The sequence below is a fragment of the Lepidochelys olivacea genome (genome assembly GCF_965140295.1).
Source record: "Lepidochelys olivacea isolate rLepOli2 genome assembly, chromosome: 1".
In the NCBI taxonomy this organism is placed as follows: Eukaryota; Metazoa; Chordata; order Testudines; family Cheloniidae; genus Lepidochelys; species Lepidochelys olivacea.
The window spans coordinates 160,127,322-160,271,500 of record NC_140411.1 but is presented as its reverse complement, the minus strand read 5'-3'; the positions used below and the strand labels follow the sequence as shown (position 1 = coordinate 160,271,500).

Here is a 144,179-nt window from a genome sequence, read left to right as displayed (position 1 = left end):
AGCACCTCTTATTCCTCCTCACCTGTATCAAAGAGTGCTTCTCAGGCAAGCGAGCAAACTGCTCCTGTCGGTGTCAGTGGGCAGGGGTCTCCGGTCACAAGTAATGCTCGCACCGAAGAAACAGCCTCTACTCCTTCTGCGACTGTCATGGAATCCAGCTTGGGTGTTACGTCTACAAAAGCTGAATTATCAGTGATTACCTCTGAACTGAGTACACAGGAGGGAGTAACATCTTCCTCTAACCAAAGAACTCTGAACGACGTAACTGCAACAGACCTGAGCCATTCCTCAGTGCGTTCAACTGCGGAGACGCTCAGCACGGATACAGAGAAGTCAGCACTTCCGGTGAGCACTGTTATTCCGGACAGCAGCACAGTGGCACCAACCGCAACATCTCCCTTCACCACTAATAGTCCTTCGCAGACAGAGGTTTCTCAAATCACTGGCAGCAGTAACACGGTTCCAAACACAGAAAAAGTACCCATAGGCAGCACACGTAGCGACATAACTGATAGAGAACCCAACACCCCACCTGCCTTCACGGAGAAGGTCTCCTCTACTGCTTCTGTAGCTTCTGAATTGGGTGATGAAAGTACAGCTTCTGTAGGAACCAATCCAATGACTCACCTAAGTACTACGGCAGAGACACCAGCAGAAATATCTTCCAACAGTCCAGCCACAACTGGATTCTCCACAGAAACAACGCTGCCTTTGTCAACAACAAGAACAGGCGATGACACAGCGACTTTAAACCCCTCCAAAACAGAATCCAGCACCTTTTATTCCTCCTCACCTGTATCAAAGAGTGCTTCTCAGGCAAGCGAGCAAACTGCTCCTGTCGGTGTCAGTGGACAGGGGTCTCCGGTCACAAGTAATGCTCGCACCGAAGAAACAGTCTCTACTCCTTCTGCGACTGTCATGGAATCCAGCTTGGGTGTTACATCTACAAAAGCTGAATTATCAGTGGTTACCTCTGAACTGAGTACACAGGAGGGAGTAACATCTTCCTCTAACCAAAGAACTCTGAACGACGTAACTGCAACAGACCTGAGCCATTCCTCAGTGCGTTCGACTGCAGAGATGCCCAGCACAGATACAGAGAAGTCAGCACTTCCGGTGAGCACTGTTATTCCGTACAGCAGCACAGTGGCACCAACCGCAACATCTCCCTTCACCACTAATAGTCCTTCGCAGACAGAGGTTTCTCAAATCACTGGCAGTAGTAACATGGTTCCAAACACAGAAAGAGTACCCATAGGCAGCACACGTAGCGACATAACTGATAGAGAATCCAACACCCCACCTGCCTTCACGGAGAAGGTCTCCTCTACTGCTTCTGTAGCTTCTGAATTGGGTGATGAAAGTACAGCTTCTGTAGGAACCAATCCAATGACTCACCTAAGCTCTATGGCACAAACTCCAGCAGAAATATCTTCCAACAGTCCAGCCACAACTGGATTCTCCACAGAAACAACGCTGCCTTTGTCAACAACAAGAACAGGTGATGACACAGCGACTTTAAACCCCTCCAAAACAGAATCCAGCACCTCTTATTCCTCCTCACCTGTATCAAAGAGTGCTTCTCAGGCAAGCGAGCAAACTGCTCCTGTCGGTGTCAGTGGGCAGAGGTCTCCTGTCACAAGTAATGCTCGCACCGAAGAAACAGCCTCTACTCCTTCTGCGACTGTCATGGAATCCAGCTTGGGTGTTACGTCTACAAAAGCTGAATTATCAGTGGTTACCTCTGAACTGAGTACACAGGAGGGAGTAACATCTTCCTCTAACCAAAGAACTCTGAACGACGTAACTGCAACAGACCTGAGCCATTCCTCAGTGCGTTCAACTGCGGAGACGCTCAGCACGGATACAGAGAAGTCAGCACTTCCGGTGAGCACTGTTATTCCGGACAGCAGCACAGTGGCACCAACCGCAACATCTCCCTTCACCACTAATAGTCCTTCGCAGACAGAGGTTTCTCAAATCACTGGCAGCAGTAACACGGTTCCAAACACAGAAAAAGTACCCATAGGCAGCACACGTAGCGACATAACTGATAGAGAACCCAACACCCCACCTGCCTTCACGGAGAAGGTCTCCTCTACTGCTTCTGTAGCTTCTGAATTGGGTGATGAAAGTACAGCTTCTGTAGGAACCAATCCAATGACTCACCTAAGTACTACGGCAGAGACACCAGCAGAAATATCTTCCAACAGTCCAGCCACAACTGGATTCTCCACAGAAACAACGCTGCCTTTGTCAACAACAAGAACAGGCGATGACACAGCGACTTTAAACCCCTCCAAAACAGAATCCAGCACCTTTTATTCCTCCTCACCTGTATCAAAGAGTGCTTCTCAGGCAAGCGAGCAAACTGCTCCTGTCGGTGTCAGTGGACAGGGGTCTCCGGTCACAAGTAATGCTCGCACCGAAGAAACAGTCTCTACTCCTTCTGCGACTGTCATGGAATCCAGCTTGGGTGTTACATCTACAAAAGCTGAATTATCAGTGGTTACCTCTGAACTGAGTACACAGGAGGGAGTAACATCTTCCTCTAACCAAAGAACTCTGAACGACGTAACTGCAACAGACCTGAGCCATTCCTCAGTGCGTTCGACTGCAGAGATGCCCAGCACAGATACAGAGAAGTCAGCACTTCCGGTGAGCACTGTTATTCCGTACAGCAGCACAGTGGCACCAACCGCAACATCTCCCTTCACCACTAATAGTCCTTCGCAGACAGAGGTTTCTCAAATCACTGGCAGTAGTAACATGGTTCCAAACACAGAAAGAGTACCCATAGGCAGCACACGTAGCGACATAACTGATAGAGAATCCAACACCCCACCTGCCTTCACGGAGAAGGTCTCCTCTACTGCTTCTGTAGCTTCTGAATTGGGTGATGAAAGTACAGCTTCTGTAGGAACCAATCCAATGACTCACCTAAGCTCTATGGCACAAACTCCAGCAGAAATATCTTCCAACAGTCCAGCCACAACTGGATTCTCCACAGAAACAACGCTGCCTTTGTCAACAACAAGAACAGGTGATGACACAGCGACTTTAAACCCCTCCAAAACAGAATCCAGCACCTCTTATTCCTCCTCACCTGTATCAAAGAGTGCTTCTCAGGCAAGCGAGCAAACTGCTCCTGTCGGTGTCAGTGGGCAGAGGTCTCCTGTCACAAGTAATGCTCGCACCGAAGAAACAGCCTCTACTCCTTCTGCGACTGTCATGGAATCCAGCTTGGGTGTTACGTCTACAAAAGCTGAATTATCAGTGGTTACCTCTGAACTGAGTACACAGGAGGGAGTAACATCTTCCTCTAACCAAAGAACTCTGAACGACGTAACTGCAACAGACCTGAGCCATTCCTCAGTGCGTTCAACTGCGGAGACGCTCAGCACGGATACAGAGAAGTCAGCACTTCCGGTGAGCACTGTTATTCCGGACAGCAGCACAGTGGCACCAACCGCAACATCTCCCTTCACCACTAATAGTCCTTCGCAGACAGAGGTTTCTCAAATCACTGGCAGCAGTAACACGGTTCCAAACACAGAAAGAGTACCCATAGGCAGCACACGTAGCGACATAACTGATAGAGTATCCAACACCCCACCTGCCTTCACGGAGAAGGTCTCCTCTACGGCTTCTGTAGCTTCTGAATTGGGTGATGAAAGTACAGCTTCTGTAGGAACCAATCCAATGACTCACCTAAGTACTACGGCACAGACACCAGCAGAAATATCTTCCAACAGTCCAGCCACAACTGGATTCTCCACAGAAACAACGCTGCCTTTGTCAACAACAAGAACAGGCGATGACACAGCGACTTTAAACCCCTCCAAAACAGAATCCAGCACCTCTTATTCCTCCTCACCTGTATCAAAGAGTGCTTCTCAGGCAAGCGAGCAAACTGCTCCTGTCGGTGTCAGTGGACAGGGGTCTCCGGTCACAAGTAATGCTCGCACCGAAGAAACAGCCTCTACTCCTTCTGCGACTGTCATGGAATCCAGCTTGGGTGTTACATCTACAAAAGCTGAATTATCAGTGGTTACCTCTGAACTGAGTACACAGGAGGGAGTAACATCTTCCTCTAACCAAAGAACTCTGAACGACGTAACTGCAACAGACCTGAGCCATTCCTCAGTGCGTTCAACTGCGGAGACGCTCAGCACGGATACAGAGAAGTCAGCACTTCCGGTGAGCACTGTTATTCCGGACAGCAGCACAGTGGCACCAACCGCAACATCTCCCTTCACCACTAATAGTCCTTCGCAGACAGAGGTTTCTCAAATCACTGGCAGCAGTAACACGGTTCCAAACACAGAAAAAGTACCCATAGGCAGCACACGTAGCGACATAACTGATAGAGAACCCAACACCCCACCTGCCTTCACGGAGAAGGTCTCCTCTACTGCTTCTGTAGCTTCTGAATTGGGTGATGAAAGTACAGCTTCTGTAGGAACCAATCCAATGACTCACCTAAGTACTACGGCAGAGACACCAGCAGAAATATCTTCCAACAGTCCAGCCACAACTGGATTCTCCACAGAAACAACGCTGCCTTTGTCAACAACAAGAACAGGCGATGACACAGCGACTTTAAACCCCTCCAAAACAGAATCCAGCACCTCTTATTCCTCCTCACCTGTATCAAAGAGTGCTTCTCAGGCAAGCGAGCAAACTGCTCCTGTCGGTGTCAGTGGACAGGGGTCTCCGGTCACAAGTAATGCTCGCACCGAAGAAACAGTCTCTACTCCTTCTGCGACTGTCATGGAATCCAGCTTGGGTGTTACATCTACAAAAGCTGAATTATCAGTGGTTACCTCTGAACTGAGTACACAGGAGGGAGTAACATCTTCCTCTAACCATAGAACTCTGAACGACGTAACTGCAACAGACCTGAGCCATTCCTCAGTGCGTTCGACTGCAGAGATGCCCAGCACAGATACAGAGAAGTCAGCACTTCCGGTGAGCACTGTTATTCCGTACAGCAGCACAGTGGCACCAACCGCAACATCTCCCTTCACCACTAATAGTCCTTCGCAGACAGAGGTTTCTCAAATCACTGGCAGCAGTAACACGGTTCCAAACACAGAAAGAGTACCCATAGGCAGCACACGTAGCGACATAACTGATAGAGTATCCAACACCCCACCTGCCTTCACGGAGAAGGTCTCCTCTACTGCTTCTGTAGCTTCTGAATTGGGTGATGAAAGTACAGCTTCTGTAGGAACCAATCCAATGACTCACCTAAGCTCTATGGCACAAACTCCAGCAGAAATATCTTCCAACAGTCCAGCCACAACTGGATTCTCCACAGAAACAACGCTGCCTTTGTCAACAACAAGAACAGGCGATGACACAGCGACTTTAAACCCCTCCAAAACAGAATCCAGCACCTCTTATTCCTCCTCACCTGTATCAAAGAGTGCTTCTCAGGCAAGCGAGCAAACTGCTCCTGTCGGTGTCAGTGGGCAGAGGTCTCCTGTCACAAGTAATGCTCACACCGAAGAAACAGCCTCTACTCCTTCTGCGACTGTCATGGAATCCAGCTTGGGTGTTACGTCTACAAAAGCTGAATTATCAGTGGTTACCTCTGAACTGAGTACACAGGAGGGAGTAACATCTTCCTCTAACCAAAGAACTCTGAACGACGTAACTGCAACAGACCTGAGCCATTCCTCAGTGCGTTCAACTGCGGAGACGCTCAGCACGGATACAGAGAAGTCAGCACTTCCGGTGAGCACTGTTATTCCGGACAGCAGCACAGTGACACCAACCGCAACATCTCCCTTCACCACTAATAGTCCTTCGCAGACAGACGTTTCTCAAATAACTGGCAGCAGTAACACGGTTCCAAACACAGAAAGAGTACCCATAGGCAGCACACGTAGTGACATAACTGATAGAGAATCCAACACCCCACCTGCCTTCACGGAGAAGGTCTCCTCTACTGCTTCTGTAGCTTCTGAATTGGGTGATGAAAGTACAGCTTCTGTAGGAACCAATCCAATGACTCACCTAAGTACTACGGCACAGACACCAGCAGAAATATCTTCCAACAGTCCAGCCACAACTGGATTCTCCACAGAAACAACGCTGCCTTTGTCAACAACAAGAACAGGCGATGACACAGCGACTTTAAACCCCTCCAAAACAGAATCCAGCACCTCTTATTCCTCCTCACCTGTATCAAAGAGTGCTTCTCAGGCAAGCGAGCAAACTGCTCCTGTCGGTGTCAGTGGACAGGGGTCTCCGGTCACAAGTAATGCTAGCACCGAAGAAACAGCCTCTACTCCTTCTGCGACTGTCATGGAATCCAGCTTGGGTGTTACGTTTACAAAAGCTGAATTGTCAGTGGTTACCTCTGAACTGAGTACACAGGAGGGAGTAACATCTTCCTCTAACCAAAGAACTCTGAACGACGTAACTGCAACAGACCTGAGCCATTCCTCAGTGCGTTCAACTGCGGAGACGCTCAGCACGGATACAGAGAAGTCAGCACTTCCGGTGAGCACTGTTATTCCGGACAGCAGCACAGTGGCACCAACCGCAACATCTCCCTTCACCACTAATAGTCCTTCGCAGACAGAGGTTTCTCAAATCACTGGCAGCAGTAACACGGTTCCAAACACAGAAAAAGTACCCATAGGCAGCACACGTAGCGACATAACTGATAGAGAACCCAACACCCCACCTGCCTTCACGGAGAAGGTCTCCTCTACTGCTTCTGTAGCTTCTGAATTGGGTGATGAAAGTACAGCTTCTGTAGGAACCAATCCAATGACTCACCTAAGTACTACGGCAGAGACACCAGCAGAAATATCTTCCAACAGTCCAGCCACAACTGGATTCTCCACAGAAACAACGCTGCCTTTGTCAACAACAAGAACAGGCGATGACACAGCGACTTTAAACCCCTCCAAAACAGAATCCAGCACCTCTTATTCCTCCTCACCTGTATCAAAGAGTGCTTCTCAGGCAAGCGAGCAAACTGCTCCTGTCGGTGTCAGTGGACAGGGGTCTCCGGTCACAAGTAATGCTCGCACCGAAGAAACAGCCTCTACTCCTTCTGCGACTGTCATGGAATCCAGCTTGGGTGTTACATCTACAAAAGCTGAATTATCAGTGGTTACCTCTGAACTGAGTACACAGGAGGGAGTAACATCTTCCTCTAACCAAAGAACTCTGAACGACGTAACTGCAACAGACCTGAGCCATTCCTCAGTGCGTTCAACTGCGGAGACGCTCAGCACGGATACAGAGAAGTCAGCACTTCCGGTGAGCACTGTTATTCCGGACAGCAGCACAGTGGCACCAACCGCAACATCTCCCTTCACCACTAATAGTCCTTCGCAGACAGAGGTTTCTCAAATCACTGGCAGCAGTAACACGGTTCCAAACACAGAAAGAGTACCCATAGGCAGCACACGTAGTGACATAACTGATAGAGAATTCAACACCCCACCTGCCTTCACGGAGAAGGTCTCCTCTACTGCTTCTGTAGCTTCTAAATTGGGTGATGAAAGTACAGCTTCTGTAGGAACCAATCCAATGACTCACCTAAGTACTACGGCAGAGACACCAGCAGAAATATCTTCCAACAGTCCAGCCACAACTGGATTCTCCACAGAAACAACGCTGCCTTTGTCAACAACAAGAACAGGCGATGACACAGCGACTTTAAACCCCTCCAAAACAGAATCCAGCACCTCTTATTCCTCCTCACCTGTATCAAAGAGTGCTTCTCAGGCAAGCGAGCAAACTGCTCCTGTCGGTGTCAGTGGACAGGGGTCTCCGGTCACAAGTAATGCTAGCACCGAAGAAACAGCCTCTACTCCTTCTGCGACTGTCATGGAATCCAGCTTGGGTGTTACGTTTACAAAAGCTGAATTGTCAGTGGTTACCTCTGAACTGAGTACACAGGAGGGAGTAACATCTTCCTCTAACCAAAGAACTCTGAACGACGTAACTGCAACAGACCTGAGCCATTCCTCAGTGCGTTCGACTGCAGAGATGCCCAGCACAGATACAGAGAAGTCAGCTCTTCCGGTGAGCACTGTTATTCCGGACAGCAGCACAGTGGCACCAACCGCAACATCTCCCTTCACCACTAATAGTCCTTCGCAGACAGAGGTTTCTCAAATCACTGGCAGCAGTAACACGGTTCCAAACACAGAAAGAGTACCCATAGGCAGCACACGTAGCGACATAACTGATAGAGTATCCAACACCCCACCTGCCTTCACGGAGAAGGTCTCCTCTACTGCTTCTGTAGCTTCTGAATTGGGTGATGAAAGTACAGCTTCTGTAGGAACCAATCCAATGACTCACCTAAGCTCTATGGCACAAACTCCAGCAGAAATATCTTCCAACAGTCCAGCCACAACTGGATTCTCCACAGAAACAACGCTGCCTTTGTCAACAACAAGAACAGGCGATGACACAGCGACTTTAAACCCCTCCAAAACAGAATCCAGCACCTCTTATTCCTCCTCACCTGTATCAAAGAGTGCTTCTCAGGCAAGCGAGCAAACTGCTCCTGTCGGTGTCAGTGGGCAGAGGTCTCCTGTCACAAGTAATGCTCACACCGAAGAAACAGCCTCTACTCCTTCTGCGACTGTCATGGAATCCAGCTTGGGTGTTACGTCTACAAAAGCTGAATTATCAGTGGTTACCTCTGAACTGAGTACACAGGAGGGAGTAACATCTTCCTCTAACCAAAGAACTCTGAACGACGTAACTGCAACAGACCTGAGCCATTCCTCAGTGCGTTCAACTGCGGAGACGCTCAGCACGGATACAGAGAAGTCAGCACTTCCGGTGAGCACTGTTATTCCGGACAGCAGCACAGTGACACCAACCGCAACATCTCCCTTCACCACTAATAGTCCTTCGCAGACAGACGTTTCTCAAATAACTGGCAGCAGTAACACGGTTCCAAACACAGAAAGAGTACCCATAGGCAGCACACGTAGTGACATAACTGATAGAGAATCCAACACCCCACCTGCCTTCACGGAGAAGGTCTCCTCTACTGCTTCTGTAGCTTCTGAATTGGGTGATGAAAGTACAGCTTCTGTAGGAACCAATCCAATGACTCACCTAAGTACTACGGCACAGACACCAGCAGAAATATCTTCCAACAGTCCAGCCACAACTGGATTCTCCACAGAAACAACGCTGCCTTTGTCAACAACAAGAACAGGCGATGACACAGCGACTTTAAACCCCTCCAAAACAGAATCCAGCACCTCTTATTCCTCCTCACCTGTATCAAAGAGTGCTTCTCAGGCAAGCGAGCAAACTGCTCCTGTCGGTGTCAGTGGACAGGGGTCTCCGGTCACAAGTAATGCTAGCACCGAAGAAACAGCCTCTACTCCTTCTGCGACTGTCATGGAATCCAGCTTGGGTGTTACGTTTACAAAAGCTGAATTGTCAGTGGTTACCTCTGAACTGAGTACACAGGAGGGAGTAACATCTTCCTCTAACCAAAGAACTCTGAACGACGTAACTGCAACAGACCTGAGCCATTCCTCAGTGCGTTCAACTGCGGAGACGCTCAGCACGGATACAGAGAAGTCAGCACTTCCGGTGAGCACTGTTATTCCGGACAGCAGCACAGTGGCACCAACCGCAACATCTCCCTTCACCACTAATAGTCCTTCGCAGACAGAGGTTTCTCAAATCACTGGCAGCAGTAACACGGTTCCAAACACAGAAAAAGTACCCATAGGCAGCACACGTAGCGACATAACTGATAGAGAACCCAACACCCCACCTGCCTTCACGGAGAAGGTCTCCTCTACTGCTTCTGTAGCTTCTGAATTGGGTGATGAAAGTACAGCTTCTGTAGGAACCAATCCAATGACTCACCTAAGTACTACGGCAGAGACACCAGCAGAAATATCTTCCAACAGTCCAGCCACAACTGGATTCTCCACAGAAACAACGCTGCCTTTGTCAACAACAAGAACAGGCGATGACACAGCGACTTTAAACCCCTCCAAAACAGAATCCAGCACCTCTTATTCCTCCTCACCTGTATCAAAGAGTGCTTCTCAGGCAAGCGAGCAAACTGCTCCTGTCGGTGTCAGTGGACAGGGGTCTCCGGTCACAAGTAATGCTCGCACCGAAGAAACAGCCTCTACTCCTTCTGCGACTGTCATGGAATCCAGCTTGGGTGTTACATCTACAAAAGCTGAATTATCAGTGGTTACCTCTGAACTGAGTACACAGGAGGGAGTAACATCTTCCTCTAACCAAAGAACTCTGAACGACGTAACTGCAACAGACCTGAGCCATTCCTCAGTGCGTTCGACTGCAGAGATGCCCAGCACAGATACAGAGAAGTCAGCTCTTCCGGTGAGCACTGTTATTCCGGACAGCAGCACAGTGGCACCAACCGCAACATCTCCCTTCACCACTAATAGTCCTTCGCAGACAGAGGTTTCTCAAATCACTGGCAGCAGTAACACGGTTCCAAACACAGAAAGAGTACCCATAGGCAGCACACGTAGTGACATAACTGATAGAGAATCCAACACCCCACCTGCCTTCACGGAGAAGGTCTCCTCTACTGCTTCTGTAGCTTCTGAATTGGGTGATGAAAGTACAGCTTCTGTAGGAACCAATCCAATGACTCACCTAAGTACTACGGCACAGACACCAGCAGAAATATCTTCCAACAGTCCAGCCACAACTGGATTCTCCACAGAAACAACGCTGCCTTTGTCAACAACAAGAACAGGCGATGACACAGCGACTTTAAACCCCTCCAAAACAGAATCCAGCACCTCTTATTCCTCCTCACCTGTATCAAAGAGTGCTTCTCAGGCAAGCGAGCAAACTGCTCCTGTCGGTGTCAGTGGACAGGGGTCTCCGGTCACAAGTAATGCTCGCACCGAAGAAACAGCCTCTACTCCTTCTGCGACTGTCATGGAATCCAGCTTGGGTGTTACATCTACAAAAGCTGAATTATCAGTGGTTACCTCTGAACTGAGTACACAGGAGGGAGTAACATCTTCCTCTAACCAAAGAACTCTGAACGACGTAACTGCAACAGACCTGAGCCATTCCTCAGTGCGTTCAACTGCGGAGACGCTCAGCACGGATACAGAGAAGTCAGCACTTCCGGTGAGCACTGTTATTCCGGACAGCAGCACAGTGGCACCAACCGCAACATCTCCCTTCACCACTAATAGTCCTTCGCAGACAGAGGTTTCTCAAATCACTGGCAGCAGTAACACGGTTCCAAACACAGAAAGAGTACCCATAGGCAGCACACGTAGTGACATAACTGATAGAGAATCCAACACCCCACCTGCCTTCACGGAGAAGGTCTCCTCTACTGCTTCTGTAGCTTCTAAATTGGGTGATGAAAGTACAGCTTCTGTAGGAACCAATCCAATGACTCACCTAAGTACTACGGCAGAGACACCAGCAGAAATATCTTCCAACAGTCCAGCCACAACTGGATTCTCCACAGAAACAACGCTGCCTTTGTCAACAACAAGAACAGGCGATGACACAGCGACTTTAAACCCCTCCAAAACAGAATCCAGCACCTCTTATTCCTCCTCACCTGTATCAAAGAGTGCTTCTCAGGCAAGCGAGCAAACTGCTCCTGTCGGTGTCAGTGGACAGCGGTCTCCGGTCACAAGTAATGCTAGCACCGAAGAAACAGCCTCTACTCCTTCTGCGACTGTCATGGAATCCAGCTTGGGTGTTACGTTTACAAAAGCTGAATTGTCAGTGGTTACCTCTGAACTGAGTACACAGGAGGGAGTAACATCTTCCTCTAACCAAAGAACTCTGAACGACGTAACTGCAACAGACCTGAGCCATTCCTCAGTGCGTTCGACTGCAGAGATGCCCAGCACAGATACAGAGAAGTCAGCTCTTCCGGTGAGCACTGTTATTCCGGACAGCAGCACAGTGGCACCAACCGCAACATCTCCCTTCACCACTAATAGTCCTTCGCAGACAGAGGTTTCTCAAATCACTGGCAGCAGTAACACGGTTCCAAACACAGAAAGAGTACCAATAGGCAGCACACGTAGTGACATAACTGATAGAGAATCCAACACCCCACCTGCCTTCACGGAGAAGGTCTCCTCTACTGCTTCTGTAGCTTCTGAATTGGGTGATGAAAGTACAGCTTCTGTAGGAACCAATCCAATGACTCACCTAAGTACTACGGCAGAGACACCAGCAGAAATATCTTCCAACAGTCCAGCCACAACTGGATTCTCCACAGAAACAACGCTGCCTTTGTCAACAACAAGTACAGGCGATGACACAGCGACTTTAAACCCCTCCAAAACAGAATCCAGCACCTCTTATTCCTCCTCACCTGTATCAAAGAGTGCTTCTCAGGCAAGCGAGCAAACTGCTCCTGTCGGTGTCAGTGGACAGGGGTCTCCGGTCACAAGTAATGCTCACACCGAAGAAACAGCCTCTACTCCTTCTGCGACTGTCATGGAATCCAGCTTGGGTGTTACGTTTACAAAAGCTGAATTGTCAGTGGTTACCTCTGAACTGAGTACACAGGAGGGAGTAACATCTTCCTCTAACCAAAGAACTCTGAACGACGTAACTGCAACAGACCTGAGCCATTCCTCAGTGCGTTCAACTGCGGAGACGCTCAGCACGGATACAGAGAAGTCAGCACTTCCGGTGAGCACTGTTATTCCGGACAGCAGCACAGTGGCACCAACCGCAACATCTCCCTTCACCACTAATAGTCCTTCGCAGACAGAGGTTTCTCAAATCACTGGCAGCAGTAACATGGTTCCAAACACAGAAAGAGTACCCATAGGCAGCACACGTAGCGACATAACTGATAGAGAATCCAACACCCCACCTGCCTTCACGGAGAAGGTCTCCTCTACTGCTTCTGTAGCTTCTGAATTGGGTGATGAAAGTACAGCTTCTGTAGGAACCAATCCAATGACTCACCTAAGTACTATGGAAGAGACACCAGCAGAAATATCTTCCAACAGTCCAGCCACAACTGGATTCTCCACAGAAACAACGCTGCCTTTGTCAACAACAAGAACAGGCGATGACACCGCGACTTTAAACCCCTCCAAAACAGAATCCAGCACCTCTTATTCCTCCTCACCTGTATCAAAGAGTGCTTCTCAGGCAAGCGAGCAAACTGCTCCTGTCGGTGTCAGTGGACAGGGGTCTCCGGTCACAAGTAATGCTCGCACCGAAGAAACAGCCTCTACTCCTTCTGCGACTGTCATGGAATCCAGCTTGGGTGTTACGTCTACAAAAGCTGAATTATCAGTGGTTACCTCTGAACTGAGTACACAGGAGGGAGTAACATCTTCCTCTAACCAAAGAACTCTGAACGACGTAACTGCAACAGACCTGAGCCATTCCTCAGTGCGTTCAACTGCGGAGACGCTCAGCACGGATACAGAGAAGTCAGCACTTCCGGTGAGCACTGTTATTCCGGACAGCAGCACAGTGGCACCAACCGCAACATCTCCCTTCACCACTAATAGTCCTTCGCAGACAGAGGTTTCTCAAATCACTGGCAGCAGTAACACGGTTCCAAACACAGAAAGAGTACTCATAGGCAGCACACGTAGTGACATAACTGATAGAGAATCCAACACCCCACCTGCCTTCACGGAGAAGGTCTCCTCTACTGCTTCTGTAGCTTCTGAATTGGGTGATGAAAGTACAGCTTCTGTAGGAACCAATCCAATGACTCACCTAAGTACTACGGCACAGACACCAGCAGAAATATCTTCCAACAGTCCAGCCACAACTGGATTCTCCACAGAAACAACGCTGCCTTTGTCAACAACAAGAACAGGCGATGACACAGCGACTTTAAACCCCTCCAAAACAGAATCCAGCACCTCTTATTCCTCCTCACCTGTATCAAAGAGTGCTTCTCAGGCAAGCGAGCAAACTGCTCCTGTCGGTGTCAGTGGACAGGGGTCTCCGGTCACAAGTAATGCTCACACCGAAGAAACAGCCTCTACTCCTTCTGCGACTGTCATGGAATCCAGCTTGGGTGTTACGTTTACAAAAGCTGAATTGTCAGTGGTTACCTCTGAACTGAGTACACAGGAGGGAGTAACATCTTCCTCTAACCAAAGAACTCTGAACGACGTAACTGCAACAGACCTGAGCCATTCCTCAGTGCGTTCAACTGCGGAGACGCTCAGCACGGATACAGAGAAGTCAGCACTTCCGGTGAGCACTGTTATTCCGGACAGCAGCACAGTGGCACCAACCGCAACATCTCCCTTCACCACTAATAGTCCTTCGCAGACAGAGGTTTCTCAAATCACTGGCAGCAGTAACATGGTTCCAAACACAGAAAGAGTACCCATAGGCAGCACACGTAGTGACATAACTGATAGAGAATCCAACACCCCACCTGCCTTCACGGAGAAGGTCTCCTCTACTGCTTCTGTAGCTTCTGAATTGGGTGATGAAAGTACAGCTTCTGTAGGAACCAATCCAATGACTCACCTAAGTACTACGGCAGAGACACCAGCAGAAATATCTTCCAACAGTCCAGCCACAACTGGATTCTCCACAGAAACAACGCTGCCTTTGTCAACAACAAGAACAGGCGATGACACAGCGACTTTAAACCCCTCCAAAACAGAATCCAGCACCTCTTATTCCTCCTCACCTGTATCAAAGAGTGCTTCTCAGGCAAGCGAGCAAACTGCTCCTGTCGGTGTCAGTGGACAGGGGTCTCCGGTCACAAGTAATGCTCACACCGAAGAAACAGCCTCTACTCCTTCTGCGACTGTCATGGAATCCAGCTTGGGTGTTACGTTTACAAAAGCTGAATTGTCAGTGGTTACCTCTGAACTGAGTACACAGGAGGGAGTAACATCTTCCTCTAACCAAAGAACTCTGAACGATGTAACTGCAACAGACCTGAGCCATTCCTCAGTGCGTTCGACTGCAGAGATGCCCAGCACAGATACAGAGAAGTCAGCTCTTCCGGTGAGCACTGTTATTCCAGACAGCAGCACAGTGGCACCAACCGCAACATCTCCCTTCACCACTAATAGTCCTTCGCAGACAGAGGTTTCTCAAATCACTGGCAGCAGTAACATGGTTCCAAACACAGAAAGAGTACCCATAGGCAGCACACGTAGCGACATAACTGATAGAGAATCCAACACCCCACCTGCCTTCACGGAGAAGGTCTCCTCTACTGCTTCTGTAGCTTCTGAATTGGGTGATGAAAGTACAGCTTCTGTAGGAACCAATCCAATGACTCACCTAAGCTCTATGGCACAAACTCCAGCAGAAATATCTTCCAACAGTCCAGCCACAACTGGATTCTCCACAGAAACAACGCTGCCTTTGTCAACAACAAGAACAGGCGATGACACCGCGACTTTAAACCCCTCCAAAACAGAATCCAGCACCTCTTATTCCTCCTCACCTGTATCAAAGAGTGCTTCTCAGGCAAGCGAGCAAACTGCTCCTGTCGGTGTCAGTGGACAGGGGTCTCCGGTCACAAGTAATGCTCGCACCGAAGAAACAGCCTCTACTCCTTCTGCGACTGTCATGGAATCCAGCTTGGGTGTTACGTCTACAAAAGCTGAATTATCAGTGGTTACCTCTGAACTGAGTACACAGGAGGGAGTAACATCTTCCTCTAACCAAAGAACTCTGAACGACGTAACTGCAACAGACCTGAGCCATTCCTCAGTGCGTTCAACTGCGGAGACGCTCAGCACGGATACAGAGAAGTCAGCACTTCCGGTGAGCACTGTTATTCCGGACAGCAGCACAGTGGCACCAACCGCAACATCTCCCTTCACCACTAATAGTCCTTCGCAGACAGAGGTTTCTCAAATCACTGGCAGCAGTAACACGGTTCCAAACACAGAAAGAGTACCCATAGGCAGCACACGTAGTGACATAACTGATAGAGAATCCAACACCCCACCTGCCTTCACGGAGAAGGTCTCCTCTACTGCTTCTGTAGCTTCTGAATTGGGTGATGAAAGTACAGCTTCTGTAGGAACCAATCCAATGACTCACCTAAGTACTACGGCAGAGACACCAGCAGAAATATCTTCCAACAGTCCAGCCACAACTGGATTCTCCACAGAAACAACGCTGCCTTTGTCAACAACAAGAACAGGCGATGACACAGCGACTTTAAACCCCTCCAAAACAGAATCCAGCACCTCTTATTCCTCCTCACCTGTATCAAAGAGTGCTTCTCAGGCAAGCGAGCAAACTGCTCCTGTCGGTGTCAGTGGACAGGGGTCTCCGGTCACAAGTAATGCTCGCACCGAAGAAACAGCCTCTACTCCTTCTCCGACTGTCATGGAATCCAGCTTGGGTGTTACGTCTACAAAAGCTGAATTATCAGTGGTTACCTCTGAACTGAATACACAGGAGGAGGTAACATCTTCCTCTAACCAAAGAACTCTGAACGACGTAACTGCAACAGACCTGAGCCATTCCTCAGTGCGTTCAACTGCAGAGACGCTCAGCACGGATACAGAGAAGTCAGCACTTCCGGTGAGCACTGTTATTCCGGACAGCAGCACAGTGGCACCAACCGCAACATCTCCCTTCACCACTAATAGTCCTTCGCAGACAGAGGTTTCTCAAATCACTGGCAGCAGTAACACGGTTCCAAACACAGAAAGAGTACCAATAGGCAGCACACGTAGTGACATAACTGATAGAGAATCCAACACCCCACCTGCCTTCACGGAGAAGGTCTCCTCTACTGCTTCTGTAGCTTCTGAATTGGGTGATGAAAGTACAGCTTCTGTAGGAACCAATCCAATGACTCACCTAAGCTCTATGGCACAAACTCCAGCAGAAATATCTTCCAGAACTATGTTCTCTTCTTCCCTCACTGGTTTAGACAGTTCATTTTCATCAACATCTGAAAGTTCATCAGTATCTAATTCTATTTCAAATTCTGTCCAAATTTCTGCACTTACTGAAAGGATAACTGCCAATGAAACTGAAACGATTTCCTCCACAACAGCTAAATCTGTCATACCTATCACCTTTTCGAACACTACAATATCTCAGGTTTCTTCTACTTTTTCCACACCCAACATAGCTGTTTCCTCACCAACTACAGCCACAACAATAATTCCTGCTAATCCTACAAAGACATCATTAACTAGCAAATCCACAGTTATTGTTGCTACAGTTGTAACAGCAGGAGATAGTTCTTCGAAGAATACAAAGCCCACAGTTAGAAGTACAGCACCTGAAGCTGGCACTGTTTCAGCTATCACAGAAACTACATTACCACAAGGAACTTGCAGTAAGTATATTTGTGCTTTTTACTAAAGATTGAAAAAGAAAATATAAGAATAAATTCCGGTGTCACCTGTGAAAATATACTTGGTTTTAAATAAGTATTATATTGGAAAGTGGGAGTAAGAAATCCAATAAACTATGGCTTTAGGAATGAAAGATGTCATACAGTGAATCAGAAATTGTTCTACATGTAGGGATTCTTCATCCAGTCGTTGAAATATGTGGACTTTCTGAAATCAGACGTTTGAACTGTTACCTGTCTACTACAGCCTCTTGCCTCAGAAGATTTAGAGTATTGTTTGCTAAACAAATGAAATACAGCCAAATAGGCTATAGTAACAAATAAGAGGTTAGACAGTATTTTAGAGTATAGTAGTGACTTAAATATTGAGACCAAATATGATCCGGAACTCTATTTCTAAACTATACTGAAGAATTTGATTAAGTTATAAATTCTGCAAATAATTTAGTTTTACCTAAAATAAGAATTTGAAAACTAAGATTTATTTTTGACTCACAAAAATTAAGCAAATCCATGACTTACAGCATCTTCATTTTTTGTTTATAGCTTCACTTATTTTTTCCCTACAACTTGAGAAAGTAACCAGTGAAGTGATAAAGTTGAATTGGAAACCTCAAGGTGGGACAAGAGACAGCCCTTACACTGTGTATCTGTTGAGGGATAACACGGTGAGGAATAAGAGCACTACGAACGAAACATCGATAGCATTTGGAGATCTGGTTCCTGGTTATGAATATATAATATCTGTGGAAGTTTTAACTTGTGCTAAGAAGATCAATACTTCAAAGAGAGTTCGCACAGGTATTGCCTTGATAATTGAATCATTTTTTTCTTTATTACAGTAACTCGTATATGGCCAAATTTGGAAGTGCTTACTCAGGCAAAACTCTCTTTGATATAAATGGGCTAAATCCTGAAATGACTTGGCCATATCATGGACCCTGAAGTCCAGATGTGCAGTCAGTGATGATGGATCAGTCGTCACATTTGTAGTGATCACATCACTCAAATAAACAGAAAAATAAGTGTTTCATCTTGTAATGTTTTGATCACCCATTTGATCTCATTTTGACTTTCAATGAAAGATGAGGGTACTTTTGGGATTGGGTCCTAAATGATGTAGCAGTGAATCTCAGAGACTGTCTGTCTATGACTCAGGAAATCTGAGAGAAGTCAAAGGAAAGTGGCCCCTGAAAGATATTAATGACACAGAAAGACATAAGAGCCATTCTTCTCTCAGTTACACATACTCAACCCCTCTGCCATCAGTGTGGTTGTACATGTGTAAGTAAAGAAAAGATCTGGCCCATACAGCTATATCTTAAGCAAAAGTCAGAGAGATACAGTAGATAGTTATATTTTATCCTGGATATTTTCCATCTTACATTATAGGTTTCAAATATATATATTTAATAAAGAAATATATATATCTTACCTAGAAGAATAGAACAGAAATCAAAACTAGGATAGCAAACTGGGGATTTAGCTGTGAATTGAAGATACTTCCCACTACATACAGTATTGAGTGTCTTAGTGGATGAAGACATCCTGCCTACATTTACCTTATGCCTAGTGCTATTGTAGTTTGTGTTTAGACAGAGAACCATTTTTGAAATAGAGCATAAAATAAACTGACCAAAGAATATCTTCCTAAAATTTTCAATGAAGAACCCTACATACCCCAGTAACAATTTTATTACTGTGCTATTAGCACTAATTAAATAATTCTATATGACAAACTTTTGACTACAAACAGTGGAATCCATGCCCACTTTCTCCTGCTTACGGTAGATTCATTCTAGTTAACCTTTTAAAAATTGATATAGATCACATATATTTTGATTACTTTACAATTCTTTTACCTTTCAGTATGTCCCAGAAGTTGGGGTGAAGGTAGCATGCCAATGTTGTGTTTGATCTGGGTAGTAGCCAAAAGATTTCAGGTAACAAATGCATTCTTGCAGCACTGTGCTGAACTCTTTTTCAATGTCTTTACAGAAGCTAAAACATTTGACGGAAAAACCAGGATTACAAATAAAAACTTCAGACCTGAGTATAACAATAAATCAAGTAAAGAATTTAAGGATTTTGAAAAGACGTTCATTGAGGAGGTATCATATCCAGGATTATTCAAATAAAATTAGTTTTCTATTGAACCTTTCGTAATCCAAATATATGTGAGAACCAGGTTACACACGATCTACACAGATGGAACACATTGATTGGAGATTAGAATACCAGTGATAATTATTGCACAGTGATGCATGAACTCCCATTTACACTAAGGTCCTATTGGGCCTTAGTTTAAATGACGATCTGGCCCAGAGTCATATTAACTGAAGGATAATGAGTTTTTGAGATCTGAGATGGGGTAGAGGTGATATATTTTTTTCCACCGTGGTGTCCATGAAATGCTAGTGAATGGTTGTAATAAATATAAAGGGAAGGGTAACTACCTTTCTGTATACAGAACTATAAAATCCCTCCTGGCCAGAGGCAAAACCCTTTCACCTGTAAAGGGTTAAGAAACTAAGATAACCTCGCTGGCACCTGACCAAAATGACCAAAGAGGAGACAAGTTACTTTCAAAGCTGGAGCGGGGTGTGGGGGGAGGGAATAAAGGGTCTGTCTGTCTGTGTGATGCTTTTACCGGGAACAGATCAGGCATGCTCTTCAGAACTCCTGTAAAAAGTTAGTAAGTAATCTAGCTAGATATGCGTTCCATTTTCTTTTGTTAAATGGCTGGTAAATTAGGTTGTGCTGAATGGAATGTATATTCCTGTTTTTGTGTCTTTTTGTAACTTAAGGTTTTGCCTAGAGGGATTCTCTATGTTTTGAATCTGATTACCCTGTAAGGTATTTACCATCCTGATTTTACAGATGTGATTCTTTTACTTTTTCTTAAATTAAAATTCTTCTTTTAAGATCCTGATTGCTTTTTCATTGTTCTTAAGAGCCAACAGTTTGGGTCTGTGTTCACCTATGCAAATTGGTGAGGATTTTTATCAAGCCTTCCCCAGGAAAGGGGGTGTAGGGCTTGGGGGGATATTTTGGGGGGAAGACGTCTCCAAGTGGGCTCTTTCCCTGTTCTTTGTTTAACATGCTTGGTGGTGGCAGCATAGGGTTCAAGGACGAGGCAAAGTTTGTATCTTGAGGAAGTTTTTAACCTAAGCTGGTAAGAATAAGTTTAGGGGATCTTTCATGCAGGTCCCCACATCTGTACCCTAGAGTTCAGAGTGGGGAAGGAACCTTGACAATGTTGAATTTGGGTTTGGACTGCATAGTGAATCTGGATTGCCATTAACCAGAAGCAGAATCAGGTGTTTCTTGTTGTGAAAAATGATCTAGTTATTTGAGGATAAGACTGATGAGATTTGGATTAGGTCACCTCCTAGGTAGATGCGTATTTCCAGCAGGAGGCAAATGTGAAATCTTCTCTGGTTGATTTTTCACCAGTTCTATTTACTGAGAGTTTTTTGTATAGGGAGAAATGCAGTCTGGTACCAGTGACTTCCTGCCTTATGGCTAGCAACATCCAGTAGGGATTCATTGGGTCCCTGTTGTTTTGAGAACATCAGTGCCTCCTTAAAGAAGGGTAAGGTACCAGCTTCTTACATGTGAGCAGGAATTATGTCTTTAATCAGGGAATCATCTCCTGACACAGACAAGTTTTGACAATTATTGCCTTGTCTCTATCTTTCCCAATAAGTGATTTTACTGCTAAAGTTTCGGCCAAGTATCTCTGTGTCCTTTGACATCCTCAGATTTCCTTATCCCCCTTCAAATTGACATTATTTCTGGGACACCAAGACACTGCACTAGTCTTTGACCATTACTTTCAAGAGACTGATAATCTAGGGGGCTGTTCTAATTCCTAAATCTATCAGCAGCCTTTAATTTAAATGATATGTTATATTAAAAACCATTCAAATGATAAGATATTACTTTAATTTGTAAGGGATTTACTGATCTGTCCTATAGTTGAGGGAGCTCTGGAGGGAAATGTGCAATCTGGGTCTTCAGCAGTCAGTCTGCAAAGAGTAATCCTAGAGCAAGGTGGGTTCAGTTCTGCCTCTCTGTTTTAGGGGAGAAGTCTGCTTTGTTTCTCTATTTTTGGTGCTTGTGTGTTAGGGTTTTGGAGTCTGAGAAATAAAGTAGTGTAACACTGCTATATTCCAGAAAGAGTATTTTATGTTTTTTATCTAACTTCTCTGTGTGAACGCCATAACAAACAAAAGACTGTAACAAAGGATTGGCAGATCTTGTTGATGCCCTGTGGACCCAAGTGGGGTAGATGGACTTGCACTTTATTTAATCCTCTTAGATCCAAAAGGGTGGTGTTGAGCAATTACTTCTGTGCCCTGAGGGTCAGTCAAACATGACTTTGGAGTTTCTGTCCCATCAGAAGGAGCCTGCTAGAAGATATAGTGAGATTACATAGTGTACTCTCTACACTTTCCACATCCAAATGAGGTAGGGCCTTGGATGAGAGGGAGTTGGTCAAAGCTCTATCGAGAAAAAATTGGGATGATACTTCTAGAAAGGGTGAAGAATGTAGCAAGGGTGCAAACACTGGCATTTGCTCCTTTGTATTGGGGGGGGCTTCTCCCCCCTTTGTTAAGGAAGTTCACAGCTAGCGCTTGTAATATGCTTTGAACATGAAAAGTGTGGTAGAATTGCTAAATTTTATTTTAATATAACTTTTTATTAAAGTCTTTCCAACAACTGAAATACAAAACTTGTTGGTAGTAAACATACTTCCAAAGATTGTGAATGCATATGTAGACTTTGGACTTGAACTTCTATTTTTTCTTTTTTATTGCATGTGCTTCATTGTGGTTACACAGAGCTAAAAACAAGCAAGTGAAAAATAAAGTGAGAGGAAAAAAATGTATTGAACAGCATAAAACCCAAACCCAAATAACTGCTATCTTTCATGACACGCTGGTATCTAACCATCACTATGGATATTTTCATGCTCCTTGATTCCTGCATAGTGTCAGTGAAAAGATGAGCCTTTTTCCATCTCCATTTGGCTAGACACACGTGGACATTTTGTTCATATGGGTCTTGCCGTATTTATACAGTCCTTGGCCTTCCAACTGGATTTCTGCAGAAAACACTAATTTGTTACTACATTTAAATACCACTCAGAAGCTTCCACTAAAGCAGAATTTTGGAGACAGGAAGAAGAGATTTAAAAGTAGGGGATTTCAATTTGGTTCTAAACCAGTGTTCATGGAAGGGAAGGGATCTGACCTAGACAACTAGGAGAGTCCTGTACACCTTACAATCCTCAAGGGGAGTGGGAACGACCTGATTTGTAGATCTCTCTCTCAAACCGTTTTTAACCCTATCAACTCTTGCAATTTTTTACCATTTGCCATTAATAAATGAGAGTTATGAAAATGTTTGAAGGTCATAGAACTGATTTCTATAAGCATTTGGTTCCACTATCAGTAATACTTGTCAATGAATTGAACAATGCAGGGTACTTTTTGCCTTAAGAGTTCCTGACTGTGAAAGGAAAATTGAATAAATTTTAACTTTTTTCTTTACAGATAAGAAAAAACTTGCCACCTGAGATGCAAAGGTTACTAGACGAAGGAAAAATGCATATAGTAATCAACAATCTTAGGAATGGCAGTATACTTGTGGACTTTATGATTGTTTTGGATGTAGAAGAAAATGTAACAAAAACAGAGCTCACAGATGCTTTTACAGAGGCCTTTAACAACAGTACAGAATTTCTAACGGACCACAACACTACGCTTATAGAAGGTATAGCCTAATGCTCATATGAACTGTTTTCTTTATATTTAGCGATTACAGTGTTTATCACTGATAGTGACTTTATGTGAAAACAACTGTACTGGCAGTGAACTGTGTCATTTAATGGCACTCAGCTTTCATCTTTTCCATGATGAGTTAAAAAGTTGTTCTTTTTATGTTTGTTCAACTTCATTATAGAAACGAATAGTTGTGAGACAGGATTAAATGACTGTTCTGAACATGCCATATGCAACGTTAGCGGGCCAACTTATTCCTGTCAGTGTCAGGCTGGATTCACAGACTTCAGTCCCAGTGTACCAGGGAGAGATTGCCAAGGTAAGATTAATTTAAATTCATTTAGATGGTCATTTTTGAAAACTTTGTATTTGACTCTTTAAAATAAATTCTTAAAAATAAATTCATAAATGAGTTATTTAAGCAAATAAGAAAAAAAATAACTAGAATAAAACGTGGTGGAATCTTAACCGATGATGATGATGATGATTTTATTATCTTATGTCAGGAGGCCCCAACCAATAGTGGAGTTCCACTTTGATAGTCTCTGTAAAAATACATAATAAGGGAGAAATGTTCACTGCCCTGAAGGACATACACTCTAAGGCCTTGCCTTTCATACACTTCCCCGTGTGGTGAACTGAAGCACAGTGTTGTCCAGCTAAAACAGAGTACAATGGAATGAGTCATTGGTTTACTAAGTGTCTGCAGGACTGGGGATTAAATGAATAAGACAGATAAAGGGTAGGAGAAAGGAAGTATCATTATCTCCATTTCACAAATGGGGAAAGAAAGCAAAGAGAGATGAAGTAATGATGCACATGAAGTTTGTAGAAGCGCCAGTTTTGACCCCCCTTTCCCAAATGCCTGTACAGCATTTTAACACAACACTCTTCTTTTCCTCAAGAGAAATGCCTTAATGAAAATTCACAGTCTGGCCCAGATATACTTTAGAAATATGTGGGTCCTTTAAAAGGAAAGAAAGATTAATCAAATTTAAAAGACAGGGACTTGGCTTCAAATTGGCTGCATAAAGAATTATATATAAGAGTAAAATTATGTAGGATTGGACCCACAGTCATATCACAATGGTAACTGAAGAGTGATTCCTGTTTACAACACAAGGACTACATTTTGGGTATATAAACTCTGAGGTTGAACCCTTTGTTTAGTACATAATTAATAGTAAACAGTTCTCAAGTTATTATATTGACTTAAAATATATAAAAGGTATTTGCCCTTCCAGCAGCTTCACAACTCTATTTTCTTTTCTTCTCTTACATCTACATTTTGGAATTCTTCTGTTTCACCTTTATCTTGATAAATAATAGTTGTGAGCCAATCAGAGTGCAGAGATTTACATTCTGTACAGTTGCTGAGAAATAACTGCATGATGACCCTGCAAGTTAGATACACAGAACCAACCAGAGTACTGGGCAGTACACAACTGGGGAAAAACTGTGGATCAGACTGAGCTATTAGTCCCAGCCCTGCGTAAGATGTAATGCATAACTGTGGCCCCAGGAAAAGCCCTGGAAAGGAATTGTGGCTCAGAGCTTCATAATTCCTGCCCTGATTTCATCTTGCTACAGGGAAAATTCAGTTACTACAGCCCTTGAAATGGTGAGCTTACTTCCCCAGGGCAGCTCGCCATGTACTCTCAACAGTAAGCAGGGCTGGTGAAGCCAAAACTCTGTCTATTCCCTGCCTGCTTGCTTGGTGGGGCAACGATCCAGAAAGCAGAGGCTGCACTCTGCATGAGACCCAGACCCAAGATCCAGGGAGGCTGTGCAAAGGGGTATGTGGCCCTTACTCCTTCTTACTCCCCTGCTTAGCTGAGTAAGACCAGGGAACAATCTAGCCCTGCATGACTGTGCTTGAGTAGATGGACGACATCTTTGACTGGCAGAAGCAATTCCATTTCAGTATGATTTAAAAATGATGTTCTCCATCTCTAATTTTAATGTTGCCATATTTTTTCTATAATAGAATTATCTGGGACAACTGCACCATCAAGACAGCCATCTACATCAAAGCCATCTGTTGAAAGCATTAGCCCCACACAAGAATCTGAAACTGCACCTGCAACTTCTATAAACACGACAGTACCATTACCAATGCTGAGTCCACAATCTACATCACTCATATATCCAACCACAGTAAATGTAACAAATGTAATTACATCCTTAATAACTACTGCCCTTCACCCTACAATTGTAGTCACAACAACAAATACTGTGAGTAAAGTGCCCATAAGTAATATAACACTTACCAGTCCTACTGGCAATACTATAATTACAAACACAGCAATAGGTAACAGTACTCCCACAGACAAAACAACGCCAATATATAGAGACACAAGAGCAACTACTGAGACAAATTTTTCAACATCTGCCACCACTGAAACACGTGTAACTTTGCCTGTAAATTCATCAGTACCTACAAAATCCACGTATACATATTCTGTAAATAATACAGCCCTGGAAACTACCCGCTTAGGAACAATTGCTACGGAGTCCACTACAGCTCCTGTGTCTAATGCAGTGCTAACAAATGGCACTTCTAGGCCTTCTCCTACTACGGACACTAATGATACATCTACAGCCCCTTCCACAAGTACTATTCTGGATGCAACAAAAACACCTTCTCCTCTTTCCAGCTCACAAAAATCCTTATCGTCTACAGCTTCTTCCACAGAGAGAATTTTTACAGAGTCATCAAATACCTCATCTATTGATACTTCCAGAGCAACTCTGACTACCCCCTTAGGAACAATTGCGACACAGTCCACTGCAGCTATGATGTCTAATGCAGTGCGAACAAATGGCACTTCTAGGCCTTCTGCTACTACGGACACTAATGATACATCTACAGCCCCTTCCACAATTACTAGTGTGGACACCACAAAAACACCTTCTCCTGTTTCTACCACAGAAAAATCCTTATCATCTACAGCTTCTTCCACAGTGAGATTGACTACAGGTTCATCAGATACATCATCTACAGATACGTCCAGCATAACAATGATTCCGCAACCCAGAACTACTTCTGCGAGTTCAACCACAAAAATGCTGACAACATTTTCTACAATCCCTGTGACACCTCCATATAGGTCTACGATTGTTACATCTCCAGAGACTTTCAGCAGGACAATAAGATCTACAGCTATAGTTACAGGATCTACAACGAATCCTATTTTAACTACCACATCAGAAGCTTGCAGTGAGTTAATTAATATTGCACTGTAAGAGAAAAAGTAATTGTGATATAAGCTATGAAAATATAATTCTGTGTTTACTAGCTACTTTAACTGGGAAGTAACATCTCTAGTAAAATGTGGCTCCGGAAAGAATGATCCAGAAATCCTATAAAAGCTATATTGATCTGAATTCTGTTTAAGGCTCCAATGCATGATTAGATCTGTGAGGGGAGTCCCTCCCTGAACCTATGCAGAGCCACAGTGAATTCAGAAGGGCTTGACATGGACAAAAATGTCTGTCTTCCCAGATAAAGCTGCATGTTAGGAGCTGTGATTGTTGTTATAATGCATAATTGTGCAATGTCCATGACCATAATCTGTATACACATTAGCATGATAGAAATCACTCTTAGCTTTTTGGGTTCTTGACTGCTTAACCCCCCCCCCCCCAAAAAAAACACCCGCCATGATTATGAGATCCAAGTCTGTTTTAGGGCCGTCTTTCTGCTTCTGATTATGGTTATCAGCGAAGCAATCTTTAATTTGTGGTGAGAGATTAAAAAAGGAGAATGCAACTTTCTTTTGGATATATCAGATAATGCAAGTTAATATTTTAGAATGTAATTTACAATTTTAGAGGAAATAGTTACATTCCAGCTTTGAGCGAGACAAAATGCTTAGGGCTGGATTCTACACTCAGGGGCACAGAGCTGTGGTTTGATTCAATGGGAGACGTTCATGTGCATCTTTGGCCCTTAACACTAGCCTAAAAAATCCCCAAAGTATTAAATTGTCCTTAACATAAGAGATCATTTAATGATAATGTTTAATTTTTCAGAAGTTTTTATTTTTAGCATCACAGAAAGCAAGTAAACGTGTTACTTACAGAAAATTTATTTTTTGTTTGTAGCTCCAGTTGATTTTTCCATACAACTTGAGCAAGTCACCAGTGAAAAGATACAATTCAATTGGAAACCTCAAGGTGGTGGAAGAGGCAGAACTTATACAGCTTCTCTGTTGGGAGAGAACACAGTGGTGAATAAAAATACTGGAGATAAGACAAGCATAACATTTGAAGATCTGCTTCCTGGTCATGAATACACAATATCTGTGGAGGATTCCACCTGTGATAAGAAGATCAATATTTCAATGATGGTTCGGACAGGTATTTCCTTGATAATCTAATAACTTTTTATTAACTCATAAGGTATCTATTTTTAGATAGCTCATAAGATAAGATACCTTATTTACAGGAATCTGCTCCTGTAAGCTTTACTCATGTGAGTAGTCCTTATTTATGTGACTCATCCCATTGCCTTCAAGAAGACTACTTGCTTAAGCAGAAGATTGCATGGCCAGGCTCTTATTCTGTATAATTTTGCAGCCATGGCACTTAGAGAAGGTAAAGAAATCTGTACAATAAATCACAGTGAGTGAGTATTTAAGTTACAAATTTAACACTCAAAAGTAAGGTCATGCCAAAGTTAATGTTGCCTGGGCCACCTTAACTGTGCCCCTATGTTGTTGTTACTGTTAATTATTATTAATTATTATTATAGTGCATAGGCATAATGACACAGTTTTAATTATAGGGTTACACACTATTTCTAAAAAATACATGTATGATAAAAAGAATTCTACGACCTCAGACACATGCGTAGCATCTTGTAACAGTTTTTCCTATTTGTATATTTATATTCTGTTCATCATCATAATGCTCTTGTGTATCGTTATTGCACGAAGATTTTTCATATGAATTACAGTGCATCTTTCCTTATGTGTAATTCCCAGAATGAGGCAAGTAACTGTGGATCTGACTCTTTGAGCTTGTCTACATAGGATAGTAGTAAGCAGCAAGCCAGGGTGTGAATCTGCAACACACCAGATTGCTGCAGTGTAACATCTCATGTGGGCACTGCTATTGCATGCTAACTGTCCCATAATGTGCTTTGAGGTACTGCTGTTTGAAATGAAAGTACATCAAAGTTCACTACAGAACTTTTAGTGTACTGCTGTAGCGGTGTCCATGTGGGACGTTGCTGCTCGGCAAGCTACTGCACTGTAGATTCACACCGTGGCTTGCTGCACGCTAATGTCGCATGCAGACAAGCCCTTATAGGTGCCAAGAACCTACTGACTTCACATGAAATCGCAGGTGCATGGTACTTCTGAAAATCGGGTCCTGCAAGGCTGACTTAGCTGCACAAGCCTGTATAGAACAACATGTCTCTCTCTCTCTCATAAGGAAATAGCAAATTGGGGTTTTGAATGAATGAAAATATTGTAGTGTAATTTCAGTAATGTTCATAAATTCCTGGGGCCTGATTCTCCTCTCACTTATTCCAGTTTTACACCAGTGCAGTTCTATTGCTTTTGAAGGATTACTCTCAATTTACAATGATGTGCTGGAGAGGAGATTCAGACTCCTCAGATATAAATATACTGCCTTTGCATCTTTTAATTTATGGCTGATGATGCTCTAGTTTGGGTTTAGAGACTCAATATCAAAAAGGACATCAAATAACAGGACAAAATATACATTGGTTACATTCTCTGACTTTGCATAGAAGCACTGCTCCTTTGTTTAAATGCGATGATGGGCCCAGACCTGTATGCCTTCTACAAATGGAACCACCCACTCTTCTCAGTAGAGTTCCACATGGAGAAGGATACAGGAATCAGACCCAAGGCTTTTGCACAGTCCAATTCTAATATTGTCTGACTGAAGAAGTTGTCTCAATCCAGCTAAATTTTAAAAATTAAAATTGGCTGGATAAGTAATGACTTTTATAAACCCTTTGTGCCTTCCAAAGTGTCCCAGAGGATAGGTTGATCGTGGCAGTCCAGTATTATTTTTTGCTCGGCCTAGTAAACCCAGTGCATCAATGTCATTAGCTTAATCCTTCAGTGATATGTTTAATGCTTCTATTTCTTTACAGCATCCAAAAACTTCAAAGGACAAACCAGGCTGATAGATCAAGTGTTCAGATCTGAATACAGAAACAAATCAAGTGCAGCATTTAAAGACTTTGAAAAGAAATTCATTGCTGAGGTACCATTCATTGCTTCAAAATATCTATGGCCTTTATCATTCCCTACACTGCTTACTACTGCCTACAGCAGTGTTTCTCAAAGCCGGTCTGCTGCTTGTTCAGGGAAAGCCCCTGGTGGGCCAGGCCGGTTTGTTTATCTGCTGTGTCCGCAGGTTTCCTGAAGAAGCGGCGGACTGGCTTTGAGACCCACTGGCCTAGAGGACAGGTAACTGTGAGTTTGCACTCAGTTTGTCACATTCTTCTTGAGGGAGATCAGGGGAATTTTCTGCCTTACGTTGGTGAAGTAGCAGAGGGTTAGGCCTCCCAAACCAGCAGATCTCCTAAGAGCCACTTAAAACTCTGGGATCTTGGAAGGCCAGGGCCATCTGGGCAGAGGCCCCACCATGTCTTCCCACTAGCTTCCATCTAAGTCTGGTCCCTTGGTAACATAGCTTCTACAAGAACCATGCTACTAAGAGCTTCCCTGTTGGCTGCTGTGCCTGGAACCCCACTCAGAGATGGGTTGCATGAGGTGGAAAGAGAAAGCATGTAAATTAATTCTGATGGAGTCAGCAGTAATGGGAGGTGTGATGTGTTGTTATCCCTGGGGTGTAGTCTGGGAGGCCTGGGAACCACTGTGCCACTCTAACCACCCAGCTGGGCTGGCGCTGCTCACACTGCTGTGTTGGAGATACATCCAGCCTCACCAGCGCCTGTTATCACCCAGCATGACAACCACACACACAAACTGGGCTACCTGAGTGCTGTGCTTAAGCCACTCAAAAACAGACAGCCAGTTTCCCAGCTCCCGAGACCCGCACCCTCCACTAGAGTATAAACCCAGAATTATACCATTTTACACTGGACAGGGATCTGTACAAGGTAAGCTTGTTAATAAAGTTTGCCTTCCCCTCAATATGGGAAGGATATGCAACAAGCCTATGTTAACCAAGCTGAGATTTTTCCCCAGACACTTCACTCAAAGGCATACTGGTTTAGATAAAGCAAAAACAAATTTATTAACTACAAAGGATAGATTAAGTGATTATATGTGATAGCAAACAGATCAAATGAGATTACCTCCTAGCAAATAAACAAAATGCAAACTAACCCTAACATACTAGATAGATTGGATATGAATTTGCAATTTCTCACCCTGGCTGATGATACAAGCAGTCCACCAGGTTTACGTACACAGACTAGAAATCCTTTTAGCCTGGGACCAGCACTTCCCCCAGTTCAGTCTTTGGAGTTCTCTTGTGTGGGGAGTGAGACCCCTAGATGATGCCATACCCCCACCTTATCTAGCTTTAACATATGGCGAGAACCCTTTGTTCCAAGCCGGGTTCCCAGCCCAGTTTCTGAAAAAATACAGGTACCCAAAATGGAGTCCAGTATCATGTGGTCTGGTCACATGCCCTTGCTGAGTCATAGCAGCCACTACTTACTGGCTGGCTGAAATGTTTACAGGAAGGTTAAACTCTGCTGTAGCCCATTGTCTTTGCTGATGGGCCATCAACACTGTCTAGCTTCTTCATTGTTGTACCTGAAAAGCTAGCTATGGATGTTACTCAGAGTAAGCACATTTGAAATACAGATACATAGTCAACAGAAATTACACTGCAACGGACCTACACCTAAAGCATCATGGCTAATGTGGCCCCACTGTATGCAGTGGAGATGTCCTATTAGTTCAATTAACAATGGTTCCATTCACTTGTGTAGATAAGACTAAAATGGGAATCACATGGTAAAATGCTGCTTTTTCTGTTCCTCTTCCCCTTTTCCCCAGGATAGGGAATTTTGTTTTGTTTTTAGAGTTTAAACAACACCACAGGTAAATGTATAAGGAATGTTTTACATTATTTGGTTTATTTTCTTCCTTTACAGGCAGTCCATCAAACAGTTACATTTACAACCGAAAGGCCTATAAAATGGTTTGGGAAACAGAGAACTGTTTCCTAAATGCAGGTTATCTCTTTATCGGTGACTCTTATGAAAGGGCTGCAGGAAAAGTTGGTTTATAAATTTTTGAATGCGAAAGAAAATCAGATCAATTGTTACTTTTCATTTTGCAGATAAGGAAAAAATTGACAGGCGAGTTCAAAAACTTATTTGACACAGGGAAAATGCATATAGTAATTGACAGTCTTATCAATGGCAGCGTGACTGTGCTCTTCAACATGGTGATGCCTGTGGAACAAAACTTAACACAAACAATGGTCTCCGACGCTTTAATAAAAGCCTTGAATGAAAGCGCCTTGGGGCAAGTGGACTTCAAAAGCACTTTTATAGCAGGTATGGCCCAGTGCTCAGAGGAATGTTCGTGTTACACTTTGTGATTACAGTGTTTACCAATGATGGTGACTTATCTGTAAAAACTATTGTAGGGGGATTTCTGGATTTAGGGCTGTGACAGGGTTGGGACACACCACTGCAGCACCTCCCGCTGACACGTCTGGGAATTAGCTCTGACCTCTGTGGGGCACCCTCTGCTAGCGGTGTCCCGCCGTCGTCTGCTCCCCTGCTGGCATCCGGGCCAGCATTGTTCCCTGCTTTGTGACATCTGCTTCTGGTCACTGTCCTCCGACAGTGCCCCTTAGTCTGTCCTCACGGGGGTGGTGGCAGGGGTTAACAGCAGTCTTTCCAGTTCTCTCCTGCTGCAGTGGCCAACTACAACCCACAAAGGTCTAGCCCCTCTGCTCAAGGGCCGGCGGCAGTCTATCACAGCCACTCTTCCACGGCCAGGTGCTTTACAAGGGAGAAAGGGGGGACCCAGGCCTGCCCACTACTCTGGGTCCCGACCCAGGGACTCTCTAGTGGCAGCCTCTCTGCCCTCCTTCTCTCCCCTCATCTATCCGTCCTCCCTGGGCCACTTCCCCTCTGACCCCTTGCACCCTCTAGGCCCTTCTGGTCAGGGCCCACAGTCTGACAGGTATAGGGTTGGAGATCTCCGCCGAGCCGAGCCGAGCCGAGCCGAGCCGAGCCGTGCGTGCGTGCGTGCGTGCGTGCGTGCGTGCGTGCGTGCGTGCGTGCGTGCGTGTTTCCTTAGCTCAGGAGACAGACCTTCCCCTCTGAAGATCTGGGAGCAAATCACTGCTTCTCTCCTGGGCAGCCTCTATATAGGGCCTAGCCTGGCCCTGATTGGCTGCCCTTGGCTCGGCACTGATTGGCTCCCCGATAGGCCCTCTCTGATTGGCTGCAATTCTGCACAGCCGCTCTGGGCTGTTTTAGCCCAATCTTTCCTGGGCGGTGGGGCACCAACCCACCACAAGGGCCCAGTACACAAAGGGAGTTATTCCTTATTTCAGATGTTCAAGAACCCACAAGAAAATATAGACCCAATCCAACAGCCACTGATCTCAGTGGAAAGGCCCCTGTTGATGCAGTGGGCCTGGGATCGAGTGCTAGGGGCAGAGCAGAGAGGACACTGCACCTTTTCCAAGGATTCAGTGGGATGATGAGCCTTTCGCAAAGCCCCCATAAAGGAATCTTAAAAGCACAATAGAGCTTTTAGCCAACTCGCCATGGAAGTGCTAGTACTACACATTTGGCTAAAACCACAAACACTGATCTGAGAACATAACCAATGCCGCTTTTAAACAACACTAACATTAACAATACATTGCTCATCCGCTTAAAGCTCAGTAACAAACTGTTTCTCTGTTTGGTCACAGATTAATAAAAATATTTCCAAATTGTATGAATTTTCCCATTGCTGGGAGCATCATTCCCTTCACTTCCCTGACAGACAAAATTAACAGCTGGACTACTTTTACAAAGTAAAAGTGAATATACTTTAAAGTAGTTCTTACTTCTGATTTTTGGAAGATTTGCTTCTTGCCATATTGCTAAGCTCTCTGGCTGCAGTACATACCTAAATGATGTTATTCTCAGAAGTTTTTTAATTGCTTCATGTCGGAGCAAGTCTGCATCAGTCAGAGGACTGAGAATGGTGGAAGCACAGTGCCTCTGAATGCCACATTTCTGAATTTCCTACATTTCCAAGAGGCATTAAGGGAATTTCCAAGTCAAGGCAGAGCTAGAAATCTAACTGTCCAGGCTGAGCCACACCCTTGTCTTTCAAGTACGATTAATGATGTCTGAATGACCAGTAATTGTACCTTTCACTGTTTTTGTTCATGTTGTGCACTCTTGCCCCAATTATCCCATATGGCAAAGGAGCACTTGATGCAAGATGGAGATTGGGGTGTGGGGGAAGGCAAAGGTCTCCCAAGCTTTCTTGTGGGGCAGATCTATCTTTACTACATTATCTGTGCCTTAGGAGTTAAACTGGTCAGTGTTTCGGTAATTTTACTTGGTTATTCTTGCTAAAGCAGTGACTAAAGAATCAATGCTGCAACTGCTTATGCTTGTATTGACTCTATCCACATAAGTAATCCCATGGAATTATGGCCCAAAATGCCGAAATTGGGCACCTAAAATTGTGCACCCAAATCCAGATTAAGGGCTTGATGCTGGAAACAGGTTCTGTAATGTGTCATGTTTTCTTTCCTGAACAGTCTTATTGCACTCAGTGCACTACACTAGGGTGTACAATTTGTAAACATGCAGCAGTAAGTGTTTGCAGGACTGGGCCCTATGGCACCTAAATAAGGTGGCCTGATGTTTGGAATATTGGGCACCCACAGCTCCCATTCTCCCACATCACCCATTGCTAGGCACCTCTGAAATTCAGTCCACTTTTATTTAGGTGCCTATATATGGATTTAGGAACCAAAGTTTGAACATTTTTGCCTACTACCTTCCTGAGTTATTCTCTAGGAAATGGCAGGAAAATGCAAGTTACAGACAGTATCTTAAAGTAACTGGCTGCCTTAAAAGCAAACAAACAAAGAAAACAAAGTGCAACCAATCTTCTGTTTTTTCAGAACTAAAAAACAAACATGACATGAAAATAATACCACAGCATGTGTGCCATCTCTTCAGTTGGAAATACTCCTGTATGATATTAGCTTTAATAATAGAAAGTTGGTTGCCATTAGCGTTAGCACTAGAGCGGGTCAAAATTTTTCTGATGGAACAGTTTTTCATCAGGAAAAGCTGCTTCAGCAAAATTGAAATGTTTCATGGGACTGTATCAACTTCATTGAAATTTCTGATGAAAAATTAACAAAATGTTTAATTTTGGTAAGGACAAAGCCTTTGTTTTGACCTAATTGTTTTGTCTAATATAACATGATATAATCTGTGAAAACAATAAAGTGAAAACAAAGAGCTTTCATCTTATTTAAATGAAATATATTGACAAGGTTGCATTGATGCTTCTGAAATTATTTATTTTTGAAATTTCATTTCACATGAAATGTCAACTTTTCATTTTTGAGTTGGGATGAAAGAAAATATTGAAATATCACAATTTTCTGTGAATGGCATTTCTGAGTTTTGGTCAGCACTAATATTTTCATTTTTTCCAAGCGGGGCTTAATAGGGTAAATATTTACTTTATTACAGCAAGAAACAGCTGCGAAGCAGGATTCAATGACTGTTCTCAACATGCCTTATGCACCCCTGATGAGGCAATTTATTCCTGTAAGTGTAAGCCTGGATTCAGTGACCACAGCCCCGCTGTACCAGGGAGAGTATGCCAAGGTAAGAAGGAAAGGCTACGAAACTATTTTGGAGATGTGCACTGATAGGCATCTGATCTTGATTAGGCCAGTGTAAGTTTATATGTAAAAACAAACTGGTTACATTTAAATCTTTATTAACTGAAGTTATTTGCTTAAATCTTCCATACAGTGATTTTTCAAGTGTGAAAAATTAATTTTCAGTCTCATGTGTATTACTGTGTCCATCTGCCTTTATACAGTAGAAGGGGGAAAATGTTATCTCAGTCTATAAACATGACCTTTCTCTTAACTTATAGACATAAATGAATGTGCTACTAACACGTCATCATGTTCACGCTTGGCCACATGCAACAACACTGTAGGAAGTTATGAATGTAACTGTAATCCAGGAATAAAAGATGGGAATCCAACAAATCCTGGAAGACAATGTACAGGTAAATAAATATTGGCTTACTTGTGCTGAGGAAAATGTTATTTTGCAATATGTTGCTGAGAAACCTCAAATAAATTCTCCCAGGCCACACTTATTTCACGAAAAACGTTGTCTTGTACATGTCTCTACACATAAAAGCTTCAAACTAAATGGTCTACCTGGAGATCCGTACTGTGGAATTCTCAAAGCTATTATTATGTATGATAGGGGGCACAGGATGTGGAGCTGAACGTTGTCTCCACACTGAGGGGCAGATCATGTCCCACAGATCTGTGCACTGACAGGGTCCTCCCCTCCCACATCTTTTTCCTCCCATGTACAAGTGGTGGTCTCACACACATCCATGGCACCTTCTCCAGTCTACCTAGGATCCCGTTGTGGGTTCTGTGTAAGGCTGGGATCTCCACTTGGTGAAGACTAGGTGGACTTCGGGAGGGGACTGGGCAGCTCTGCACTGAGTGGGAATGGATGAAGAGAGACATATATTGGCCCTCACTCTGGCCCCCAGAGTCCAAAGAAAAGTCCTGGCACTGTAATAACTTTTCTGCAGAACCCCCTTTGTAGCAAGAAACCCCCTTTAATGAGATATGGGTAGGTTGCTGGGGACTGCTGCTAGTTGCAGAAGCCCTGGCAGCACTGCTCCATTGGAACGTCAGTTCCCTGGGCCAGCAGGGCCTCCATGTGGCTAGCCCTGACTTCCCACTGATTGAATTCCATGAGCTCTGCAGGGCCTAAGATCAGGACTCACAGTTCACCTCATTGCCCAGTGGAAAAATGTGGGTGGAACTTTGTGGGGAGACCTTGTGAAGCTTACCTCCCCTATTAGCTCTCTTGTGTGGGTTTTACCATGAGATGGAGAGATCCAGCCCTCGGTGATCCAGCTGCATCTTTTCATGCACCAGAAAGATTGGTCTCCCATTCCACATGTTCTCTGGTGTTTGAGACATGATACTCTCAAGAAATAGCATGAGAGCATCCACTGCTTTCCCCATGGGAATTACTCCATGCCGGCTACTACAGGCTGGGCTGAGGATTTTGTTTGTCAGCCCTGTCCTTTTTGTATGAAACACAGAACCTTTTTATACAGGCTTTCTTCTATACCTAGGGTGATCACACCTAAAAATGTGCTAGCTGCTTTACAGACATATAATTCCATTGGAAATTCCCATCATCTCTCCCGCTGGGTGGAATTCACACCTGGGCAAAGGTTTATATATACCACAACAGCCCACAACAAGGCTTCTATATACCATTTCTGTCCTACTTAAAGCCTCAGAATGTTTATGTGTTATATACATCTTAGAATGGCCCTTTACCCAGGGGTGGATTTTCTTTCTGTATCTAAGTGTATCACTTAACTTGGTTTTGCTCTTTATTTTACAGACCCTGTTCTCTGCTTCAGCAGCCCTAAGCTTTGCTCAACACAAAATAATGACTGTCTTGACTCCAAAAATCGGATATGTTCAAGTAAGTTTTTAAGCATTCCTGATTGACTTCAGATTGCTGGGTAACATCCCACATGGGAGCAAGTGTTTTTGGTATACAGTTTATGCTCTACTTTGGTATGTGAGTTCAACTAGCACCTGAAGTTCACATTTCTTTGGCTTATAGTTGTGAATGCTCCCTCCACCAAAGCTTCACTTTCAGCCTCAGTCTTTATTTTTAAATAAGACTATTGCTTCTAAAGTGTCGTCTTCTTTGCTAGGGATCATCCATTTACTTCCTGGGAGTTGAGGGTATTCAGCACCTAGCATGGAGTGCATCTTGAAGGATCCAGAACTATCAGCCTGATCTTGCTCCCGCTAAAATCAAAGGAAGTGTTGCCATTGAATTTGGTGGGAGCACTGTAAATGGTCACAGAAGATAGGAAGGGATGATAAGCAAACGGCAGCCACTGTGATGTGAGACAAGTTTTGGGAGGGATGAGGATTATACTAGGAAAGGATCATGAGATAATCTAGTCTATGAAAAGACTTGATGAGTTCCTTTGTTTTTATTTAATTAATTTACTTTTAAAATAAAATTAATATAATAAATTAATAACATGAGGTAGGAAAGTCTAACAAGAAGACACAAGTGATGGATTGAAGGTCAGGGATTCTTTGAATCGATTACCTTTTTTTCCTCCCACAGGTAAACAAGCTTTTGCTTGTGAAATTTTATTCAAAAACTTGGTGTTTGGTCCTGAACTTTATAACTCTGAAAATCAAAGGTATCAGAATTTGTCCCAAAGCATCACAACAGACGTAAGTCATGATATGCCAAAGGCACTTTCTAATGGATTCTCATTTTGTAAATTGTCCTCCTTTGTCATCTGGAAATGCACTAATAATATTGTTATGAGCCCCGGAGTAATTCGCAGAGGTTGGTATATCACTGAAAATTTTGATGTGATTAAGCAGAAGAAAATTACCCTTCCTTGTACAGTGAAAGCAATACACAAAGCATGTGCCTAAAAAGAATCATCAGGGAAGAGAAGGAGCTTTTTGCTGCCTGCTCAGTTCTCAGATGTACCACATTTAATAAAGGGAACTTTAAAAAGTTTTAAATAAAAGGAGGGGGATTCCTCATCCCTCTTGTTTTCTTTCATTCCTGTTAGATAAATGTCTGTAGGAGTAGCTACTATAGTGTTCTCAAGTCATGCTGCAAAAATATTTGTAAGATGTAGGGCTTTGACTAATTCTGGTAGAATACTGTAACTCATGGCCAATGCCTTACGCTGGCAGCTGAGACACTGGAGGGAGAATGGTGGAATACAGATGGGAGGATGGGAGTTCAGAAACATTACATAACATAGAACAGCCTAGCAAAATTTTCATGAAAAAGGTATCAGGCAGGTAAAAAAATCTACTCTACCTCGCCATGATGATAATGTAAAGAACTAATGATAATTTATTCCCCTGTCAAAAAGACTTACATGCCTGAGCCAGCTGGAAGAGTGAAAATATTGCAAGGTTGGGATAGACTGTCATTGATTTGAATAATAAAGAAAAGAATTCTTAGTGTGTCTTTTGTAGCTTTCACTCAAGAATTTCCAAGTATTTTACAAGTAGTAACCAATTCCTTCTTACCACATCAGCTGAACGTTAATACAGTGTTGTTATTAGCATCCCCATTTTATAGAGGGGTAAATTGACTTTTTAAAGGGCATGACCCGAAGTTCACTAAAGACAGTGGGAGTCTTTCTACCGATTTCAATGAACTTTGGATCAGGCCTTGTATGACTTGCTCAAGGCAATAGCGATTATTATCATTATTATTATTAGACAGTGGCAGAGCTGGGGAAAGAACCTCCTCTGAAGTCACAAAATGTTTTCTATTTCTGCGGACAATTTTATCAAAAATATGAAATATTTTGGGTTGGAAATGCTGTCATGATGCCTCATGGGAAGTATCGTCAAGTTCCCCATGTTCCCATTCTCCTCTATAGGCTGGGTTCTTTGGTTGGACTACATCTCCCATGATGGTCTTGGAGCTGGGAAGAAGATTACTGGAGTCCCTGGCCATGGTGCATCATGGAACATGTAGTCCAGCTGGGGAGGTTGGCCCATAAAAGAGAATGGAGACACGAGGCAACTCCCAGCTGGCACTACAACAGCGTTTCCAAATCCAATTTTTTTGTTATTTAGGCATTTGTTTTTTTGACAAAAAAATCGAAATTCTCCATGGAAAGCAGATACTTTGTGAAATATTTTCTTTAATGAAGAGTTTTGACAGCAATTTTTGACCAGGTCTACCTAGAAGGGAGGGAACTACCAGTACTTTTCTTCTATCCACTAGAAAATACTGAGTCAAATTGCATTTTGATGTACACCAGTGTAAATCTGGAGTCACTCCAATAAAGCCAATGGAGGTTATGCTTGATTTACACTGGAGCGGCTGTGAGAAGAATCTTTCCTCCTGTCTCTCCTTTGCCTAGTCATTCTGAAATGTCTGGCTCTTGATTATGTGATGATGAAACAAAGTGAATAATTGCTTTACAAGTTGTACATGCTATTGTTTAGACTAATAGCACCATCATATCCATTTTAAACGCCTATTTCCAACTTCTACCATTGGATGTGTACACATTGGATGAGCACACTTGCAGTCAAGGTGTACAAGCTAATAAAGTGGAAGAGACCCTAAAAGTAACCTTAGAAATCTTATATGTACTTTGTAAATATAGCAGTAAGGTGCTGCCGGGTTCCAATATATATGTGGTAGAATGTGAAGAAGGATAGTTAGAGCATAAAAATTCCCAACTGATAGTTAACTACAGATTGCTACTCCAAAAATTGAGTTATGATTTCATACTTTAAATCATGCACATCACCAAGAAAACCTTTCTTGAATAAATATTTTGTGCTATAGAAAAAAAATGTATTCAACTATTTTTTATTCTAAAAGGGTGATGTGTACAAAACATAAATTTACTGGTGTATGTGTACAGTTGCTCTGCCTCTGACATTTTGGAACAAATGTTGATTTACATTTTTCCAGGTTGTTAAACAAATGCGAATTAGCCTGCGAGATGACAGCTTTGATATCATCGTGGTTGGATTCAGACCTGGGAGTGTGATTGCCTATTTCGTTTCTCTATTACAAGGACAACAGACCATTGATGAAAATACTCTTCAAGCAAATTTAAGTAAAATAGTAAAGGACGTGTTTGGTAATGAAACTGAAGTAACCATACAATGTAAGTGTTACTAAAACATCTTATTAGTTATGGCATAGGGACCTGAAAGCATCTAATCTCATGCCCTGCACAGAAACTGTTAAAAATAATTATTTCCTTCTACAAGGTGCATATCTTTTATGCTAACTTTTCAAATAACATTCACATCAGCACAGGGGCACAACCAGAATTTTCCTAAGGAAGGGGCCTAGGGAAAGGACCCCTCTTCAGTGGGAGAATGAGGATGGTGGTGTGCAGGGTGCCCCGTAGGCATGGCTCAGCATGAGAGGGCAGAGCCAGTTACAGGCAGGTTTTCAGGACTGCACCAAGGGAAAGAAGTGCTGGGACATGCCAACCTCAGGCCCTGGTGCCAAGGCAGGGCAGTCCTGTGGGCCCCTAGTGCACCTGCTCTCTGTGTAAGGCCCCAGCATCTGGGCTGCATGCCCCCCCGCCACTCCCGTGCTGCTGCTTCAGCCAAGGTGGGGGGCTCAGGGAAGTGCCAGGCCTCCCCTCCCAGCCTGCAGAGCCAGGACTCCAGCAGGGGGCAGGGATGTGGGCGCCCCAGCCTGTTACTTCCTGTGTGGGCCACGGGTCTCTAGTTGTGGGGCTGCCTCACACTGCTGTCTCAAGCATGGCCAGGAGGGGAGGCTGGGGCTAGGGCTCTGCTCAGAGCAGGGTAAGCAGGGGGTGGGCCTGGGCCCCCTACCTCACCCCTCTTCTGTTGCACCTGTTCATCAGCACATTCCCTCTGGAATGTAGATTATTGTTCTATTTTAAACACGTTATACCTCTCCCTAGCCGTGTGAGAGTAGAATATTCTGGGGTGCATTGTTATATTTAAAGATCTATGAGGCAAATCCTGGCTCTCTTTACACGGAAGGAAGGAAATGATATAGATCTCCTTGTTGCAGTGTACGCCAGCACTGCACCAGCCAGGCTGGTGATACAGATGGTTGGCTTTGGGTGGAAGGGAGCATGAAGAGTCTCCGTACTTGGTCCATGATGTGACCCCCTGAGCTGCTTTCTAACCGCTGCGCTCCTTTTCTAGTACTTAAAAATGAAATGCTGCAGTATAAAGCATATAGGTCCCACAACCCTTTCTTAGCCTGGTAAGTACGTACTTACAGGAGTAGTTCACTGGAGTGAACAAAACTACTCACATAAGTACTGCACAGCTGGACCCTACGTTGTGTAAGACACACTTTGAAGAATCTGGAAGAAGAGGCAGGTTACATTAACTTAGACTTTCTCTCAGCTCACTTAGAGTCATCTCTGAATTTGCCTCTGAGGACCTGATGTAACTCCCTTAAAATCAATGAAAAGACTCCTATTGACTTCACTGAATGTTGGGCAGCATGGGCGTATCTTGTATTGAGTATAAGGGCTGGATCAGGGCATTTCTATCACAGCTCTGGGGTGGGTGCAGTGCAGAGCCACGCTGCCACAGGAGACGCATCGACAACATCAGGCATAATCCTGTGCGCACACAGCATGCAATCTGCTCCAACTATTTGGATACAGCTGATTGCTCCCCCTGGTACACGGACACTGCTCTGGGTTGGTATACGGCCAGGACCCTTCTACCTCTGTGCTCCCTTCTTGGCACCTTGCTCCCCAGGAGGAGTGGAAGCAAGCAGTTCTTACACTTCATACAGCACAGTGACTGCTATTGTGCAGCCATTTAAGGTGGGGAAGCTTCTTGCGCGCTATGTCAGCTGGCATACCTGTGCCACAGCTGCCCACAATCTGGCCCCAAGAGATGGGAATGAACACAGTGGTACTTAACATCGGCTCAGTTTCAAAGTGTCTGATGTCAGACATTGAATGCAGCTGTCATTTAATGCACCGATCTTTCTAAAGGCTTCACATTTTGACATTTCAGACTGGCATTTCTCAAATATGTTTTCCATTTACAGCAATCCCAACATCTTCTGAAACAAATCTGGCCTGGAAAACAGCGGTGATTGTCCTTGGAGTTCTACTTGGAGTTGCATTAATAGTTGCTTTGCTGATACTGTCAATGTGCCTTTGGATGAGGTCTAAAGCTGGTGAATATTGGCTTGAACCTAAAGGACTCTTGGGAAATTTTGCCTACCAATACTTATAAGCCTTCACTTTGACTTTAAGTGATTTCACTCACTACCTTAAAATAGATTTAATAGAGATATTTTAATGTATCTTTTTATCTGAAGTACTTATGACACTCTGTGCCCCCCATTACAGTTGTACCTGAGTGCCTCACAATCTTTAACATATTTATCGTCACAACAGCTTGGCGAGGTAGGGAAGATCTTTATCCCCATTTTATTTAGGAGGAACTGAGCCACAGAGAGACTAAGTGACCTACCCTGAGAAGTCTGTGGCAGAGCTTGGAGTTCCATGCTAGTGACCTAAGGAAAGGAAATGGTCCATACATGGCAGTTCTAGATTAGATATGTGGTGTCAAGAGTTATAAACACAAAGGAATTGATGCTTCAACAGAAACCACCAGCAAAATTCCCATTGTCTTAAATGGGAACATGATGAAGCCCACTATTATGGTCCAGATTTTGCTCTTGGAAATACTTGACTTCAGGGAGAGCTGTATATGTGCATCTAATGGCAGAACTTGACTCTTTGTCTGCCTGTGCATTTATTACATTTATTTAGTTTGAACCCATCACATAAATTCACTTATACAAAGTGTGGGTTGGCATGTACCTACATGTCTTACGCGCATCACAAATAAACTTATACATATGAATACTCTACACAACTCCATGATTATCTTCTTTCATTTTGACCAATGAGCACCGTTTGCAATAAATGTATAAAATCCTTATAAAGTACTGTTGACTTTAAGTAGGCATGTATGTATGATCTAAAAAGAAACTGCCAAATGTAAAGTTTGAACATACCACTGAAAGGGAAGGAAGATGATTTGGGGAGGAACAGATTAATTCATCCATTTTTACCTATTAGAAATAATTAGACAAAAATCTGACATATAATCTCATTTCACTTTGCTCTTTATAAACCCGATCCAAAGCCCATTGAATTCAATGGAAAGACTCAGGGATTTCACTAATCATTAAATCAGTCCCTGTATATTTTATAGTCATAAAATATTTTATAGAGTTTTCCTTAGCTTCATCACACCTAGACTTTAAACTCTTTGGAACAGGGCCTGTTTACATTTTTTGTGTATTTTACAGCACTGAGCATACGAATAAATAATAATAATAATTATTCCACTATGATTTGTGTATTTCATATAGACTTAATTTTGTCTGTATCTGTATTTCCTTTTGTCTGTGAGCCAATGCCCAGTTCTATGATTTGTTACTGAATGTGCATTACTGCAAAATAGTGGTTGGGTGGAATTTCTGAATAATGGGGTCTGACTTCAATTCAGAAGTTAGCAGTCAATTAAAAAGAATGGAGTTCATTTCTTCATAAAAGCATGGGTCCTATTCTTTAACAGGCTAGATCATGTCTTTTGTGCACAGCCTAGACAGAGTTAGAAGGAAAGCAGAGATGCACTGCCCCAGACGGCTGAATGCCCTTCTGAACATCCCAGTCCACAGGGACAGCACACCTATTCTTACCGTTTTATATGGGTGCAGCCAGTTCCTTTTTGCGAGGCCAAATCCCAAGTCAGTTTGACCTCTCAGCGCTCTTTCTCTGGCCCTCCTCTTTTGCCAGATAGCATGTCTCATGGAGAAACCAAGATACAATTGACCAAATGGAGGGGGTTAGACCTGCATGGGTATGTCTACACAGCATTTTGAAGATCTAAAAATGACTGGATAGACAGCGCTTAGAAGCTGCGGCTCAGGCTAGAGCTTGGGCTCTGAAGGCTAGTGAGGAGCGTGGCCTTCAACATCTGAGCTGCAACTTCAAAAAGACATCCACACTGCTATTTTAGAGTGAGAGCGTGAGCCCTATAAGCCTGAATCTGTTGACCTGGACTGGGAGGCTCACTCGCTCCAAAATGCTGTGTAGACAGATCCTGTGGGACTTTGCTTCCCAGAACATAGGCTGAGTATTATGCTTTGCAAATAGAAATGAAGGTCATTGGCTGCTGTTAATATTTTTTTCTGTTTTTTTAAATATAGTATGAATAATAATGGACATGACTCTTAGTTTAAGTTTTTCTGGTATCTGGAAATTATATTGATTGGAAGATTATGTATAGCTGGGTTGTAATGTAATATAAAATGACAGAATTCTATGATACTATGTATATAAAATATGTTAAACTCTCTGAAGACCCATTATTTTAAATGATTTCCAGAAATACGTTGGAAATAAATATACTATTTTTACAATTCTGCATTTCTGAGGGGTTTGTTATTGTTATTTTGCAGTACAATTTTGGGGACTTTTTTTTTGTAAATATTTCCAGTTTTGATTAAAATTATTAAGTAGCGGCAGAGCCAGATTAACAAGGCTTAATTCAACAGATACAGAGATGTGATATCTCTGCGCAAGATCAGTACCGCCATTTTTATAAGCAGGGGGACCCTGATCTGGTGGATCTGGCCCTATTCCCTGCAGCCCTATGAAAGCCTCTCTGCAGACGTACTGTGGGGACCAGGCTCCAGAAACTCTGCGGGGGCAAGAAGAGGATTAGCCACTGTTCTCCCTTCCAGAGGTAGGGGATAATCTCTTTAATTTCAAGTAGAATTAAGTTAGACTCTACACCTGCCCCCTCCTCAGCGAGATAGGTTTCTGTACCCCTGGGGTGCCTGTTAACAAGATCATGCTGCCAGCCAAAAGAGGGAGACCAGATAAACCACACAGAAAAGGCCAGACCTCTATGGGACTTGATGTTCCCTTTCCTGGGTTCTGTGGGCTGGAAAGGCTACGCTCCCTGGTTCTTCCAAAAAGGCACACATTCCTCCCCAGTGAGGAGACGCTTTCAAAGAAACACTAGAAGGTTCATCATGCAGAGTTTTCTGGACACTATACCCCCCTTCCATGGAAAGGCACAATATATAACATCCTTGATTGTAAAGGGTTAGTCAATAAGGGTAGGTGTACACTGCAATTAAACACCCGGGCCAGCTGACTCGGGATGTGGGGCCGTAGAATTGTCATGTAGACGTTTGGTTCAGGCTCCAGCCCGGGCTGTCGGACTCTCCCTGCTCCCAGGGTTCCAGAGCTCAGGCTCCAGGCACAGCCTGAACCTCTAGTTTTACAGCTCTGCATCCTGAGCCCCCCAAGCTTGAGTCAGCTGACATTGGCAGAGCTGGTGCTAGGCATAAGCAGATTACGCAATTGCTTTTAGGGCCCCGAGCAGCTCAAGGGGGCCCCCACCATTATTAGTAGGACTTGTGTGTGTATGTGGGTGTGTTATACCAATAAAATAAAAACCAGCAGGATCTTATTAAAGGGAAAAAGGCAAAATACCACATTTATTGTGAATACAGAAAGAATCATAGTAAGCAGTTAGTTATAGTTATAACATTCCATTCAGTCTCATATTTATTCACATACACACACACACACACAGGTTCTGCAAGGTTGTTATCATAGTTACCAGCCTTAGAGTTGCTCATGCCAAGCCACTGGCCAGGTGGCCTGGACACGAGGAGGGAGCAGGGCCTTGTCAGATGCTCATCTGATGCTCCTGGAAGTTGGTTTGCAGAATCAGACCCCCAAAGTTCTCACTTTCTAGAGTCCATTTTTATAGGAATTTCTTCCTATGCCAGTCTATGGGAATTGCTTCATCATGCTGTTGCTGAATCAATCAGCAGATAGCACATTCCTGATGGCTCCGTGCTGCTAGATGTTATCTTGTTCTTTGGTTCTCCCATTCTTGAGGCTGTTGGGTGGATTCCAGTCTGCCCTCCGGGGGTCCTCTGGTTATTTCCACTTGACGCCTTCTTCAGCCGATGGACACTGGATTCTTAGGCTGGCACCTCCCTGATCATTAAGTTATTATCCACACCAGGCATCCATCCACATACATCCTCTATCTCTATTTTAATCACAATTGTTAATACAACAAAAGGGCGGGAAGTCTCTGGGTGCTGTTTCTGTTGTTACAGAGTATTGCTTTGAGTCTCTCTCTCTGTGAATAGCTTTGAGAACAGACTCTGTCTTAGAATGTACTAACACAATTAGCAGCTTGCAAGTTTCACACATAGAGGGACAGAAACAGTACCAAAAACCAAGAGACCTCTTAATTAGTAATACCCTGGAATTTAAACTATGGGGAATCAAACTCATTTGTGATTTTAATACAGAACTTCTTTAATATGATCCAACAGGTGGGAGGGTGAAATATTCCTGCCTAGGGCCCCCAATGGGCTAGCACCAGCACTGGCCATGGGCCAGCTGCAGAAGTTTAACAGCGGTGTAGACATAGTTTAAGCGTTTAAGAGAAAGGGACACTGTCAACTTAAAAATCGCTCTGCTGTCTCAAAACAGATCTACCACTGATATACATAAAACCCTGGATTGCTCTATTTGCAAGACATTAGAGAAAACACATACCTTCTTCTTCTTTTCCCCCCCCCGTCAGTTTGTTCCTTTACATTTGACAGAACTTTGTCCGTAGTCAGTCAATTTTTCCTGCTGAAGAGAAATGGAATTTTAAAAGAGAAAAAAGTATTATTGTAAAGCCACAGAAACTGGCAGAAAGGACAGGGTTAGTATCTGACACTATTTTCATTCATATTTTGAAACTGACAGGATTTCAAGTTAAGGAGGTCCCTTTAAAAAAACATAAAATCAGAGCTCCTTTGCTCCGTTTCATAAACCCACACCTGTAAGGGGAGAAACTTAGCCCTAACTGTAATTTTTTTTTTAAATTTTAAAATATGTATATCCCAAAATAAAATGTAGCACAACATGAAGTATTTATATTTATCAGAAATTAAAACACTAACTAATAAATACAAATGACAAATTAATATATCATACATATTAAATGCTTCTAGCTATAGGAAAAAATAAACTAATCTGACAAATCCAATAATAGATGTATTAATCATAATTCTCTAGAAAATTAGACCAGACTGTACTGAAGTCCTTTAGTTAGGCTTCAAATGAGAACTGGTTCACCAACTCTGTCAGACCAATATACCATTCTTTAATGCTTAAGAGGCCTTGATGTGTCCACTTTTTTGCAATATTAACTTTTTGACCCCTAAGTTTTCTCATAACAAAATATTTTTTCCCGAGCTATGTTAATATTAGGCAGATTCCTGTTATTGCCTCATAAAATATTTAGGCTCCAGATAACTTGTAAATATTTAGGTGCCTAGCTCCCATTGATATCAATCAGAGTTAGGTGCCTAAATATCTTTGAGGATCTATGTCTATAGTAATAAGTAGGTAGGAATGTAGGCTTTACCATACTGGATCAGATCCCTGGTCCCTAAGATCTTGGAAGACACTGCCCTTCTGTGGTAAGCTGGCTGTACAGCTGAACAAAATTTGTCAGAGATAACTTTTTACAGCCAAACAATGCAGATTCAGCTCAAATGAAATATTTTGCATATTCACGTCAATTTTGGTGAATTGTTTAAGTCAAAATGAAAAAAAAATGGAACTGTCAAAATGAACTGTTTTGACAGTATCACAATGAAACCTTTTGATTTTTTGGGCTAGCAACTCATGGGGGTTTTGGCACCAGTCACAAAAGAAGTAATACTGGTGGTCGTCTTATACCCAGTAACTCAGTAATTAGGGAACTCATGTGGGAGACCCAGATTTGAATCTCCACTTTGGAACAAGGATTTGAATGCATGTCTCTGCCCTCCCAGGTGTCTTAGCTACCAAATCATTGGGTATTCTGGGGTGTGTCTCTCTCAGTCTTGCCTATTGAAACTGTTACACCCTGTATAACTAAATATTCATTGGGGCAGGGACTGAAATCTGGATGGACCCCCTCCCAGGAGAGTGCCCTCACGGTATATCATAAGTCATGGAGTGCAGATCACAGAGCATATCCCCAGGCTGGCACAGCAAGACACCAAGATCTGCTGGATGAAGGGACTGAGCACCATCCTGATGCCAAGCATAAGCTTCCAGTGAGTCAAGGAGCCCTTTGCTCCACTACTGGAGAAAACAGGAACAACAAATTCTGGAAAGCTCAAGCAGCCAGTCCCTCCAGCCCACAGAATTGCTGTTGTGAAGGATGTATGTGCCGGTATCCCTGTTCATCCTCATTATGTGGCCTTGCTCTACTATGGATAGGATTTAACCCTAGTGGTTATTGTTCTCTATCTTAAAGAACATCCTGAGAGCTACTTTTAAAAAAGTAATAACACTGAAATAATTGATCCATAAAAATAACACCTTTGTGAATCTAAACAAATATATACCATTTTTACCGTATTCCTGAAAACTGGGTTATCTTAGGACATGACATATTTCTGGGTAAACAAATCAATACCTATCCTTTTAGCTATCATCAGCCATATCAATATAGTGCATTCGATCGTTGGAAGCTGTGTTTCTTCCTTAGTATCATAGGGCCCATGCTGCTGAAAACACAATAGAAATACAAGCGTCCCATATTTGGTATTGTGGGGGCCATATTTCAGATTCCCCATCAAGTTTGATTCTGTGTTGATCAGTACAGGAGTGTTAATTTTCTAGCTTGGCTTGAGTCACTGTTGTGACATTTGGTGTGACTGTGATTCTATATTATGCATGCACAGCAAGTAAATAGCGTAAAAATCCTTTTGACAGTTCTTTTGAAAAAGCTGCTCTTCAAAGTTACAGTTTATAGCACATTAATATAAATTTCCCTTTTTTTTCAAAATACCAACATTGTGAAAGAAGGCTTTAATCTACTGAGAGTGGGTCTATTTATCAGTCACTACACTGAAGTTCTGGAAATCTTTTTTTAGCATCCTGATTAGATACAGAATGGAAAACTATCCTGCTTATAAATGGCAGATGGAAAATGCAGTACATTCCTGCAACTTCCACTAGGTGCTGCTGTCTCTATCCATTTCAGCCCACAAGGGAAAATATTTAGATTACAGCCAAGTGGTTTACAAATGTAATAAGCATCGTCTAAATCTCAGTGACTGTGAAATTTGGAAACTTGCTCCACATGGATAAAATTCACTACAATGCCTAGGCACCACTTTGGCTCTCAAAATAGGACTTAACCAGTGCCTAGATCTTGCACTGGCTTTTCCACATCAGTGGATTTTACTCCATGTGAAGAAAACTGTTTTCTGAATGACCTAGTTACCCATGCCAAAGATACATTTACAATCTGCACTTGAAAAAAAGAGGTTAATATGAGTGAGTGACCTTAGTTCAGTTTCTGTGAGATAAGCATCCATCTGACAAAAATCTCCACCTCAACTGGATACAACAAGACAGCCTTGTCAGCAGTCTTGGCAGAGAGGAGAAGGTTTCAAAGGGAAAGGAAAACGAACAATGGCAGCACCTTCTCAGATGGCACCTCCATATGGGGGTGGAGACACTCTGGAGGGGCTGCTTGGGGACATTTGCACTGCAGTTGCCCATGTTGTAACTCTACTGTGGACAAAGAGGACAGATTTCACACCCTAGGTGTGTCTGTTCAGAACAGTTCACAAGCACTGAGACCCAGATTTTTAAAGGTGTTTAGGTGCCTAAAGATGTAGCTAGGTGTCTTGTGGGATTTATAAAAGTGCCTAGGTACCTAACATTCATTGAAACCAAAGGGAATTGCAGCAGTGGCAATGGTTCAGGCTAGACACCTGAGCTTGGGCACCTAGCCTGAGCTGCCACCAGTAACATCCATGCTACTATTTTTAGTGCGCTAGCTCAAGCAGAGCTAGCATGAGTCTATCCACCTGCACTGGGAATGACACCTCCCAGCTGCAGTGTAAACACACCCTACGTGCCTTTGAATATCCCTGCAGGCACCTACCTGCATCTTCAGGTGTGAAATACCTTTGAAAATGTGGATCTAAGTCCACTTATTAAAACATTTTAAAGAAGGAGAGACTGATAAATGTTTCCCCTTATCGTGTTCCCTCCACTCTCCCCACTGCTCTCCTTTGTGTTTTCAGATAAATGTTCTGGGGGTGGTGCAGTATGAAGCTAGTACACAAACAAAACTCGCTCTTTAAGGGCTTGATTCACTGATTCTGAGAGATGCTGAGCACCTGCATCTCGCATTCATTTGGTTCCCACAGATGTAATTGATTCTTCTTTGTAATGAATAGCATTGTGAAAATGCAACAAAACTTTGTCATCTCCAGGAATTCCAGGACTCTTCCAAGAGAAGAGTGATTTTTTTTCTTTTGTCTCTGAGAAATTATATCCCCCAGATAAATGTTCTTTTAAGAGAGGGGATACAGTGCATGTTATAAAAGTAATAACTACTTATGTGGGAATATAGCCAAAGTACTGGAATTAACATTCTGACTCTTGCGTATAATGCCACTGGATCTTTAATGAATGCAAGCAGTCAGGAAAATTTATCTGAGACAGCACCTCCAAAAACATAGTGCCCCCTATTGCTAATGTTAGGGCATTGGTTCAATCCTGACTCAGAGGGGGAGCGTGCTACTTGTTGAGTCATTGGTCTATTTGTCATTTCAAATCAACAGCTGTGCCCTCTGGGTAGCATTGTTGCCACTTAATTTTATTCAACTCACTTCAGTAATAAGCATCATTCTGTTCTTGTGATGAAAAGGTTAATTTTATACAAAGGTCATTAGACATAGTACGTTCAAAATCTTAATCTGATTTCAGTGTTAGCTTCCACTTTAGTTTTTAGAGTCTTCTATAAATGTTTGGATTATCTATTATTATTGCAGTTGCTTATGGCAATTTTTACCTTGGAATCACTGAATCAGCATATAAAGAGAATTCATGTTTAAAAAGATAGGATTTCATGAGCACTGCTGAATTATCTGAGCAAAAAGATCCTGTGTAAATCAAAAAAGTAATTAAACATTAGCTCTATGTTAATTACAAAGTCTGATGCTCTATGTTTCAGTTTCCTTGACTGTCATTAAAGTCACTTTATATATTTAATTATTCCCCCATTATGAGGAAATGGATAACAGCCTAGAATAAGGCTACCAATGAACTAGACTGCTCTTGAATATCAAACGATAGAGCTTGAATATTGTTCATTACATTTTAAATCTTGATTAGCATTTAAGGAACAGATTCTGATTCCTTTACTCTCGCTGAATGGATGCTAACTCCATGAGTAGTTTTTGCTGAAGTCAGTAGGACCACTTACAGAATAATGTGCTACTCAACACGAGTAAAGGTATCAGAATCTGTCCCTACAGACATAACAGGTAAGCAGTAACATACTTTGCATGGTTATGCTGGATATCTGCATGCATTAGGAATGTTATTAGGCACGGGCCCAATAGGACAAGAGTTTACAGTTAACCAGGAAGCATGATAATACTGCCGTCAAGTATCAGGGGGTAGCCGTGTTAGTTTGTATCCACAAAAACAACAAGGAGTCCGGTGGCACCACTTCTTCAGATGCAACATTTGAAGAAGTGTTTTTTTTACCCACAAAGCTTATGCCCAAATAAATCTGTTAGTCTTTAAGGTGCCACCAGACTCCTTGTTGTTTTTTTGATAATACTGCTATAATCCTACATCTTGACTTTAGAAAGCAATCCAGCACCACTAAAGGAATGGACAATATAAAGTAGTGCCGTCCTCTCATTTATTTCATTCTGTGATAAGAGCATGATTACAACAATGCAGGGCTGCCTGTGGCTGTTTTTTGCCTCTCACTTACCTGAACTTCAGTGGTATCCTCTTTGCATGGGGAGGGTAAATTGGTTTATTTGTTGTTTTACTTCATTCTGTGAAGACAGATGAGCAAAATGACTCCTCCAAAAAAGCGTCCTACAAATCGTTTGCAGAAAATTCCCTCAGACCTAACAATATGTGCTGAAAATCCCCAACAGCTGGGCTAAAAGAGTTTTTAGATCATTCTTGGTTTAATCCCCCATTTGTGTCTTTATTTGTTCTCCCATTGCTCAGACTCACTCTAATGACTTGTCCCCACTACACTATAACTTAGTATGTGCTATGCTGATATTAGTCATTAGGGTTGACTGCAGCATGGGGCTAACATATGTAGGTTGCAGGTTTCTCATCTTGGCTATGGGAGAATGCAGCATGGATTGCTGCAGCTGAGAACATTTAGTAAAAAAATTTGCAGGTGTCCTTTAAAAGTAATGATGACGACTTTATTCCATTCAGAAGTTGTCAAAAATCGCATGATGATGTCTTAGTTTTGAGGAAGAAATGTTTCCTACTTTATCCTGCAGCTTACATGGCAATGATCTCATTCACTGTTATTATTCAATGACCTTTCCAGCACTTTTTTCCCAGGAATTTTCCCCTGCTATTTTCAAATGTGTGCTGGGATGAGATATTACAGTGATGAGGACCATACAAATATAAACTGATAGATTTTTAACTTTCACTTTGACAGCCACCAAAGATGGTTTAAGATCTCATCCAATTCATTGTACGGGCTACAAACTTAACTGCTAGCTTGGGATAAAAGTGAGAGTGCTGTCAACTTAGTCAAACTGATGCTGATAAGGAATAAGATCCTGTTTTCTTTTTTATTTCTTTTTTGTCCTGAAATCTGCTTATAAGGTCGCACAGGGGGATCCAGGGCAAAAACCCAGAGAAAAGGCCTCTGGGTGGGCTGGAAGGTGGAGGTTTGGGCAAGGAGTCTGCCTTGCACTCCACCCATAGCAGCAGTCTCCTATCCTGCAGGGCTGGACCTGGCTCCCCACTCTGGGTGTTACGACGGGGTGGCAGCACCTGGATCATGAGCCAGTGGCCTTCAAACCTGGCATGCTGGGTTGCAGCACCACTCAGGTGTGTGCCAGGTCTCAATGTCACTCTGTTTGACGGCCGTCTCATATGGGCAGCCCAGAGCACACTGCCCCTTTCACCCATGCTCCGGCGGCCCTGCTTGTAAGAAGGGGGTAGGGTACCTAAAAATACTTGAAAAATAAAAGATAAATTGGATAGTTCTTGTATTACCACAAATCAGTATGTTAGCTGAAGAACAAAGGGTGGAACAGGAATGTATATTGTGTAGAGCGTACCTATATGTAAAATAAAATTGTTTACATAGTTGTTAGCCGACGGCCAAGGATGTTTGGTGAGGTGCCAGCTATGCCCGTTTATACCATTCGTGACTTTAACCGCTAGGACGCACTGTCCCTTCGCGGCGGGCAGCCCGGGCTAGGCTGACGGATGCCCCAAGGTCCTAACCACCCGTGACTTTAACTGCTAGAGCTCAGAGCTCCTTCGCAGCGGGCAGCCAGGATTGACTGACAGGTGCCCCAAGAGTTTGCCCCGTGGAGGCGGCACAACTCAACGCTAGGCTCTTAGTACTCTCACCTAATGGCCAGGCTTTAGAGCCAAAACGGCTGAGGTTCTTTAATTGTGTTGGCTGCTTTACAGTAAACCAGAGAAAACAAGTCAGGCTTATGCATAAATGGTTACCAAAATTTATTAAGCTAGATTCTAATCATGTGGTTACAAAATTGCTAGTGCCTACTTATTTAAATGTAGAGATGTTACACACACAAACAAGTTACAAAACTGAAGCCACAATCCCAAAGAAAGAAAACAAAGTATAGAGCTCTATTTCAAAATATGTGTACACTAAAGATAGGAGATCAGGTGTGGGTGCTTCTTACCCTCCTTGCATCTCTCGATTCCAGCGGTGCCAAGCCAGGATCGGTCACTCAATTCCGCGGAAAGACGAATAAGGGACAAGGCGTAGGGACCCTCTTAGCTGCAGAAGCCTTGGGAGGCTGTCACTTATCTGACCAGCAGATAGATAGTGAAAAGCACTCAAAAATCATGGTGCTGTAGGTCCCCTACTTATACCTCTGTACTCCTTTATTCTCTTTCTCCTTTCTTATGCCAAATTGAGGCTGGTCTGTCGGGGTGACGCCAGCTTTCACAAGAGTAGTTTACACTTGCAAAGGAGAGAAACAATAAGTTTCGACTACTGGACATTTCTTTTATCAGGGTAAATATTTTCCCACCTAGGATGTTGGTGTGTGTGCATCACGCTATTTAGTTGGGGCTAAGAGCCATGTCTGTCACAGGGCCTCTGCCTGCTGTGAGCTTAATCCTTGTATCTGTTCCCAGAGGCACATTGTAGCAGCACACCTGTGCTTTCACAGCTTCAAAGGCTGTGCTGGAATATATGTTAAGTGCCCTGTTCCTGCTTCCTCCTGTGTTTCCAGCAATGCTGGTCTGAGAGGGGGGGGCTGGCTGGCTGGCTACAATAGTCCAACAATGACTCAAATTTTTCAAGAAGATCTACTACAATTGACTACTGTATGGAAAGTCTACTCTGGGTGTAAGCAAGGGCCTATGGGGAGAGATGGCATATTTTATTTCTACTTTAAACTATTCTGAGAGAGGTGTAATTCATTGAGTGTTAAAACAAGTTGGTTGTATTTGAAGCCTGTGGTTGATGAGAGCTGTTATGATATTAATCAACTTCCTCCTCGGCAGCTATCACAGATGCCAAAGGTTAGTAATTCCAGGACTGGATGAAAACTTGTCTTATGAAAGGAGACTCAGGGAGCTTGGCTTGTTTAGCCTAACTAAAAGAAGGTTGAGGGGAGATATGATTGCTCTCTATAAATATATCAGAGGGATAAATACCAGAGAGGGAGAGGAATTATTTAAACTCCGTACCAATGTGGACACAAGAACAAATGGATATAAACTGGCCACTAGGAAATTTAGATTAGAAATTAGACGAAGGTTTCTAACCATCAGAGGAGTGAAGTTTTGGAATAGCCTTCCGAGGGAAGTGGTGGGGGCAAAAGATCTATCTTGCTTTAAGATTAAACTCGATAAGTTTATGGAGGAGATGGTATGATGGGATAAGATGGTTTTGGTAATTAAATATTCATGGTAAATAGGCCCAATGGCCTGTGATGGGTTTTTAGATGGGGTAAGATCCAAGTTACCCGGGAAAGAATTTTCTGTAGTATCTGGCTGATGAATCTTGCCCATATGCTCAGGGTTTAGCTGATCGCCATATTTGGGGTCGGGAAGGAATTTTCCTCCAGGGCAGATTGGAAGGCCCTGGAGGTTTTTCGCCTTCCTCTGTAGCATGGGGCACGGGTCACTTGCTGGAGGATTCTCTGCTCCTTGAGGTCTTCAAACTACAATTTGAGGACTTCAATAGCATAGATATAGGTGTGAGGTCTTTTTTAGGAGTGGTGGGTGAAATTCTGTGGCCTGCATTGTGCAGGAGGTCAGACTAGATGATCATAATGGTCCCTTCTGGCCTAAATATCTATGAATCTATGAAAGCAAGGTAAGAATAGGATTGGGGGTGGGGGCAGAAGGAAGCACCGGCCCTAACCCAGACTCATCACAAAGTTACACGTCCTCTTTTAGTTTATTTTATATGTTTAGGTGGCCAGAGGGGGTCCAGATCTCTGAGCCTCATTCAGCCACCAGATGGAACAAAAGGCATCCAGTCATGGAAGCCTCTATGTGCTATACAAAACCTGGGACTATGAAAGAAGTTATACGTGTTTAAATATTGTTTTTGTTTTGTAGCTGAAGCCTGCCATAATGGCTAATGGCCATGTAGTCATACAAGTCAACTTCTTGCTCTAGCTACCAGGGCTGGCCTGACAATGGATGTTGCAGGAAAGAACACTGAACAAAGGTAAGAAAAAGGACGAGCTGGGTGGGAAATGGTTTTCCATTCTGCTAGAGTTTTCAAGATTTTCTGAAATTTTTTCAGTGTCCCAAGTTGGGGTGAAAAATTGAAATCATGAAAACTGTTGCAAACCTGTAATCTGACATTGTTTTTACACTGGGTCTATCAAAATGTTTCATTTTAATATATCTGAAATTGTTTTTTCAATCATTTCAAAACGTCTTGTTTTGATTTTGAGTTTTCAATTTTTTTTGACCTTTTCAAAGTCTAAATGAACTAAAATTTTGAAACAAAAAGTAATTTCAAACTGGAAACTGGAACTTTTGCTTTAGCAAATGTTGAATCGGGAGATTCATCAAAACTGACCTTTTCCCCTGAACGGTTTCATTTTTGACAAATCAGCAAGTTCTGAAGCAAAAATGTTTAGTCAGCAAGCTCCTGACCAGCTGTAGTTCTTGGCCCTTGTAAGAGAGGAGCACGACAATCTCCCCTCCCTCATGGAAGTTTTATTGGTCTGCTTTATATGGGTTCATTATATGACCAGATAAATTCAACGGGAGGTGATGATGGTAAGATGTGTTTCTGGGAGCCAGATAAGAGGCAGGGGAGTAGAGAGGCTTAAGAACCCCCACTACATGTAAATGTTGGGTGGGGAAGTTATTCTGATGTGAGTCAATGGCTGAAAACTACTTTTCCACTTCTTATCGGGCTTTCATTTGTAGTGAGCTACATATTTGTTACCTGAAAGAAAAGTTCAGGAAAAACATTTTTCAAGTGTTTTCATATCAGGGCTCGTATAGGAAGCACAGTGATACTTTAGTTATGATCACATTTTTTCTTCCTTCTTTCAGGGAGATTGTGGGATTTTTTAAATTCTCCTTTGCTTTTCTATGCCTTTCCCCTTTTTTCAATCCATCTATTAAGAGCCAGTTGTTGAGAACTGGGGGTACTCAGCAACTCATATGTACTATGACCTAAGTACTCTCTCATCCTCTTCTCTGCACTTTTTTAACATATGTATTGCTCCTCCCACTTTTTTCACGTAATGTCTTTTTCTTTCCTCATTTTCTCTTTCTTCCTTGTCCCTCACAACCTTCTAATCCTAAACCACACTCTTCCTTCTTCCTTACCATTGCATCTCTCTCCCTCCTGTCTTAAGCTTCTCCCTTACCCCTGCCCCTTGTCTGCTTTCTCCCATTCTCGCTTCCTTCATCAGTAGGATACATCTTTATCCTTCCTGTGTTGTTTTTATTGTTCTGTGGGTCTTATGCAGCAGCAACCTGGAAGCTGTTAGAAGAGAACAGGTGAAGAAGAACTATTTTTGGATTCAGAATTTTTGTTCCTGACTCCTAGTACTCACCTGCTTTTGTAGTTTGTTTTGTCCTGGTTTTTTAACACCCTTCCATATCTTAATTTTTCTTCTTCCTGGGCTTGTGCTCTTTATCTTAGTCTGTGCAGGGATTTGGGGACCACCTGTGCAGTTAATGGAAGAATTAATGAGGGAATGTGAAAGAACCCAGGGCACTTTGCTATTTTTAGTTAACATACTCTTCCAAGTTATGTAATGTCATTTTTCCTCTGAGATACCAATCAGCTAGAATTTGGTTTCACACAGGATCTTTCACATCAAAGTGCTTTACAAGAAGTTGAGTTAGATACTGATATATCAGTGGCTGTGTGAGAAAATAAATCTGTAGGATCTGATCCGGCACTCCGTGCTCAGGCAAAATTCCTGTGGAAGTTAACAGGAGTGTTGCTTGGTTAAAGACGTCAGAATCCAGCCATTAATTGTTTAAAGATATTTCTTGCACAATATGTGGGTATTTTTACACTTGCTATGTCACGCATCATATGAATGACAACATTCCTGACACACAAGATGACAGGGAATATGGGTGATGAGAAGATCATACCTCCCAGCTGTCCCATTTTACAAGGGAGGTCCTTCATTTTAATGCTTGATTCTGCTGTTTTATCTTATCTGTGTTAATTATGACCCATCCAAGCCAGCTAGGAGCACTGGGAGCTCCTAATGGGGCAAAGCAGCTCTGCATAGCTTCCAATGTAAGAAATGTTCCCTAAAAGGCACAGTCCAGGCCTTACTTTGATAAATTACTTACAGCCTGAGTTGAGACTGTTGCTTATATCAAAAATTTCAGCACTATGAATTTAACTTTCCGGACTGGTTATTTTCTTGTGTCCTTCATTTTGGGGTTTTACTCCACATTTAGATTCCAAAAAGTTGAGAATTAGCAGAAGTAACAGGCATTGGATGGGTGGGTATTGCACATATCTCAAACTACTAGCAGCTACACTCCTTCTTCAGTAATATCTCTACTCTTTCCCCCCCATCTGTTTTACTTTACAGTTGGCTTACTTAAGAAGACCATCTGACCACATAACTCCTAAACATATGCTCTACATCAAAAACTGACACACAACACAATGCTTTTCAGATTTTGAAAGGAAGGAGGGAAGGCTATCTCAAAAGCAAATATTTTAAGGGGAAGTGAAGAATCTAGTCTAAACAAATATTAAGTTCTGTCAACAATGGTTCACAAAACCAAGCTAGCTAAAACCTTTTAACATAACCAGAACAGTGCTTGACAGCTGATTTTGAACAGTAGGGAAGAATCAATTTTGAAATCATTTTTCCAGCATGGTTCAGGTTTGTAATTAACACTTTTTGATACGCAAACGGTTTAGTTGGTACCCCACACCACAGTAGGCACTCATTTTCTTTTTCAATATTTGTGCTTGCAAACAGACCCAGCAATGTCTATAAAACAGAATAAAAGCTTAGGTGCTGGAGGCTCAAATGTTCTAGTCCCAGTTCTGCCACTGCCTAGGGTAAAACTTCACCTCTTCATCTCAGTTTCCCTATTGTTAAAAGAGGGATATAATGCTTACCTACCGCCCAAGATCATTGTGAAGATTACTTTTATGTCCATACCCCATTATGGACGTGGTAAGTAGTATGACAGACTCCCTGTTAGAAGGTTTCAAAAAGTTTATGAACTTTATTATCATATGCTTTGTAGACATTTTGGGCCTGATTCTCATTGACACTGGCCACTTTACGCCATTCTGGCAGTAATTTATGCCCACTCTAAGGCCTCCTTACATTTCCAAAGAAGTGTAAATGGTCCTTAGGACAAATGAGAACAAGGTCCACTAAGTATGTGGTTATTACCTGGACCAGGCTTTGGGACAGATTCTCAGTTCTGCAAAAGCCAAAGAAATCTTAGGAACTTACTCAAGGCATAACAAGTAAGTGACAGAGCTCAGTAGTTTTTGGCTCTCCATCCTACTCTCAGATCACATCTCTCTATGGTTTTGACTACAGTACAGGAAATTCAGAGTGCTAACTACCATTGAGGCATGACCCCCCACTTGAATATAACACATCTCACGTCCACACACAAAATGATGCACAGGCTCTCACACTACTGCCTGACACTACCACTAGTCTTGCTTTGAGTCCCCAACCCTCCAGTATATCCATCTATACTGCACCTTGATTGAGTGCATTTTCTTTTCTGTCTTGAGAAAAAACAAACAAGGAAAAAAGAACCCCGCAGTGACTTCGGCAGCACGTGCCTTTAATATCCCTGGTACTTAGAACCCCTGGCATTGGTGACAGAACCTTTCCAGCTGCATTTGTGGCACACTATGACAGTCTGTTCAGCATCAGCACCCACACAGGAATTACTCAGATTCCAACCCTGCCTCTGACTGTGTGGTCTCCAGCCCCAGCCCCCCAGCCAAACTTACTTCCTTACTTTACAGGGGTGACATCAAGATTAATCAATTTTTCAGTTCTTGACTCCTCTGCATCTTGTGCTGATGTAGTAAGAAGTTGCAGTGCTTTATAACTTATCACCAGTAACCACTGATAATGCATCCATACCCTATGGCCACAAGGATGCTGGAACAATTTGTACAGTGGGTGTGTCGAGAGCCACTGAACCAAACTGTAAACCCTACGTATGATGGAAACCACTTCACGCCGGGGGTACTGCAGCACCCCAGCACCCCTAGTTCCAACACCTATGCATGGCACAAGAATATGGAATCATGGCTCTCCCGTGCCGTTACAATACAAAGCTCTCCACTTGCTAAGCTGTCTTGTTCCTAATACACTTTGCCCATAGCAGCAATGAGAACCCAGGAGGCAAGGAACTTCGTTTTCTTCGCTGCCTAGACATTGGCCACCAAGTCCAGGCTCAAGGAGCAGAGGGAAGTGGAAAGCTTCCTCTGTGCATCCCGCTAGTGCTGCACCTAGAGGGGGCAAGGCTGCTGGGGGTCACCCCTCACACGGCGCTGCCCCCCACTCCCTGCCCTGCACGCAGGCACGGCGAGAGTCAGAGCAGCCAGGGACCAGGCTGGGGGAGGGAGCGGGGCTATAAAGCGCGCAGCGGCGCGCGCGCGCGCGGGGGGGGGGGGGGGGGCGGGGTAGAGCAGCGCCCCGCCCGGCCAGAGGCAGGAAAACAAGAGCACGTTTCCCTGCAAGAGGCCAGCCCCGCCCCCTTCCCCTGCTCAGCCAATCCGGCGGGACTAGCTGCCGGGGCGGGGCTGAGGCGGCGCCACTCGTACGAGCCTCGCGGTTCGCGCCGCGCTACCTTCTCCCGCGGCTGCGGCTGGAGTCTACCTCCCCCCCCCCATCCCCCCCACACTCCGCGCGCGCCCCGCCCCGCCCGACTCCGGGCCCATGGCCTGGCTGATGGCAGCGCTCTCGGCGGGCACCGCTCTGGTAAGGAGAAGCCTCCCCCGGGGCGGGGCGGCGCTGGTTTGGTGCGCGAGGGGCTGGCGGGGCGACGGGCTGAGCAGAGCTCCCCAGGCTCGCCCGAGCCCCGCAGAGCCTGCCCTCCCACCGGCAGGGTCGGCGCTGCGGGGTGAGCTTCCCACCTCGGGCCCCGCTGCTCGTCCCTCCAGCCGGCCCGTCTTTCAAAACGCACACGCGGAGAGAGAGGAAACCTCCCCCAGGTACACACGCCGCCCGGTTGCTCCTGGACAGCCCAGGAGGGAGAGGGCAGCGTCCCGCGCCTAATCGGCGCGGTGAGGCAGGATAATCCCCAGGCGGTGAGTTCCAGCGGTGCCTTCCAGCAGGTGCTCTTAAGGCGGGAGGCAACGTTGCGTGCCTTGGGGAGGGGGTGAGGAGGGCCATGGGACGTCTCCAAAAGTGTCCCAGGCCACAAAAAACCCGGGTCGATGGCTTCCAGTGTGTAGTAAGCGTTGCTGTGATGCCTTCCTTGTCTGTGAGTCTGCCTGCGGTGGGTTAGTAGCTTTATAACCGTTTTGTCTGGGTGCCGTGAGAGAGGGGATCTAGAGGAGGACACTTGATTTTTATGCAGACGTAAACGGATGCCATAGCTTGGTAATTTAATTGCCTGTGCTTTCTAAGCCACTGGAGTGGCTGGTTAACCTTGGTCTTTGATTGTGTAAATAATTCATGTAAAGAATTTATCTCAAGGTCTGGGGGTTATTCTTGTGGCATAGTTAGTGCCATTTCACAGAGGATAGGCTGGCTAGAACTAGGCAGGAGGCAGTGATTTTTCATTTATAGCATCATGGATTTGAAGTCAGGGACACACAGCAAGGTTTGACCGATAGTTACCTCTTGCCTTGCGCTCATAAAAAGGGGGGGCTTAGACAGTTTTCTGAGCATGCTCTGTCCTGCACAACTGCATCCTATGACTTCAAACCAAATTTTCTGAGGAACATAGAAGCTCTCTAGCTCATTATCTAATGGGTTTTGTGTACGTATGGTTGAATTTAACAAAAGGGAGATATTTGGAGAGAAGTTGGTTGGTAGAAGATAGTCATTTCACAGTGCAAGAAATGTAGGTCAGTTTTACTGCATTGAATGGGAATGTGTTTATTGTTTTGCCTGCTGTGAAACAGAAGCAATTAAAAACTTCAACAGAGAAACTGGAAAATAAAACCATAGGAATCTGGTTGAAGGTGCAGGCAGAGTCTTTGTCTGTTACACAAAAACACATTAATTGAAACATACATCAGTTTAAAACAGTGGTTTTCAAACTTTTTTTTCTGGTGACCCAGTTGAAGACAATTGTTGATGCCTGTGACCCAACAGAGCTGGGGGTGAGGGGTTTGGGGTGTGGAGGGGCTCAGGGCTGGGACAGAGGGTTGGAGTGTGTGTGTGGGGGGGAGCAGGCTCTGGGGTGGGGCTGCGGATGGGGGTCTGGAGTGCAGGAGGGGGCTCTGGGTTTGGGGGGGCTCAGAGCTGGGGAAGGGGGTTGGAGTGTGGGAGGGAGTCAGAGCTCTGGGCTGGGGGTGCAGGCTCCGTGGCTGGGCCGGGGCTGAGAGGTTTGGGGTGCAGGAAGGGGCTCTGAGTTTGAGGAGGGGGGCTGGAGGCAGGGGATTGGGGCACGGACTTACTTCTGGCGGCTCCTGTCAGCGATGCAGCGAGGGTGCAGAGGCAGGCTTCCTGCCTGTCCTGGCACCACGGACCGTGTTGAGCCCCGGAAGCGGCCAGCAGCAGGTCTGCCTCCTAGGTGGAGGCGTGCAAGAAGTTCCGCGTGGCTCTCACCTGCAAGTGCTGCCCCTGCCCCAGTGCGGAGCCGTTGCTTGGGGTGGGGGCAGTGCGCGGCGCCCTGGGGCCCCACCGCCTAGCAGCCGGACCTGCTGCTGGCCGCTTCTGGGGCACAGTGCGGTGTCGGAACAAGTAGGGACTAGCCTGCCTTAGCCGGGCAGCACTACTGACCGGACTTTTAATGGCCCGGTCGGCAATGCTGACCAAAGCTGCCACGACCCAGTGCCTTACATCCTGTGACCCAGGACTGGTTCGCGACCCACAGTTTGAAAACCACTGGTTTGACATACACAGTTGTAAATAAGTATCATTATAAAAATAGCTTGTTTGCTTTTATCAACTGATATGCAAATATATTTATATTGATTAGTAACAGTCCTTTTGTTAAAGAAAACAAATATAAATGTAGGACTTGAACCTGTGCCCATTGGCATTAACAAGATAAGGATCACGGTCTCTTGAACAGGGCAAATGGTTCTGCCACTTACTTTACTGTAGGTTACAATTCTGCAAATCCTTACTCAAAGAGTGGCCCTTGCTCACAGCAAGTAGTCCCTGCAAGATAGAATTATAGAAATCTAGGGCTGGAAGTGACCTTGAGAAGTCATCAAATCCATGCCCCCTGCTCGGAGGCAGGATCAAGCAAACCTCCTAGACCATCTCTGTCCAACCTGTTTGTGGAAATCTTCTCACGGGAAGTTTTTACAACCTCCCTTGGAAACCTGTTCCAAAACTTGACTACCTTTGTCTTTAGAAAGTTTCTCCCTTGCTGCAGATTATTGCCATTACTTCTTGTCCTGGCTTCAATGGATATGGAGAACAATTGATCACCATCCTCTTTAAAACAGCCCTTAACATATTTGAAGACTTATTAGGTTCCCTTCAGTATTCTTTTCTCAAGTTTTTTGCCCAGTTTTTTAAACCTTTCATCACAGGTCACTGAGGTTAACAAATTTAGTTCTGTTCATAGGCCCTGACTTCCTTTGTTCCCCAGGGGGTGCTTGACTTTTGCCCCCCTCTCTCCCCCCGCCTTTGCTCTGCCTCCACTCCATCCCTTCCCCCAAGCTCTCACCCCTGCCCTGCCTGTTCCACCCCCTCCTCCCATCTCTTTCTGCCCCCACTCCTTCCCCCCCACCCCCCCAGTGATTTCTGCATGCGGCCAAACAGCTGATCGCGGCAGGTGGGAGGCACTGGCGGGTAAGGGTAGGTGTTGATCAATGGGGCCAATGGCGAGCGGAAGGTGCTGGGTGGGGAGAGGGAGGTGCTGATCTGCTGGGCTGCCAGCCATTATTTTTTCAGTGCCTATGGTTTTGTTAGATCCTCTTTCACATTATCCTGTTCATATTACATGTCATTACTGTCAAACGGTTGAAGAAATTTTGTAGGCATTGCTGGATTTCTGACTAGTTTAGTTATGAGCATGCATAAAACACCTTTTCCCGCCCCCTCCCGAGGAAATTTGGTAATCTGAGCTGACTTTTACCTCCAGAATTATGGATCATGTGTTTACTACATTCAATGTGCAGTCTTCAAGAAGAAGAAAAAAGTGACTGGTGCTAGTGGAAGTCTTGTGTGTGCTTTGGATGGCAGCATACAAGCTTGCTAGATTTTGGGAAACAGCTCCTTTTCACTGCTGCCTCCTACTCCTTTATGCACTTGCCTAGATATAGGCCACAGGACTCAAACCACTGAATTGTTCCCTTTCACCTTTTTTTTGGATTATTGGAACAGATGAAGAAGTTTGATGAAATTTGTTGCCAGTGAAGAGTTTCTGAAAAGTTTTCTTGTTTCCTATTCATATTTTCTAGAATGTCAACAGTTCTTCTGCTATGGCTGAGCCAAAGTCAGTGTGTGTTTCAGTGGATGAGGTGGTCTCAAGTGTCACGGATAACCAAGATGTGCGGTTGTTGAATGGACACTTAAAAAAGGTGGACAGCACTTTAACAGAAGCTCATCGTTTCTCCTACCTACCCCGGAGACCAGCTGTGAACATTGAGTTTAAGGAACTGTCATATTCTATCCGGGAAGGACCATGGTGGAGGAAGAAGGGTGAGGAAAACTAATGTTTTTAGCAGAAATATCAAGAGAAATGGTCTTTACATTCTCACGTGGCCTGTGGTGGTAAATGGAGGTAGTGTGTGGTTTACAGAGAAGCAAAGTCAATGAGTGTGGTTCATCAAAAGACATTCTGTGTTTGTTTGTTTTTTCTGGGGCATTCTCACAGCCACTTATTGCAATGACTCTTGATGTTTTCTCTGGTTCCAAATAAATCTGTAGAAGTATGCAAATAGCTCACTATCTTAAATATAAAGTGATGTGTTTAACAAAGTCTAAAGTGGCTATTTTTTCTGGCTTTGCTATGGGAGAGCAGGAGGTAGGATGCACACAAGGAGCATTCCTCACCACCATCCTTCTTTATCCTGCTCAAGGGACAAGCACAGTAGCAATCCCTGCTTTCGAGGCAGTGCTCCTTGCTGGTAACTTTGGGGGTGAAGATCACCTCAGAGTGTGCTGAGAGGACCTTCCCTACCTTCAGGTGCTAGGCAGATGCCCTGGGAAGTGTGAGCTATGCCATTCAATGAGGCACTGTAGCCAGGGTTGGATTTCCAGTTAGGCACGTGCCTGGGGCACTGGCGTTCTAGGGGTTCCTAAAAGATAAGTGGTTAAAAAGTGTCATTTTTTACAGAAAACACTAAAGTCCGCTGTAGGCAGAGGGCGTGCATCAGGTGTAAATCTGGCCCTGACTGCATCATAGATGCCACCCTTGTGTACTGAAGAGCTGGGGGTGGGGCTGTACCTTCTGAAGCACAGTACCTCCCAGAGTTTCTCATGGGGTGGTACAGTTCAGAACCGCTCTCAGCTCCAGCCAGTGCCTAAATGGCACAATCTGGGCCTAACAAACCAGTTCTAGTCGCCGAGGGAGTTTGGCTGAAACAGTAGAAATAAAGACTATGATTAAAATTCATTCTAGCTAAACTATTAATCCTGTATGATCCCCTGGCATTTATTGTTCAGATAACAAAGAATTTATTCTTGGACAGAGTTCCAAATTCAATTTAGATCTCATGGTCCAAGTAATTACAGTATTACAGGGTTACCAAATTTGCCTAGTCTACAATTTCATATGTTTCTATCCTATGTATAGGACAAAAGAGAAGGCACGTTTACTGGCAAATGGTTAGGTTTTGAACTTTTTTTCCGAGGAGTGAGTTTTTCAGCGGTATAGTAGGCACACGAAGTTGAGGGCAGAATGTGTCTCTTAAAATGTGTTGTTTGAAAATCTAGCCCATAATATGTAGAAATGTCAGCTCATCCATGTCTCTTGTCTGTTTTATCAATTCTTTTTACATCCTAACAATGTATAAAGAGAGAGAACCCATGTGGTTGGTAGTTCTTGATAGGGTCAGATCCTGAGAGATGCTGAGCACCTTCTATTGACTTAAATGGTGTTCTCAGCACCTCAGGCTTTTGGCTGAAGTACTGCGAGGTAAATTGTGAACAAATGGTCCTACCCCATGTGCAGCTTGTGGGCCCTGATCCTACAAAGGAATCTGCCAACATGGAGTGCCGGTGAAGTCAAATAGTGAATGCTACTGAAGTCCTTGGGAAACCAAGTGGATATAAGGGCCTGCCCACATGGCTACTTTTGCTAGATCTGGGCCCATGTTTGTAAGCCTATTAGCCAGATGGTATATCTCATTGAAATGAGGAACTACTACTACAATCTCCCACCTAAGTAGTTGTTAAATATGGCTCTGAAGTATCCCAGAACGTATTTATATCCACTGCAGCTACAGCAGCAGTTTATTTTATCTGATATGCCTCCATTATTCTCCCCCCCCCACTTCAAGACCTTAAGTCCCAGTCTAACAACATGAGCTCAAAGACAGATGTATTTCCATTTCTGCCTAACAAATTGTGGTCAACAAACAGATTGTGGGTTAGTTGTTCAGAACACATCAGAGGTGATGAGTGAAACAGAGGGTAAAATCCTGGTCCCGATGAAGTCAATGACAAAACTCCCATTAACTTCAGTGGGGCCAGGATTTCACCCTTAGTTCTAATATATATAATGCTTTACATATTTAAAGCAATGTATACATATTTGGTAATTAATTAGTCATTACACTGCATCCATGAGATAGGTAAATATTCTCATCTCCATTTTGTGGACTCAGAAACTGTCATAATGGGCCCGACTCTCCTTTGCCTTGCCCATTGTTGGTCTTTTGCACTTACGAAATATGGGTATAAAATGCTGCCCAATCAGAATAGTAACATTTTCCACCCACTTTGCGAAGGGCTACACAAGATGCAAGGGAGAGGAGAATGAGGTGCACTGCATTTTCTAGTGGAGTTATCTTTTCTTCAGATTAGTGGTCTCTTTGAAGGGGCAAGTAGGATGTATAATATTCCCAGTAGCAGACACTTCTGGAAGGAAATACACCCAAGAGAAAATATTGAACTCTTTAAGGAGAGCTTCATATACTTAAATGCAGTCATTACATTTCCACAAGGAATTGTTTCCTGTAGAGTAAATTGGTATGGTTGTGTGCTTTGGTAAGGTATTATCTATTCATCAAAAATAATAAAATGTGCTGTTGAGCCATACCAGAGACAAAGGTAAGTGAAATTTTATATGACACTTCTTGTTCTCAATTTAAGTCTACCTGTCTGTGGGTGTGTATCCATTGGTTTAAACTTTCGTCTTAAAATTGTTTTATAAAATGTGTTGTCAGATAAACAGAATTCCCAGGCACCATCATGCCAACCTGGCTAATGTAACCAAGTTTTCATAATCTAGAAATGTCTGGGGTGAAGGAACATCATCACGTAAGCTCTGATCCTGCAAACGCCTATGCCTGTGGGTAGCCCCTGCCCCACTGTTCACATGAATACAGTTACTCACATGCATAGGTGTTTGCAGGACCAGGGTCCTAATGTATCTCATCTCCGCCCCCCCGACCCCCCCCAAAAAATCATTACTTCCTCTTACCTTCTGTGGTGAGGAATTTTTGAAAGCTATTTAATGTATTTAGTAGAGCTACATGGGAGACGACAATTCCAGCAAGTTTTGAGGTTTCAAATTTTGTTTTGGTCCTCATTGGAATGAAAACAAGACCTTTTCAAAGGTTTTCACAAAATGGAATTGAGTTGAAATGTCCCTTTTCAGATCCAAAACCTGAGCTTTTTGATTCAGTTTCTCTTTCTCTGGTCAGAAATGAACAGAGCACCCAAAAAACCCTCCTGGATAAAAATTTCGACAAAACTGATACTTCCCTGTGAAACATTTTGGATTTGACAAAATGTCATATTTCAATTAAATTTCATTTACCGTAGAACCTCAGAGTTACGAACACCTTGGGAATGGAAGTTGTTCGTAACTCTGAAATGTTCCTAACTCTGAACAAAACGTTATGGTGGTTCTTTCAGAAGTTTACAACTGAACATTGACTTAATACAGCTCTGAAAGTTTACTATGCAGAAGAAAAATGCTGCTTTCCCTTTATTTTTTAGTAGTTTACATTTAACACTGTACATTTTTGTCTCTGCTGCCTGATTGGGTACTTCCAGTTTCAAATGAGGGGTGTGGTTGACTGGTCAGTTTGTAGCTCTGGTGTTTGTAACTCAGAGGTTCTATTGTGGTAGAAAATGTTCCAACCACCCCTTGCATTTAGCTTTTAATAGCCATGACTATTTCAGGGAAGAGCATTTCATGGAGATTAAAAGGATGCTATCTACTTGAATTCTTTTCAATTTTAAAAAAAATCATTTTTCTAATTGAACACTGATGTTTACTTTTAAAAATGCCTCAAATTTTTAAATGTTTTTCTGTTCACCTTCTGAGATTTAAGAGCACCTTTTGGATAAACCAACAGCATCGTTACCAAACATTCTCAGGCTTTTGCCTCTGCTTCTTCCCTTATTGAGCGCTTGCTTGCTTCCTGGCAATTCAGTTTCAGTTCTGCAGCTGCTGTTACTGGTATGCATCTGTTGCTAGCAGTAGGGAAGAGCAGTGCATGACAGTGATGTCGTCATGCTGGTGTGTGAAAGAGAGGGTTAGTTTTTCTGTGCACCTCTGTACAGGGCAGCTACAAGGGGCCATTTGCTAGTCCCCAGTCCTGATGTTGGGCTTGCACTTGCTTTTTCCCTAACATATCTTAGAGCAGCCTCCTCAGAACTGCTCTAAATTATGCCAGATGCCAATGGGTCTCAAGGTCCATTAGACTTGCTTGGGATCACCAGAGCACAGAGGCCTTCAAGCCACACCCCTTCCTCCAGTTCCCACCTCTCTCCACCAGGGGCAGGCTCAGAGCATTGGCTTAACTAAAACAGTTATTACGTTGGACAAGCTAAAAACAGTAGGGAATAGAAGATCAAAAACTGAACAGCCTAACTGCTCTCAAGTGAAGATGCTGACCAAAAAGCTGCTTCTTCATATGAGGTCTGTGGTTTCTTTGCTGGGGTTTCTGCAAAATATTAACTCTGTGCAATAAAATAAACAGAGTTTGCATACATTTTAAAAATAATTTATGTGAGAAAATACCCTGAGTCTGTGTTACCAATTTCCCTCCATTGAGAAACTAATGCACTGCAAAGCCCCATAATCTACGGCTCAGCAAAAAGGCAACAATGAACTCCACACATAGCTGACTATGCTGGTTGGGATTCCTCATGCTGGAGAGATCTTTTGCTGGCAAGATATGTTGGGTTTAAGTCTGCTTTTACACGAGAATAGTGCAAAGTAACTCACCTGCAGCAAAAAAATCAGGCCCAGGAAGTACAAATGACTAATTAAAAAAACAAACCGTGAAACTAACTGCAAACTGCTGTCAAATACACAAAATAAAAAGGATAGAAAATCTCTTCGAATTCTAGTCACTCTTAGGTGTTACTTATAGCAACAATAGGTAAAAGATTTTTAGATGTCAGTGAGTTTTTTCAAATTGATGGTGTTCATTTACTATCTAGCTCAGAAAATTTGTTGCTGTTTACCTAGATTTATCTTTCTGCCTGGTTTTAATGAGAAAAACAGTTAACATTCAGTGAATGCTCAAATATATGAGAGAATATAGTTTTCTTGCCAAGAAAAATCCATGCAAATGGATTGTATGGGAGTTGAAAGTCTTAAACCAACCAACCAAAACAGTATGGTAAAGGTAAGGTTAAGATCCAAACTAACAAAAGCAGGGGCATTTTGTGATGATGCTGCCATTGTGTTTTATGTTCAGCCACATTGTTCAGACAGTGAAACCCATATGGCATGTAACATCATCTACTTTTTATAAGACCGAGTGAGAACTACAGCTCTGCATTACTTGCCAATAACAGGTAAGTTAAATACACCATGGCTGCCTTTAAGTCAGGATGTTTCTTGTATTGATCTGTGTCCCAGCTTTAACATCTCTTTAATATATCTATTTCATTTTCCCTTTTTTGTTCGGCTAAATGTCTGTGGAAGGACTCACTTTCATTTACAAAGAATTACATGACAAATGCTGCTTGTCGCAAGAGACTCATTAAAATGAGTGGAATGCGCCATTAAGAAATCCATCATGAGATAGTCTAGGGGTGACCTTGGGCCAGATTCATCCCTGACATAAGTCCCTTGAAGTCAGTGGAATTATGCTGGGAATGAATTTGGCACACAAATACTTAATCAAGCAAATGGTACCTCTGACCTGTCCATTTCAGTGGGTATTTTCATTAGCACAGGGTTTGGAAAAGGGCGTAGGGTAAGATTTTCAAAAGCACCTTAATGACTTGGGAGCCTAAGTCCCACTGACTTTCAGTATAGTTTAGTCAGCCTCTAAATCACTTTGGCACTCTTGGAAGTTTTGCCCGTAAGGTTTATAGAGAAAAGTCTCTGATTTTCACAGTGAAATAGCTGTTCAGTTTTGAAGGATATAGATTGTGGAGTGAGTTAGTTCAGCTCTGGAGGCTGCAAGGATAAAATCCTGATTACTGTTCTCCACCAGTGAAAATGAGTTCCATGGTTTGAATCTGGCCGCTGCTTGGGCACATCACAAAACTATAATGCAGTTAAGTGGGACTCGGTCTGCTTAGCTGAGGTCCAGGACTGGTGTAAAGGTGTTGACATATTTTGGAATGGAGGTGAGTTGGCAGAACTGGAGGAGGGAAACGTGCACAGTGCACGCACTATGATTTGTTCAGGCCCATGCTGGATGTCCCTCACTTTTAAGAACAATGAGCCAACTCACCTTTTAAGGAAAAATTCCTCTGCCATGTCAAATATATTTTCTCAATATAACAAAAGCCTAATCCACAAAGTTTGAGGACTATCTGCAGGCAAAATTTTCATTTTTTTAACATGCAACTCCTTATTTTGATTAGAGTTTGAACAAAAATAAGGTATGAAATAAATTTCCACCCCGAACTCTGATACCTCAATCTAGAGTTAAAAAAGAAAAAGAAAAACCCAGGTTAACCAATGAAAGAATGAAGATTGATATTAGGGCAAATAGACCTTCTACTAAGTTTCAGCCTAGTGCTATTTGAAATTAAAATTTTTATACCTCCATAAATCAGGGTTTCAAACAGATGTTAACTCTTCTGTTGTCATGCTCCTCATTAAAAGCACCATAAAGAGAAGATTAGTTTACTTTAATAAAATACATGTATCTAGGATCAGATTATGGCTAGCCCCATGCAGTAAAGGGGATTGTCGTGGGGCATGCACACCCTGTCTGCTTTGAGGACAGGTTGGGGTTGTGAAACTACCGCAGTTACAGTCTACCCACCTATCCGTAGACTGAGAACAGCACGACCCAGTGGCCGGAGTCAGTATGGCTACCCTAGGGGTCAGGGCTGTGTTGCTTAATAGCCAGAGTCAATATGGCTTCCCTTGGGATTCTGGGTTATACGGCCTAATGGCCTGAGTCAATATGGCTGCCCTGGGGATAAGGGTTGTATGGCATAATAGAATAAAGGGCTGCCATCCAGCAGGGGTGATGGCCGGGGAAGGGGGAACCCGGGCACCTCCTGCTCCACTGGGTCCTGGCCCAGGGCCCTGTCAGTGGCAAGTGTGGTCACCACCCAATCAGCAGGGATCCTACTGCAACACTCTGATCTTCCTCAGGTGGAAGAGACCACTCACACTGCCTCCCTGGGCCACTTACTACCTTGTCTCCTGAAGCCAGGGTCCATATGTTGTCAGAGTCTCCGAGCCCCTCATTGTAGATAGCTCCCTGGGATTCTGACTCCAGTTGGCCAGTTATAGGCACCAGGTCTCTGCTCCAGTCCTTGGGATCTCTGGTTCCTGCTGTCAAGTGCTGAAGCAGCTCCTAGGCAGGAGCCTCTATGAAGTATTCTTCCTCGGTGGTCAGCCTAGAATGAGCTGGGCTGCTCCCTTTTATACTGAGGCAGCAGTTGGAGCATGCCCTGCACAGTGTGAGGGGCGGGACTTCCACTGCCCATAGTTTTAAGCCCATACTTTCTTGGCTAGTGTGAGGTATGGACACCACATCACAGGGATGAAAATGCTATTTTGCCCTCTGACCCTTGACAAACACATGCATCTTTACTTTATTTGGTTTTATATATGCACTAAAAATGGACACCTATCTACACTTCAGGACACCTATCTACACTTCAAGACACCTTTGACTTAATTTAATATCCGATGGAAATATCATTCCAACATAAGTCCAGGATATCCTCAAAGGAGAGAGTGATCATTTGCTTCTCAGAAATCCGAAATAACTCAAGTTTTACTTTTTCTAATACTTGTCCATATTCACAATTAATTAGGCAACGTTTTAGTTGGAAATTTATTTTTCTCCTTCACTGTTTTCAGTGTTGTAATGACTCATTTGCACAAAGTTAGAATGCAGGGGCTGGTAAAATTTGCTCTATAGTAACCTATTAAGAAATGGGTTCTAGCCAGTCAAAATGTAATTTTTCTAAAAACTCTATTTGTATTGACTTGGTTAATAGCAATACAGACACCCATGCTCTGTAAAATATGTGATCATTAATTTCTGGCTTTTTTTTTTCATTTTTCAGCAATCCCTGTGAAAACAGTTGGTCCAAGAGAAATTTACAAGACTGCAATGTGTTTGACCTTAAAATTATCAAGCAAAACAAGATCCTCTCCCTGCGTGGGAGAAGCTTTTAGACAAGTGGCCAATTTAATCAAATTTGGCTCATGGTGTCTGGGGACAGGTAGAATTTTTGTTAAGCTGTTAAGCTATTTTAATTTTTAAATAAATATTATCACATTCTGAGATAATGTCATTCGAGATTTTTAGATACCTACATTTCAGCTAAAAGATACATATATCGTGTAAATGTTGTTCTTTAAATAAGAAGATGGAAAACACAGGTGACTTAAGTCACTGTCAAAATGCCAAAATAGATTTCAAAGGACTAAGTTTCTCTAATTCTTTCTTGGGTGCTGTTACAAATTCATTCAGACATATTGAATTGAACAAAACATATATTTTTCTGTGTTTTGTGTAATGTCCCGGAAAGATTTCACTCTTGGTGACATTCTGAGATCCAAATGATCAAAAATAGGACTTGCCCTAAATTACTGGCTAATCCTTCCTAGAGGAGTTAGAAAAAGCCTGTCCTCATCATAGCAGGTGCACTGCGGTAGAGGTGCCGCATGAACTGTCTTTTTCCTCTCTCACGGTTACTGTCGGTCAGTGCACTATAGTAACCTCCGAGTCTGACGTTAGAGCTAGAGGAAGTGTCGTCTGATTGGCTGCTATATGTACTGTTGCTAAGATGAGAGGAAAAGATGTAGAACAGTAAGGACCAAAACCCTTGCTGGGGATAGTTTTTTTTCCTTTTCTCTAGATTGTATTGTTTTCATCCACTTTAGAATCTGCTTGCTCTGAGATCATATATTCGCATCTCAGATAGCAAAATGTAAGTAATTTAGTATCCATATGTTAGAGCAAACAAGTCTAACTGGTAGAAATTAACTGCAGTACTAGAGAACAAGCTCCAGAGCTAGATATTTTAAGGGTCCTTTTCCTTTTTTTTAATCAGCTTAATTTTACCCGTGCCTGACAATACCAAAATTGTATATTTTTCTTTAACTTGATGATTCCTGAATTTAATTTTATTGTAACCCAGTAGGAGGTACACACTCTTGTTAGCATTCAAACTGTATAAAGATGGTAAAAAGTACGGAGAAAACACAACTATTGTAATAAATTATGGCATTTCATGAGGTGGCCCTCAAAAAAAATAACAATTCCCTATCCATCCTCTTGCATGCATTTTATAAAATAGCAGATTCTGGGACAGATCCCACTCAGTGTAGTGGGCCAGATTCTGCCACTGTTACTCATGTTGAGTATTACCTTATTCCACAAGTAGTCCCATTGAAATTAATAGGATTATTCACTTTCAGTGGGGTTACTTGTGGAGTAAGGTTGGCAGAATCTGGCCTAATGGAGTTTAGTCATTGAGTCTATTGGTGTGAGGAAGGTTAGTAGGATTTGGTCTGTATTTTTCAAGCCTTTTTTCTTTCTTTTAAAATAATGCATATTAAAACTAAGACTATTCAGTTCACTCTTAAAATGACGTCTAGTCAGTATTTTAAAATAACAAATTTTATAGTTTTTGTAAAATTCATGGCCAGGCATGAACTGTCCCAGATGAATAACAAGAAAAATTAGTTCCTTGACAGAATTTTTGAAATACTTAAAGTAGTCTTTCATTATGCAGGCCAGAATCTCTGCTGTTTCCATTTTATGGGTATGTCTGCACGGGAACTGAAGGGGTGATTGTGGTACAGGTAGGCATATTTGTGTTGGCTTTAATCTAGCTAGAATGGATGGCAATAGCAATATGGACATGGTGGCACAGACATTCGTATGCTCCAATAATCCGAGTACAAGCCCTCCAGGGACCCTAAGTACATACTCTGGTTGTTAACCTGAACTAAAGCCTGTGCCACCACATCTACATTATTATTGTTACCTGTACTAACTAGATTAAAGCTAATATGGGTATGCCTACCCATGCTGCAATCATCCCTTCACTTGCAGTGTAGACGTACCTTTAGGATGTGTCTGTACTGTAATCACAGGGTCTGATTGTTTTATTAGCCAAAAAACCCCACAACATAGTGCTTCATATGAGGTTTCTGTAGCTAGTACATTCTTGCTTTATATGGAGAAATAAAGTGACAGATAATCTCACACAGTATTTGGATGGAAATAACTTCAGGGCTCAAGCCAGCATACCACATGGCAGAAACCTGCCTAGGACTGTGGATGTTGGGAACAATCAATTGTTCTGTGCTCTAGCACAGGCATATGGGATTATTTTGCCTGTAGTTACATCAATGTAATCTCACTGGGGTATAAAAATGGGCAGAATTTGCTTTTTTATACTACCTCACATCTGAGCTGCAACACATGCATTTATGTATAAACAAAGACTTAAATGCAGAGCATCTGATATGAACTTAGTCTTTTCATCTAACAAAAGAACTATGACAATTACAATAAAACTAACAATAAGGACTAGATTGTGAATTGGACTGTGTTTATGCATGGGCATAAGGGGAGTGCCAGGGTTTTTTTTACTAATGCGTGGGCTATCTAGACCTTATAAGAATACATAGGAGTAAGCAGACGCTGCAAGGATGTCTACATCCCTCAAACAGGATGAGCACCGTGGAGTATCTATGTATCAGCCCCTACTCAGGGTGAAAGGCACACTCCAGCTCCATGGTGTGTGTGTGTGTGTATGTATGTGTGTGTTTGTGTGTTATTAAACGGTTTCAAAGAAAACAGAATCAGCTCTCTCGAACAGGGTTTAAATTTTTCATAAAAAATGACTTCAAACAAACAACCCCCCCCCCAACATTTATAAAAAATTGATTTTTGTCAAAAATTGTTTTTCAGAGAAATGAGAATTTTGTTTTTTTGGCTTTTCTTCCCTTCCTCTCTCTCCCTTCAGTTACAAACTAGAAAAAGGAGAGAAAGGAGGAGGGGGGAAATGGTGAGGAAAAGGGAACCCCCTGCCCAAAAGAATATCAATATTTTTCACCAATCATCAAATAAATGAAAAGTCATTCCTTTTTACAACCTGCAGAACAAAAATGATTTATGAAATTTTCAAAATTTTTCATGAAACATGTTTTTCAACCAGCTCTACAATTCACCCTTCCCCACCCCAAGCAAGAAGACAGTTGAAACACCACACGGAGAGAGGTACTAGCAGCTCAGACATAAGAAGAGAGGAGACCTTTGACAGAGATTCTTATTTCAGTAGTAGAAGGGAATGCTGTGGAGATTTATTATTCTTTTATTTTCCCTTGGAACTTATATAATCAGGAGGCCTACCATGGTGTCCCACTGATAATGTATTAATAAGAAATTGGTTCCCTAGTGAATTAGCTGTTCTAGCTCAGACATATGTTTTGATTGAATCTGGGCTCAAACTTGTGAATTTTTGATTTTTTTTTCTTTCGAGAAGGAAGCTTTTCTCACATAATAAAGTATCAAAGAAGTATTAGCACATACTAGCAAATTAATGCTTTCTAAATATTAGCAGTGTGTGGATAAAATCATAATACTTACTTGCAAATGTCGTTGTAGACCTGTAGTGTTTAAGTCTCAAATTTTGTTGTGTTCTGTTGAGTCCCATTGTGGAAAGCATCTTGGTTAAGCTTGCTAGAAGGAGTTACTTTTTGCTCCCAGTCTTTCATTTTCACTTGGAGTTGTTTTAGGCTTTCAGCAAAAATCAGTGTTACCAGGAGAAGGACCTGACCATTTATAATATATATTTATCACGAGAGAGGATGGTGATGGCAAAGTAGTCTAAATCCTTAAAGGAAAACAATGTGTTAATTCATTCCAACCATTATGTAATTTAACCTCGTTTGTTGTTCATCATTCAAAATAAATAAATACTAATAAATGGCAGAGGCCTAGGGTTTGCAGGATAATTTACCATCTGTCTCTCATTTACTTTCCACAGCCTACATCCTTTGTGTAAGAATGCTACTTCTTGCTGCTTTACATGTTTAATTATAAACAACACTTGTAATTATTCCTGAGTACATCTGCTAACTTAAAGGAAAAGATGGAACAGTTAATGGTCAGGACCCTAGGAAATTAGGCCTGTGTTCAATCTTATCCTGACCTTCAAAGCATGGATCAGGGGTTCTCAAACTGGGGGTCGGGATCCCTCAGAGGGTCGCAAGGTTATTACATGGGGGGCTGCGAGCTGTCACCCTCCACCCCAAACCCCGCTTTGCCTCCAGCATTTATAATGGTGTTAAATATATTAAAAAGTGTTTTTAATGTATAAGGGGGGGTCGCACTCAGAGGCTTGCGGTGTGAAAGGGGTCACCAGTACAAAAGTCTGAGAACTCCTGGCATAGATCTTAGGGTCAGAGAGAGGAGATGGGAGCTTCAAAATCAGAAATTATATGGTTAGTTAAAATGAACATAAAATTTGAAAACAAAAAGTTATCTAAAGGTTTTACTATTGTAACCAAGGATATTGGGCCAAATTCTGCTCGGAGTTAAACCTGTGCCATCCCTCTGGAATCGTTTAAGTGAACGAGATGGCATGGATACAACTCAGGCGTTTTTACTTCATTTTACAAGCAGCGAGCCAAACACTTCTCCAAGTGACTGAGACATTAAACAATAAAGTACTGTGAATGTAATGTGTTTAATCAGCAAATGAATGTAGAATCAAAAGAAAAAGGGGTTAGAGGGTAAATACTTAATTAGAAAATTTGCACTGGCAAATTGGGTTTGCCATTGCAGTTGGGTCAAAATGCTTGAACTAACATTTTTTTATTGAATATTCATGAAAATGAAAATTGGGGCCCAGCTTTCTCTAAAAGCCTGCTTATATCAGTTGAGGTTGAAACTTACCCTACTTGATCCATGGGGTTTGTAGTCCTCTTACTCGCAGACAAATGAATGTCATAGGCTGTTATCAGAGAACTTTTTGATCCTCAAGACGCAAGTAAAAGAACTGGGGAGTGCAGCTCTCCATGAAGGTTTCATTCATTTGGGGATGGGAAAGAGATGGGTTTTGGTCCTGGACCTTGTGTAATTCTTTGGATGGGCAAATTTGGAGTAAGTTGATATTAACATGTAAATACTGGACCAAAGATTACAAATACCATTATGAATATCAGCCAGATTTTAACCTTCAATTTCCAGCAGGTTTGATAGGGGAGCTGTTCGAAAACAGGTTGCAAGAATTGTGAACAATGGGACTTTTTTTTTTTAAACCCTCTTCTCTTACTCCGTATTGGCTGACTTGGGTTTGCTCAAACTTTCATTAAAAATAAATAAATCAAATCACCAGCACAGACCCAGGGTCCAGGCCAATAGCGAATAAAGGCAATGGAAAGTCTCCCGTTGAATTAAGTGGGCATTGGATTGGATCTCGGGTATGGAAAATTTCAGACCAAAATGTGAAAATCTCAGATAGTTATGAACAACTGCAAACTGGAAAATAGAATTTCTGCCATTTCTACTATAGTATAAAAAGTTCTAATGTCCAAGACTGTGTGCTATTACCATGTGTGTGAGTTATTGTATTAGGAATCAGCAGTCAGAGTAAGCAATAGTATTTCACCTTCTTGGAGAGAATGTTTGCCATTTTGTTTTGACATGTAAGGATATGGTCATGTAAACCTCACGGCAAAAGATATTACTCAACTGAAGCAGGCATAAATCACTGAATCCTGGAATACAATATTATTGTATATTTCTACAGTGTGATTGCGACCAGTAGCAGGACAGTACTGGGGTAGTAAAAGAAACATGAAGTTGGGTATTTTGCACCATTACATTAATCTTGTTTATTCTTTACAGTACTTGGAATTCAGGAAGATAGGGCATGATCACAGCCTTGTTATAGTGTTTGATTTTCATGGGCAACTTTTCAGTAGTCAAAATAATTTATTTGGTTGCATTTATTTGAAGCAGGGCAATAGAAATGCATTTACGTTAACAAACCAGACTAACTTGGGAGGCTGTGATTCAACTCAGACTTTTATGCTGTATCATCCTAGAGCAGAGGTTCCCAAACTGGTACACAGACCCCTAGCGGTATGTGAGACATCTCCAGGAGGTACGTGGGAGAAACTGTGTAAAGGTGGATTTTATTAATTATTTATTCTATTTTCATAATCGGTTACTCTGATGAAGCTTTAAAACTTTGTGGGAATTTGTTATATAAAATACGGTAATTAATTTGCTTCAAGATGTACCAATGAGAACGCAGACACACAGAGCCCTCACCTACAATAGTCATACAGCACAAGTTCAGTTTCCCAGCAACTATCCAGTCTAACTGAGCTCTTTTTTTTCCAGTTGTATACGTTGCATTATATCTGTACAGAACAGTGAAATATGGACAGCTGGCTGAAGACAGGTAGTGTTAAGAACACAGTATCAGTGAGGAGAAGGGTAGGGGTATGCAGGGAGCTGGTAGATCTGGAAGGAGGTACGTAATAAGAAAAGTTGGGGAACCTCTGTCTTAGAGTTATTGTGGTGGTACAAGGATGAATTTGACCCACATGACATATCCTTTAACAGTTTGTCAAGTGTGTCTTCTCATGAAAGACTATTCTGGACCAAATTCATCCCTGATATAAACGCACTGAAGTTGATAGGCCAAATTCTTTTCTGATCAAACTCTGTCCTTAAAACCTCTCTTCATTCATTAGCGTGCTCTAATACTTAAAAGTTCAGGTACATTAATATCATCCAGTGCAATTAGGTTTGTAGTCCATCATGATAAATAGTAAGGTGCTTTACTTAGAGAGTCAAATACTACAGTCTGCAAGGCCAGATAAGAATTCAGACTAGCTTGGAGATAAACCAAAGGATGATAGTTCCCCCAATTTTAACCTGACCTGGATTCAAACTCCAGTCCAGATAAGCAAAATTGCGATTTTTTTGCATCAAAAGCAAGGGAATGGCAGTTTCCTAGAAGTCGTTCAAGCCTGTTTTCACTGGATAAGCTGCATAATAAATGAACATAGCAGAAAAGTGGACTGTAAAATGGAAGCTTTCTCATTCTTTTGAGTGCTCAATAGATGCGTATTGTGTTGTATGAGCTGGGCAATTTTCTACTGTTTGTAATAATTTCTCTTGCAATCCATACTGTTCATATTGTGTTTTATCACTGTTTTTCCTCAGTAGTGACATGGAAGAATGTCATTGAACCCCTCAGAATATGTCAGCAGGGATTCCAGCTCAGATGTGGTACAACATTAGATCTCTATTTGCAAATTTTAACATTATCTGAAATTCCTGTTGTGTTACCCTGGGCTTTGTTCTGACTCCCTTTCAGGCTGGGTTTAAAGGGGAACATGCATGTTTACTAAATAAAACTGTTTCACTTCCATTTCTTTGGTGATCTGTTGATGGCAAAGACTTGGTGGAATATGTTTTTTAGGTAGCCAGAAGTAAAATACCCAGAATTTGACAAGTAATGAAAATGTACACTTTAGCCTACAAAAGACACTGGGGGGGAACCACAGTCAAACAATGACCACACAGTAGAGACTTCCTGTAGCTGATTTTCTGGTGGAATAAAAATGTTTGTTATCCGCATCTGAGTAACTGGGGAAAGGTGTATAATTGGTAGGGTGACCAGATAGCAAGTATGAAAATCAGGACAGGGGTGGAGGAGTAATAGGGTCCTATTACTCCACCTGTGACTGATTCCTCAGGGGAATGTGTGTGAAGGTATGGGGGAAGGGGAGGAGAGGGGAAAGGGATGGAGAGGTAAACCCAGCCCTTTAAATAAGATAGCTGGTGAAAAATCTCCATAAGATGTCTTAAGGAGAGGCAATTGAGCCTAACATTCGTTATTTTGAAGGAAAGAATTAATGAAATTCCTGGTTGATACTCCTAGGGAGGAATTGCAATCCTAGTAAGGATTACAAAACAAATATAAAGGGACAGGAAGATATTTCCTTGCTTATATTTCTAATGATGAAACAAAATTCAACTTGAAATAAGTTATTAAAGCTGATAAAATAATCCAGAAAATCTGTGTGAGGGAAAGCATTAAATATTGAAAGAGAGTGGATGACAAATTAGACATGATTTTGCAATGTGATATGAGAGAAAATTTGGGTGCATGTGAAGAAGCATGACATTACAGTAAAGGGTAGTAGTTCCTCTTACATGGCAGTGGTGCAGTCACACTAGGGATATTAAAATGGTAGCCATGTTAGTCTGTATCAGCAAAAACAACAAGGAGCCCTTGTGGCACGTGATGCATCTGATGAAGTGGGTTTTAGCCCATGAAAGCTTATGCCCAAATAAATTTGTTTGTCTCTAAGGTGCCACAGGGACTCCTTGTTGTTTTAGGGATATTAAGACACTCAGATACCACGGCAATCTGTGCAGAATAAAATCCTAGATATATAGATAGATCTTGTATTCATTTCTGAGCATCTTGTCTTTAGGAAGATATAGAGAAACTGGAGGAAGCGCAAAGAAGAGCAACATGAATGATCAAGGGGATGAAGAGACTTGAGGCCTGGTCTACACTTAAAATTCAGATTGACCTAGCTATGTTGTTCAGGGTGGTGAACATTTCACACCCTTGAGCATTGTAGTTAAACTGACCTAACCCCGGTGTAGACACAGCTAGCTCAATGGAAGAATTCTTCCATCAGCCAAGCTACTGCTTTTTGGGGAGTTGGATTTCCTATGTCAATGGGAAAACCCCTTCCATCAATGTGGGGAGTGTCTATAGAATAGTTCTGCAGTGGCATTGCTATAGCGCCTGTAGTGTAGACATGGTCTGAGTGAAGAGAAAAGGGTATAGGAGCTAAGAAGGGATGGATTGGCTATGTGGTGGCCACGGGGTGTGTGTGTGTGTGGTGAATTTCAAGTAGGCTGCAGGAATGTAAAAGGCATGAATGCCATGGAGGGAGAGAATTTTGTAGGGTGATGCTGAGGGGGTGACTAGTAATAATGGGATGAAATTAAGGAAGGGCAAATGTAAGTTGAATTTCTGGTGAGATCTGTTAGGCTGTGGAATAGCATCCCAGTGGAAGTGGCGAAAGCCTCATTGCTTTGGATGTTTAACACTCCACTGGAGAAAATCCTAGAAAATAAAATGGGGAATAATCCTGCCCTGGCAGGGAGATGGACTTGATAATTTAACAGGCCTTTTCCATCACCACCTGCTGAGAGTCTGAATTCTGCTTGTCGTGTCCTAATGTTTGGTTCAGATACATCAACTGTTGTTTTTTAGCTATATTTTAGACATTTTTCTACTCTGACACCTCAAAACTATTTGATCCCAGTTCACCTCAGCACTAGAACAGAGATTGCCATAGGGACTCGGGGAGACCTGTGTCCCTTTGATTCTGGGGCTGCCAGGGGCCAGTTCTGTGCCAGGCTGTCCATAGTCTCTGTCACAGCCAAGCTAGGGCCATAATAGCCCAAGTCACATCCCCTCCCAGAATACTTCTCTCCTGCCTCCAACATATCTTGGAACACTCTCTGTGCCTAAGGCTGTCACAAGAGGTACAGAGCTGGCTGAGCTCTGCAGCTGGTAGGATAGGCTACCAGCGCAAGGAGTACTTCCATGAAGAGCTTTACAGCAACTTTGCACTAGTTATGCTGGCACAAATGGACCACTGTGCTGTTACAAATCAGATCCTACTTGCCCAATGTATTTTAATGGAGTTAAAACCTAGAGTATGTCACTTTTTTTTCCTTCTTAATATCCTTATTTATAACAATTCAATGTTATGCAGATACATAAAGGAAGAAATAGTTACAAATACTTGCAGGGTCTTCACAGTTGTACATAGGAAAAGGAGATCAAGATTGGGCTGTCCTTTGAATCACAGTATCATCTAGTTAGATACCAAACCATAGAGCTTTGCTTGGTCAGTGTTAGAGCAGAGACCAGGCAAACTGGTTGAAACTATAGCAAAGAACACAATTATCAGACATATAGATGAACATGATATGTTGGGGAAGAGTCAATACAGATTTTGTAAAGAGAAATCATGCCTCACGAAAAATTAGAATTCTTGAGGGTGTCAAAAAGCATGTGGACAAGGGGGATCCAGTCGATATAGTGTACTTGGACTTTCAGAAAGGCTTTGACAAGGTCTCACGCTAAAGGGTCTTAAGGAGAGTAAGCTGTCATGGGAAGGTCCTCTTATGAATTAGTAACTGGTTAAACAGTCCTTGTCTACAGACAGCCCCCCAACCTGAAGCAAATACTCACCAGCAACTACATACCACACAACAGAACCACTAACCCAGGAACCTATCCTTGCAACGAAGCCCGTTGCCAACTGTGGCCACCTATCTATTCAGGGGACACCATCACAGGGCCTAATAACATCAGCCAGACTATCAGAGGCTCATTCACCTGCACATCTACCAATGTGATATATGCCATCATGTGCCAGCAATGCCGCTCTGCCATGTACATTGGCCAAACTGGACAGTCTCTACGTAAAAGAATAAATGGACACAAATCAGATGTCAAGAACTATAACATTCATAAACCAGTCGGAGAACACTTCAATCTCTCTGGTCACGCGATTACAGACATGAAAGTTGCGATATTACAACAGAAAAACTTCAAAACCAGACTCCAGCGAGAGACTGCTGAATTGGAATTCATTTGCAAATTGGATACAATTAATTTAGGCTTGAATAGAGACTGGGAGTGGCTAAGTCATTATGCAAGGTAACCTATTTCCCCTTGTTTTTTCCTACCGCCCCCTCCCTCCCGCCACTGTTCCTCAGACGTTTTTGTTAAACCCTGGATTTGTGCTGGAAAGGGCCCACCTTGATTATCATACACATTGTAAAGAGAATGATCACTTTAGATAAGCTATTACCAGCAGGAGAGTGGGGTGGGGGGAGAGAAAACCTTTTGAAGTGATACACACCCATTTTTTCATGGTCTGTGTGTATAAAACATCCTCACTGCATTTTCTACTTTATGCATCTGATGAAGTGAGCTGTAGCTCACGAAAGTTTATGCTCAAATAAATTGGTTAGTCTCTAAGGTGCCACAAGTACTCCTTTTCTTTCTGGTTAAAAGATAGGTTCTCCTCTGTATAGATAGATCTTTAGGTGGTATGGAGCCGTCATGCCAATTCCCATGCCATCCTACCTCTGCCCTAGACACAGAGAGTGTGTCTGGTGGGCAACAGGGGGTGTGGTTGGGGTCTGCCTATAGCCTGGCGCTCCCCAACTGCCAGAGCAGTCCCTGAGCGACAGCTGTCAGGTGACAGCTGCTCTACCTTATGCCAAAGACTGGCCTACGGGCCTTTTTTTTTCTGGTTCAGATGTAGCGAACATCTCGTCACGAGAAGAGCAGCTCTTGTGAGATTTCTGCCATTCGAGCAGATGACAATTTTAAGGGAACAAACTTGTGGGGCTGTTGAAAACATACTCTAGCCCTGATTATGTTTTGAATCCTAAGGCCTATCTTAACCAAATGCTAACATGACCCTTTGCTTTCTTAGGCCATCTCTGCTTCTATGAGCTTTACGGCAGAGCTTTGGATCATTGCAGCAGTAAGATGCTGTAGCATTCCTTTTTCATGTATAAGGAGAATTTACAGTAACAGTTAATAGAGAGTGGGGAGTACTGGAAGAACAGGGTGATAAGTCTGTAAGCTCTTTGGTGTAGGGATTATTTTGTATGTGTTTTATACAGTACTTAAAACACTGGGATTGAATTGGACAGAGGCATCTAGATGTTACTGTAATACAAATAATAGATAAGTATAAGCTGCAAACAAATATTTGCAGACAAGATCACATCTCTAGACTGGTTTACAGCAAATTATACAACTGAGGGAAAGCCTATTTAAAAGTCGTTTTGGGGGTTTCACACATATCTTCACCAAAGGTCTAGTGACTCAATGTTAATGAGAGGTACACAAGTTAAGAAAATATCCTGTAATATTTTAAAAATGTTGTGATCCAGTGACAGAATAATGTACTGTGTTTTGTCATTATCCAAATTGTTGCAACTCCTATCTCTTGTCTGCCAGTCTAATGAAATCTTTACTTGCCTTAAAAAAAAAAAATGCAGCCATTGCGTTCACTATGTAAACACAATGCCAGGGGTGAAAGTAACTTAAAGGACTTACCGGTACTCCGGAGCTTTTAGGAGGGGGCAGGGCCTCAACCAGAAGAGGCGGGGCCGTTGCATCCCCGGGCCCTTTAAATCACCCCAAAGCTACCAGCTGCAGAGGCGGCTGGGAGCCCCGGGCCCTTTAAATAGCAGCCAGAGCCCTGCCGCTGCTACCCCAGGGCTCCGGCAGGCTCCGGGGACGATTTAAAGGACCCGGGCGGTAGCGGCTGCCGGAGCCCCGGACTCTTTAAATCATCCCCGGAGCCCTGCTGCCACTCCGGCAGCTATTTAAAGAGCCTGGGTCAGTAGGTGCGGCAGGAGCCCCGGGCCCTTTAAATCGCCGCTCGAGCCCCACTGCCATTTCCCCAGGGCTCTGGCAGCAGGGCTCTGGAGGCAATTTAAAGGGCCTGGGGCTCTAGCCGCTGCTGGGAGCCCCAGGCCCTTTAAATTGCCACCTGGGGAAGCTGATCCGCCCCGGTATGGCGCACGGGCTCTTGCTGGTACGCTGTACCGGGGCGTACCGGCTTCCTTTCACCTCTGGACAGTGCTCACAAACACGCACATTGAAATCAAAGGTTTCAGAGTAACAGCCGTGTTAGTCTGTATTCGCAAAAAGAAAAGGAGTACTTGTGGCACCTTAGAGACTAACCAGTTTATTTGAGCATGAGCTCACGAAAGCTCATGCTCAAATAAATTGGTTAGTCTCTAAGGTGCCACAAGTACTCCTTTTTATTGAAATCAAAAGTGCAATGAACAGATGCTACAGTTTTCATTGCTTTTCTTTGCTTTCGCATGTACATACAGCAGATTTTGCTATAACAGCTTTAAATCTGTGTTTCCTCAACATACCAGGCAAATGCATTGCAAATATAAGTAATGGCTGCACACAGGTGAAAATGTGATTGTCAGACAGCTGTGTATTAATAATTCATCCCATGATGCAGTTTCTGTTTAGGCTATGTCTGCACTGGCAATTGAATGACAAAACTTTTGTCTTTCAGAAGTGTTAAACTCCTCTTCTCCCCCCCCCCCCACGAAAGAAAAGGTTTTCCAATGACAAGCGCCAGTGTGAACGGTGCTTTGTTGGCAGGAGCGCTCTCTTGCCAACAATGCAAACAGACGTTTTTTGACGGCAGGAGAGCCGACAAACAGCAGCTAAACTGTATGACTTCTGGTGGCACGGTTGTGGCGACACAGCCATGTCGCTAAAAGCTGTGTAGTGTAGACGTAGCCTATATTGGATGTTATGGTGATTTGTCTGTAAGGTGTGTGATTTCAGGTTGGATTGGGTGTTTAATGTTGCTTCAACTGATTATTTCCTTGCTTTTTAGTGATTGTGTTATTAGGAGAAACAGTTGACTAAACTTAACTCCAAGTTAATCTTCATTTTTTTGGGGGGATAATAGGTAGTATGAACACAGGGCAACCTTAACATAAATGAGTCCTGTGACAAAATTGTACTGCAAGAGAACGTAGAATTCTAAAGGAAAAATTCAGGTTGCATTTTCTGGTAACATTTATCCCATCCATATTACCCCCAAATGATATGCCTATATAACCTAGGTAGTGCTCAGGCAGTGTTTGGCAGCACTGTACCTAGTATCTGGAAAAACAAACACACCTTGGGACACAGGATTGCCAGGGTAAGTAGTCAGAAAGAAACAGGAAGACCGATACTCCCTTTTATGAATCTGCCTCTTACGAGGGACATACTTAGCAAAACAAGAGTAAAGGAGAGTACTTCAATCTGCAAATTCCTTTTGATGGGCTTCCAGTTGCAATGGAAGCATCTCTCTGTGCCATTAATTTCCTGTTAATTCTAATATTTATCAACAGACGAACCAGTCAATGTACAGCCCAGTGTTATCCAGAGCTCCCTCCCTCACTGCACACAATCTCACAGCCCCACTGAAGTTAATTGAATAGTCTAGATGTAAATGAGGACAGAAGATGTCAAAAGAAGTCCTGGGAGGAACTGAAAAACCAGACAACCTAAATTACACAGAAAGCATAATTTCACTGTCATCTGATAAAAGAAGAAAATGTTACTGATTATTTTTCTTAGACAACTGAAAACCAGCTCAGGAAAATAGATTTCCATTGGATGATTGTACGGATGAAGTATGGAGATGATTGTTTTATAAATCAATTAAATTTCATAATAAATCTATAATTCTGTAGGTAATTTGGAGAATAATGGCCAAGATTTTCCAAAATGACTCGTGATCTTGCATGTCCAACATGAGATAACTTGAAAGATCCAATTTCCAGAAGGTGGGTGCTCAGCAGTTCTGAAAAACTGGCTTATTTAAGGAATCTTCAGTTGGGTACCCAGAATCATTAGTCATTTTTGAATGTATTGGCCAATACCTTTATTTAAAAAATGTGTCCATTAGAGTGGAACAAAGTACTGGAAACAAGTCAGTAATGAGATTATTGGGTATATTTATACTATGTCATTAAATTATGCGTTGTACAAACTGTTTTTGGTTTGTGTCAAAAATATCCTCCTTTTGAAACACCCTTCTTACATGTTACTGATGAAATCTTTAATTGCTTAGGATATATGGTTAGCAGCAAGAATCAAAGCTTTTGCATGTTACCCTATCAGTTTTAGCTAATCCGTAACACTGAATGTAGGTCAACTGGAGCTTTTTAAAACAGATGGAAATTTAGTAGTTTACTGTGGCTCAGCGGATGCTCCCATGAGGCTGCCAACTTCTCCAATTCCAAACTGCAGAAAAAGCAGAAATCAGCCTTCTGAAATCTGCTTATTCTAACTCATTTTCATTCCAGCAGCACCAGCATACTGTACAGTAGGTTTCTGTAACTTATTCAGCACTGACATGCTACAGAAGATGGGGTAGTTAATTAGAATAGTTCAGTCGTGGTTTCATTTAGGAGATTTCATTAATCTAACTATTCAGAAAGAGAGAGAAAAACAGTTATTCTAACCAAAATCCAAGAGCTGGTAGAAATCCAAGGCTTGTTGCCACACTCTTCATCTTTATTCTTTATATTCAGGATCACAGATGCTGCCACTATACTTGCCTCTCTTTCATGTAATTATCAAATTTTTTCAGTGGATGCAGGAAAAACAAATAAGAGGGATCAGTATGGATGCTTCTCAACGCAGGAGTCCCCATGGGTAGCCTGCCACCTACCCACTGCTAACAGGTGGCAGGCACAAGTAGGAAGTGGCTCCGGGGATGTTCAGCTGAAATTAAGATTATCTCAACCTCAGAAGCGACTTTCTATGGGATTTATTTCTCTTTCTCTCTCCGGTTTCCTCCTGGTTTTGAGAGCAATTGCTTCAGCTTCTCTCTGGTTGTTACACAGGCAACTCTGAGCCCCCTAGCATTGGGTGGATGAAACAAAATGAAAGACTTGAAGCCTTTTCACGCCTGCTCAGATCCTTGTGAAAAGCTGCAGAAAGCTCATTTAAAATGCATTTTTAAACAAGTTGGGTATATTTGAGTGTGTTTGGTGGAAGTCTCTCCCTCAACCTCACGTGTCTGTCTATGGAATAGATGGCAGAATGGAAGAAATGGGAGTTGGAGTAGGGGAACTGGACAATAATGGAGGACTCTTAAATGTATAAACATGAAGCAAATCTATTTGTGGGGACTTGGAGGGAGGGAGAGGCATATGTAGGAATATTTTAGAATGCATGATTGCTGATCTGTTCTAATGCTGTTCTTTCTCCTTCTCCAAAAAATATAGATGGCTTGTTGCCTGAACAATATTTTCAATTTAATTTGATTTAACTGCCGTGGAACAACTCTTTGTTTGCAGTCAAATGTGTTATTTCATGAATTATTAAAGCTGACCTTTAATGTGGAACATATATTTTAAAAGTCAAAGAGTGGAGTAACTTTTATCATATAAGCAGTGGAACCCAAACATTTTTCAAAATCCACAAAATGTGGATCCGTCAATTTCTGTAGGGATTTGAAGGAAGATGTGATCCTGGATGCACATTTGTGATAACCACTCTCCTTTGCAATATGTTGGGAGGAGATGGGTATTCTCTTTATGGTCTGCACAATGCTTTTCAGCACTCACCCCTTCGGTTTAGTGAGTCTGACAAACCTTGACTTAGAAAAGAAATAGTGTTTGAAAAGCTTTTCTCTGCAAATAAAAAACTATGGGCTATATAGTGCCAGTAGACACAGCCTGGAGAAAGGGGTGGCACAGAACATGCACTACTTCAGCAGCAGCCCTGAAGCTAGGGTGACCAGATGTCCCAATTTTATAGGGACAGTCCTGATATTTGGGACTTGTATAGGCACCTATTACCCCCCATCCCCTGTCCTGATTTTTCACATTTGCTATCTGGTCACTCTACCTGAAGCATTGTGCCTCAGAGATACCCCTCAGAACAACAATATTGTCCTTTTGCTTTGGGGTGGAATTTGCTTCTAGCCTCCACCAGCAGCAAAGTACAACAGCTGCCATTCCAGCCTACTGTGCATTGGGGAGGGAGGGGGATGGTGACAAGCCTTCACCCACTCCCCCCCCCCCGCCTATCTGTTCTGCATGGAGAAGGGAGGAGCAAGTGTGCAGTGCCTGGTTATTTTTGTATACCCAGACCCGTGGTCCAGATAGTCCATGCAGAAATGTGAGGCAGGTTCCGACTCCCCTGTAACAGAGCAGCCCAGTTAAATCTGTGTGTTTATAAAATGAGGTTAGGTGAGATTGGTAAGCAAGTAACAGTCTACTGGAATGATTTAGAATAAGAATTCAAAAAAAACCCAAACAACCCAAACCTATTGGTTTTTTTAAATCTGTTTTTCAAGACTGAATAGTACTATCTGTACTTTCTGAGGTATAAAAGTACTGTAATTATGAGGAAATTACCTTCTGCATGACTGGCATACGGAAGGGGCTCTCATCTCTATGTACGTACCATGCTCGTGACTGCTGTTTGTCATTCCCTTGAATGTGTCAGCTTTTCATCTCTCCGTAGGATGGCTTTTTTGGGGGCAATAATAAACCTGCTTGTACTTTTAAGCTGCAAAAACAAATGTAAGAATTAAAAAAAGAAACTCAAAGAAAAAAAAGCACTTGTCCAATATTTGTCTGAGTTTACTGGTTCGAAAATAAATAAATTTTCAATAGATGTGTGAAAAAGGCAAAGTTGTGCATCAGGTACTTGTGATCTCACCCTGATTATCTTTTTGGTGGGAGGAGAGGGAGTCAAAGAGACTATTTTCTTCTCGATCACAATAGATACTCTTCCCCCCAGTTCTGCAAATGCCAAATGCACTAAAGCCAGTAGCACTATTCACAAGCACAGAGTTACTCATATGTATGTTTGCGGGAGTGGGGGCTATTACAGTTCATTGACCTATTTAAGTGGCAATCCCTGTCCTTGGATGCAGGCATATGGCTGCATGTGCATGCATCCGAAGGCAGAATTAGGCTTTAACTCCCTTTGAAGCAACATTTGATAAGGAAACGCTCCCTATCTAAGAGTCAAATCCCTGTGCAAAAGTCTCATAGAAATTAACAGAAAAGGAGATCCCTTCTATATGTTTTCTTTTAGTCATCATATAGGATTGAATAGAGAATTATATGCCTGCTATAAAACAGCTCAAAAAACTCATACAGAGGTGATTGTTTTTATAAAATTCCATAGGTCTTTAGCGTCATCTATATAGAACCCTGTTTCCCTCCACGCTCTACCTTTGCCTGCTGCTAATCCTCTCTCGGTCCATTATCAATGCAAGGACCATAGCGGCTACTACTACTTCCTTGGGAGAAGCTTATGGGGAAGAGACAGAGGGAGGCATTGCTCCCCTCAAATCTGCCTTTTGACTGTGTGTTAAGGAAGGATGGTGGGGGCTTTGCTACCGTCACTGCAGTGGCTCTTGGAGAGGGGTGTCTGTGTCTTGAGGTGTGGCTGCTTGCTGGCTTCAGTATCTCCCCAGCAGCCCTTCAGCTAGGGAGACCCCAACCCATATAAAGACATCCTCCTCCCACATAATTCTCCAGCAGCCCTTCTGTTGACAATGGCTGTGGGGAGTGAGTGTGCTCTCTGTTTCTGAGGGAGGGGTTAGGACTGAGTAGCCACATAGTAGCTCGGCATGTGCTGCTGCTGGGGCAGGAGCTCTTCCTCAGGATTTGGCTGAAATTCTTCCTTCAGGCACATGGCAAAACTCCCATTGAAGTAAATACTTTATTCCATTTGGAAACAAGCGGCTTGCTCTTTCCCATCCACTTTCTCACATGCCAACGTACGGATAAGTGGATGAGTGGCTATTAGTCTCTGTAAAGATGAGGAAGTGCTCAGAAGAGCCATGCCAGTTAGAGTAATGGCAGCAGTCAGGGTTGGACGTTTATTCAGCAGGAAGGAGATGGAGCAGACACAGAGGCACTTCGCTGAAGTAGTTCTTTGCAGCGGGATTCTTACACATTGCAAAACTCGGCCTGCTCACAGCAATGGAGAAGGAAGGTGGAGTGGAGGGGAGCTGGGCCTGGAGTGACAAAAATGCCGTGCCTGTAGCTGCAAGCAAACCCAGCGCTTTGGGTTTGTTGTTGATGGGTTGTTTAGATCAGAAATTGGGATTATATCTGTTTCGCAGGCTTCACTTCAGGGAACTGATAGATTCCCCTCCTGTCAAGGTTCCTCCCCCACTCTGAACGCTAGGGTACAGATGTGGGGACCTGCATGAAAAACCTCCTAAGCTTATCTTTACCAGCTTAGGTCAAAACTTCCCCAAGGTACAAAATATTACACCCGTTGTCCTTGGACTGGCCTCTACCACCACCAAACTAATACTGGTTACTGGGGAAGAGTTGTTTGGACGCGTCCTTCCCCCCAAAATACTTCCCAAAACCCTGCACCCCACTTCCTGGACAAGGTTTGGTAAAAAGCCTCACCAATTTGCCTAGGTGACTACAGACCCAGACCCTTGGATCTGAGAACAATGAAAAAGCATTCAGTTTTCTTACAAGAAGACTTTTAATAAAAATAGAAGTAAATAGAAATAAAGAAATCCCCCCTGTAAAATCAGGATGGTAGATATCTTGCAGGGTAATTAGATTCAAAAACATAGAGAACCCCTCTAGGAAAAACCTTAAGTTACAAAAAAGATACACAGACAGAAATAGTTATTCTATTCAGCACAATTCTTTTCTCAACCATTTAAAGAAATCATAATCTAACACATACCTAGCTAGATTACTTACTAAAAGTTCTAAGACTCCATTCCTGGTCTATCCCTGACAAAGACAGACTATAGACCCTTTGTTTCTCTCCCTCCTCCCAGCTTTTGAAAGTATCTTGTCTCCTCATTGGTCATTTTGGTCAGGTGCCAGCGAGGTTACCTTTAGCTTCTTAACCCTTTACAGGTGAGAGGAGCTTTCCCCTGGCCAGGAGGGATTTCAAAGGGGTTTACCCTTCCCTTTATATTTATGACACCTCCCCATGAAGATCTTGTGGTCATTTGAAAAACCACCTTATGTTAATGTGCCATATACTTCAGAAATATTGTTAGTTAGCTCTTAGAGAATTCCTTTGAGATTTAGAGACTGATTCAGGGAAAAGGATTCCTCATACGTAGGGCCCTGCATTTTCGGTTTTTATTTTATTTCTTTTTTTTCTGGGAATTTATCAGTGTTTATTACTACAACAACAAAAACATGAAAATCGGTGCAAAAATATTAATTTTTCTCGGTAAATATTGGGGTTTATTTTGGTGGGAGGAAGGGCAGGGGAAAAAAGTATTCAGTAGATTAATGCTTTGACGAATGGAATTCATGTGGTTTGCTGCAGAACTAAAACAGAACTCAAAACACAATGCCACTTCTGAGTTTAAGAAAACAATACATCTCTATTCAAATGAAAAGTTTTATTTGGGGATTAAACAATTTACCGTTGTAGACTTAGAACTATTAGCCTATAAATATTTACATTTAATAATTGGGCCTCACCATTTGCAGTGCATACAATCAACTTGATCCTTTTCTTCTGTTTTTAATTTTAATTTTATTTTTACTTTTGAATACTCCCTTGTGTTCTGAAATGTATTCTGATACAGATTTTTGTTTTCTTCCCATTTTAGTGTGTCAAATCTTTAAACCATTATCTGCTAACACAGGGGTGGGCAAACATTTTGGCCAGAGGGCCACATCTGGGTATGGAAATTGGATGGTGGTGTTGGATCATATTAAAGAAGTTCTGTATTAAAATCACAAATGAGTTTGATTCCCCAGAGTTTAAATTCCAGGGTATTACTAATGAAGAGCTCTCTTGGTTTTTGGTGCTGTTTCTCTCCCTCTATGTGTGAAACTTGCAAGCTGCTAATTGTGTTAGTACGTTCTAAGACAGAGTCTGTTCTCAAAGCAATTCACAGAGAGAGAGACTCAAAGCAATACTCTAACAACAGAAACAGCACCCAGAGACTCCCCACCCTTTTGTTGTATTAACAATTGTGATTAAAATAGAGATAGAGGATGTATGTGGATGGATGCTTGGTGTGGATAATAACTGAATGATCAGGGAGGTGCCAGCCTAAGAATCCAGTGTCCATCGGCTGAAGGAGGCGTCAACTGGAAATAACCAGAGGACCCCGACCCCCCCCGGAGGGCAGACTGGAATCCACCCAACAGCCTCAAGGATGGGAGAACCAAAGAACAAGATAACATCTTGGAGCCGTCAGGAATGTGCTATCTGCTGATTGATTCAGCAACAGCATGATGAAGCAATTCCCATAGACTGGCATAGGAAGAAATTCCTATAAAAATAGACTCTAAAAAGTGAGAACTTCGGGGTCTGATTCTGCAAACCAACTTCCAGGAGCATCAGATGAGCATCTGACAAGGCCCTGCTCCCTCCTCATGTCCAGGCCACCTGGCCAGTGGCTTGGCATGAGCAACTCTAAGGCTGGTAACTATGATAACAACCTTGCAGAACCTGTGTGTGTGTGTATGTTTGTATGAATGAATGTGAGAATAAATTTGAGACTGAATGGAATGTTATAACTATAACTAACTGCTTACTATGATTCTTTCTGTATTCACAATAAATGTGGTATTTTGCCTTTTTCCCTTTAATAAGATCCTGCTGGTTTTTATTTTATTGGTACAACATTTTGGTGGAGAATTGCGAAAGGGGGAATATTGGTAAAAAACCTCAGTTATTGTAAATATTGGTGTGCACACCGCCAGCTCTATTGAGCTAGGCATTTCTATTAGGTTAACCAGACCTGCTGGCCTCCGAGAAGGTAGCAGGGAACCTGCTGGCCTCCGAGAAGGTAGCAGGAAAAACAGATTAAACCAGACCTGCTGGCCTCCGAGAAGGTAGCAGGGGACCTGCTGGCCTCTGAGAAGGTAGCAGGAAAAACAGATTAAACCAGACCTGCTGGCCTCCGAGAAGGTAGCAGGGGACCTGCTGGCCTCCGAGAAGGTAGTAGGGAAAACAGATTAAACCAGACTTGCTGGCCTCCGAGAAGGTAGCAGGGAAAACAGATTAAACTAGACTTGCTGGCCTCCGAGAAGGTAGCAGGGGACCTGCTGGCCTCCGAGAAGGTAGCAGGGAAGAACAGGTTAACCGGACCTGCTGGCCTCCGAGAAGGTAGCAGGGAGAAACAGGTTAACCAGACCTGCTGGCCTCCGAGAAGGTAGCAGGGAGAAATAGGTTAACTGGACCTGCTGGCCTCTGGGAAGGTAGCAGGGGACCTGCTGGCCTCCGGGAAGGTAGCAGGGGAAAAACGCATAGATTAAGCTATGATTTCAGAATCTAAGCTGTGTCACTTGCTAAGTAATACCAGCAGTGACAAAGAGATTGAAATATCCATGTTAAGATGTTTAAAAGAAAACAGGGTAAGCCAGTACTAGAGGGAGGAATGGAGTCAGAAGGAACTCCAACCTCACCTTTTGTTAAAGAAATTACACCTTTTAAACAAATCCTTCAAAAATTTGGGCACAGTCCTTGGACTAAACAAGCCCTAGCTGATGTCTGCACTATTTCGGACCTAGAGGATAGATTGGCTCAGTATATCCTCATATACAAACCTTCTAGTGCTGCCAAAAGAGATGCAGCAGCAATTTGGTTGTTGTGGGAGGCATGTAAGGATTCTTCCCTCCGCTTGTCTTCATGTAAAGAGGAAAAGGCACAAATGGAAAAGGGAGCAGACAATTGGAAGGTGCTGGCTACAAATACCCAAAGCCAGCTGAAAATAGTGAAAGAGGCACTCCAGGAATACAAAAAGAGTGAAAAAGTTAACTCTGCAGAGGCTGGAGGGAGGCAGGTAAAGGGGGAGAAGGTCCTATGTACGGCACCACCAGGCATAATTACAAAGAGAAAAGAGAGTAAAAAAAAAAAAAAAAGTTAACTCTGCAGAGGCTGGAGGGAATTAAGCAGTTAAACTTTGTATTTCACCCGAACAACTTTTAACCGAAAATGTTAAAAAGGAAAAGTGTTAGAGCATTCTTGGTTTCTTTGCAGCCATTCTGAAAGAAAAATGGGCCCTTTTCCAAAGGAATGTCTGTAAATTAGCCAGGCAAAAATAAACTATCTGATTAAAATAATTTGACTGGACAATTTAGTCAAATTTGCTAAAAGAACATAAGAGGGTTCTATTGGAACTTAACTGCCTCAAATGTATAAAGGGAATGTAAGATGTAAAAAACAGAGCAGTGTGGAAGGGATGTTAAGGAAAAGAAAATGTGTATGTATCTGTCTGTGTGTGTGTAAATATGTAAAGTTCTAAGGACCAGTTAGTTTTGTTTTTGTTAATGCCACTAAAAATCCATTTGACTCTTTAATTCAAAGTTGCAAAACTGACAGACCTTTTTGCTAGACACAGGTAATTAGTGTTGTTTGGCTTTGGGATTTGGCATTTAACCCTTAAAAGGTAACTCAATGCTTTACAAAATTTAAAATGTTTTTAAGTTGTGGCTGCAGCAGGGCAGTCAAAATCAGGAGAATATAAAAAAAAAAATTTTGGATTCTTTTTGTTTGTTTTTTGTTTGTTTGTTTTTGTAACAAAATAGCAGATGAGAGTTGTAGTAAAAAAAAATAAATAAAAAAAGACAGTGCCTCTCTGAAGCAACAGCAGGGGTGAGGTGCACAAAACAAAAAGAAGCAATGTTAGAAATACTGAGTCTTAAAATGGCTCTGAGTAATCAGACTGTCACTTTGATAAAGGTACATGAAAACTCTGTAAGCAAAAAAAAAGAAATAGTGACACCTTATGTAAAAATGGATCTGGATAATGTTATAGAAGTTAAACTATGGAAGGAATGTGCATTTGCCCCAGAACATGTGCAGGGTATATTGTAGAAGGGGCAAAAGAAATGCAAACATACCATGCTACTTAATTAAAATGCTATTAGGGCTCCAAAGGGAGCCACAATAGGTTGGGTTTTCTTTTTCAGATTGCTGTGTGTTTTGGAAGCAGAAGTTAAAAGTAATCAAAACTCCGGTGAAAGTTGATTGTGTCCCTTTTAAGATAGATTTCAGAGTAGCAGCCGTGTTAGTCTGTATTTGCAAAAAGAAAAGGAGGACTTGTGGCACCTTAGAGACTAACCAATTTATTAGAGCATAAGCTTTCGTGAGCTACAGCTCACTTCCTCAGATGCATATCGTGGAAACTGCAGCAGGCTTTATATATACACAGAGAATATGAAACAATACCTATTCCCACCCCACTGTCCTGCTGGTAATAGCTTATCTAAAGTGATTTCCAGCACAAATCCAGGTTTTCTCACCCTCCACCCCCCCACACAAATTCACTCTCCTGCTGGTGATAGCCCATCCAAAGTGACAACTCTTTACACAATGTGCATGACAATCAAGCTGGGCTATTTCCTGCATAAATCCAGGTTCTCACATCCCCCCACCCCCATACACACAGAAACTCACTCTCCTGCTGGTAATAGCTCATCCAAACTGACCACTCTTCAAGTTAAAATCCAAGTTAAACCAGAACATCTGGGGGGGGGGGGGGTAGGAAAAAACAAGAGGAAACAGGCTACCTTGCATAATGACTTAGCCACTCCAAGTCTCTATTTAAGCCTAAATTAATAGTATCCAATTTGCAAATGAATTCCAATTCAGCAGTTTCTCGCTGGAGTCTCTGAGCTGCTGATGGCTTTAAATCCAAAAGCAGGAAGTTTCTGTGAAAATGCAAATTACCTAAATGATAAAGGAAGGAAAGAACTAGCAGCACAAAGGAGCTGCAGATAAAGGACATACCTGGTCAGCAAACAAATTGTCTAAATAAAAGGCATGGGATAACAAGATAATTTTAATAAATTTAATGATAATAAGTATCCCTGTAACAACGTATAGTGTGTATGATTTTTGGAAAAATCCTTTAAGGTCGTATGGTAATGATGCTTCTCAGTTATTACCTGTAAATAAAACTTAAAGCTTAACACAGCAGGAAAAACATTATAAACTTGGTCTGCTGTATAAGAAGGAAAACTCAGGGATTTAATGACTAAACAGTGGGATAATTTCCCCATAACCCTTAAAAGATAAAAGCCTTTGAAACCTGGGCTGCCTATAGAACAAAAACAGGAAAATATGGGGGCAATTTTTCTGTTTTGCCTGCAATCAGCAAGGGTATTTGTAAAAGAAATATTTTAAGCAATAATCTGCCACCCCAAAAGGGGTAGAAACATGTTCTTTTTGTCTTTCAGAAAATCAGGAAAAGCTGCCAGCTGAAAAGCAACCCAATACCATGAATCTACTGTCACAATAGAAATTGTGTTCTGTGTTCTATGTTTTGTCTTGTGTTTTGTGTTGTTGCTCGCACTGTTGTGTGTTTAAAAAAAAAATACTGAAGACCTGCAGGAACTTAAAAATAAATTAAGCTTTCTGTCCCAGCTACAGGACAGCCTGATACAAAAACAAGTACATGCCAATGTAGACTTGGTCCAAATTGGTCTGGGTAACCTAAAAGGCCAATGGAATCTTTAGTAATGGCTTAATACTACCACATGGCTTATCCATAAGAAAAAAAAAATATTAGAAATAGGAAACTACACAGCCATAACTATGGGATGCACTGAAATGCAGATACTTGCACTAGCTACTTTGGAACACAAAATGTTCTGGGTCATATTGGGAAATATTAAGGGTTTGATGCATTTGTTAAAAAAGAAAGAGATCATTGTTTGACACTTATCAATATGAATGGATGCAACATGTTTCCACTATTGTAAACCAGACTTGTTAATGGGAGAAATTGTTGTCAAAATTGCACACCAACAGTCCCTGGAGGCAAAGGTATTGAAGGTTAACCCACTCCCCATATTACACATGGGATCCTTTTGGCTACCCTGGACCTTGAGCCAGTGGGCTGGGGAGGGAGGGAAGCTATTGGACACTAGAGGTTGTACCGAATGGACTCCTCAAAAGTGGGCGTGCCTCACCTTGCCTGTTGCCCCAGAACCTTGTAGTAAAGATACATCACTAGGATCATGTATGTGGCATGAATTGGAATCACAAACTCAAATTGCCTCACAGTACTTTCTCCTGAATAGGCTACATAGAAAGTGACACTGACGATTATAAATCTTAGTGTCAAAAGGGGGATTATGTTGGATCATATTAAAGAAGTTCTGTATTAAAATCACAAATGAGTTTGATTCCCCAGAGTTTAAATTCCAGGGTATTACTAATGAAGAGCTCTCTTGGTTTTTGGTGCTGTTTCTCTCCCTCTATGTGTGAAACTTGCAAGCTGCTAATTGTGTTAGTACGTTCTAAGACAGAGTCTGTTCTCAAAGCAATTCACAGAGAGAGAGACTCAAAGCAATACTCTAACAACAGAAACAGCACCCAGAGACTCCCCACCCTTTTGTTGTATTAACAATTGTGATTAAAATAGAGATAGAGGATGTATGTGGATGGATGCTTGGTGTGGATAATAACTGAATGATCAGGGAGGTGCCAGCCTAAGAATCCAGTGTCCATCGGCTGAAGGAGGCGTCAACTGGAAATAACCAGAGGACCCCGACCCCCCCCGGAGGGCAGACTGGAATCCACCCAACAGCCTCAAGGATGGGAGAACCAAAGAACAAGATAACATCTTGGAGCCGTCAGGAATGTGCTATCTGCTGATTGATTCAGCAACAGCATGATGAAGCAATTCCCATAGACTGGCATAGGAAGAAATTCCTATAAAAATAGACTCTAAAAAGTGAGAACTTCGGGGTCTGATTCTGCAAACCAACTTCCAGGAGCATCAGATGAGCATCTGACAAGGCCCTGCTCCCTCCTCATGTCCAGGCCACCTGGCCAGTGGCTTGGCATGAGCAACTCTAAGGCTGGTAACTATGATAACAACCTTGCAGAACCTGTGTGTGTGTGTATGTTTGTATGAATGAATGTGAGAATAAATTTGAGACTGAATGGAATGTTATAACTATAACTAACTGCTTACTATGATTCTTTCTGTATTCACAATAAATGTGGTATTTTGCCTTTTTCCCTTTAATAAGATCCTGCTGGTTTTTATTTTATTGGTACAACAGTGGGCCATGAATGCTCATGAAATTGGGGCTTGGGATGTGGGAGGGGGTGAAGGCTCTGGCTGGGGGTGTGGGCTCTGGGGTGGGGCAGGGGATGAGGGGTTGGGTGTGCAGGAGGGTGCTTCGGGCTGGGGCCGATGGGTTTGGAGGGCGGGAAGGGGATCAGGGCTGGGGCAGGGGGTTGAGGAGGGGATCAGGGCTGCAGGCTCCAGATGGCGCTTACCTCAAGCAGCTCCCAGAAGCAGCAGCATGTCCCCTCCTTGGCTCCTACACAGAGGCATGGCCAGGCAGCTCTGCGCGCTGCCCCGTCTGCAGGCGCTGCCCCTGCAGCTCCCATTGGCCGCAGTTTCCGGCCAATGTGAGCTATGGGGCCGGTGCTTGGGGTGGGGGGCAGCGTGTGGCGCCCCATGGCTGCCTCTACACGTAGGAGCTGGAGCAGGGACATGCTGCTGCTTCCAGGAGCCACACAGAGCAGGGCAAGCCCCGGACCCTGCTCCTCGGTTGGAGCACCTGAGCGGGGCAAGCCCTGGACCCTGCTCCCCTGTGGGGAGTTAGATTAAAACACCTGGGCCAGATGAAAACATCTGGAGGGCCAGATGTGGCCCCCGGGCTGTAGTTTGCCACCCCTCTGCTAACAGCTTGAAATGTGTGTGTGGTGGGTGTGAGATTCATCAGTACGTTCAAGTGCGCATGCGCTTAGGAGCTTGTGTGCATGCCTGTTTGTTTATTGTGTGTATCTTCTAGACTAACACACAGCCTTACTTCAACAGGCAGCTTTGCATATACACACAGACTAAAGTGAGCTGTAGCTCACGAAAGCTCATGCTCTAATAAATTGGTTAGTCTCTAAGGTGCCACAAGTCCTCCTTTTCTTTTTGCGAATACAGACTAACACGGCTGTTACTCTGAAACCTGTCATAATGCATTATAGTAATGCATATATCTCATGCAAGGTATTGTATTTTCCTAATGAAACAAGTTATTTTTATATATTAGAATGATACAAAAGTAGGGTGAAAATTGGGGGGAAAAATAATACTTTTTATAAAACCTGGGATATTTGTGTGTGTGTGTGTGTAAAAACAGGTTTAAACTGAAAACGAAGAGGTTTACTCATATGGGATGTGTTTTCATAGGCACAAATGGGAGTTAGGTGCCCAGCACTCATTGACTTTCAATGGGAGCTGTGGCGCTAACTGCTTTCTGTTCCTTTGAAAATCTCCCCCCTAAGTAATGAAAAGTAGCGACGGTTTATTAGATTCTGGAACTGGTGGTTGGCTAGGGACCCCATGTGCATGGTGTGAAATAAATTTCTAGTGGACAGGGGAATGCAGACTTGCAGGTGGCATACTGGTTCCTACTGTTCCCATTTACAGGTGCCTGCAACAAAAGACAGTCCTCAGTGCCTACCCATTTCACAAAAGCATGCCCACCCTTGCCCCTCCCATCCCCATGCCACATGGCCACATGGGTGGCTGTGGCCCCTGGGTGAGACCAGTGTTTTTGTGTGAAAGCTGCTACTGCTGCTGACAATGGATGGCTCCTGATGCGGTCTTCTGTCTTTATTGGAAATTGATCATTTTGGGGCAAAATATGCTGCCGTTGCCCCATAATCAGTACATATGTTGCTTTTTCTGCAAAAATTGTTCTTGAAGTTGTCCATAGCAAGCATAATGTGAGGGTTTCCTCCATCGATTTGAACAGTTTTGGCATTGCTGATGTTTTGTATGTTTCTGAGGTTTTAGTCAGCTCTTTTTGTGATCCAGAGGTCACCACCTGGACCTTGTGCTTTGGGCTCAGAACAGTGGATGAACACATTAGCATTTAGCAACAAAGCCCAGTATAGCTGGTCAAAAAGAAGGGAAAGCATTTTATGAAGTATTAAAACAAATTCTCTTTGTTTTTCTCCCCACCCATAAATTTAGAATTTTAAAATTAGAAAAATGTTGAGCAGCTTCACAACCCAGCAGCTGGCCTGGGTAGTGACATGACAGGACAGTGGCCTTAGTGGCTTCTTAGCCTTCCGTTCTTAGCCCTCATTGCTGAGGTAAGCACATTCCTGATAAATGTGTGTGAACAGAGATCTTTCAGTACATCAGGCTGAGCCACCCTTTCCCTGCCCCCCATGGAAGCTGGCGGTCTGCCTGAATTCTGCCATGATGTGTCCTGGTACCATTCCTTGGAACAAGCTGAGTGCAAAGTCGGCTGGTGACTCACTGCATGTGTTAAAGAGAAGATTTCTAGTGGCAGGAGAATCCTGAGTTGAATTCTTAGCCGTTGGCTTACATGGTTAATACTGTCCTCATCTCTCTGTTTCAGACATGGCAGAAGGTTATTTTTAGCACCTGCCCATTTTTTAGAGCTCATCCCCTCCTCTCGCCATGATCTATGCACAAAACAAGGTTTACCATAACAATTCCTTTGGTCACTTTAATGGTCACTAAGAGATGCTTCCATTTATTTTGCACCAACGGTTGTTAATTGTAGGGAGTTTGGGAGGGAAGGATTGGATGGTGATGGAACACAAGGGTCGGAGTAAAAGGTTTTCTGGACTTTAAAGTTGTTTAGATTAATTCATATTACATTTTTTATTTTATTATTTTAAGCAACAGGTGAATAAGTGGAGTTGCAAGACAAAGAATTCTCAAGCTAGATTGAGCCAATGTTTATAGAACTTGGGTGGGAACATTTTAGATGCAAATGAGATAGGCCTGGTGCAAAACAGTAAAAAAGATTCCTTGTATAGGACAACTAAGCTAACACATGTGTTTGTATCCCTTCTCACCCATCTCCCCTGCCTTCTCCTTCTGTTTTGTTTTTCACATATCTTATCATGTCTCTACTTGAGGGTCTCGTCTTGCAAACACATATTGCTAAACTTAATCCCAACTCATATTGCCTTGCAATAGGACCGTTCATGATTGCAAGCATAGGCCTCTGGTTCAGGAAAGAACTTACACACATGCTTAAAGACCTTTCCTAAAGAGGGAGTCTTTCTTCCGTTCAGTAGAGTTTGCAGGAACCGACCCTTCCATTGTAAGGCCTTTGGGGGGGGGGGGTTGTGTCCTTTTTATTTGTCTCTAAGGCACCTAACACACTTTGGGGTAGGGATCAGCAACCTTTGGCACACGGCCCGTTAGGGAAATCCACTGGCAGGCCGGGACGGTTTGTTTACCTGCAGCATCCGCAGGTTTGGCCGATTGCAGCTCTCACTGGCTCTGGTTCGCTGTTCCAGGCCAATGGGGGCTGCGAGAAGTAGCGTGGCCTGAGAGATGTGCTGGCCGATGCCTCCCGCAGCCCCCGTTGGCCTGGAACAGCGAACCGTGGCCAGGGGGAGCTGCAATCGGCTGAACCTGCAGATGCTGCAGGTAAACAAACCGTCCCGGCTCGCCAGTGGATTTCCCTGATGGGCTGTGTGCCAAAGGTTGCCAATCCCTGCTTTAGAGTGTATGATGATTAAATTATAAAAATAATAATGCTGTAGTAAGAACAAACTATAGTGAGTTCACCTGAGTAAAGGTTGAAGAAATACTAAGGGTCTCAGAATTTGGTCCATAATGAATAAATGACATTCCTATTGGTTAAACATTTTAATATTCAAAAGTAGGTAAATTGGTAGCTTTAATGATAAATATAGAACTTCTGTATTTATAAAAGCCAGGCCCCTCATAAATATCACATTATGTGGTTACCTACATGTGACAATTTTTTCTATAAATGATGAAATTTGAAAATTATCATTATATGTAATAAAGAATGGAAATGTTGTTGTTCATTAAGATTTGAAAACCCAAAGTCTGCCTACCAGTAAACTGCTTAATGAATCCAACTCAGTGCACCACATTGTAAATACAATGTTGTATTGTATTTTGAGGGAAAGAGTTTATATGGAGCCAAATTAAGACACACCCCAAAATCACACTAACTAGAGTCTTATTTTAGCCATGCCCAAGCGGACAGGACAGATCAGGCTTGGTGTTATGTATTCCATATACATGTAATCCTGAGGTGTTCAGTAGTGGGGATTAATTTGCTGGACCAAAAGGCATGAGCCATCATTACTTAAGATAAAAAACCCAGCGCTGTTAGCATAAAGCCAGTATCAGATTCATAACCCTCTATGTGGTCTTGCCACTAGAGGGGGACAGAGAGCCACACAATTAAACAAATTAAGCATGTATTTAACTATTAGCACGCCCTTAAGTCCCAATGAAGCTTAAGTGCATGCTTAAATGTTTCCTGAATTGGGGACTCTATGTCCGCGTGATAGAGAACACTCTCTGTATATATGCACATGTGCATCTCTTCTCTAACAGTCTACAGAAGTGTGAGAACAAAACTCTTCATGTGATATCTGTGCTTAAAAGTTTAAAGGCGCAGGACAGATTAAAGTTCCATGCACCATAATTGTGTGCTCTTGGTTTTGTACAATTCTGACATGCTAGTTTATGTAAACTAAGATGATGTACATATTCAAAGTTGATGATATAAAGAAGCAGCAGATGAATGTTACAAATATCTTGCCTTCACAATGCAAGTGTCATTTAATCCATCTGCGTATCCATTTTCCAACATTGTACTGGTTTTGAATAATTAGGAAGGGGTTGGGAATTGGCATAGAGTGTTTTATGGCAAGTTCTGTAATTTTTTTGTTGAATTCATTTTCAGGCACTTGGTTTTGTGTTTTGTGAGGATATGGCAAATATGCAGGTGAAATTTGTTCCTTCTAAAGTTTCTTCATGAACAATGTATGGCCAGGAGATGCTTTACAGCCAGGCAAGATGGGTGAGGTCACGCCATCTATTAAACTTTGAAATTGAATGGTATGATGTTGGAGGGCTAGCTGCCTAACAGGCTGTCACATCTTATTAGTTACCCTGAAGATAAGCCTTATTCAGATATTAAAATTATGCAATGAGCTGGCTGCATAATGGAGAAAGAGCATGGTATATACAGCCCTTACTGTGAAATTTCAAAAGACTGAAAACGTGGGGCTTTTTTTATTTGGGTGAACAATGCAGACTGTCAGATCCAATATCTTGCACAAGTTTAATATCTAATCCATGGATTTGAGAGAACAATAAATTAACAGGGTCTTTTCAGGTCCTTCATAATCTACAGTTTAGTTCCAAATTCTCCCTCAACTATAATTTTAAGATCAGTTTCTCACCTCAACTCCCAACTTCTCACCAGCCTGTCATCTTTTGTTAACAAAACCACATATAGTGGTGAATGACTTCATGCCAAAGTCTCTGTTAATATTAAGTGCTAAGAATTTGTAACTAGCCTCCACTGTACCTTGCAGCGTGTAGGGAATCCAGTGGAAAAAGTCAGGTTGTATTTTTGACACGAGCAGCTTGTGCTGGTGGCAGTGACACTATAGGCACCTAAACAAAGAGAGTTCAAAACGTGTTTTAGAGCACTGGTGTGAAACACCCAGCCTTGATCAAGATCTGCCCTCTTTAGTCCATTCAAACTCTGCAGGATGCAAGGGTTTATTAAACAAACAAGTATTTATGTTTGTGAAGAAAACCTACCAAGTTTGAACTGAGTACAACCAATACAGTGATGTATTCTTGAGTCTGCTGACAGCCAGAAATAACAGCACTGGGAGGTGTCAGCTGCTCCCATTCATCTCAGTGGCATGTTAATTCTAAAGCCTAATTCTGACTGGAGCAGGGCAAATAATGGATTTTTCAGGTTGTTGGCAATTCCAAAAAAATTGAAAAAAGTTTTCTTTAGGGTTTAACTGAAAACATATATATATATATATATATATATATATATTTGGCAAATTGAAAAGTCAAAAAACATTTTGTGTTGGGTGGCTCTCTCTACCTCAAAACAGCACTCTGGAACCTCCATATTCCCCAGTGTCCTATAATTATGATAGGTTCCATACAAAGCGTGCCATGTAAGGTGTCATGTGAAAATTCGTGATCTACTGAAACTCATTGTTTTGCCCAATTATGAATATAGTCAATGTGTATGAAGTTATGAGTTTTGCTGTATGGTTGTTACTGAAATAAGTTGTAAGTTTGAGAATCTCTACTGCTAGGTGGGTGTTAACTGACCAATAATCAACTCTATAGCTCAGTTGCACAAGTCCACACAATGGGGATTTACTCAGTTACTGTGACTCAACAAAGCTCACCAGGACATGTCTGGATAAGTGTCTTTGAGACTCTTGGACTGAGAATATAAAATGAGGGATGGTGACATCATGTCTTGGCCTTTCTCCTCCCCCGCCTACGCTGGAAGCAACAGGAATGCTGAGAAGACAACAACTGTATCTGAGGAGACTAGTCCAGGTTTAAGAGGGAAATCTGTGTATTATGAACTGTAACATCCAGTGGGATAAGAAAAATTGTTGATCTAAATACTGCCTAGTGTAATAAGGTTTAAGATTTAGATTATGCGTTTATCTTTTAATTTCTTTGGTTGCGATTTCTGACCTTTTCATGCCTACCACTTATAATCACTTAAAATCTATCTTTCTCTAGTTAATAAATTGGTTTTGTACTTTACCTAAAACAGTGTGTTTTGGTTGAAGTGCTTGGGAAACTTCAGCTCAGTTTACAAAAATGGTGCATGTCTTCTACACATTGGGGGAGGGGCAAACTGGGATATTAACTTACACTGATCAGGCTTCTGACTAGAGCAAGATGATACAGCTCTGGGGTGTAAGGCTGGAGAGTTAAGGGGGCACAGCAGTACCCCATTTCCAAATTGCACCTCAGGATCCCATCACAGTAGGGTCAAATGAAAGGTTTCATTCCACCTGACTCCATTTTTTTTGTTTAATCATAAATGACTATGAACTGTGGCCTGCATTGTGCAGGAGGTCAGACTAGATGATCATAATGGTCCCTTCTGACCTTAATATCTATGAATCTATGAATCGCCACTGTGAATAATAATGGACAGTCCTTGAGTCAGGGGAAGAGAGTGAGAATGATTCTGTAGCCTCTCAGCTAGGACTTTCACCTAGGCTGTGAAGTCCCTGCTCCAATGACTGTTTAATTAGTTATGCACAATAGAACTGCATCAACAGGAGAGATTGGGAGAGCCATACCTAGAATATTCCATAGTCTAGTGGTTAGGTCCTTCCCCTGCAATATGGGGGTCCCACATTCAAATACCTTTTCCACATCAGGTGGAGGGGAGAATTGAACCAGGGTCTTCTGTATCTCAGGTTATAAAGAGACTACCGCCTCCTCTGGCCGTTTATGACTTCAGCCTAAAAAATTATATGTTTTGGTAATGTCAAAATCAAATGGTTCATTTTGAAATTACCAAAAAATTTCAATTTTTTGGCTTGGTCAAAACTATTCAGCAAACTCAACTTGAATTCGTGAATAGTTTCAGGTCAACCAAAACTGCATTTTTCAGCTAATAAATTATTAGCCACCAAAAAAAGAAAAGAAAAGCCCAGCTCTATTTATTTAACTGTTTTGAAAATCTGTCTTTTAAAATGATTTAGATTATACCCTCTTCCCCTGGGAAGCACCTGGTGCTAGAACCAACTTATATTTTTCTATCTAAATAACAAATAGTAATAATTTTGATGTATAGTTGTGTGCTTAATTTGCACAATTACTGCATACTAATCGGCATATACAAATCAGGTAATTACACATATAATTACACATAAATGGCCAAATAAACACAGGGCAGAAATAGTACTTGTCCTAAAGTGCCAGACACCATTTTTCTTCTTGAGTGAAGTTGAATGTAAGTAGCTTGTGTACTTACTAGATAGGAGCCATATTCTCCCTTTGGAATTTGTATAATCCCTTTCATTGTTATTAGATGGTGGATCTACTGTGGATTAAGTGAAGTGTATAACCCTAAACCTGGTCATGGACTACAATTAGAAATGCAAATTAGCCCTCTACAAAAATTAGCTTGACTCACCTTTTTTTATTTCACCAACTATGAAAGAAGCAATTAGTTGGGTCAAGCTGAATGAAATAAAATTCCCAAAATGAGCAGTGAAGAGGACCTTGAAATGGTAGAATTTGATCCGGCCCCTTCAGACACTTCTGCATTCAGTGTTTCTTCCTTCTCTGATGGTTTAGTCCAGGGCATGCTGCTTTACAGACACTTATATAATGAAGAGTGTTTGCTCTGAGGCATATAATACTGCATTACAATTGTAAATTCCATTAATTGTCATAAAGCGGGTCACAGAGCTCAGACAATGGGAAAAATCCTGTAGTTCTGCACCCCTGAAAATGGGTGAAATATAATCTTTGGGGGATTTTTGGATTCTAGCAATAAAGTGCAAAATGGTTCATAAAGGTAAATGTAACATACCAATGACAGATGAAGCCACTGTGACCAATGCCTGTGAATTTCCTGCTATGACTTGTTTGGTAGATAGTTACCTTAATACACTTACTAGTCCCAAGGTGGAATTTTGCCCTCCTTTGTATACATGCTAACTGTCTCTCTGTAATAAGGAAAGTTCCTATTGTTTTAGCGATATATTTCACTCTGTCTCTCCAGAATGCCCATTCTGTCGTTCACATTTCCTTGAAGTTAAAAGATGTCTTTTTTTTCCCTCCCCAAATATCATTATTTAGAATTGACTTAAGTTGGCTTAAACCCAATAGGGAGTTTGGAGATCATATATCCATCTTATCAATTTTTGTCAAGTGGTTTTGAAGTTTAAATTATTTTGAAGTAATGCCTATAAATAACAACATTTTTCATCAAGGATCTGAAAACCCTTCTTTGAAGATTAGTAAATCCTGACAAAAAGAAAAGGAGTACTTGTGGCACCTTAGAGACTAACCAATTTATTTGAGCATGAGCTTTCGTGAGCTACAGCTCACTTCATCGGATGCATACCGTGGAAACTGCGAAAGACATTATATACACACAGAGACCATGAAGCAATACCTCCTCCCGCCCCACTATCCTGCTGGTAATAGCTTATCTAAAGTGATCATCAAGTTGGGCCATTTCCAGCACAAATCCAGGTTTTCTCACTCTCCGCCCCCCCCCCCCCCCCACACACACACAAACTCACTCTACTGCTGGTAATAGCCCATCCAAAGTGACCACTCTCTTCACAATGTGTATGATAATCAAGGTGGGCCATTTCCTGCACAATTCCAGGTTCTCTCACCCCCCCCACCCCCATACACACAAACTCACTCTCCTGCTGGCAATAACTCATCCAAACTGACCACTCTCCAAGTGTAAATCCAAGTTTAACCAGAACGTCTGGGGGGGGGGGGGGGGGTTCTGGTTAAACTTGGATTTAAACTTGGAGAGTGGTCAGTTTGGATGAGCTATTGCCAGCAGGAGAGTGAGTTTGTGTGTGTGTGTGTGGGGGGTTTGGAAAGCCTGGATTTGTGCTGGAAATGGCCCACCTTGATTACCATGCACATTGTAGGGAGAGTGGTCACTTTGGATGAGCTATTACCAGCAGGAGAGTGAGTTTGTTTGTGTGGTTTTTGGAGGGGGGTGAGGGGGTGAGAGAACCTGGATTTGTGCAGGAAATGGCCCACCTTGATTATCATACACATTGTGAAGAGATTTCCGAGTAACAGCCGTGTTAGTCTGTATTCGCAAAAAGAAAAGGAGTACTTGTGGCACCTTAGAGACTAACCAATTTATTTGAGCATGAGCTTTCGTGAGCTACAGCTCACTTCAAGTGAACTGTAGCTCACGAAAGCTCATGCTCAAATAAATTGGTTAGTCTCTAAGGTGCCACAAGTACTCCTTTTCTTATTGTGAAGAGAGTGGTCACTTTGGATGGGCTATTACCAGCAGGAGAGTGAGTTTGTGTGTGCGGGGGATGAGGGTGAGAAAACCTGGATTTGTGCTGGAAATGGCCCAACTTGATGATCACTTTAGATAAGCTATTACCAGCAGGACAGTGGGGCGGGAGGAGGTATTGTTTCATGGTCTCTGTGTGTATATAATGTCTTCTGCAGTTTCCGCGGTATGCATCCGATGAAGTGAGCTGTAGCTCATGAAAGCTCATGCTCAAATAAATTGGTTAGTCTCTAAGGTGCCACAAGTACTCCTTTTCTTTTTGCGAATACAGACTAACACGGCTGTCGCTCTGAAATAAATCCTGACAGTAGCACTGAGAGGTAAGTACTTTCTGAATGAGGAAACTGCATCACACAATGGTGGAACTGTTTGGAAATATTCTGAAAAAACACTTTTCCATTGGAAAATGCTGATTTGTCTAAAGAAAAACATTTAGTGGAAATATTCTGATTTCAACTAAATTTTTATTTTTAAATAATGGAAAGTTTTGATTTTCCATTTTGAAATGACTTTCCAATTTTTTATAATACAATATAAAATAGACAAAGTTAAAATAGGAAAAATGTTTTGATTTTATCAAAATAAAACAGTTAGATTGACCCAAAATGATTTGTTTTCTTGGACTATCATTTTGCAGGAAACTTCAATTTTTTGTTTTCATTTCATTTTGGAGTGCAAAAAAAGAATCAAAATTGCAGTATTTCCTGCAAACAGAAAATCTGCACCCTACCCAGATCTACTTATTAGTTACATCTTGAGAATGGTATGCATTTGTGAGCACACAGTTGAACACCCATGATGTATGTGTGCAGCTTTCATGTTTATATATGCAAATTGGATATTTATGTGATTAGTGAGATTTCTGATTGGCCAAGTAAGTAGTCACAGACCTAATTTATATGCACAGTTATGGTATTTGTATGCAAAAACTAGAGACACACAGTGGGGTGGGAGGGGGTATTGTTTCATGGTCTCTGTGTGTATATAATGTCTACTGCAGTTTCCACGGTATGCATCCGATGAAGTGAGCTGTAGCTCACGAAAGCTCATGCTCAAATAAATTGGTTAGTCTCTAAGGTGCCACAAGTACTCCTTTTCTTTTTGCAAAGACAGACTAACACGGCTGTTGCTCTGAAACACTCATCTTTGAAAATCTGTTCATAAGTGAGTTGTCCCCAAGGCCGCACAGTTAGCCAATGGCAAAGCTATAACAGAACTCGGAAGTCTGGATTCCCAGACCCCTACTCGGACCATAAACCCACATTTCTTCATGGGACTGGGGAGGACCTACACTCACCTAATTTTGAGAATGCCACATTTCTCAGACTTTCTTTGGGTTATAGAGCTAAAGAGTAAAAACTAAAGGTCTTGATTGTGTACAGAAATCATTTGGTTTGCTGGAGCCTCGTAAACATGAACAAAACATAGGAATGAATATATATAGAACCATGAAGGTGTAGCTATGATAGACATGTTCTTTATCTGTTCAGGACACCAAATAGGTTAATGAACTTGTTCATGGTAACCAGTGGTGCAAGTAGAAATCATTTCTTGCCGGTACTGCACTCATGGGAGGGACACAAGGGGGGGCACGTGACCTCCCCATGTGACCCTCCATGTAATTCCTCCCCAGCCCGGGGCCCCCACTCTCTCCCCATCCCGTCGACACCCCCCTTACCTGTCTAAAATTATACAACTGAATCTGTTAAACAGATGCAGTTGTAAAATGATGCTTTGGGCCCCTAGTGCCACCTGGACTTCCAGGTGTCATTGAGGATCCAGCAGCACTCCAAATTGAAAACTTCTTAAATAAAAGGATAGGAAGGACAATCACCCCACTTTCCCTTAAAACACTAACAGTGCCTCCCTTACATCCAAACTAAGCTTCTGCCAGCTTACCTCTATCTAAGGGTAGGTCTTCACTACCAGTGTTAAAGGGCTGCCGCGGCAGCGCTTTAACATGGCTGTGTGGTCGCGCTGTAAAAAACTCTCCCAGCGCTGTAAAAAACTTACCCCCCACGAGGGGAGTAGCTACCAGCACTGGGAGTGCAGCTCCTAGCACTGGTGAACTGTCTACGCTGCCCCTTTACAGTGCTGAAACTTGCATCGCTCAGGGGGGTGTGTTTTACCCCCCGAGCGAGAAAGTTTCAGTGCTGTAAAGTGGCAGTGTAGACAAGGCCTATGTATTGCTCTCTGCCAGGCGGTAGGAAAGCAAAGATGCTGTGCCATCTGGGTTTGATGGAAAAGAGGCATAGAACTGTGTGTGCCATGTGCATCTTGATAGAACTACAGCTCAAATTGTGTTGTTATTTTCCTCCGCATGACATACAGGAGGGGCAATAAAAATCAGCCTGGCAGAACGTGCATCAGAACTGTCTCTGGACAGATAAGAAATTGGTCAAAATCACATTCTCTGATCTCTTGGGGCCAAATCCTGTTCCCATTGAAATCAAAAGAAGTTTTGCTATTGAGTTCAATGGGGACAGGATTTGACATTTGGAGAGGAAAGAACAAAACCACTCAAGCAAGGGCTATATTGCTTATACCACAGGTATCAAAGGCTGCTGAGTCATGTGAGAAAGTCAGCAGACATCTATCTTTGTCCATTGAAAGGGAGAAATCGGAAATCAATGAGGCTAGAATAGTCTTTGTACCATATCCAACTCATAAATCCATCTGCAAAGGATCAAGGAAATATGAAGGCTCCAGATTACCTTAAAGTCCTCAGTCCCTTGGTTAGAATGCGCCCATCAGTATATGTTCATAGTCCAGAGGCTGGAGCAGGAATCAAAACCACTGCTTAAACACCTTCCGTCCCCCCACGCCTCCCCTCTTGAGGACTCCTGACCAACGTAACAGCACAATACATATGCTAACAAACTTAAATAAAGCCTGTTAAACCCATATAAAGAATGAGCAGAGTGCAGCTTCACCCCCACTCCGGGGCAGGGGCTAGCCTCCCCAAGTCTTTCCGGTACCCCAGACCCGCTTAAAAATCTCTTGCTGGTACTGCGTACTGGAGCGTACCACTCTACTTGCACTGCTGATGGTAACTTTGCACTCATTTGCTACTTAGAATGTTGGCTGTGAGATTTGATCAGTTTGAATGGGCTGGAACTTCCTTGTGTTGCTTGTGGAATTACTTGTTTTGCTTGTTCTTGAGCTGATACAGTCAGCTGTGTGAAGTAAAGGGAAAGAAAAGTTGTACACAGTTGGAACTCCACTCTGGGATGATCTTCTCTGAGAACTCCAGCAGTCTTCCTGCTCTCACTCCCTGCTTGCTTCTCTAGCATCTTCAGCAACCAAAACTTGTTAGACCTATTGTGGCTGCACTTAGTAAGGTGCTGTTGATGGCCATGGTCTCTTTCACAAGCACAGCTGTTTCCTTAGAGTAATGGCCTGTTTTCAGCAGAGGCCAAGGATTGAGCTGATATGAATGTTGGATTGCAATTTATACTAGCCTAAAGGTAGGTGAGGTGTGAGGAACGTTGGTGGAACGCTGTGTGGGACATAAAGAAAAGCAGTACTTGTGGCACCTTAGAGACTAACCAATTTATTTGAGCATGAGCTTTCGTGAGCTACAGCTCACTTCATTGGATGCTGTAACTCACGAAAGCTTATGCTCAAATAAATTGGTTAGTCGCTAAGGTGCCACAAGTCCTCCTTTTCTTTTTGCGAATACAGACTAACACGGCTGTTACTCTGAAACCTGTGTAGGACGTAGTCTATGATCAGCTTGTTCTGTGGATAAACAGAGAACTTCAGTGCCCTATCTGTATCACTGACACCACACAAACACTATATTAAAATAAATAGGGTAAACAAATTGTGCATGTGGTACATGGAAAGACAACACAGCCTAAAAAAAAATCAAACCCCAAATAGGACAAATACCCGTATTTTAGAATGAGGCAAATGCTTGTTACATTTTTTCAGTGACTTTCCTTAGCTGTTCGTATTTTTCGTGTGGCAATGGTAAAAAGCTGCTTGCTTCTAACAGTGAAACAAAGAGTAACGTTAAGATAAAGAAAACAAAAACCCAAGACCTTGCTTTCCTTAAGAAAGGTGTGCCTGTATAGTGGCATAGCTGCCCTGCCAAACTCTCCCAGGGGAGATGCAGTTTGTAGATTATACCAGCTCCCTGAAGGAAATAAATGATACTAGCAAAAACTTTTTTTTCAAGCATGAATATGTCATAAGGAATCCCACCCCTAACCACATTATACCAGCAAAAATTTCCAGTGTAGACCTGGCCTAAAGCTAGTGTATATGTGCTGCTCTGCTTCACTGCGGAGTTTCTGCCAGCCTTCCCCAGCCCTGTCCTGCCAGGCTTTCTGCAACATATTTAAAGGGACTGTCCTTTTACACATCCTCACAATATACTCAGATGAAGCTTTCCTCTGCAGGGCGGACTTTTACAACTTGTTTTTCTCTTGAATAATTCAACCAACTGGTCCCTTAATAGGAAACGTAAAAACGTTAGTCCATGCTTGCCTTGTTCTGTAGTAAGTTCTGTAAGTAAGAGGTCTTTAGCTATTAATTTATGGGCATAATGGACCTCAGTGAGATAGCAGACTCATGAATTTACTAGGAGCCTTTTTGTATGGTAGGAAGATTCCCTACTTCTGCCCCCAAGTTAAAAAGAAAAGAATACAGGGCCTGACTCTGATCTCATTTACATTGCTTTTTATACTGGAGAACTCTATTGACTTCACTGTACTTTGACTTACACTGGTGTCAGAAAGATCAGAAATGGGCCCAGGGATTTTAGAGCAAGAAAATACCATTTTGTTTTCCTAATGGAATAGCACTAGTGAATCTAATCAAGAAAGTTCCTAGGTTTCTCTTTACAATTCACCAAGGCAATTGAATTATGATAAAATAAATTAACAGATGTAACTACAATATTTTAAAAAGCATATTTCTTGTGAAAATATTAATGTCACATAGGTTATTGATTTTCTTAAATACCAGGACGGTTTGTTGAATTTACAGCTGGGTGATTTTGGAGAGCATCCAAATCCAGAGAACATCCCTGCTGAAAAATGAAAAATAATCTTTGCAAATAAATTTTGTCCAATAGTTAATGGTGCCCAGCACAATTGAAGCACTGATTGCTTTACAAAATCTTCAGGCTTTTAAAAATCACAGCTGGCTGCAGGCAGAAATATGGAAGGTAAAGCTGATAACAATGCTTATAGTTAAGGTTTCCTAGCACTTTCTGTTATAAACCCTTGTTTTCAGTTGCTTATACGTTTGCCAAACTTCAACAATTTAGGCTGAAATTTCTCATGCCATGTGTCTGCCTGAAGTTGAGGTTTCTGAGAAAGTTTCAGCAAAAATGGTTTGACCGTTTCCTAGACTGAGATAAGAGAAAAATAGGTAGTTTTGCCAATGTTCATTTTTCCAAATATTTATTTGAAGAGCTCTAGCTCCTCTATGCTTTGGAGCAGGAACTTGAAATTTGGTGGGGTCAAAGAGATGTCTTTTGTGTGTGTGTGAGAGTGAAAGAGAGAATATCCACCCAGATTTGACTCCGTTATAATCATCTGGAAATTGCCACTTGCACATATTCATTAGATTTGTCAGAGGTTTGCAGATATAATTTGTGGATGTGCTAATTGCACTGAGCATGGGAAGTCTTAATTCTGACAGTGCCTAATTTTGGAGTCCGTGACTTTACAATCTTAAGATTTTAACATAGTTTTTTATATGTAGCTTAATAAAAGGATGAGAGAGGTTGTATGTTTATATAAATAAAAACAGTTAAGAACATAAGAACGGCCAAACTGGGTCAGACCAAAGGTCCATCTAGCCCAGTATCCTGTCTTCCAACAGTTGCTTATAGAAGCTGACTGTGCTAATTGTAAAAAGAAAAGGAGTACTTGTGGCACCTTAGAGACTAACCAATTTATTTGAGCATAAGCTTTTGTGAGCTACAGCTCACTTCATCAGATGCATACTGTGGAAACTGCATCCGATGAAGTGAGTTGTAGCTCACGAAAGCTCATGCTCAAATAAATTGGTTAGTCTCTAAGGTGCCACAAGTACTCCTTTTCTTTTTGCAAATACAGACTAACATGGCTGTTACTCTGAAACCTGTGCTAATTGTCTACATTTATAACATCCTCAAGGTCAGATGGTAGCAGTTCTAGTCATCATATGCAATGAAAATCCACAGAGAAGCAAAAAGGTGTCAATGGCATGTGTACAGGAGAGGTATAAACAGCATCAGCAGCCATTCAGAACCTTCAAAAGGATTGGTGATGCAATGGAAACAGCTTAGATTCATTTTCAAGGCCCAGTCCTGCTGCCATTGAAGACAGTGTGAAACTTCCATAGATTTAAATGGGAGCGCAGCCAGGCTCCACATGTCTATTAATGATGCAGAATTATGCTAGAACTCATGGAAATTTTAGAAAGTCTGTGTGACATCTCTCTGAATACCAAATGAATGCATTACATCAATGAAATGCAAATGAATCTGTCACCTTAAAGATGTTGTTTACTTCAATAAATCCATTGGAAAAGCAGTAGTTCTAATAATGATTTTGACCCCAGATCGACAGCCTACTTCATAAGCATGTGTGTAATTTTAAGCATGAGTAGTCCTGTTCACTTTAAAGTTAAGCATGTGCTGCCTTGGGACTATTCTAATTTTAGAAAAAATGAAAAATCTCAGTTTCCCCAGAAACCCTTGTATTCCTCACCAGAGAAAGGTTTCAGAGTAACAGCCGTGTTAGTTAGTTAGAAAAGGAGTACTTGTGGCACCTTAGAGACTAACCAATTTATTTGAGCATGAGCTTTTGTGAGCTACAGCTCACTTCATCGGATGCATCTACGAGTTTTTTCATGCAGTTGATAGATTTCCACTCCATACGGCTAAATGCAGTGCCTTGCATAATGACAGGTTTCAGAGTAACAGCCGTGTTAGTCTGTATTCGCAAAAAGAAAAGGAGTACTTGTGGCACCTTAGAGACTAACCAATTTATTTGAGCATGAGCTTTCGCGATGAAGTGAGCTGTAGCTCACGAAAGCTCATGCTCAAATAAATTGGTTAGTCTCTAAGGTGCCACAAGTACTCCTTTTCTTTCCACCAGAGAAAGCAGATGTAATCTCCTGCAAGGTTCTTCACTGCTGAGTCCTGCAACAAAGCCTTTGACTCCAGCAAAGAGAAAATTCTTCTCTATTAGACCCCTCTTATCTTCTTTATTATGTAAGGAAATCTCCCTAATTCAGTTGATGAAAGTTAATTGTTTATACATGAAATACAAGGTTGCTTAGTACTTGACCTAGGATCAGAAGGCTAGAGAAATCTACTTGCTTATTGCACCCTGCTGCTGGGCAATCTTGTATTCCTAACTGTGGACCTATTCTGTGCCTCCATCCTCTTTGACTGGCCTCTGCATGGGACAGGGGGACGCTCGCAGTTCCCCAGCCACTATGGCAGAGCAGGGGGACCCCTGCAGCTCCCTGGACCCGGGCCACTACAGGAGGACAGGCTGACCCCCAGAGCCCCCGGCCACTACGGGGGGACAGGCTGACCCCCTGAGTCCCTGGCCACCACGGGGGAGGGGGCAGGGGGACCCTGCAGCTCCCCTCCGCCACCGGGGGAGGGAGTAGGGAGATCCTGGAGCTCTGAGCCCCCATGGGTGGTCGGGGTGCCAGAGCTACCAGCCACCCAGCAGCTGCCCAGTCCCTTCCCATTTTATCATGGTTATTTTTATTAAGATCAGAGACAGGTCACAGGCTTCCATGAATTTTTCTTTATTGCCTGTGATCTGTCCACGACTTTTACTAAAAATATCCATGACAAAATCTTAGCCTTAATTATTGGTATTGGAGTTGATAGTCTAAATGACATTTGGAAGTTAGTTACTGATATTCTGACAGGCAGTTGGTATTCTAACTGGTCACTGGTAATAACTATTGAAATTGGTTATTGATATTCTAATTGGTTTGGTAATCTGTAATCTATTTAGTAACTGATATAATATACAGATAAAAGTATTTTAAGGTAATATACAAAAAAGTCATTTTGAAACAACCTTATTGGAACACGCTTTGATGTTGATGTGTCCGCATTTTCTGGTGGAAGAATGTTCGATAGGAAATTGACTAATTCAACTGTTGACAATAGTATGAACTGATTAGCCAGCTTTTAAGATACAACTTGCCAAAAAAAAAAAAAAAAGGGTATTTCAGGTAGATTCCAGATACAGGCCTGATTCTTTAAAGTACACAGAGCCTCCTGGGAAATGTCAGAAGAGTTCAGCCCCTTTAAGAATTCGGGCCATTTTTCTGTTAAGAAAAATAAAATAATTTTAGTGAAAGTATTTTACAGTCTAGGGCTAAATTCAACCTTGGTCTAACTCTACTGAATTCAGCAGAGATTTAGCCACTTAGATCAGGATTGACCATAGTCCTTAACACACACTGGGCAAATCTAAGAGTGGATTATGCCTCTCTGAGGTACAATCCCTCCCTGAACTTTCTCTAAAGCAGTGCAACTCCTTGCTCCCCCAACATGAATTAGTGCGTAAATGGAACAATTTGGCCAAAGTGAATTGGGAAATAAGGGAAACTTTGCTATACATGGTAGATATATCGCTGGAAAGCAGTCCCTGTATTTGAGAAATGCAAATGTTTCCAAACACATAATCCATTCCTCATGAAAAGCATGTGACTCCAGTATAGAATTTATAGGTCAACTGATTCTGTGGAAGATTAGCCTCAATATTCTGTAACAGAAGTCTCTAGTTACTTATGGCTCAGAACGTTTTTAATTCCTGATAAGGGATTATGCAGGGCACAATACTACCACTACATAATAAAACCTCCTCTCTTTGATTTGGCAGAATTAACCTTTGTAAGTAGAAAGACCTCTCACCCACTCCTGCTGAGAATAAGGGATGGTGTTGTATAAGTTGGGACTTAGTGGTGCCAATTAATGACAATGTTAATTAATGACATCCTGACCTAAAATTAATTGAGTTTCTTTTTCTTTATCCTTTTAAAATCATTCTCGTACTGTGTGTCATGAAGATGATTTTGGCAAGTTTAGTCCACTCTAGTCAAAATACAATATGTAAGATGCTTAAAATGTATCCTGCCAAAGACAGTAGTGCTGGATCCAAATTTTTAAATCTGTCTAATTAAAGATAGGGATATTCCTTATTTTTCTGCAGTTTTAGCTATTTTCTTCAATTTAATGGACGGGCGCTGAACAACCGACTTGTTGCACGTTACATCTCCTTTTGGCAGGAGATCTCTCATTTCCGTTTAGAAGAGTTTTTACAGTGAAAAAACTCAAGTTACAAATACACTAAAACTTGACTTACAGGTTTACAAATAAATTTTTAAAAGGAAAATGCAATTAAAACAAGCCTAGTTTATTTTTGAGTCATTAGGTGGACCAGTAGTGGAAATATATTTAACCTGTTTTAGTTAAACTAGTGTAACTACTAGTAAAGAGAGGCTTAATTTTTAGTCAGTAAATGTGTATTTTGGATGAATATTTTGAGGCTATGCAAGTTTTTTGGGCTATGAAAGTAGTTTTTGGATTATATCTCCTTACGTATTTATAACTGGCCCAGTTCTTTATGCTGTAGTATAAAATGGTTATGAAGCACATGCAGTACTTCCTGCACTATTCTTGGTGCTTATGATGTGTTGCATATTATGAAATCCTTATAGTGAGAATAAATTGTTCTGATATAGATTTTTACTGGTATAGGATAATCTCAAACAGTAGAAATTGGTGTACCAGAAAGTTGCAATGGTATTTTCTGTGTTATCACATGAGCTTCATTATTGGCCTTTCTTACAGTCAATAGTATTCTAAACTAAGCTAGTACTTGGGCTAGTTGTGGGAGTAAAGTACTACATAAAGAGTGAAATCCTGGATTCATTGAAGTTAATGATAAAATTCTCTTCATTGACTTCAGTGGGGCCAGGTTTTCACCCAGTGTAAGGGTATCACATTTGCATGTAATGTGTAGTAATTTTAATTGCGTGATAAGGCCTGACATTCTGGTCCTTCATCAGTCTACTAAAGACCTGAGGTAAAGCCAAGAATACTTCAATAAGGACCAGTTTTGACATAAAGGACCAGTGTGAAGGGCCATATCCCTATTACAATTATTAAATAAATAAATCTTAACATATTTTAAAAACATACCCCTCTAAAAGGTGTGATTTTTCTTTCCCTTGAATTCTGGGATCCAATCTGTGGTGATATTGACATCAAGGGCAAGACAGGCAGCCACTGGTATCTCATCCTTGCCTTTCTGGATTCCCCTGTCCTAACCCTCATACGGCAGACTCTTTAAACTGTTATTACTGTTCTTGAGGTTTGCTCCATACGGAGGTTGTAATATTGCACCATTAGGGTCATGCTTAAGCACATAGCATCTTGCCAGCTCCCAGATGGCTTGCATTAGTCAGATTAGGCCAGCATTTCAAAACAAATATCCTCTGGCTTGTGAAAAAAAATGGAAGGATGGTTTCAGAGCCAGTATATGGGAGTATTTCGTTAGTTTATTTTTTTTTTTTTAGAGACAACTGTCTGTGGTATTGGGAGCAGGCATGTTGCTCCCTCTAGAAGTATTTGAGCTGCTTCTGGCCATGGATGTGCTCCTTGCCTGTGGAACATTCAGAGCAGAGACTAGAGCAAAGGATCGGCAACCTTTGGCATGTGGCCCGCCAGGGTAAGCCAATGGGGGCTGCGGGAAGCGGCAGCCAGCACATCCCTCAGCTTGCGCCGCTTCCCACAGCCCTCATTGGCTTGGAGCTGTGAATCGCAGCCAAACCTGTGGACATGGCAGGTAAGCAAACCAGCCCAGCCCGCCAGGGGGCTTACCCTGGCAGGCAGCATGCCAAAGGCTCCCAATCCCTGGACTAGAGTGTGGATCAGAAAGATCCCTCAATCGCATGTCCTGAGTGCACAAGGGTGCCCTCTGTTGCTAGAGCAGCATGGACAGAGAACACAGAGGAGGAGGAGGAGAAGGTATAAAGGAGAAGGGGAGACCGAGAAAGGGAAGAGGGAATCTGGAGATGAAAGGAAAACAAGATAAGGCAGGATGGGCCATGAGGTGGTAACGAGGAGACAGAAATTATGTGAAGAGAATCTACCACCTATTTTCTTGGTGCTTGTGATCAAGTTCATTTTCTGGCATTTCAGTGTCCCAGTTGAAATCTATGCTAATAATTCCAACAGTGGGAATATGTAACACATTGCGTGTAAATGCTTTCTGCATATTAATTAACCTAGGTTCAGTGAATTGCCAAATCCCAACATGTCATATGCTTGGTTCTTTTCTTTCCCCCTCCATTTTTGTTTTTATTTCATTATAGAAACATTCAACACAAAGCATTGCTGTTTCCTGCCATCTGACCAATATTTTCAGGTTACAAAGTTTAACCCAAGCAAAGGGTCGTTTTTTAACTCTTTAGAAACAAAAGGAAAGGCAATCCTGAGAAGTACAAATGCACATCACACACTCAAGGGTATCTCCCAGGTGCAGTTGATGGAAAAAGACCTCTAAATCCAAATAATCAAAGAAGGTACATTAGTGGATCACAGATACAGATTAGAATGAAAATCCAGTTAGACAGTGATGTTCTGCAGTTAACAATCTCTGTGTTAATGTGGCTTCAGCTTTATAAATGATAGTTAACTAGATGTCATCTGTTTGAGTGCTAATCTAGACAGTTTTATGCATACAGAACACTGAATCCATGTGTGAGCAAGTAAAATGTCTTTCTCTTCATCAGCATCATTAATGAGTCAAATACTAAAGGTCCTGAATTTCAGTGCACAACAGCCATATTGTTAGATTGGGTATACTTTCAAAGGTTGTCATTAAGCAGCTCGAGATGAACCCAGATCATAACATTTGGATCAAAGGTCTTCATTCAACCGGTCAAATATAGGTGCGGCTATGAGTTTAATCTGCATATCCAAAGTTTGGGGGTGTTCCAATTTAGGGCATGTTTACATGAGGAAGTTATGCTGAATCGGTAGAATGTGAATTTAACGTGCTATAGCGATTTCAGAATAGATCCCCATGTGGGCACATTCTGCAATAGCTATTCTAGTCAATTTCCCTGTACAGACAAGCCCTTTGAATTTTGGCTCAGGTCTATCTTTAGGAGAAAAGGATCAAGTAGGATTTTCTGCACAGTATGTCTCCTTTTGCCGTGTTACTTTTGTTGTCCTCTTTGAGGGGGAAAGACAAATATTTATATATTTTGCTTTTAAGATTTCCAAATATGATGACAATTACTCTTTATTTTTTTGTTGGGCAGGGACTTGGCATAAAATTTGAAGCAACTGCCTGGATTTTTGCTTCAAAGCTGAGGTATTAACTCCTGAGTAGCAGGGATCGCAATGGAGAGGCTAGCACCTGGCTAATATACAGGAACAAAGCCTTTGGAAAATGGCAGTTGGACTCCCAAGTCACTTTAGAAAAATTTGTGGATAAGGGGGATCCAGTGAATATAGAGTACTTAGATTTTCAGAAAGTCTTTGATAAGGTCCCTTACGAAAGGCTCCTAAGCAAAGTAAGCTGTCATGGGATAAGAGGGAAGGTCCTCTCATGGATTGATAACTGGTTAAAACAGTGGTCTCCAAACTATTTGGCTCGCGCACCCCCAGGGTGAAGACTGGAAGACCTGCCGCAGGCGCGCCGCCGGAGGGGAACACTAGCCATGGACGTGCCAAGCTGCCGCCGAAGAAAAAAAACTGCGGAGTGCCGTCCGCCGGCACTCCTGCTGCCGCGCACCCCCTGGGATCATCTCGCGCACCCCAGTTTGGAGACCACTGGGTTAAAAGATAGGAAACACAGGGTAGGAATAAACGGTCAGTTTTCAGAATGGAGAGGTAAATAGGTGTCCCCCAGGGGTCTGTACTGGGCCCAGTCCTATTCAACATATTCATAAATGATCTGGAAAAAGGGGTAAACAGTGAGGTGGCAAAATTTGCAGATGATACAAAACTACTCAAGATAGTTAAGTCCCAGGCAACTGCCATCCCTCAAAACTGGGTGACTGGGCAACAAAATGGTAGATGAAATTCAGTGTTGATAAATGCAAAGTAATGCACATTGGAACACATAATCCCAACTATACATATAAAATGATGGGGTCTAAATTAACTGTTACCACTCAAGAAAGAGATCTTGGAGTCATTGTGGATAGTTCTCTGAAAACATCCACTCAAGGTGCAGCTGCAGTCAAAAAAGCAAACCGAATGTTGGGAATCATTAAGAAAGGGATAGATAATAGGACAGAAAATATCATATTGCCTCTCTATAAATCCATGGTATGCCCACATCTTGAATACTGCGTACAGATGTGGTTGCCCCATCTCAAAATAGTTATAATGGAATTGGAAAAAGTTCAGAGAAGGGCAACAAAAATGATTAGGGGCACGGAACGGCCGCCATATGAGGCGAGATTAATAAGACTGGGACTTTTCAGCTTGGAAAAGATACAACAAAGGGGGGATATGATTGAGGTCTATAAAATCATGACTGGTGTGGAAAAAGTAAATAAGGAAGTGTTATTTATTCCTTCTCATAATATAAGAACTAGGGGTCACCAAATGAAATTAATAGGCAGCAGGTTTAAAACAAACAAAAGGAAGTATTTTTTCACACAACGCACAGTGAGTCTGTGGAACTCTTTGCCAGAGGATGTTGTGAAGTCCAAGACAATAACAGGATTCAAAAAATAACTAGATAAGTTCGTGGAGGATAGGTCCATAAATGGCTATTAGCCAGGATGAGCAGGGATGGTGTCCCTAGCCTCCATTCGGCAGAAGTTGGGAATGGGTGACAGGGGATGATCACTGGATGATTACCTGTTCTGTTCATTCCCTCTGGGGCACCTGGCATTGGCAACTGTCGGAAGACAGGATACTGGGCTAGATGGACCTTTGGTCTGACCCAGTACAGCCATTCTTATTTTCTTGGAGTGAATCAAAAATAGAGCCATTTTTAAGTGGATCAGTGTAGGCTCATCACCACTGCTCAAGTAGTAGAAAAAGGCTGCAACCTCCAGTGCATTCTGTAGGTTGTGGTAGTGGCTGTGGTATGCTGATATAACTGCCAGCTTCCTCCCAGCCTCTTGCATTCCACTCACTAACAGCCATCCTTGTCACCTCTGCATAGGTGAAGCATATTTCACATACAGTGAATAACTGTGAAGTGTCACCATTTAGTAATATTTTCTTTCTTCCTTCAGGTTACAAGACCCTTTTGAAAGGAATTTCAGGGAAGTTCAGCAGTGGAGAACTTGTTGCAATTATGGGCCCTTCTGGGGCTGGGAAATCCACTCTCATGAATATCCTGGCAGGGTACAGGTCAGTATAAAGGACCACCATGATAATTTAGTCTGACCTCTGTTGGAAAATCAGAAGGACTCTGTAGTGGTTCCCCATTCTCGAGTGGGGAGGGGCCACGCTGTTCCCACAGCTTCTTGGGGCATTCGTCTGGCAGCAGTCCTGGCAGCTACTTGAGTTACTCATCTGTCTCCTCTGACCGCAGGGGGCAGCTCCGCCTGGGGGCTAGTCTGGGATCCTGTAGAACTCTCAGCTCCCTGAAAGAGATGTCTGCTCCCTCGGGTGGTCCAGCCCCAGTTGAACTCCAGGGCTCTCCTTTTATACTTCCTGCCCCACTTCTGGACTTCCGGTGCCAGAGGCAGGGTGGATTCAGCTCTGCCCACTAGGGGGGAGTCTAGTGGTCCCTTGCTCTTTAGTTCAGAGGGAGGCCACTCCACCTCTCTACAGCCTCTCACCCAATATTTGTAGAAAATAAGTTCTTCACAAATATTGAATTATACTATCCCCATTGTCATGTTCCTGTGTTCTATACAGCAGACATTTCTGAGTTATTTGTTTAAATGCAAAAATGCAAGACTAAGATATAGTTATTAAAATTCCAAAAATGAGAAATGGCTGCTGGCCTGCCATCTGACGAATTTGGCCCAAGATTTTATCTGTGGAGTATTTTAAATTAGGTTTTATCAACACTTTGAAAATATGTTTCCATCAAAAATTTCAGGATGTAAGAATAATTCTTGATTAAACTGCAATATGTGAAACAACTGGGTGGTTTTCCCTCCCCTCCCCCCCATAAGCTGTTGCTTTCTGCTGCTCCTGCTACCAGATCACAAAAAGGAGGGGCAGAGACACCTCACAAACAGCCTTTCAAGAAATGACCCAGCATTTCTGCAAACGTTCAGATGGGCAGCACACTTTTTTGCACAAGTTTGAATTAATTTTTTTGCCAAGGTGTGACATTTCTGATGTAACAATACACGCGCGCACACACAGATGCACACACAGGACATGTGCGCCTCCCTCCACTGTCGTTTTGGTCCTAAGAAATCACTTAAAAAGAGGCTAAAATTGCCCAATAGGCCCACTCTCTGAGATGTGTAGTAAAGATTATAAAGGGAACTCTCACTCTAACTCACTTGTTTGTTTCATTTCAGAGAGACTGGGATGAAAGGAGCAATCTTCATTAACGGGCAGCCTCGTGACCTGCGCTCTTTTCGCAAAGTGTCCTGTTACATCATGCAAGATGACATGCTGCTCCCTCATCTTACTGTCCAAGAAGCTATGATGGTGAACTTTCTATCTGGTTCTGATTGGTTTGGGGTGTGGGACTAGAGTGAGGCCCCCTCTATGCATGAGCACGCATTTTTATTCCTGGCTGTGGTTCTGGGAGTTAGACTGGACTTCACTTGAGTCTCCCAGGCTTCGCTGCTGTTTTAAGATCACTGTTAGGGTTCAGAAGAAAATTTGTGAGCCTGCATTCATTTCACCCTCAGGGAAATAAAATACCATGACAGGCTAGTGTCTGGATAATAACGGCAACAATAGGCTGGTACCAGAGAAGGGCAACTACACCTTCTCACCCACGCATCCTCCCAGTGCCTACCAGTATCCTGTCACTTGTTCCGTATTCCAGTAGCTGCCAACCATTGGAGCCTGAAATGCTGGTCATGGTCAGTGTTGCCAGACTGAGTGAGTCTGTGAGACCCCTGTGTGAATCTCTTTCCTTGGAACATTGGCAGGTGACCTGTTAAATCTCCCTGTCAGGTTTCCATGTCCTAACCAGGTGATTCTATGCTGGCATGATGCTGCTGTATGCCAGGGCTCCTGGCTATCACTACTCTTTTGTCCCTGTCTTGGGTCCAGGAGCCCTCAGATACAGTCTCTTTCCTTCTGTCTTCACCTGGGTTCCTTGTGAAGGAGTCCAGGCCTTAACATTGATAAAAACTCTTCCTCTTCACTCTTGACATAGTGCCTGTTTACTGAGAGCCAGCTTGAGTGTTCAGTCTGTAACCTTCTGCTGCTCAGTTTGATGAGAAAATCAGCCCAATAGTTTTGTTGTACCTGCCGAACCTTCAATATGTAATGTCAGTAGTTCATGGCTGTTATCATTTGGTAAGGGGAAAAGGGCTTTCATCAATTCTCTGAAGCCACAAGGGACCGTTACGATCAGCTTGTCTGGCGTATGCCTTGTCTGTTTACTTTCCAGAGTTGTAATTTTTCTAATACTGATTTCTGGAAGGGATCGTCTCTGTCAGAAAGCTTTCCTAGTTCATTTAGTTGAAATCAAAGTCAAAGACCAATAGGGTAATGTTTTTCAAACTGGCTAACTAAATTACAGCTGCAAAAAAAGAGCCTCTTTTGGTAAGTTGGGCCCAGATGATATATTTTGTCTAAATTAAACACCCAAAGTGCTGACAAAAAATTAATTAGTTAACATTTAATTGCTTCTAATAAAGGTAGAGCAGAATTTTGTAGTTACCTCTTAGGACAGCAGATGGCATCTTATACAGCATTATTTATCTCTCTACTTATTTTCTACATCACTGTAGTATCTGAGCACTTTACAAACACTAATGAATTTAGCTTTTTAAGACTTCTGTGAGGTAGGGAAATATTGCTGTCATCACTTTACAGATGGGGAGTTAAAGCAGAGAGACTCTGACTTATCCAGCATCACACAGGAAGTGTGTGGCAGAGCAAGGAATTGAACTTCCTGCATCCCACGGTGCTTCCTTGTCCACTGGACTATCCTTTTTGATATGATAGAGCATTTCTATTAAGCACTTATTTTTGTCGGTGCCTTGAGGGCCCCTTAAGAAAGCATGCATATGCCTACACTATACTCATGATTAGAACATCATAGCTATTACTGCTTTTCTTAAGCTTCTGATTTCTAATTTCTGCCTCATGTTAGAACAAATTGTCCAGTTGCAATTCTGGCATTGTGTGTTTTAGGCCAGGTCTACACTACAGACTTATATCGATATAACTACGTTGCTCGGGGGTATGTGTATGAAAAATCCACACCCCTGAGCAATGAAGTTAGACTGACCTAACCCCTGGTGCAGACAGCACTGTGTTAGCAGGAGAGCTTCTCCTGTCGACATAGCTGCTGCCTCTCAAGGAGGTGGATTAACTACACCAATAGGAGAAGCTCTCCTGTCAGTGCTTCAGCAGCACAGCTGCATTGGTGTATCTGCGCCAATGCAGCATTTTAAGTGCAGACCTGCGCTTAGACTTACAGTGGATATTCCAAAGATATCATGTTGCTGACCAGTTCCAATTTAACTTGCATCATATTGTGTGTTTATATAATAGGTATCTGCTCATCTGAAACTTCAAGAGAAGGATGAAGGCAGAAAGGAGATGGTATGTATATTGCTATTCAAACTGAGGTATTCCTTTGGCTGCATAGTGAAGATGTTAACGTGAAATTTATATAGCTTGAGTTTGTATCTAAAATTGAATTGCAATTAATGTGCATGAATGGGGTAAATAATAACATAACAAAGTTGACAGCTGTTACTGTGTGGGAGGGATAGTAAAATCCTACAAATGTAGCACTCAGTATGGCTGACGGGAAGGTTGATTAGGTAAACATGAAAGATTTATTCAAATATATTGCAGTTTTTGTGGGGCTTTTTTAGTTGCACTTTGTGGCTCAAATTTTTGGACCTACTTGCCTAAGGGCATACACACTCTTGCACATGTCCATACTAATCCCCAGTGCCTGGCTACGAGTACAATTCCGTTGCTGTGTGTGTGCACCTAGGAATGCACAAACATAGTCAATAGCTCTTACAACTGCTACAGAAATTTGCAAGCATAAGTCAGGTACTGTACACATAAGGGCATGAGTTTTTGGGTACATCTTGCCAGGCAGAAAGGGTGTGCTTTTCAGTCATGTTAGTTCAGTTGAGTTAACACAATTAAAAAGATCCATGAAGGTGCAGGCTAACACATCTGAAACTGTTAAGTTTGCCACTCCGTGGTCTAGTGGGGAGACTAAGTTTAAAATACAGCCAGCTGATATGGCTTCTGACATGTTAGCCTGCATCTTAATGTGACTTCTTGTTAAGCTAACTCAGTTGAAGTAACAGAATTGGAAAATGCACCCTTTTTGTCTGGCAAGCCAGGGCCTTTGAAAATGTGGGCCTGTGTTCCTAGGCAGACTTGCAGCTCAAGTGCTCATCACTGTGTGGGTGAGGTTACAGGAGCATTCCCATGCATGTGATAAAAGACCAATTCATTGCTGTGTAGATGTTTTAATACAGAATGTGATTGGGGCGGGGAGGATGGCAACTGAGGCTAAAAATAAAGAAATCACAGCACTGGTGAAAGCAGAGACAGTTCAGGTTGTTGAGAGATTCATGAGAAGTGAAATATTAGGTCAGGTTTTTTTTACTAAAATACGATATTTTGTTAGCGGGGGGTTATTTTTGCATGCTGAAAGCTGTGTTTTTGTCCAGCATAAAATGACACTAACAAGCAAAAGACACGTCCCTGTGTGTCTTAATGTAGGAAGCCTTTAGTGTGATTGTGGGCAGTGCTGGGGCTAATAGGACTTGCATAATAATGTGTTCCTGTAGTTAAAGCAGTGACTACATGTCAAGAGAACTGGGTTCTATTCCTGGCTCTGTTACTGACTTGCTGTGTTACTTTGAGCAAGTCTGTGACTCAGTTATCCCAGTTGTAAGATGACAGTAATACTTCACCATCCTTATAAAAGGTCTTCATTCAAAAGGAGCTATAGAAGTCTAAACTATTGTTATTTTAGTAATTGAATGTTGTATAAGTGACATTATGGGATAAATCCTGCAGTGCTTATGTAACCCACGCACCTCCTGGGTGTGGTGCTCTGTCCCCACTAGTGGCACCCATATCACTTAGAGATTAAAGAGTCTGCTACAGTCCTTAACCAAGGCTATATGGCTTTTTAGCTTATGCAGTAGAGGCTTATACCTTTAGCTCCAAAGGTCCCAGGTTCGATCCTGTCTGCCGACGACCGGGGTCTGTTGGTGTTATAAGTGGGTGTGGCAGGGGGCTCAGTGCAGGAGCGGTACAGGGTGTGGCAGGGGGCTCAGGGCAGGGGGTTGGGGTGCGGCAGGGAATTGGGGTGCGGGGTGCAGGAGGGGTTCGGGGTGTGGGCTCTTGCCTGGCGCCACTTACCTTGAGCGGCTCCAGGGTGGCAGCGGTGCGTAGTGAGGCTAAGGCAGGCTCCCTGCCTGCCCTGGCCCTGCGCCACTCCCAGAAGCGGACGGCACCATGTCCCTGCAGCCCCTGGGGGAGGAGGGACAGAGGGCTCTGCACGCTGCCCTTGCCTGCGGGTACCTCCCCCGCAGCTCCCATTGGCCGTGGTTCCCTGTTCCCGGCTAATGGGAGCTGTGGGGGGCGGTGCCAGGGGGCGCAGGGACGTGGTTCCGGCCGCTTCCGGGAGTGGTGCGGGCCCAGGGCAGACAGGGAGCCTGCCTTAGCCCCATGGCGCCAAGGGGGTGGCAATCCCGCGCGTCGGATCCAAAGCTCTGACGGGACAGATTCGGCCCGCGGGCCGTGGTTTGCCCACCACGACTTAGAGATTAATGAGTCTGCCACAGCCTTAGCTAAGGGCTGTGTGGCTTTTAGCTCATGAAGTAGAGGCTCATGCACTAAGCTTCAGTGGACCCAGGTTCAATCCCGCCCGCCAACGACTGGGGTCTGTCGGTGTTACACTTACTCAAGCAAAACTCTAGTTGAAGTCGATGGGAATTGTTTCTGAGTAAAGATTGCAGGGATTGTTAAAGGAACTGGTCTGTTTTATTATTGATGCTTGTAAGAACCCATAGGCCTAGAACTATGGTATCTGGCAGGTGCTGCTTCCTCATCAGCACCAGGTGCCCATGTAGGGTTGCTGCTAAGAGGAACTGAGAGGCTAAGCGCTGCAGGAAATCCCATTCTAAGAGGCATGACTGACAGCTTTCCTTGATTGGCTGGCACTGCCCATATAAACCAGGAAACCACTTCTGGGAGTCGTCTGAGCAATGCAGACCTCTGATGTGCTTCTGCCTTAGGTCTCCCCCGCTGCAACTTGCCTTGATTCCCTGCTCTTGACTTAGGCTCAGCTCCTGAGCCCAGCCTTGATTTATTGTCTCTGGCTTAAGGCCATTGCAGACTCTGTGAAAGACCCTGGCCTAGCCTGACCCAATTCTCGCCTCACGCTCCCAATTTGGTAATGGACTCTGACTTTGCGGTTTTTACCTGCCCTTGCCCTTTGACCTTCGGCTCCAATGCCAGCAGCTCATTCTGTGCCCACAGGCCACCCACGACCCAGCCTTAACATACTACTAGTACTACTTAAATACAACACAACTCTATCCCAAACAGATTGCTTGCTGCATTTTCTTTTGGTGGGGGTTCAAGATTTAGGGTGTCCGTGATTTTTCTGGGTACTGTCACTTTTTCTTTACTGGAAGAAGTGCCAGATTTTAATTTCTGTTAACCTAGTATAAATGCTGAGGGGCCATCTTGTGCTCCCCAGATCCAGGCACCATTTACACATCTCACTTCATCTGCATGGAAATGGCAAAGGAGGTGGGGGATCAGCCACCTGCGGGGCACAGTCTACTTGACCAGGGCCCACTGAGGTTGCTTTATGGTACAGAAATCCATACAAGGAAAGCGGGTCAGGGCTAAGTGAGTGAGGATGTGCCCTTCTGCCATGTACCTTGGCCAAACTGGACGGTCTCTGCATAAAAGAATAAATGGACACAAATCAGATGTCAAGAATTATAACATTCAAAAACCCGTCGGAGAACGCTTCAGTCTCTTTGGTTTCAGAGTAAAAAGAAAAGGAGTACTTGTGGCACCTTAGAGACTAACCAATTCATTTGAGCATGAGCTTTCGTGAGCTACAGCTCACTTCATCGGATGCATACCATGGAAACTGCAGCAGACTTTATATACACACAGAGAACATGAAACAATACCTCCTCCCACCCCACTGTCCTGCTGGTAATAGCTTATCTAAAGTGATCATCAAGTTGGGCCATTTCCAGCACAAATCCAGGTTTTCTCACCCTCCACCCCCCCACACACAAATTCACTCTCCTGCTGGTAATAGCCCATCCAAAATGACAACTCTCTACACAATGTGCATGATAATCAAGTTGGGCCATTTCCTGCACAAATCCAGGTTCTCTCACCCCCTCACCCCCCTCCAAAAAACACACACACAAACTCCTAAAAGTGGCAATTCTTCAACAAAAAAACTTCAGAAACAGACTCCAATGAGAGACTGCTGAATTGGAATTAATTTGCAAGCTGGATACAATTAACTTAGGCTTGAATAAAGACTGGGAGTGGATGTGCCATTACACACATTAAAACTATTTCCCATTGTTTATTTCCCCCCCTACTGTTCCTCACATGTTCTTGTCAATTGCTGGAAATGGCCCACCTTGATTATCGCTACAAAAGGTCCCCCCCTGCTCTCCTGCTGGTAATAGCTCACCTTTCCTGATCACTCTTGTTACAGTCTGTATGGTAACACCCATTGTTTCATGTTCTCTGTGTATATAAAATCTCCCCACTGTATTTTCCACTGAATGCATCCGATGAAGTGAGCTGTAGCTCACAAAAGCTTATGCTCAAATAAATTTGTTAGTCTCTAAGATGCCACAAGTACTCCTTTTCTTTTTGAGGATGGGAAGTGGACAGTCCCATATTGACTGGTGGTATAGCTGGAAAGGGAGTGCAGACTGGAGCTATATTCCTTTTTCTGTGGTGTATCAGGGCAGCTGTGACAACAAGGAGTCCTTGGTAGATTGCTCTGAACCACACTACCTGGATGCATGGGGTGAGGTCAGGTGCACAGGGCCTCTCAGGGATGTTCCGCCAAATTTCACACACATCCCTGGGGGATCTGTCAGGGTTTGTGGATGCTCCGTGGCCTATTGACTCAACGACTTGAGAGGAACTCTGCTTGAGACTCTCAGAGGTTTCCTCCCACTCTGCCCCTTCCTGCAGAATTAGCTGCGGCTGTGCTGCTCATAGATGAGAGATGGGAAAACCCTTTCTGACCCGTGTGGTGGTCACTTTACACCCTTCCTGAAGCATTCGGAGATTGTAATACATTTTCTTTGCCTTTGTTTCTGACCTAATTGTGCACACAGTAGGGACGACAAAAGCTATTTGAAACCTTAGAAACACAATAGAGCATGAGGCTTTAACAGATACTGGCATATGTTCCTTTCTGGAGTGTTCTGTACATCCTCTGAGTAAGTATCCCAGAGAATCTGCATAAATCATGAGGGTGTTCAACTGGTTTGTTTTCATCCTTTATAGAAAAACCAGTGATAATAGTAAGAGATGTTTTGGGGTTTTTTGTGGTAACAATCTAAATGACCTGTGTTGTTGCTTTGATTCTGTCCCCAGGTAAAGGAGATCTTGACAGCTCTGGGTTTGCTGACATGTGCCAATACAAGAACTGGAAGTCTTTCTGGGGGCCAGAGGAAGCGTCTTGCCATTGCTTTGGAGCTGGTGAACAACCCGCCAGTTATGTTTTTTGATGAACCTACCAGGTAAATCAAGGCCAAATGTTAGAAAGTGTACCGCTGCTACAATGGGTGGGATTCACAGAAGTATTTAGGCACCTAATGCCCATTGATATAAATGGGACTTAGATGCCTACCTACCTTTGTGAGTCCCCCCCCAGCATGTGCTAGAGAACTACCACAGAACGTACTAGCCCTTGTTAGCATCTTAGCTGAAACAGAAGAAAATCAAGACTTTCCTTTGAAACGTAGACAGCAGATTATATGCTGCATCAGGCTATGTAGCTTCTCGTTTGCTACACTCACCTTTCATTGCTAGAAAATGCTTCTGGTATGTTTTACTTAAAATATTTGTATCAGCATCAGTAAAAGCTGTAATTTTTTAATACTGTTTTTAAAGGGCCTGATTTGCATCTGTGTTACTCCAGTTTATTCTGACATAATACTGTAGAAAGCAACTGAGTTACACCTGCGTACAGCTATAGAGCAATTCAACCCCCAAGAAATAATTTTAATAGGGTCACCAGTTAGTGCACTGGCTAACTCTTGTAACCTGACATGACATGAGGCTGTTAAAGGTGGTTGTTAGGGAAACAATATAGAAGGGGGAGATTGAGAAAAATCCTAGAGGATCCCGCAGAAGAGAGGCAGAAAAAATTCTTCAGATTATAATGTGTAGTTTCCCTTTAAGTGAAGATTTCCAATTAGCTTAAACATTTTTGATTATTGAATTTTTTAAATATAATATATTTAGGATCAAATTCTGCCCTCAGGTAGACACTCATGACAGCCCTGAAGACAGTCAGGCCACAGGTGTGTATCTGAGAGTAGAATTTAGTTTGTTCGACTTGGGAGCGTCATTAGTCAGAACCCACAATCACAGAATTTGAAAATTGCATTAGGTAGCTCTGAGAATAGCTCCCATTTTAATTAAGTATGATGAATGCCTGATAAAGGAAAAGGCTGGGGGGAGGGAGGGGGAGGGAAGAGAAATACTATACCACACAGCATCTCTGGGTTCTTGTTAGATGATAAAGATGCATGTTGTAAAAAGATAATAATGAGAAACAGAAACATCATAGGACATGTATTATTTTGAACAGTTGCATATGGAACCACAGATCTAATAAACACCTTTGTGCCTTTATTTTCAGTGGCTTGGACAGTGCATCTTGCTTTCAGGTTGTCTCTCTCATGAAGGCATTAGCCCAGGGTGGCAGGTCCATCATCTGCACTATTCATCAACCAAGTGCCAAACTGTTTGAGTTATTTGATCAGGTACCCTTCAGAAATTCTTCTCTTTACATATTTGTTTGAATATGTTGTATCTATAATTGGTGTAGGCTGGAGATAATGCAAAATCACAGATCATGTCCTGAATCAGTATCACTGGAGTCGTAGGTTTGAACAAAATGGTTTTCACTTTTTTCCTTCATGTTCCTATTTTTATATTACGTTATATTTATTATTTATTTGATTTTTAAAGAATCTGACTGGTAAATTTTAGAAGTCGTGATTATCACACTTTTTAATTTTGGGTGTGTGTTATAGTAAATAAGAATTAGTATGAGTGCGTTACTGTTAAGGTCTGTAATGTTGCTGGACCAAATTCTCATCCTGGCTACTCTGGTGTAAATTCAGAAAATTCCATTGATTTTTGATGGAATTACTCCTGTTTGACCCTGAATAACTGAGAACAGATTGCTTTTTTGCATTCATGTGAAAAGAATAAAACGGAAAAATAAAGTCTGTCAGAAATCTTTGTTCACGCTGATGGCAGGATATGGTCTGTTCCTGTTTAGATTAGATTTAAGTTTACTTTAAACGTTTTATGCCATTTAAGTGAGAGTTGTGAGAGCTTAGAGAAAACCCACTCTACAGTAGGTGAACAAGCTCTTGAAGATTACTACTCTTTCAATAAGTTTAAATGAAGTCAATAGGCTAAAAGCAAGACTAATCAAGCTATTTCTTACTGCTCTTCCTTCTCCTCCTCCTGTTCTCCCATTGCCCCCTGAATTCACCAGCCCCATCTTCATACCAAAAACACAAATAATTTATGGAAATAAGATGGCACAGTCATGCCATTTCCAGCCTGGTTTCCAACCTGTGTCTAAGACCAGGGTGGGCAAACTTTTTTTGGCCCGAGGGCCACATCGGGGTTGCAAAATTATATGGAGGGCCGGGTAGGGAAGGCTGTGCCTGGCCCCCACCCCCTATTTGCCCCTGCCCCCTGACTACCCCCCTCAGAATCCCTGACCCATCCAACCCCCCTGCTCCTTGTTCCCTGACTACCCTGACCCTATCCACACCCCCACCCCCTGACAGGCCCCCTGGGACTCCCATGCCCTATCCAGCCCCTCCCCGTTCCCTGACTGGCGCCCTCCATCCCCCCAGAACATCTGCTCCCTGTCTGCCCCTCGGGGCTCCCCGTCCCCTTACCATGCCGGAGCCAGCCACAGGAGCGGCGGGCCAGAGCGCTGACGGCATAGTGAGCGGAGGCTGCGGGGAAGGGAGAACAGCAGGGAAGGGGCTGGCGGTGAGCCTCCCCAGCCAGGAGCTCAGGGGCTGGGCAGGATGGTCCTGTGGGCTGGATGTGGCCCGCGGGCCGTAGTTTGCCCACTTCTGGTCTAAGGGATGAATCATGATGTTTCTGTATTAGTACACTACAAGCCCTGAAGGGGTAATTTTGCAGAGTTCACATCTTGAACATCTTTAATATTCTGCAGATTTTCCATTAATTGTAATTCCACATTCAGTGTTGACAAATCTTTTCAATCCATTGCTATTTCCTTCCAAATCAAACAGCTAGTAACTGACTACTCCAGTTGCTGTCAGAAAGCAGGTAGACACACATTCAAAGGTTCTGATGTTTTCTCACTTTCTATATCTTTTATTTTTCAGCTCTGTGTTTTAAGTCAAGGACAATGTATTTACCGTGGGAAAGTGTTAAACCTTGTCCCTTATTTGAGAGATTTCGGTTTAAACTGTCCAACCTACCACAATCCAGCAGATTTTGGTAAGGAAAATTGAATAACTTTTCCAGTTTGCTTATTTTGCTTTTGATTAGCTCTTCTGAATGAAATAGAAATAGGGAGGCTTTTATTGGTTTTTGTTTCTATATTTTTACTGAGTCAGTGTGAAATGAGTCCCCTCTTCTTTGTAAATCATAGAATCATAGAATCATAGAATATCAGGGTTGGAAGGGACCCCAGAAGGTCATCTAGTCCAACCCCCTGCTCAAAGCAGGACCAATTCCCAGTTAAATCATCCCAGCCAGGGCTTTGTCAAGCCTGACCTTAAAAACCTCTAAGGAAGGAGATTCTACCACCTCCCTAGGTAACGCATTCCAGTGTTTCACCACCCTCTTAGTGAAAAAGTTTTTCCTAATATCCAATCTAAACCTCCCCCACTGCAACTTGAGACCATTTCTCCTCGTTCTGTCATTTTAATGCCATCTAGTGGTGGGACTAATTAGTGACTTTTTCTGATTGAAATGCAAACTATGGAGTAGTAGGAAATGAAAGGCAGAATGTGGGTCACACCTATAAACTACCGTGGTTTTCTAACGAAACACCACAGCCCTTATGAAAACAATACTACATCATTCTACAGTCATAGCTGAGTGATTCACAGTAACAGTAGGGACCAAAAGAAACAGGTCTGAAATCCATATAATGAGTACTAAGGCAGCCATACATTCACTATATTTCCTTTAAAATGTTGTATTTAACAAGTATTAGCAGCAGAAAAATGTGGGCTTTTTACATACAAATATTGTGCATTTAAGGCCTGCTTCTGCTCCCATTGAAATCAGCGGCAAAAGCTCTCATTGACTTCAGTGTTGCAGGATTAGGCCCCAGTAGCCAAGCCTGTGACTAATGCTTGGTGTAGAATGAGTACATCTCTTCTGAATGCTCTGTGTAGTGATGGAGGTTGCATCTGGTGAATACGGGGACCAGAACAGTCGGCTGGTCAGAGCAGCACGGGAAGGGAAGTGCGACACAGACTACAAGAGAGATGCTGGTGGCGAGCATGAACTGAACCCCTTCTTATGGCATCGACCCTCTGAAGAGGTAAATCCATGCAGAGCACTGAAGGGGAGGGAGGTTGAGAGAAATAATCTAAATATTAAGGAAGTAGCGGAGAGTTTTGCATGTTCTGCTGCATGAAGTTGGGGCTTGTTAGTGAAAAGTAAATAAGATTGTGCACGGAGCTTAGTTTGTTGTGTTGTCTGTCGCCTCAGGACTCTTCATCCACAGAAGGCTGTCACAGCTTCTCAGCCAGCTGCCTCACCCAGTTCTGCATCCTCTTTAAAAGAACTTTTCTCACCATCATGAGGGATTCGGTAAGGCTGCTTTTAACATATTTTTGTAGCCCAAGGCACTTTTCGTGTGTTTGTGATGTGGGCTTAACTTCAGCATCCACCTTATGTGCGTGCAGATTGGCACAGAACTTTGAAACATGGTGGTTGTGTTTTGAGTCTCAGTAATAATAGTACGAGAGTGGGGAATCATGCAGTTTTCATTGGTATTCCGATAGGAGAAACGTCTGAAAAAATCCCATCCAGGGCCTGATTCTCTGCTACGCTACACCCTGTGCAGTCATTACACCAGTGCAAAGGGAGTGCAAAGGTGCATTGGTGTAAATGATTCTGCCAACTGCAAGGCAGTGGAGAATCAGGCTGTTATTAATTACAGAGTCATAAGGGGAGGAGTGGGATAAATGTGTTCTTTTCAAATATAACGGGCCAGTTAATGAGGTGAAGTCACAGTGTGCATTGTGTATATGTTTGGGTGTATGGAGGCTGCACAGCAGCAGGAAGCTTGGGAGGAATTCTCAGGTCACTCAGCTAGAGTTCCTTTTGTGGCTCTGAACGGCTATGCTGGATTAGGAGCTTCACCACCCTGCACTTCCTCATGTGCCAGCACGGGACCATTGCCCCCGTTGGTCAAAGCTCCCAATAGTTAATTAAGGTAAATTAAAATGTTTAGTTAAGACACTGTAATCTTAATGTCAAGGAATAATAGCATCCAAAAAGGAATATCCAGTTTCAGATTTTCCAGATTTACCATCTAGGCATTATCCTCTTAGAAAATTATGAGTTTTACTAGTTGCCTACAGAGGCTACCCCACAGATAAGACCTTCAAAAGACCATCCTCTCATTGTACAATAGTTTCCTCATCTCTTCCAGTGGGGTGCTCAAATTGGGCACTTAATAGCTATTACTTTAGGAAGTTTCTTTTTGCCTAATCATAAAGATGCAACTATTCTAGATTTTCTTCTGGCCTCTGTACCTTGTGCCATATCTATTCGTAGTCATACTGAATGATTGAGAGAATACCAAGAGCTAATCAATATCAGATTAATTTGGTTTTGTCAGTATAAGCTCAAAATATCTTGTCTGACTCTTTCAGGGCCCTTTCTATTATGATTCAGCTACTTTTTAGGCAGAGGAAAAAGTCTGCTTCTCTAAAGGAAGTATGCCAGTGGCTACACTGAGATTGTCAGACACTATTCTGGCACATCCTCAGTTACAGCCTTTGCCTGGAGAGCAAAATTCTGTTTTCCATTGGTCCTTGTATCTGATTGGCAGGGGTACATCTAGAAATCCCATTAATGTAGCTTTGTCCATCTGAAGCCCAATTTGCTAGTAGGAAATGCCCATTTGAAAGTAGTTCATTTTAGGATATATTTAAGATTTTTGCAGGCGGTTAGTTGATTTTACATTCAGTGTGGCAGCTGTTAGATCCAAACATGGTGATCAGAGATACTACTTTTCCTTGCTCCTAGGTCCTGACACATTTGCGGATCACATCACACATTGGAATTGGACTTCTCATAGGCTTGCTATATTTAGGGATTGGAAATGAAGCTAAGAAGGTCTTAAGCAACTCTGGCTTCCTCTTTTTTTCCATGTTGTTCCTTATGTTTGCTGCTCTCATGCCAACTGTCCTTACATGTGAGTACTGACCATGTTACTATATTTTCTGTAAATAAGTTATTTTAGCTGGAATGAAGTAAGCAGTGCTGGAGTATACCTATTTCATGTGAAACCACATATGAATTTTAGCTTAATTTTTAATTAAAGTGTTTGAGTAAATTTTGCACTCATTCAACTCAAGGACTAATTGCACTGGACAGAGAAAAATTTCCAGCTCTGGTCTGAAATTTGCCATGTTCAGAAGATGCCAGTGATGTGACCCTGTGTCATATGTAAACAATGTATATGGATAGGTACTAGGATGACATCTTTAAGCTTTTTAACTTGTGACTCTTTAACTATAGGGCTGTCACCATTAACATGTGAGGGACTTGCAGTCTTACATTTTAGGCTGTCATCTTAGAATCCCTCTATGACAGGAGAGAAGACTTGTGGCTTTCAACTTTTAACCACATAGTTTTTGTTTACAAAGCCACTTTAAGGGAGAACCGTGTCATCTGAGCAGCCTGGCAGATATGTGCACAAGGAGAGGCTCTCCAGGCTGACCTCTTGAGCCTCAAGAGACATGAGTCAGTGTGTGTTGCTGGTCTGACAATTGTTTTGGAGTTCCTGGCACGCTGTAGTATTGCAGCATCTCAGAATTACAAACGGGTAGGGTGTTATTATGCACAAGCATGTCACACTCTAACGGTGTAAGTAACCATCTTATTAATTTTTATTCTATCTAGTTCCTCTTGAGATGGGTGTATTTCTCAGAGAGCATCTGAACTACTGGTATAGTCTGAAGGCCTACTATCTAGCTAAAACCATGGCTGATGTTCCTTTTCAGGTATATACTTTTGAATAAACCACAGAGCATTCTTCTTGTATCCGCTTGCAAATGAAGTAGATACCAGCATTTCATCGGTGTTTTAATCTCATATACATACCAGAGTGGTGGAAAACTGCCTGTGTATTAGTGTGTGAGCTTCTTGACTTAAACCAAACACCCCATTGGGAATAAATGGCAGGACCTTATTGAAATCAAGATCCTGTGTCTAACCTGAGCTTTCCTGAATAAATAAACTAAACAAAGATAGGGACTTTTCATTTGCTTTTGTGCTTAGTGGCTGCAAAGGGCCGGTAACAAGTGGAAGCAGGTTTTTTAGTCTAAAGTAGCATGCAGGACACGATAGATTTCATAGGATGTGGTGGAGGTGCTAACTGTCCTCTGAGCATCATCACTTTGAGTACAGCATTGAGGGATGAGAGAGATGGGTTAAGTGGGATACAATGCTTTCTAGGTGTTGATATTGCTTTCAGCAACACTGAAACATTCTGTATGGCTTTTGGCTTGACTCTATAATGTAGTAACTGCAGATGTATCTTTCTGCAGATTATGTTTCCTGTGGCGTATTGCAGCATCGTGTATTGGATGACTTCACAGCCATCAGATGCGCTCCGATTTGTCCTGTTCGCAGCCCTGGGAACAATGACATCGCTAGTGGCTCAGTCATTAGGTCTTTTGATAGGTGCAGCCTCCACATCACTTCAGGTACTGGCATTTGTATTTTATGAACTCACCAGAACCTTGCTTCCCCTGGCAATGGCTACTTATGCCTTCTTGCCACGGCTGCTGCTGTAAGTTCTCTGACCTCCTTTGCACTTCTCATCTGACTCTGAACCACCTGCAAAGAAACAGCAAAGAAGGGGTTCTCTAGCCTGTTCTTGGTATCTTTACAGCTGCTTGAGAATTAATAAATAATAGCGAGAAAGCAATGATGTTGTTACAGCATTTTAAAAGAATGAGCTCTTTAAGCACCTCAGCACTGAATGTGTTGCCAGATCACCCATCTCTTTCAAATGGATGTTCTACCCCACTCACCCACAAGTGCACTATGTCCTATAAGTTGCAGAACTGATGTGATTCTGTAGTGCAAAGGGAGTTAGGGTGCTGGGGACCTGCAGCTGTGCTCACTGATGGCATCCAAGTACAGACAGAAAAGTGCAGGAGGCAAGGCAGAGTCACCACTAAACAGATCTATAACCCAAACCATCTACATAGAGGGAGTGAAGCAGCTGTTGACATGACTGCTGCCCTGAAGAAGGTCTAGCTGCAGGGGGCGACACTGCAATGCCATTCCATAGCCTGGCCGGGTGAACTTCAACTGCTTATCTGAGTTTGACACAAGGACAGAGGATTTGTGCCTTAGAGAGTGTTTGCTGAATTAAAGACTCACAGCAATGCAGAAATTAAAAGCAGGGAGTACCCCGAGCCCCTGGATGTTTGTTTGGCTGTCTGAGAAGGCATCTTTTGTTTCCTCCTTTTTCCAGGTGGCAACATTCGTGGGTCCAGTTACAGCCATCCCAGTCCTCCTTTTCTCAGGATTCTTTGTCAGTTTTGATACCATTCCCGCATACCTCCAGTGGATGTCCTACATCTCATATGTCAGGTACCATGTGGGAAGCCAGTGGTATCTTAACCTGGAATTTTTTGTCTTTTAATGCTAAGGTTACCACATTTACAGCACATTCTTTCAGGATTTAATGTGATGTATTTCCATGTTTCCAGTAAGAAATATGTAAAAGAACAATACCAAATTATTTTACTGTACGAAGTATGTATAACAACATGAAATAAGAAAAATCTTACCATGGATTATATGTAATGGGTCAATATCTGTGCTGATTTATGCCTTGTTCAATCTCACTAAATTCAATGGGTGCACAGCAGAGAATTTGGACTAGTTGCTTTGACATATAAAGGTGAAGACAAAAAGTGTCCATAGCAAGACTTGAATGGGGTTGCCAGCACTTCACTTTGGAGGCTATTTAGCACTTTATTGTGTATCTCATGGCATATCTCACTGACGGTTCAGACAGACCTCCTGGATAAAGCCTGTTTGTCCAGTTTAACCAATACTGATACTACTGTAGGTGAGCAATGCGTTTTCTCCAGAGGAAGAGGGTCAGGAAGGTGACATCGCAGAGGGAGCTAAGGGGACTTAGAAAATGTCCACTAAAAGAACTTTTGTATATGTCCTAGATAATGGCAAAGTCAGTCTGAGGTGGGGAAAAATAGTTTCTTTCCAGGTTGTAGAACTATAAAGACAACACAAGTCAAACTCTGGTCTTGTTTGCAAATACACCAGACCGAGTTCATGCCTCATATCCAAAGACTTATCAGAAGCCAGAAGTCAGTGTAAACTGGGATGGTAGCTAGCATCCAATGTCAGGATGGAGGAGAAATGGTTTTGTTCCTAAGGCCCCTGACCAACCCATGTGAAGTCCCACGGAAATCAGAGTCCCACAGAGGGATCCATGCTAGCTCATCTGGTCCTAAGTGAGACCAGATCCAGGTTAGACGGGGGAGCTGGGGGAAGTTTCCTTCGTGGTGAGGGTGTGCCACGAGAAGCATGCAGAGGACAGTTAAAATGAGACATTCCAGTTTCTTCCTCATCACACAATACAACTGTCTCCAGGCACTAAGTATATTTTCTCTTTAAAAATATTTATATTAACCATGTCAATTTTAATAAAGTCATTAGCATGTTTTTTTAATATAAAAAGAGATTATTCTGATTTTTTTTAAAAAGTGTTCTCCTTTAAGGAAAGTTGACTGTATTGTTTTTGCATATTCTATTAAAGGCAAAATTCTATCCTATTGCACCCATGCAAAACCCACTGAAGTGTGATTTGCTTGAATGCAACCGAAGAAAGAATCTAGCCTAAAACTTCCTGCCTCTGAGGGCAGTATTTAAATCTTCAGTGTTTACCATCTGAGCTGTAATTATGAGTGTTTTCCATTTTGAGTACCGTATATACTCATTCATAAGCTGAATATTTTTGGTAAAAACGTGACACATCAAAGAGCGGGGGTCGGCTTATAAACAGGTCTACACCAAAATTTGATGATTTAAAACTCTGCGAAATCATTGAATTGAATATCTAATACATTGTCGTTTTGTTTACCTGGAGTGTCTGCAGGCATGGAGCCCCTCAGTTCCCTTTGGCCATGGTTCTCTGTTCCCAGCCAATGGGAGCTGCGGAAAGTGGCTGGGAACAGCGAACCGCTGCCACAGGGAGCTGAGGGGCTCCATGCCTGCAGACGCTCCAGGTAAACAAAACATCCTGACCTGCCAGCAGCCTACCCTGGCAGACTGGGAGCCAAAGTTTGCCAACCTCTGAAATATAGGGTTGGCTTATGAAAGGGTCATACAGTTTTTACTATTTTTACCTATCCACCTTGGGGGGGTCGGCTTATAAACGAACGGGCTAATGAATGAGTATATACGGTACAGCTGAAAAAATGAACAATGCTTGCCCTGGTTAGAATTTTATCTTGTAATCCATCCTTTCCTTTCTAGGTATGGGTTTGAAGGTGTTATTCTCTCCATCTATGGATTGGATCGAGAAGATCTTCACTGCGACAAAGATGATACTTGCCACTTCCAAAAATCAGCGGCCATCCTGAGAGAACTGGATGTAGAAAATGCCAAACTTTACCTGGACTTCATTGTGCTTGGAATTTTTTTCTTCTCTCTGCGTCTCATTGCCTATTTTGTTCTCAGATACAAAATCCAAGCAGAGAGGTAAAGGAAAAACAAACAAAACTATCCAATAGGAAGAACCCTAGACATGCAGTAGAGGGCACTTGTTGTTGTCTCATTGTGGCAGGCTGGTGTCCAGTGCCCAGTTACAGACGCTGTTATGATCCAGCCCATAGAGAACCGTATTGGGTTAGTGGATGTGTAGTGTTAAGCTAATCAGTCCATTTGGATTGGGTCACATTTTCATTACACTTCTAGCTTTAACTGGGAAGAAGAAATAGAAGGGAATTTTGCCATGTAGAATTTCAACTGTGAAACGATGTAAAAACTGGTTCCAGGAACTTTGCTTTTTGAAAACCATCTCTGTGATAAGATGATGTTTATCCTGATAGCCAGAGTTGTAAAATGACATCTTTACGTGGCTGGTGACTATTGATCAACATTCAGTCAAGTACCAAGTGCGGGAATGCAAAGAAAGTAGCATTATCACTTCATTTTAAATTCAGAGTGTCATCTCTGAAATTTTTTTATGTATCACTTTGCAGTTCTCTTCCACAAGAATTATCCATCCAAACCCAAAGTCTGTAAGCTTATTGATTCTCAAGAAAAGATGTATCTTTTCAATAGGGATGGATAATATGTAAAAAAAGAAGAAGAAAATCAGTGATACATGTCACTTTTGTGTGTGTATCTAAATTTAGAATTCTGGTGCTTTACTTGACAAGATGGTCTGAGACTCAGAAATTGTAATAGTAAGGAAAAAAGACAAAATCAGAGTTAGAACTGTAAACCTGTGATTCCCTATGGAAAAAAATATAGAGCACAGATAGTCAGGAATATTTAAGCTGTCCACAGATGATTGCTTTATTTTTTTAAAAAATCTGTTTTTGCAAAGTCTTTTAAACCCACCTTAATTGTGATACTTAAAATGCTAATTGTGTTCATTATCCACATGAATTACCTCCTATGAATGCAAAAGCAAAGAGCTCCAAGGCTGTTTTCTTTTGTAATGACATCTAGAAGTTTTTAGCATTCTGTTGGGTTCTTTGTTTATCTAGCCCATATCTGTGGATATGGTTTGTATCATTTTACTTTTGGTCATATATGCATCAGTTGAAACATTAAATGCTTCAGATATTTCCTTTTGGCTGAAGCTTGAATATAGTTAAAGGAATCCTGCAAACCAGGATAGCTGGTTAAATGCTGTCTGTGAGACAGTGAACATTTGTGTCTGAATTACTGTCATGGGATGCTCTACTCACTGCTGAAGCGCCTCCTTCTGTCCACATCTCGGGATTAGCTCTACCAGAGCGACTCCCCTTCCTGCTGTTGCACTCCATCACTCTCTCTCTGTCTCAGGACGGAAACTGCTCCTGCTTCATGGCTTGGCCCTCAGACCAGGTCAGTGTAGTCTTCCCTGACTTGGGTATCAGAGTCTCTCAGGACCTACTATCCTAGGCAGTCTTCCCATTCACTGCCCCTTCATAGTGCCACTTCCGCAGTGGCTGGTAGGGGAACCCAGGCCCACCCTCTATACTGAATTCCAACCCAGAGAACCTACAACAAGCAGTTAAGGTCTGCACAGTCCTAAAACTTACTGCTGTATCCTTGGGCTACTTCCTGCCTTGCCTGCTCTCACCCTCAGAGTAACTGCATCCTCTCTCTCTGCAGCCCCTAGCTACTCTCAGCTGCTGGTCTTTATGCAAGCCCCCCTGTTCCTTCCTGTTGAGCCTGGTCTCTAATTAGTCCCTGCTCTCTGGCTCCTCCTACAAGTGCAGCCTAGGCAATTAATAGGCCCCCCTGGCCACCTTAACCCCTTCGGGCCTTGCGTAGAGAGGACACCCCATCACAGTACTCTATGTAGGAGGCTGGCGTGTGGGTCTACGGTCTTGCATCAATGTCTGTGTGACTACAGAAATTAACACTGTACTGATCACCACCATGTTTTCATTTAGAAAATGGTGTGATGGTGTAAGGTGACCCATTCTGTCCTGATTGTTCTCACAAAAGGAAGAGTTTCTCTGATACCCCATCTACTCCATGTTAGATGGATCTATTCCATTCCAATGAGGTTCTTATAAACTCAGTTCCAGCAAAGCACTTAAGTACATACTTAACTTTATACTTGAGAGTTGTCCTTTGACTTCTGGGACTACTCATGTCTTCAAAGTGGACTATATGTTGGAAAGCTTTGCTGGATTAGGGC

General features: G+C 42.7%; 1 protein-coding gene across 1 annotated transcript; it reads left to right on the top strand.

Moving 5' to 3' along the window:
- Positions 1-60,365: 60,365 nt before the first annotated feature.
- On the top strand, positions 60,366-142,809 carry ABCG1 (ATP binding cassette subfamily G member 1). Its single transcript, XM_084613335.1, has 15 exons — positions 60,366-60,442; positions 64,054-64,294; positions 122,878-122,995; positions 124,129-124,261; positions 126,293-126,343; positions 131,384-131,529; positions 132,657-132,780; positions 134,404-134,518; positions 135,427-135,575; positions 135,746-135,847; positions 137,294-137,462; positions 138,173-138,273; positions 138,820-138,978; positions 139,758-139,876; positions 141,791-142,809. The coding sequence occupies exons 1-15, from the start codon at positions 60,401-60,403 to the stop codon at positions 142,017-142,019; spliced, it is 1,998 nt and encodes a 665-aa protein (XP_084469461.1). The 5' UTR covers positions 60,366-60,400; the 3' UTR covers positions 142,020-142,809.
- Positions 142,810-144,179: the final 1,370 nt, after the last annotated feature.

Bases quoted from the DNA above. Each gene is read 5' to 3' on its own strand.
- ABCG1 (XM_084613335.1), top strand. From the start codon at position 60,401: ATGGCCTGGCTGATGGCAGCGCTCTCGGCGGGCACCGCTCTG. The intron at 60,443-64,053 runs GTAAGGAGAAGC...CATATTTTCTAG, and splicing joins TCTCGGCGGGCACCGCTCTG to AATGTCAACAGTTCTTCTGC. The intron at 134,519-135,426 runs GTAAGGAAAATT...TGCTCTGTGTAG, and splicing joins CCACAATCCAGCAGATTTTG to TGATGGAGGTTGCATCTGGT.